Below are 144,179 nucleotides of genomic sequence, written 5' to 3'. Positions count from 1 at the left end.
GCAGACTTAGAGTTGAGTCAATAGAAGATGACTGCTCCTCTGCATCAAGGAGACTAGCACTTTGGAATCTCTAGAGAAACTGCAGATGTTATGCCTGGTCTCTGACTGTGGTCTGTGTCCTCAAGGTGTAGTCTGGCAACTGTACCCAGAACTGACAAATGCCTACCAGCCTTTGTCATTTGAGTGACTCATTCTGAAAGCAGAAAAGAGGATTTTGGCACCAATTTTTTTGCCCAATTTTCTTCTTAGATGTCTGATCCAGATATTGTATTGATTTTGGGAAGAATTAACCATAGGAGTCTTTTTACTGCCCCATTTCTTCACACTGCATGGGAATATAGGACTGGAAATGACTCTGTGTGCATCAGTTATCATCCCTTACTACTACAGGCATGGTATAATGAATGACTTTCATAACCCAATTTTGTAACAGCTAGGTTGTGGGGTTTTTTCACCAGACCCTGGGGGCACCAAGAGGCCTGGTAGTTCCTTCCTAGCCCACGGTGAACTCTCCTCATCTTGCCCTGGATGCCATTTCAGCCCCTACTTGGGGGTCCATCCCAGCCCCAGTGACACAGTAGGATGGTGGTGTCCAGCTCCCTTGCCCAGTCATGGGGCCTCCTGATCCAGACCCACCCAGGGGCTTATGGCATAGTCTGGCCTTGCCTTGCACTGTTCTAATCCCCAGGGAAGTGTTTGATTCCCAGGGCTGAGGCTGGCCTAGTGCCCCAAGTTGCTCTTGGGAGCCATGGTGGCTCCCCTGGGGGTCTCTCACCTGCCCTAAGTGTACCCTAACATCTTTTTTGCATCCTCTATTGCAGCTGGAAGACTGTTTCACAAACCCAATTTAATTCTTATTCAGAGCTGTTTTCCTGTTTTTCTACCCTGAAGCTATTTATTATGAGAGTATAATTAGTAGTGACAAATTATTCTCTCACTCTGAGAGAATTTTCCTTTCATAACAATGCAACAATGTATTTGTAATCAATGATCATATCACTTTTCAGTGCTGCTTTGGTTAATTAAATAAGCCAAGCCATCCCTGTGTGACAGGGTCTCTGAATTCAGGGTCATTCTGGCCATATTTCAGTCTCAGTGATATGCATGATATTTATTACCCCAGAGAAGATAGCAGATATGCTTCACACAGGAACATTGATATTTTTCTATCTCTGCTTGAAATACTGTAATTAATACATCCAAGGTTTGTCTTTGCTTTTTCAGTGTTACCCTGCATCGTCAGTCTGAAGTATCTTGTTATTTAGCACATCTGGATCCTCTTGCCTCCAGACCATGAGATTCTGGGTTATAACATCAGTCTGTGTTGTAAGAGTGCAAGGACACAATTATTGTATATCTGTGGTTTCCTCTATTCCCTTATACTGACAAGAAATGGGAGAATGAGGAAAGGGAAGAATATAGACAGCAAAGTCTCAAAGAGTGATGAGTTCAGGAAAATGACACAACACCCTAGGGAAGACAGTTATAATTTTGAACTGTGCATTGTAAAAAATATCAACCCACTTTAAGCAGAATATTTTCTGATCTAAGGGAAGTCTGTAGCTGTCTGGAGACCACCTGTGGGCCTCCACTGCTGCAGGCTGTGGAGACACATTGGGTTCTGTACAAGTGACATCTCACATTAGTCAGTGCATGAATAGGCACTGACTAATAAGTGCATCTTCCTGAGCTTTGCAAGTCTCCTTTTTGTCTTTTTTTTTCTTTTTTTTTTTTTGCATAAATGTTGTTTCATAACTGACATCTTAGTAATTTCAGAAAGCATCCTAATGGTTCCCAGCCAAACTCTGTGTATAGGATTGCAGGATTGCTGCTGCTCATTCACAGCAGTACAGAAGCAGTAACTTGTAATCATGACACAATTTTGACTTAAGTACAGAATGCTTTTTACATTTATGCACCCATAAGAAATACTTTACATAAACTCATATTGTTATTCATTTTCTTTTGTATGTACCAGGGGACCTTTGAAATTTGGATTTGCAATTGTTTGCCAGAAGTTCTATGACAACACCCTTGTGCCTGTTAGTAACATCAGTAGGGAGTTCAGTATTTGAAGACAATCAATGAAGCAAGGCATACTTTAGGCAAGCTTTTTAATCCAAAGTGCTCTTTTTGTCTGCTTTTACCTGAGGCGTTCCAGCTGAGATAGCACAAGTACAGAGCCCTTTTTGCATACTGAGGTGGAAATTATGACATTAAAAGTTTCCTCTAATGGCAAGATTGAGGTTCTAGTGTCTTTAAGAAAAAGACATACTTTCTACACCGAAGTCTCAGCAGAACAACTTATTACATTAATGATGGAACTAATAACACTTGAGTTCTAAAGCTTTGTGTACTCCTTATACACTCCTCTCACTATATTTTATTGGAATTTTCCTGCTCTGTCCCCTGTGACACTCATCACACCTGTAATGCCTCCACTAACCCTCACTTGATAGCTGACCATAATTTTCACACCAAGTCTCCTGTACATTACCTAAGTACAGCTGTGTCCAGTACAGAGCTTGTTATGATCCCATTATTGAGAGATGCCTCTGCCCAGGTGCAAACAAGACTACATGCCAAAGTCAATAGTATGGATTTCATTTAACAATGAATTTGAGGTAGAGAGATAGAAAGAAACAGAAAAGAGAGAAGAAAGAGAGAGATATCAAGTAGAAGATAGTCACCACATGCAGATCCAGTGTCTTCCAAATGGCCCTTCTTCAACCTGAGCTTTTTAGTGGTGGGGTCCCAAGGTCATTCACAACTTTTCATTATACATTTTAGGAAACAAAATAGTTAATGCTCATTGACTACACAGTCCTCTTATTCTATTGGCTAAATGATTCCCTTTCTTCTAATTCTAATTAGTCTGCATGGTCAGTGTTTCTCTTCTTTTGAGTCAGTGGGTTTCTTGGGTCAGTGGGTTGTGAGTTGGTGGTCACCATCTACCCCTGCCAGAATTACCTTTTACCCACTCCAAGATGATGGAGCTGACTTCAGCACAGTTGCTGAGTTGGCTTTCCTTGTGACCTATAAGTTCTGCAATCTTTGTGTCCATTATCAGTGCTACATTCTTCTCCCCCAGCTTTGTTAACCTCCCCCTAGGTCTGTGATAACACCCAGACAGTAGTACCAAGTTCTAACTGTGGTAGCTTAGCTTACAGTCCAAGTTCCAGGTGTCCCTGGAGGTATATTTGGGACTGGAGGGGCTTCGGTGGTTGGTGGTGGTCACAGATGCCATCTCTTCCATAATTTGGGGTTGTCTTTGTTTGACCAGTGATATGTGTACAAGCAGTTGCTTTTTTGCACAGTTTGCCACAGTGGGAATTTTTGTCTGGATGCATTACTCAGGAGGTGCTGACCAGATCATGCCTCCATCAGGCCTGGAGTTAGCACCATCCTGTTGCTCCATTCTGTGCTTATCTCATGGCAAAGTCTTCTGTGGCCTTAACAAGTGTTTGAGACAGGCAGCTGTGCTCTTTAAGTCCTTACAGAGCTGTGTTGTTGTCTGCTTTTGGCAGGCAAACAGAAGACTGTTGAGTTTATAATGAGGCCTTTCCTTGAGGAACACTAATTTCAGTTGCATTTCAAGTTGTGCACAGACACTTCAGGTGTGGCAGTTACCAGTGCTGTGGTTTGCCAGCAGAGAAAGAGCCTTGAGAGAAGAGGATAGAGTATTGAAAAGAAGGGAAGAAGAAAGGCAGATTTCCTATGGGTTCTCAGTGTCCAAGTGAGTGCTCTGTGTATCTGTGATCTGTGTGTCTGGGCATGTTTATAGGCATATATTTCACATATGTGTCCTCTGCGTACATGGGTCTACCGGGAACACATCTAAGCCTCACTACTGGTTGGATCTGGAGGCATGGCTGGTGCAGCCACACCTCTGGGGCTGTTAGATCCAGCATGATATACTGTCCTCTAACAGTGATATTTAGCCTACAGATGCTAATGCTTTCAAATGATAGAGCTGGTCTGTATTCACTGAAATATATTGAAGGCAGGATATATTGCAGCACCACCTTAACACTCTGAAAGACTACTAAGCATAAACAACCTCTCTTTAATAGATGTTTAATTTCCTAAGTGAAGGGAAACAGTAGGGTGTTTATGGTTTCCCAAAGAATGATGAGCCATTATTAAAGGAGCATTTATAAAAGCTATATTCTTACTGTGATGGCATATTTTTTAGGAAAAATTATGGAAAAGGACCAAAACAAAACACCTCTGTATTCTGTGTAACAGCATTTTTTGATCTTTGATGTAGACAGACACCATCTGATAAGCCTCCCACTTACCAGAAAGCCTGACTTCCCTGGGGGAGTGGGCAGAAGTGATGCTGGCAGGCAAGCAAGCATCAGGGAGAAGCAGCTCTTCCTTCTGGCTTGGGTTTCAGCTTACTTCCATAGCCTTTTTACTAGAGGTAAAGGAGGTTTTTTAGTTTTTAAGAACTATTTTCTTTACAGAACTGTGAGGTTAATTGCAAGTGTCAGTTCATGTAGAAATGAGCCCAGGATCATCTGAAACTGTGCCATAGTCTAAAAATAAAAGAAGAAAGAACTTTCTTTTTTTTTCTTTTTTTTTTTTTTCCTACAGAAAACAGTCATACAATATTAACTTCAGCCCAGCAGAACTGTCTGCATGTGAGTGAGGAGACCGAGAAATGCAGAAGACGCAAGAACATGAAACATGGCAGGAGCCAACACAAAACTGAGTGAGCCACTTGGGAACCAGCAGTTCTGTCATGAGGCCAGTGCAAATTTGAGGGAATGGGTTTGCCCTCAACGTACTGGGTTAGGGCTTTTCTCCAGGAACCATGGTTTCTGTAGGCACTCCTGAGTGGGTGTGTAACTGTCTTGCCTGTGTACTCCTGGCTGCAAAGCACAGTAGGCTGAAAACACAAGGATTTCTTCCTTGTGTTGAAGTCAGGTCAGTCATGTTCCCTGCAGTCATACTGCAGCACTGCAGGGGCTGACGTGTTCCACTCGCAGGAACCAAACCAGAAAACGTAGCCTTTTTGGCTTGCATTGAAGGTGTGTTCTTTGGCCTCTCTGAAGGAAGTAGAAGAAAGTTCATGATGACAACCACTCGTTCTTGTTTAGGGTAGAGGGAAGTACTAGTGTTTATTGAATTCTGTTACTATGACATTTTGTTCTGGCAAATCAGAAGCTCTCCAGCAAATTAGATAGAGTGTACCAAAACAAATCCTGTTGGTTAAGCTGATTCATTCCTGCAAAGGAAGAAGTCCCCATGATGACTTCTCTTGTATCTTTCTGGAAACAGGGTGCATGGCTGGAGTGGAGGTGTTTACTAGATCCCTTCCCTTGGCTGCAGAAATGAGTGAAGAAGACTGCCAGTACTTCAAACCTAGCAAAGTTAATGTGCTGCATCCTTATATGGGTCAACATCAAACCCAGTTGCATCACTGAGCCAAAAGGAAAATATCCTTTTCAGGCAATATTTAATGTTACACAAAAAGGTACACTACGGCATAAGGATTATTTTGAGAATAAAAAATAAACACCATGAAACTAAAGATATAGTCAGAGATGCTGCCAAAATACTGTTCTACTAGTGCTCCCTGTAGACCAAGGAGCATTAAGAAAGTCATGAAAGACAGAGTCCTTCTGAAAAATTAGTAAGAACATAATGGGATTGCCACAGTTTCAGGAAAAACTATCCAAAGGCTAAATGAAGAAATCCACTGTTACAGATGAAGAATGCCTGTTTTATGTCTCAATACACTTTATTTGAACACAGAGCTGTCTGGCAGAGTATGCCTGTTAAGCAGATGATAAATAACTTGCAATTTTTCTTACAAGTGGTGCAGTGATCCCTGAGAACAATAGCTTCTGGTGATATCTGATTTATGAAAAACCTGATCCTTGAAAATATAGCTAAAAACTGCAGATGGCAGCCCTCAACCTCTGAAACCACTCTAGGAGATTTAACTGAACACTCTAATGATTTTCACTATCTATCTGTGTCATCGCTGTGAGGAGAAACCCTAGCAGAGATCAGCTGCTTTAGATACCACACACATTGATAGTGAGAGGTGAAGAATTTGCAGCTCAGACAGACAAAGGTGAAAAACAGAGTCCTGTTCTTCCTGTTTTACAGAGAGGGATAAAAGCAGAGGGAAAATAAGGAGTTGTGGCACTCTACTCCTGTGCTAGCAGAAGCGAACTTGAGTGTTCCCATGTGTTCGACTATCCAGAAACTAAGGCAGCTGCACTGCATGGAGCTGGATCTCAGGGCAGCTTGAGAATTTGAAAGCTGCTATCAGGCCTCCCCTTGAAGCCATCTCTTCTTCAGGCTCCCTCAGCCTCTCTTAGGGCAGGTGCTCTAGACGCAGATGTCCTTGATCATCCCTTGGGATGCCTCATCTATCTTTCTGGCAGTAGGTGACCCAAAATTGGACACAATAAAATCTCTTTCACATTCTTTGGATTCAGAAATGCACCACTCAGTTAAAAACATTCCATCTTCTGAAGCACTCTTCAAAACATGGGTGAGAACTGTAGTATGAAAACATGAGTTTCAATGCTTTGCAGGGTAGAACAATCTAGTTAATCAAATCTTGGAGTTACTTGTTTTTAAGAATCAGTAAATACCTCAAGAGAGTTTTATGGTTCATAAAACTAAAGTTTCTAAATATAAAAATTCTCTGTATTGGAGTAAATTGTAACCTCTGATTCTTGAGGATTCAATGAAAATATTTCCTGGAGATCAGTAATTCTCTAATCATCAAGAGCATCACTTTTTTCTACCTTAGGAAAACTTTGTTAGTGAAAAGTTACTGGGCTAGTTGGATGCTCCATTAATTTAATATGGCATTTTTTATGGCATTTTTTTTCTCTCTCTAACATGATCTTCCACCTGCCAACTGTGTAGGAATATTTTCTATTTTTAATTAATCAGTGTTTTTCATGATGCAACCTTAATACACTATTTCCGATACCCCCAGCTACATCTGAATTGTTATGAGAGAAAGCACAGGAATTTCCTTTGCACCAAGCTGAAGGATGATAAATCTTTAACCCTGCATGTGACTGAAATGCTGATATGACTGAAGACAGTCCTTCATCACTCTCAGAGAAAAATGCAAGGCATGCTGAGTGTGAAGAGGATGCTGCCCTGTGGTTCCCTACAAAGAGCACATGAAACTGGAGCAATAGGAGGCCCTTCCTGCCTTCCTGTCAGCAATGTGCACAGGCAGAGATATCTGTCCACGTGTATCTTGTATATCTACTGACATAATGCAAGGACAGAATTACAGGTGTGTGACATCTCTTGCGGGTGTTGGGGACTTCCTCAAGGAATTGAGATTTCTCCATAGCCTCCTTCCCTGACTGACCCTATGTGTTCAGGCACCAGTCTGCATCTGAAACAATAGTACTAAAAACAGGCTGAATAAAAGGGCAAGCATATTTACAACAACAAGAACAAAAGGTTTGTATATTCCTACATGTTGCAAATGACAGGCCTTTGGCAGCAAGGCACTGAGACAGCCCTGCCACAGGAGCCGGCTCTGGTGCCTCGGGAGGTGCGGTGCCAACGACATCTAGTGTCAGGAGTTCGGATAGGAGGGTGCTCCACTCGGGTTTTCTGCGTGAAGCCAATTGTATTTAGTCTTGTTTTCTTAGCAGTATCGCTCTTCACTTCCCCTTCCCCCACCGCAATCTTTCTATAACTCATTCTTCTAGCGGATGTCAGATTTGAGGCTGCAGCCTCCACAGTACATGGCAAGGGTCCTAACTTGCCCTTTGGTTATATTGCACTTATCACCTGCTCTGATGTGCCTAGTAGATAAATGGGACATGCAATGCATCCCCAGCTGAAGTTACAATGAAAATAGTGAGCCATGTCCAGTATCCATTTTGTTGATGACACATTTTCTCTTTCACTTGGATATAGAAATTATGACCAGCTGACAATCTTCCTGGTCTCTGCCAGGCATTTTTTTGTTGTTTTTTATCCATTTAACCTGTCACAAGCTAGGGAGACAAAATTAAAATATTTCATCTGTCGGGATTGTTCCTCATGTTCCCAAACATATACAGTATCAGGGTTGACTTCATCCAGGATGTCTTTAGAAGTGGGGAAAGGGATTTTCCAGTGGCAGAAGTACCACACAAGACAAGGGTATGCTGGGAAGCTATAACCTCTGTAACCTGATACATCTACCTTGAAATGTGTAAGCAATAAAGTCTTTTTACTATTTACTTATCAGAAACCTAGAGTTTTCTATAAGACTTTATAATTAACTCACATGCTGGGGAAGAATTGTCTCTGGCACAAGTCTTTCTGCTTGCAGTATCATACCTTTCCTTCCTCCTGTCCTGGAGATGGGCAGAGAGTCCAGAGAGATTGACTTGATCCAGTAGCATAAAAGTATGTGAATTTCCTGGGAGTTTTACTTTTTAGGGATTATGCCTGAAAAGAGTAAAAGTGAAAACCTTAATTTAAGAAGTGTAAATAACAGTAAGACAGCTGAGGTTATTATACTTCTGCTTATACCAGTAAGTATAAGCTTGGATATCAGTTCAAGCATTATCTGTGATTCTTTGCCAGAGACCCTAATTTTCACTGCTCATCCCTAACAGTGACCTTGAAGGGTTTTTGCAATGATCAGGATTTCAGGACTCACCATCATCTGCACTTTGGACCAGGTTAAATAAGTGAAAACATGGAAGGAGTTCATCAGCCAGACAGTGAAGATAGTCCAGCTACAAGAATCTCTCTCTAAAACAAGTCAAAGTGGCTTATCCTCTTATGAGAATACATTTTAGTCTCATTAGTAGAGTGCCACTGTGATACACAGATAATGAGATCAGGTAAAAAATGTGAACTGTAAATAATTTAGAAACATAAACAGCAATGACAAAGACATGCAGTTCTTCAGTGTGCATGACTTTTCCTTTATATATGATCAGAGCAACCACTGCTGCTCAAAATTATAATTTTTTCCCAAATGTTGTGTCAACGTGCTATGAGAAAACATGAAAAATATCGGCCAGTTATAGTCTTGATTCTTCTCTTGTAAGCAAATATGACACAATGAAACAGTGAGCTCAGTGAACTAGGAAGGACACATAAATTCAGTTTAAAATGTTCTTGAAGTCTGAAGGACTCTGTGGCTCAGATTTCAGAGGATGGTATCATTAATCAGTGTCTGTCTACAGGGAGAGTCCTTGTTCAGAATGACAAGTTCAGAAATTAGTCTTCCCCTCTGCAATCACTGTTAAATGTAGAACTAATTACATATAAAATATTTATAGTCTTTATCTGCATCCCTTTTTACTGAGACATGGAGATATTCTAGGAGCTTTGATATTTTTGAACTGGTGCTCATTCACTTGCCAATCTCATCCCTGCTTCTGTTGTCTCCTGGGATCTTAGGCTGAGTTTTAGGTATTTCTGCCTTTCTTATCAAGCAAAACTGATGAGTTCATATGTCTGTGACACTGTCCCCGGGGGTGTTCCTGATATCCCCAGGAGTGTACACCTGGCTTCCCAGAGGCAAGAAGTAGCGGAGATTTGCTGTTTGAATCAATTTCTCAGTAACTCCTGTTAACTCTTCTTCCTTACAGACCATACCAACAATACAGATGATTTTTGCTGTGTTTTTAAGTACTTGGCCTTCTCTACTAAGTTGACTGTATCTTTTAATTTCTATTCTTAGAATAGTTTTATACTCTGTTATAGGTTAGTAGGCTTTCTGCACCCTTTGTGGAAATGGCAGCTTCAGGTTTGCTTGAGGGGCTTTTTGTTGCAGCTGCTAATCTAAATGCTAAGTGTGAGGCTGCCTGCTGTCTGTTGGGAAAGGGACACTGCCTCATAGCTTGTGTTCCACTCTTTTTAGTAGGACAGAAAAGATAGGGGTGTTCATCTGCCGCTTGTCTGGCATTACTCTCACTTTCAAGCCATCCTCTCTTTCTGGTACAGGAATTAAAATCTGCTATACTTTTATGCAAATTTCTTACATAAACTTTTTCATTCCTACTGCAATCAGAAGGTGATGAGAACTCTTGTGTTGGCTCCTGTTGCAAAATTTCTCCCCTAAACAGTGTTACAGCTGTTGCTGCAAGCCATAAACCTCTGTGTGGTTGATATTTGGAGAGTTGAAAGGGAGAAGTGTCTGTTTAGCCTTGGTTCATAGTGAAGAGATTAATGACAGCTATGTCAAATGTATTTCCCTGTGTAACATTACTCATTAATTCTAAATTAATTCAGGTTTCCAAGTTATACTGAAAAGAATGGGCCAGTGGTATCTTTTAAGTTTTATTGTAGGGACAAATGTCAGGATTACATTCTCTAATGCCTAGTTATATGCTGTGTGTCTTAAAGCACTCCAGAAGGCAGAATAAGACATGAAAATATTACTAATCGTATTTCAATGAATGAGGAACAAGTTTGCCTAATTCTAAGTATTTAATTCTATAGTTTATTAATTTTTTATCAATTATATTTATCTTTAAAGCTAGACAGCAATAGTTATTAGCTAATAAACCCCACCTTACTGGAATATCCTAAAATGCACTATCCTACTACATACATTCAAATTTTTAAAATAGGTTAGTGAATTTTCTTGTAACTCACACTTTTTTAGTATTTCATATAAAAGATATTGTATGGGTAACTTGTTCTCCTACAGATCTGTTGAGTGCCTGATCTGTTTTCAATTATAAGGCAAGATAAAATACTCATATTAGGAAACAAAATCTATCTTGGTTATGTCAGACAGCCTAAGTAAAAATAAACCAGGAAAAGCTGGAGTTGGGTCACAGCAGAATTATTAGCATTATTCTTGGTGTATTTTTGTGAAGAAAAGATTTTGCATTCTTTAGACTGAAATTCTATGAATACAAAAACTCATGTCAGAAAAATGAAGTCTTAAAGTGAAAATATTTATGTTAGTTTTGCAAAACAAATAAATGTACGAGAAGAAACTGGTAGATCAAATATGCTCTAAGAAGTGTCAAACCTCTAAAGACTCAAAAAGCTGAGGTACAGGAGTCTAATGTAAAGCGAGCACCATCTTCCTGGTCAGTAGTGAAGACCTTGCAGATGTGTGCATGCTTTAAACAGAAACTGCAGAAACTGTTGGACACTCTAGAAAAGGATGCTTACAAGAGATGATGGAAACTGAAGGTACCTGAGAAGGATCCAGGCAGTCCACAAAGCTAGTACACGGCATGGGCCAAAGACAGCAAATGTTCTGGAGGAAAGAGAGAAATTTGTGGTATGGAACTTAACTCACTGCTTCGTGTGTTAACCCTGAAAAACTTCTTGAACTATTTACCTTATTAGTTTTTCACTGGTGAATCATGAATCCACTCCTGGCCCTTTGCTGTGTGTCCAGTGCTGTGCTGCAGAGCGTCTCTGGCAGCTCAGGCTTAACACACTAGTGACACCAAGCTTCTTATTTCTTGGCCTTAATCCTCTCACTGCCGTCTTTATCTGTTGCTGTTGACAACAGCCTGGCACTCAGGCTCCTAACTGAGCAAGCTTGTCCATCCCTTACATCCTGAATTGGCTGTGAAAGTCTTTCTGTTCCTTCCCTCTACTCAGTTAAATACAGGTTAACCATACTCACTGTCCTTCAGGTATCCTTCCTGCCTTGCTATAGCTTCTTTCCTTGCAGTTTCATTGGGAACTGTATTTCTTCACTCCTCGCCACTCAAAACTCAACGCCCTCCAGCCCCTGCTATTGTTTCTCCTTTTTGCTTGTTTCCAATAGCAACTTTAAATGTCTCATCTTTGTCTTGAAGGTCCTTGTAGCTCCATCTTGTTCAGCAGTCTGATCTTCTCTCTTACCTTACTCCCCTTGGTCCAGTAATGGTTCCAGTCTTTTCTCTGGATTGTTTTCTTCCTTTTTTCCTCTCTGCAGGAGTTCTTCCACATTGTGTTTTTAGAGCTAGACCTGCAATCAGAGGTTCAAAGCTTTCATAAAGAGTATTATACTTTCATAAAGTATTTCTGGGAAACTGTCAGACACTTCACACACTGCCAGTTCTTTAACAATGTGGTGGCATAAATGCTTGAATTTCTGTGTCAGTTTGAAGAGACTGGAATGTTTGTTAAAGAGGATGAGTTATGAGACAGACCAAACTTCTCTGTCTCAGCAATTGTAAATTCAAAAATTAAGGGGCTTTAATCGAGGAAGTGCGGAAGAAAAGAAGAAATAACAACCCTTTATTAAAAGATGTATATATATTGGCAAGAACAGTAACAGAACATAAAAACAGCTAAACAATAGTCCTGCACCCAGAAATTCCCTTCAAAAAAAGAAAAAGTCTGAATACTTCTCTGTCTTTGGCGCAGTTCTAATCACGGTCGGCAGGGGGCGCTGTTGGGTCACTGGAGGTGCAGGGCCTGCAGTTCTCTGTGCTGGCCTGCAGGGGGCGCTGTTGGGCTCTGGAGGTCCCCACACGGGAGGGGGGTCTGGGGGGTGGTCTCGGATCGTGGAAGAAGCCGAAAAAAAATCCGAGGGGCCCTTCCCCCAGTGGAAGAAGGGCAGAAGGAAAAGCAGTTCACCCCCACGGGACTCACTGTTGTTCTCAGATGATGGCGCCTCAAAGCTCCTTCCTTCTCTCCCCACGGGCACAGACCTCTCCGATGAAACCCAGTAGGTCCCGGCTGGAGTCACGAGGCAGTGTGCAAGCCGGCCAGGCCGGTGGTCAGGCCTCACCACGATGAAAAAAACGGAAAGCTCAGCTTCCAGGCTTTTTTCCTCCAAAGATGCCTGCACACAGACCCTGTTTCTGTTCCAGAGAGAGAACTCAGCAGTCTCACCTGTCCTGTCCCAGGGTGGCCATCAACTCCCCATAACTCCTTCCCTCTCCCCAGTTTCTGATGGGCCATTTGGTAGGAATGTGGCCTGGCCAGCTAGGTCCTTTGTAATGCTAATCACCCCCCTTTCCATTCAAACTCCTTTTGTCTTTCCTACAGTGGGGGGCAGGGGGAAGAAAAAATTCCCTCCTCTCAGATTTCTAACCTATAACAATTTCTGATTGGCATCTCCCTGTCTTAACCTATGTCCATCTGTAGGACTGCAAGCTTTTCAGGCAAGGGCTGGCTTTGACTCTTGTCTCTTTTATGAGCCTCGCTGTCAGGCCTTGCAATTAACTTTGTGAGAAATCTTGTAACATGTTGCTATAGATTTTAAGATACAAACTATTTTTTTTATTATATTGTATACACAAGCAACCTTTTTTATAATATGGGGTGACAAGTCTTACCGAGTTGAAATGGCCATTGGGAATGCAAGTGCAGACATCAGGAACAAATGTCTTCTGACAATATGTTTTAATCACATGATTATGTTTTTTCTATAAGTGTTCCAGAAAAGTTACTGAGAGATCTGTCTTGTCCCTGTATTTAAAATACCTTTAAATTTGCATGAAGTCCTCTGGTGTTTCTTTCCCATTGATTCCATTATACCTGCATTTCTTAGCTGATGATAGGGACTCATTAAGGTAGATAATGCTCCTCATTTGCAGCATGAATCTTGTAATTTTAATTTATTAAACTATTATCTTTCCTTGCTTTCCTATCAGCTGAATGTGAGACTATATACGGATGGTAGAGTATTTCAGTGACAACTGAAATACAATATCCAGTTATGTTCTGCAGTCTAGGAAAGCATTGTTTTCCCCATCTATTCTCACTTCCATTGTAGTGGTTTGCCTGCTACATAATATGAAAATCCTGACAATCTCCAGCAAAATACGGACTGAATGTTTCTTCCTGTTCTTATCATGTTCAAACAGACTTGCATGTGATTCTTATTTTATCATCACAAATTGAAATAATACATGCTGATTTATCTGCAACATTCCCATGTTACCATGCTTGTACCTGTAATGTGCCTTGTAAATCACCCCTGAGGGTGTGGAACTTTACCCCAAACAAGTGTGGAAGGATGGGGAAATCTGATGTGCAGCTCAAGAAGAACTAACATTGGGTGAAAATAACCCACAATTTGAATTACATGGTGCCATCACTGTATGATGTCATTGCTGCATGAGGCAGTAAAATATTTTCAGGATAAAAAGACTGATTTGGTCTAAAATGAGCAGCGAGCAAACAGTATATGAAAGACTGGAGTCTACCTAAAGGACCTGGGTTTTGAACCCTTTTCTTTAAGCTAAAATGACTCCACATTTGATGCATCAGAGCAGTATTGTGTCTAAGGTGTCTTGCCTGTGCCTGGTCCCGCAGTAAGAGCTTACACCATCAGCAGGAACTGGCTGGCACTGGTGTGGAGCAAGGCAGTGCTGCTGGAGCTCATCACTCACTGTATGCACACTCCTCTAAGAACAAGGAGACAAAGGAAAGGACACGATTACAAGCCTAGTGCTCATATTTTCTAAAACCAGATCAGCCTGATCACCCCATCTGCCCAAAAGGAAGGCCATGCCACCACCTGTCCATGAAGGAAATCCATCTGGATCAAGCAGCGATGTTTGTTTGTATAATAAATGAGTTTGCATTGATTATATGACTCCATTCCTCTGTCCCACTTTTACTCACAAGCCTGCACTATAATCCCAAATGGAACACTGTCTTTTTGATCAAACCAACATAATGACACAACATAATGATAAGCACAATACATATATATTCTCTCATACAGAGTTTAACTCTGTGTTTAAAGATAGCTTGATTTTTCACAGCAGTAACAGCATACACCGAGTACTTTATGTTTTTTGCATTTTTATAATGAGAAAAAAAAGTCTAAAAAAAACAATTCCAGAATGGAGAAAAGTGAAGATATTAAATACCCAGATTCACAAAATTGTTTTGAATTGAAACTGCACACTCTCTTGAACGGAGACAGAGTCTGTGTGCGGGCATTTTCGGAGAAAAGGCGTGGAAGCCAGGCTTTTCTGGCTTCTCGTCCTGGTGAAGCCGGATCACTGGTCTCGGCTGGCTTCGCACACTGCCTCGTGACTCCAGAACCTACTGTGTTTTCATCGGAGAGGGAGAGAGAAGAGGAGCTTTGAGACACCGTCATCTGGGAACAACAGTGAGTCCCGTTGGGGGTGAACTGCTTTCCTTTCCCCTTCCTTCCATTGGGGGAAGGGTCTCCCATTTTCTTTCTTGGCTTCTCCCGTGACCCGACACCACCCCCCAGACCCCTCTGCCGTGTGGTGACCGTCAGTGATCCAACAGCGCCCCCTGCCCACTGTGATTAGAACTGCGCCAAAGACAGAGAAGTATTCAGACTTTTTCTTTTGTTTGAAGGGAACTTCTGGGTACAGGACCATTATTCAGCTATTTTTATGTTCTGTTACTGTTCTTGCCAATATACATATATCTTTTAGTAAAGGGTTGTTATATCTTTTTTTTTTTTCCACACTTCCTCGATTAAAGCCCCGGTATAGAAGATGGTGCAGAGTCCCAGAGAAGTTGGCTTTAGTCTCACGGTGGATTTGGTGGTTTCTTCCCTTTACAGGTGGGTTGTCACAGATGGGAATTGGTATGACAATGGATAGGGAACTGGTGAAAAAGGAGAGAACAGTGGGCTGTGTTGCAAAGGAATGCATCAGGACATGGAGCAATGACTATTCTTGAACATCATTCCTAGAACTGCTCTTGTTTGAAGCCTTTTCTGATTACTGTGACTCAGTAAATGCTTAAAAGTGAAAATTTCTGATTGCATTGGACTTGGATGCATTGTCAAAACCAAAGAGGGCCAGAACTTCTAAAGAAAGAACTAAACAACTTTTGCCACTGTACAGTTAAAGCTAGAATGAAATTCAGAGCACAGAATGAAAAGACAAGGTCTTGTACTCAGAGTCTGACGGATATAAGTCCTTCTAGAGGCTTGGTGCTCCTTTAGAAAGCAAACACGAAGAAGGGTAGGTATTCCTCACTCATTTTAATTTGCCATGGAAAAGGTGAATGTAATTCCAGCACAAGCATTTCCAGCAGTGCTGGTATCAATGTCAGTGAGAGAGGGTCTGGTGAGATTCCTCGAAGGACTGTCCTTGCAGGACCACTTATGTTTCAAAAGGATTGGAAAAGGGAGAGGCTACTGAGAGAGCTGCGGAAGGGAGGGTTTAAAGGAGATCTGTTTTCTGACTGCCAATGCTTGTAGAAACTTCATAGGTGAAGAGAGGAGCTATTTAAGATAAGAAGAAAGTTGACACAAAAGCGTATGCGTATGTCCTTGTCCTGAAGACACTTAAGGAAGAGTCTTTTTAGCTTCTGTGCTGGGTCCCTGTATGCCTTGCATGCAAGAGGATTCCAAGGAAGCAGGTTCTTGGCTGTTTGGCAGGATGCTTTGCCCAGTGGAGTCTATCCAGAGAAAACAGTGGTTTTTGAAGCAATATTTGTATCACCCTAGTCCCTTTAGCTGGCATTAATTGGTTGGGGTGGATAAGAAGATTTAACCACTAGGCTTTTGAAGTGTCTTAAAATAATCCTGATTTTTGAAAATGCTGTCAGCAATAAAAAGAAAGCTGGACAGAAAAGAAAAACACCTCTTTGTATTAAATACAGATTTCTGATCACAATAGTATAATTGCTTTTAGAGATATGACTACTATTTTTGATCATTGGACATATAGTTGTAATTAATTCTCACCTTAAAGTAATATAATAGCTTTAAAAGAACTTGGCTAGTTGTAAAAGAAATAATTGAATGAAATGCCTGAATTGTGTGTTAACACAACTTCACATATACCCTCATTCTTGCAGCATATTATCGTCTTTCTGTCACTTAAATTACAAATTCTCTGAACCATGTAAACAGTCAATGACTATTTGGGAAAAAAAAAAAAAAAGTGTTTTGAGAAAAGGACAGACAAATGCTCTCCTGGCGCCAAACCTTCCCAGAACTATGCAAGGAAGAAAGACATGATCTTCCCTTCCTTACCCTTTCTGACCATTTTTATTTACTAATGTTGCAGATTTGTCAGATTATATAAACTGGTAAATTTTGTGAAATGAAAAATAGTCTATCTTTGTGGCTTTGAAACTATCATTTGTATCTTGCTTATGGGAGACAAATAGTGGAGAGGTGGAACAAGGTGACCACAAAATTGTCAGGTAATAGAGCTTTCCTCAAACATGATTGCAATTGCTCTAGTTCATTAGTCATGGTATTTGCAGAAGGGCTTACACTGATGTGTTAGCACTCTGCAATCACTTGATAGAAATAGTTCTTGCAGAGATGTCTTTGCTCTGTAGGCAGATCAAATCTGCCTTTTGTTATACAGTAATAAGTTTTTGAAGCCCTGTATTATTTGGGAAAAAAATCCAGTCACTGGGACATCTTATACTCTAGTCTGCTGACATCAAGAATTAATTATAAGTGCATTCTCTTCTTGTCTGCATTGACAAAAATCTAAAATTTTAAAATAAAGTAAGGAACAGTAGGCTCAGTAAGTGTCACACACTTCATTAGGTTTTTCCTTTATTATATTTTTTTTCTTAAAAGATTACATAGGAAATAGACTATTTTACAAGAAATACACCTAGAAAATTCAAGAACTGTCATTATTATGATTATATCTCACTTCCCTATCTCTCCTTTCCTGTTATAGATCTGTTCTACCAGATTATAGTGTTCCTAGTGATGCTTCTTCCCTACAGATGTGCACTGACAGACTGTGCCCTTGCCAACAGGACACTGTCCCCTGGAGGCTGAATGCAGTGGGCAGAACCAGGAATGGGTAACAGGGTTCAGCCACAGTCCCAGAAACAGCAATCAGTGCACCAAAGCCAGGGTCCAGCTCAGGTGTCTTGAGAAGCCAAGGAGATAGGACCAGAGACAGGCACATCTAGTAAGGTAGCTTGGGCAAGGATGGGGTGCCCAGGTCTAAGCTGAATTGGAGGTCCTAGGTGCCTGGTTTGAGGTCAATTAAGCCTGCTTGTACCCTCAGGGGTCTCTGAGTTTTCTAGTTTGGTGGTGGTTGTTGTTTAATTTGTTTGTTTGTTTTTTCTCTTTTGTTTTGTTTTGTTGTTTTGTGTGTGTGTGTTTGTTTGTTTGATTTGGGTTTTTTCGTTTTGATTTGGTTTTATTTGGTTTGGGGTTTTTTTGGTTTCTTTTTTTTATTCCCCCTTTCTCTTTTCCTTTATTCTCAACCCTCTCCTTGATGACTGAAAGTTCACTTTGATCTCGTCCACCAGTGTCAGGAAGCTTATTTTCAGGTCTCACAAAATACCAGTCTGTTTGCTACACTTCTGCTAGGGATGTTGGAAGGAAGTTAACCATCCAGAGACTGTTGCTATAGCAGACCAGTGACAGACAACCTGAAATCCTACAAGCCAATGAATTTCAGTGAAATTTCAAAGTATCTCATAAAGTCTGTCAGAACCCCTGAGGGTCCTTTTACCTTCTGCAAAGCAGCAGCACTCCACTGACAAGCAGAAACCTCATATTTCAATCCCTCCCTACTTCCTGGGGCATGAAATCTTGATGCTCAGGCCACTCTGCTAGAGGAGGAAGGGGGTGGATGGGAATAATTCCCCTCTGATCCTGAAAATAATAAACTAGGTGAACCTAATGATTAGCAAATGAGCAGTTGGCCAGTCACAAACACTGTTATTCATTTGTGCCTTTCCTTAGTGCATGCCTAGAAACCCACTGCTAGGGCTGACATCATGATTTATTTGTTATGAAATCCGTGATCAACACTGGGGGAAATTGCTTTTGTTTTATATGGGGAAAAATGGTTATGTGAAATGAATACTGCATAAGGACCCACTGGGAAAGGGGTTTTGCATTGCCATACAAAATAGGACTGACAGCTTAATTAGTGCTTTGGATGTTAATTATATTAGGTTTGATAACTCTAAGGTAAAATCTCCACAAGAATTCTGTGTATATTTTCCCTGGAGAGTATTCAGTAACTGAAGTATGGAAGCCACTGCGACTTCTTTCTTTCATAACACCATGTCATGGGTTTACTCTTAGCAATTTTTTGAGAGTTTGGAAAAATTGGGCCAAAGGTGAGAGAGGTTTCACAACAGGCAAGAGAGACTCGACATGAGGAATAATATTAAAACTTATTGCTAACAGAGTAGAAAGTAAAAAGTAATAAAATACACAGTATTAAACACACTTTTGCCACCCCTAACTTCCTTTCCCTTCTATTTATATTACTGCTTACATAATATAAATTGACTGTGTCTTTTTCACTTTGGAGTTTTTCATCTTTGGGGGTGACAGGTATCTCCCAAGCAAAAATAGAAGGGAACTCATCCAGTCAGCATGGTCACTTGGATTGCCCACAATACTTTTCCTTCCTGATGTAAGCTAACAAAAGCTTAGCTGGTCGTGGCACACAGATTAGTGGCGCAAGATACAAAGTGAACTATTGAAGACCAGTTTAGTCACTTCCTGTTCCAGCACTCTTGGTTGGAACAAGATATTTTGCAAACACTGTAGCGTGGCTGTAGCTTACAGTCTTTGGGTGTGCAAAAACCTTAAATCTGAGAGACAGAATAAGATACTGGCTTGTAAATTATGAGCAGTACTTAGCCTCTGATAATATACAATGATTGAGACAACTGGTGTCATAGCAGATGAGCAGAAAGAGATATTGCTACAACAGCACTTTCAGGGAGCATATCTTCCTAAGTAGCCCTAACTGCATACACAGAAAAAGCCAGAGATTTGTAAGCAAACAGTAGAGAGTAATACAAGTTCTTTCTTCATTACTTTACTCATAGGCCATCTGGGTCCTACTGAGTTGTCAGGAATCCTAAATTATATTGTTATTCAGGAGCAGTGTGGAGCAGGATGCAATTTAACTAGTAGCATCTGGTCCAAAGATGACTGAATTTAAAGCATACATATTTGGAGTCCCCAAACATCCCTCACATTAACCATTATAGCATGTAAAAAATGCATCTTTCCTGTCATAGTATACCATTAACTGGGAGAGGAATATGCTCATAGCTGTCACAGTTATTAATCCCATAGTTAGAGTTGCCAACTGCTTACTGGAGTCAGTGGTTGTGTTCAGGACAATTACAGATGAAGTACATGAATAATCTATTGCCTGTTTTGGAGATGTGGTACCCTGTAGTGTAGTCCATGACAACTTTAACATCAAACTAGTGTAATGTCTCCAAGGGTGTACAGAACACTGCAATCCCTCCTTCGAGGTTTCATTCAGTCTTTCAAAGTTAAGTCTCCTGGTGATATCTCCTTGTAATATCTCTACCATTTTCAACTTTCAAGCCTGTAAATATTTTCTTCCAGCACTGTAGAGTTGTTTGAATTGGATTTAAACCTGAAAATGTATTTATTTTTCTTTGTTGTCTTTTGCAGACACCTATTAGATAACCCAGGAACACAACTGCTGTATTTACAGAGCAAGACAGCACATCACTGGCCTGATTTATTGGGTAGCCTCTGTTTCATTAGTTCAGTAAAACAAGAATGGTAATTTGGAGACCAGAAGTGCCAAACAACATTGTTCATCGTTAAAAATCTAACCTGAGTAGCAAGTTGAATTACTAAGGTTCCACAGTAGCAGCATTATGTCATGTCCTTTTTCTTTATGGTTAGATTAGAGCAACCATAGGACTCCAAGATCAGCATTTGCTCATACATGCATGTCTTTAAGCCTGGCTCAAGCAGGTTTGATGGTCCAACTGTAAGTTTGCCATTATTGTGACAGCTTCTGGAGTTATGTCATGCTCCATTTTATGCATTACCTGTTAAAACTATGAATAAGTAGCAAAATGTGGTAATCTTCATAAGCAAATCCACTTTCTATAGGTGTATGAGATTATAGATGTGATTTTGTATGAATTCTGTTTTTGATAAAGAGGCTTGATTTGATTATTTTTCAGACTATTACTTTACTTTTTCTGGAATGTGCAAATCAGAAGCTTTTATTTTATTGATTAGCATTATAGCTGTCAGTCTTGCACTGAACTTGGTGCAAGTATTTAGGATAGTATAATTTCTCAGAGATATAACCCCCCCACACCCCGAGTTATTATTTTAAACTTTCAAATCATGTTATAAATTTTCATCATAAAGCTATTTGGCCTAAGAAACATTTTCTCACTCACCTTAGTTTGCCCTATCTCATATTCTTAGTTTTGTGTCAGTTTTCTAAGAGCACTAATTTCTTTAAAATGTTGTGTATATATTTTAAACAGTAGCCAATTTGGCAAGGTGACTTATTTAAATATATGTATATGCATCCATACATATATCTCTCCATATAGTGATATAACTGCACCTCTCTCTACATAATATCTATTGAGGGTTTTGATCTCTTTATGCAATTGATTCAGTATTTTCTCCCATATGCTTATTTACTCATGTTTCTAAGACTATAGAGAGTTTAAGTAAGCTTGTCTAAAATTGAGTAGGAACAGTAGGTGACCACAAGACTGGTTTCACTGTCAGCCAAAACAACAGTAGCTATAATTAGTTTCTAAGCATATATTTACTGTTTGTTTCCGTGAGTCATATCCTTGATCACGAAAAAGGTGTTATTGAATTTCATGGGTAAATTGGTAAGATTTTCATTCATGTCTGTTCTTCCTTATGTATTGTGGTACGATCAGTAATTACAAAACTCCATGCATGTTTAATTTTTGAAAGATACCCTAAAGAAATTTGGAGGAGTTCAGTCTTTTTATCCCTGTTTGACATTTGGTGGTACAATATGTTTCTGTTATGCAGAGAAAGACATAGTACAAAAGAAGTTTTCCTACAGAGTATTTTCTGTATTTTAATGGGGATTCAACGCCTGTGAAAGTCATCTTGCCAATTACTCTTCCTGATCTTGGGTCACCTACCCAAGGTGGGCCAGCTGCCTGTCTCTGGCATGACAAAGTAATGAAGGAGAAAGATGTAGGAGGAAGTTTCAGCTGCTTGTGGTTCTTTTCTCCTGCCTCTCTATTTTTGCCCTGTGGGACAAGATAATGACATTTAGCAAGAAACCAGCTTTCTGTGCCTTGTAGCAGCATGTGTGAGTTCTCCACAGAGATTATGCATGTGGCTTTTGAAACATGTTCTGCCTGTGTCATATTGAGGCCACAGCATATGATCATTCCCTTTCTGCTAAAGTGAAGGCAAGTAAACAACCACACAAATACAAGAACTGCAATGCTGGGAAATCAACTCATGGCACACAATATAAGCAGAGATATTGTCCCAAGAGTCATTATTATTTGGACCATTCACAAGAAATCTTCTACCAGTGCAGTGTATAAATTATTTTGATTTATAGGAATGGCAGGTTGAGGTTTTAGAAAGTAGCTCTGAACTAGGAAAAAGCAGCTGGTGGATCTCAAATTCGGTAATTATGATTCTTTCTGATACTAATACATGCAATTCAGATTTCATTTCTGTGCTGCAAACAGAGAGTAAAGGGACATCCAGGTGGAATTGGTTCATTGCCTTGAAACCTGTAAGGAAATTGTTCAAAAAGCAGCCTAACAAGAGGTCTAGCTTTCACATCACTTACATTATCTGAACAAAATTCCCTTTAACTTATGAAGTATTTGAATAAAACACACTGTTGGTAAGGCTCATAGTAGTTTATAAATCCTGGCTGTCAAACATGGATCCACAAGATGTGGACTACTAAGCAGAAAATTTTGGTGTGTTTTCAGAATGAAATTGCACTATAACAATATCTACCACTGAGAAGTTTTCTAGCCAAACCCACCCACAGTCCTATGAAAAGACAGGGATTAGATTTCAAAGGCTATAGAGAAGCTCTGCCTAGTCTGGACTTGAAAACAGGATGTAAGTCATGTAAAAGGAAAGACTCGAATTGTAGTAATAACTTCTACTATTCTGAAATGATTTAGGACAGAGATTATCTTTCCCTCTTAAGAAACAAGTAAATCTCAGCATTTCATGTATTAATAATGTTAGATTCATAGATACATCTATGAACTAAAATAAATTGAAATCCTGGACAGTGTACAGCATTTTAGCTGAGTGTTACAGTGTAACAAACACTCTCAGTGTTGTTGATTCCAGAAGAACTGGGACATTATAGAAAAAAAATTACACTAACAACCATACCCAAGAAAATAATGACAAATCTATCCTGGACAACTCTGAAAAATCAGTTCATGCAAATGTTTAACCTTTGAAAGTGAAATGACACTTATTACTGTCATGTAATTAGTGCTGTTTTAAAAAATGGCTAATCAATGGCTGCATTAACTTTCCAGAAGACAGAGCCGGAATGGGTTCCAGATGGGCAGCAGGTGGGAGATCTGGGAAAATAAAAAGCATCTTGAATTCCAGTTTGGAGGAACTAGTCTTGTTTGTAACTGCATTAAGAGCTGAAAATATTTATTTATTGGTAAAGAATTATGTAGAAAGATTTAGTTTGATGGCACTTCTCCCAGCAAGCTTTTAAAGAAAGAAAAAACACATATTTTAATTTTTGTCAAAGCTCAGAACAAAATGAACCCATTTAACTTTCTGTTCTCCACTAAGGTTAAAATGGCAGCTCTGCTAAGTTATCTGCTTCTTTCTACACAAAATCTCAAATTCACCAATGTTCAAATCTGCCAAGAAGAGAAGGATTTCAGTATTCATCAAACGAAAAATTAAAATGTACTGTGGACACATTAATGAGGGACTTAATCTGTAAAATGTGAAGGCTTCTACGTTGACCTTGACCTCTTTTGGTAGCAGAAATTTATAATGGGTATACACACACGCCAAAATCACCCATTCAAGTTTTTTTCCTTTCTATGTTTATAGCTGGTAATTATTTGGCAAGAGAGGTTGATGTCTCCAGCTGGTATTTTAATAATGCATTATAAGAGTCACCGGACAGCTATTGCATCTGAAAATCTTTGCTGTTATTTTAGCAGACTCTGCTGCAGCTGGTAATGCATCACATCCTGCTGCTGCCAGGGAAAGCCCATCTCCTGCCAGAAGTCACAAAGAAGTAGCTCAGGCATGATAGAAACCTTATAAATGTTTGAGTACTTTAATTTTAGGCTCTAAAATTTACATTTTATAATCGTTATAAATATAATATGGTGTCTCTTAAAAGTTGTATTGCTTTGTTAGGAACTCATATCAATAAGAAGCCTGTATCTGCAACTCTCTGGGCAAAGGAACAACATCCCTTCATCATTACATCGTCCACTGATCAACTGACTGCTGCTACAGCTGCCACTTGAGTTAGCTGTTGTGATGCAAATCTGCATCTTCTTGACCATCTTCCCCAAACAGTGCTTTCTCTGCTTCTGCTTCATTTTGCATTACTTTTAGATTTGTTTTTCACTGTTTCAGGCATTTATCATCAACTGCAAATTTTGCATCATGCTAGAGTCATGTTTGGTGGTTATTTGGGGAATAAACAAATGACTTCAGTTATACTGACTTCTCATTCCATTCTCCTCTTCGGGGAGGTAACAGGAATGCGATGTTTTACTTCCCACACCTCGATCAGTAATTTAAATTGTGGCAACTTTCCACAGCTGTGTCCTGGCTGCAGATGTACATTTAGTTGACATTTTGTCCCTAGGTTTTCAATATTCAATTTCTATTTAATAGTAATCCTAATTCGTTTTTCAAATGGACTGCAGCCTCAGTTTAAACATTTGGACAGAATTATGGCTAAGGTTTGGTTCTATTCCAAACAAAAATAGATTCCTCCAGTTCTGTTCCTACACTGGTCTGACTCATTGAATGAAATGGTTGTTATTTACAGCTGGCTGACAGCTGTAATACGTTTGAAGGCTTCACTATTTGCAGTGTATCATGGGCAGGAAGCTTTTAGCAAATATCCTAGCTGGAACCATAACAAAATAGTTTAGAGGTTCTGTTAATACTCAGCACACTGCATCTCATCCCACAAGTTTGTTAGGTCCTGCACTGGGAACCCCTTTGCTTGCTGGACTGAACAGCATCCATCAGATTCATCAGAGCAGCAGCACAGCAGAAAACCAGAAAAAAAAAAGCAAAGACAGAGAGCAAAAAGCATGGATTCAGACTCCCACTGTCCTCCAAACAGCCTGGAGTGGCAGTAGCAGTGGCAGAGGTGCAGGCATGAAGCATCCTCCTGGCCCATTACCACTCTGCACCATTTCTCCTCCATTTTTCAATGGAGTGTGAGCTCAGACACATTTGTAAAATTGTGTTTATATTATTCAAAATATAAGGTGAAACCCAGGAGGATTTGGCTGTGTATTGACTGGATATGACCTTTATTCTTTCCAATATTTTCCCCCTATTGTTAGCATGCTGTTTATAATGTAATACTGTATTCTTCTTATTAACTACTAGACCTTTGATTCTTTTGTTTTTCTTCAATATGAACTGTATGAAGGAGTTTGTTCTATTTAACTGTCTCTTTTCAAGGAGTTCTTTCTCTCATCTGGTGAAAAAAAGATTAAACATGATGAAAGTATCTGAACAGTGATATTTCTTCGACTTTGTTTCTGTTCTGACTTAGTTCATTCATAATTAGAAATATGAGACAACTGTCATTTCAGTTTAACACACTGTCTTTTTTCTTTTCTTTTATCTACTCTCCTTTTATTATATACCCTTGGTTGAGACACATGATCTGTTCTTCTCTTTATATGCTTAATTCAGATTGTAGTTCCACTTAAAGTAAGATTCAATAGGAAGTTTTAGCTTCATTTATATTTTTATATGATTTTAGTCTAACTCAACCTATAAGAGTTGTTCCTTACTTTAAATGTAACAAGTTTTTTGCCTTCATTCTAATTACCTATTCTGCTTTGTACTGTGTTTTAACATTGTGAGCTTAGAGACTAGTATAATTTCATTATACTGAATTCCATTTCCAATGTTGTTACTAAGTAGCTGTATTATTTTATGCTTATACACAACTTCTTTTAAACAGATGACATGATAAGCATTAAAATCATGACTGATTACTTCAATTAATTCAGTAATGAGTATATACCTTTCTTGGCTCCTATGATCCTACATCTCAGACTGACCTGAGCAGCTTTTGTGAAAAAACACCATATTACCAGCTGAATATCTAAAACCAATCTGTTGGGAAACAATGTCCTCATTGAAAATGTCAGTTTCCTACTTTTAAGGGCTAAAGTTGTGTAATATTATCCAAAGGCTGACATCCTGTTTCACTTGATTTAGGTTAAGATAAGTGGAGTGAAAAGTACATTACAATTTCTCAAACAGCCAGGACAGCTACACAGTTACAAGTGTTAGTAAAAGGCACCAGTAAAAAAAGAAATAAAACTATAATTTTATCTTTTTTTATAAAAAATTTAAATTTGAAGTCTGCTTGCAATCAGACAACCTATTGTAGGCTCTTTCCTGGCCCACACAATGAGAAACTTCTCTCTTCATCCAGACTTTTTATCATTTATCAGAAAAAAATCTCCTTTATTGGGTCCCTTTTTTGAAGCTCTCCTTATTCGTCTCTAACATCCTTAGGGATTGCTTTGACGCTCCTTCCCTAAATTAAGAACTTTCTCACTTCTTTCAACAGAGCTCGTAGTAGATATATCTTGCCCTTGATTGTTGTATTCTGTTTGTTTACTAAAGAAATAAACATTCCTTGACTTGTACCTGGTGAGCTATAAAATTTGTGTATTTGACAGGCATTTGGCATGCAGATGAGATTTACCCATGCAGTGCATCAGTGGTGCTTAGCTGAGAACATGGGAGTCACTTACTTCAGGGTGATATTTGCATTGTGAGGACTTAAGTCCAGATCCTATCTTTGGAAGCTGCATCCATAATAGTATCACTTCATACAGGAGGAAATAAGGTTCACTTTATTCCATCTCAAAGATTTTTCCTGATACATATGAAGCCTTTTAGGCAGACAAATATAATCCAGTCTAGTCAGCAATGGAATGTAATATTTGTGGCATAATCTATATATGAAAGATTACAACAACAGTTTCGCAGGTCAGCAGTCAGTCATTGGTGACTATTTTACATTAAATAGATGGAATCCAGTTATCTACTCTGGAAATTATTCTTTTGGTGTGAGTCCAAGTGCCATTTTTTTTAAACACTATGGAAAAACTAGTGGGATTCATTGAGTCATTGGTTCTTCTTTGTCTCTCTCTTAGGCATTTTCACAGTTCACTTTGCTATCTCATAATTTTAATTTCACTGTTGAACTGTTAAACATTTCCAGTGCCTCCACACCACCACAACTGTTGCACCTATTTTACATTGCTTTGATAATAAATCACTGTGGTAATAAATCACACTGTCCTGTGGGAAAGTTGGAGTAGGAAACAGAGAGACAGAAACTACTCTTCAACATATTTACTTAACCTGAGGGTTTGATAAAAGAAAACTCTTTGGGTGTAACTGCTGGATCACGAGAACAAAAGGAAGCGGGTGACAAATAAGAAAGTACTCCTTCTTTACTAAAGTTGGGGGAGTGGTAGCTATGGTGGAGTAGTGACATTACTCAGATATTACTCCTCTGTAAGTGGAAGAGAGGATGCTGGAGCAATTTATTTATTTCTGCTCTTCCTTTGTTACCTAGTAGGAACTGCGTTGGTTATTTACATTTCTCAGTTATTTACATTTCCCGGTTATATTCTTTGTGTTTTCACTGTAGATGGGATGGTTTACTTACAATAGATACATCTCTGTTCTCTTTGCTATGCCCTAAACTCGCCTCTGCCTGGCTCCCAAGGCTGCATTCCTGCACTGATGAGTCGTTGACCTTCTGTGGTTCCCCACACTGGGGAGCCCCTGCTCTCAGCCTCTGCCGGCCCTCTTGGGGGCTTTGCGATGCTACTGCAAAATCCAACAGGCTTCTGGCACACAGTGACAGACCTTCAAAGGGCAGTAGCATCCCAAAGCTCAATATTAGCATAATAAGCCCCATTTCCCTAGTTCCCTGCACAGTCAGTGTAGAGAGATAAGCTCTCCAGAGAGAAATTCAAAGTGGTGAAATTGGAGTTTCACTCCTGAATCTTTCTGAAGGACCCCAGCTCTGACTGTTGATGCTAGAAGAAGCCAAGATGTTAAGTTTTTGAATATACTGCCTACATCCATCATCCCTCACCTACTGCCTCCACAGCCTTGCAAAGGAAGAGTAATTGTCCTGTGGATCAATCATTTTGGGATTGCTGAGCAGCACTGACAGGCTCTATGAGCAATAAATCCTCCCATGAACTAGTTCAGCCAAAGAAATGAGTTCAATTATTGAAGATACAGAAGAATAGTAACACTTGAAGGATAGACTTTAATCCCAGTAAAATCGAAGGAGTTAATTTTTCCAGCTAGTCATGTTATAGTATCACTACAGTCTTTGTAATTCTTCTTGGATAACCTTTAAAGTACAGAGAGGTTTTGTTAACTATTTTCAGACATCAGTCATTCTGCTGATACATCCCAAAGATTTTTTTTTGACAGTCTGTAGCAGGATGCTCTGCCCTAGAATGTGGTCAAACAACCCGAACAATGCCCTGGTTGCAAGGCTGTCAGTGGTGGACTGAGAGAGGGTATGTCTTGCTGGTTTTAGTGTTGAATTATGCTAAAACCACTCTGACACATCAACCTCAAATTAACAACCTGATAGTGAGGCACAGATTTGGCAGAGAAGCCGTGACTGGCAGTCAGTCACTTTATACTCCAAAAGTTTGGTCCACTTTCATACAGCAGGTTCTTCTAACATAACCCTTCTCAAGGTGGATGTGTGGAGATTCCTCCCTTGAGCAGAGGACACTCCTCAAGGTTCCTCCTCCAGTGAAAGAGATGTGTCCGTGGCCATTGGTATGGGTGAGTCACATCAATCTCTACTTAGTAATAATTTATTTCTTTTTTGCTAGTTTTAACAGAATTGCTTTAATGTAATTGTTTTAATATAATTGCTTTGATATAGTGCCCTATCTTATCCAATCCTATACTATACTAGTAGTTTTAGCTTCTATAGTATGTAGTAAATAATTCTGATTAAGATCTTTTCTCTAATAATTTGTCATAATAAATAATTCATTTTTTTAATAAATATACCTGGTTTGCTATCTTTAATTGTGCGGAACAAAGTTGTACTTAAAATTATTGACAAAATCTGGAGCTAAGATTGGATCCAGCTGCACCCAGGCTCCTCTCTGAGAAGGAGTTTAGAAAGCAAGGGGGTCCTTTCTGTCCCTTGTGACTCAATGAGAGGGCTTCTCTAACAAACTTTGTCTGAAGCTCCTACTCCCACCTGCACCACAGACCTTCTCACACACTTTTTCTCACTTTATTCATAGCTTACTTTCCTAAAGAGTACTTACACCACTGCTGTTCATTCCTGTGCTTAGTTAATGAACTTCTTGTCTCTGACTCTGAGCTTCTACCTTATTTAATATTCAATGTCCACAACCAAAATGTCTCAAACTTTATATCAGTTCTCGTGGGCTATAAAATTGTTTTATGGAGGAATAATATAAACCCAGATATGCCAAGTATTCATATTATATAATATTTATAAGGTAATTATGCTATTTTCTGAAATCTGTGCCAAGTACCAATGGATAGCTTAAATTTCCATGTACTAAAGAATCCCAAATGCCTTTAGACTTCTAAGTTACAGTCTTGTCACATCACTTTTTAACATTCCTTCTGCTTGTCTGGTAACAAACCTGCTTTTATGTAAGAAATACCTATTGTTGTTTTTGTTGGTAAAATCACTGTCAATAACTTACTATGTAATTCTAGTTTACAGATCCTTAGCCACAGCTCTCCATTGCTCCCATCCTTTTTGACAGGGTGTAAGATCATCTGTGTTGTGCATCACCCTGATACACAATACAAAAGAAATTTAGGACAAAAACACAACAGCCTGCAGCAGCCTGAGTATAAAAATGACTCACTAAGCCAATGGTCCTTCCAACCCAGTAATCTGCAGCAGCCAACAGCAGATGCCTAGTATAGAATACAAAACCCCAAAATCATGTAGTGATATTTTCAGAGTGTGATGTCCCTTTACTTAGTCCCCCCTGGATATTTCTTCATCTATTTGCCCAACCACTTATTGAATCCACATACACTTTTGCAATGAACAACAATATCCCTGGAATTCTTATAGCTTATTTACTCATTGTGTGGAAAATCATCTCCTGTTGTTTGTTCTGCATCTGCTGCCTGCTTGCTTTATTTGAGAATAACACTGCTGTCCCTTGAATTGTAAAATACAATTGTTCTCCATTTATTCTCTGTGTTGCTAATGGCTGCAGAGGCCTCCATCGTATTCCCTTCTCAGCCATTTCTTTTTTATGCTAGCACTTGTTCCTCACAGAGTTGGTCCAGACCCTGGTCATCTCTGCCCTTCTCTGAACACATTGTAGTCCCTGGGATAGAAGAGTCATAACATCCCAGAATACCCAAAGTGCAGGCACATGGGGTTCATATAGGGGAAAAAATGTTTCCTGTTGTCTTCTCTACTCCTTTCTCTGTCATTTTTAGCATTTGATTTGATTGTTTGACTTGAGCACTTGACCACTTAGTTGACATTGTAATAAAATTCTCAATTCCAGTAGCAGGCAGCAAGACTATTATTTTATATGTATGTCCTAGTTAGGACAGCTGAGATCAGTTCATCATGGTGGGTGTAACCCAAAACTGTATTCTATAGCCTTCCATGTCATTTCCCAGAAACTAGACTATTGTTGTCAATAGACTATTCGCACCCTCTGCCCATAGAGCATGGTGGGTGTAACCCAAAACTGTATTCTATAGCCTTCCATGTCATTTCCCAGAAACTAGACTATTGTTGTCAATAGACTATTCGCACCTTCTGCCCATAGAGCCTGACTCCTCAGGCTATAAACTAGGTGTTAAGAGGCCTGTGAGATAGGAGGATGTTTCTCTGTCCTCACACCCTTTGTGAACTCCCCGCCCTGAGGAGAGTACCAAGCATTCCTGCCTGAACTGGAGGATATATAATCTTGGAGTTTTGAAACATTTTTCAACCCACTCGTGGGATCCAGAGGACGGCTGCATCTCATCGCTCTCAACCAGACTTAGACCACCACTGGACTGCGATCACCAGTTCTGGCCAGACTGCAGCAGCTCTCCCACCAGCAGGTTCTTCCCCTCTCCCTTTACTTTGGACTCAAACAGGGCCCAAGGAACACCACTTTGTTCAGGCCCCAGGGTACTGGGTTATACATTTGGGTTTTTGTGGGTTGAGACCAATTGTTTGTTTGTATTATTGTACTTACTGTATTATTTTAATAAATTGTTATTCTGACTTATAATCTCTCCTTTGAGTTGGGTTCATTCCCCCTGCTGGTTAACTTTTAAACCAGCACATTTTGGCGCCCAAACGTCGGGCAGAGAGAGAGAAGTCAGAATCACAATTTCATTTGAAGCATTTGTCTATTTGAATATAGAAACTCCCTGATCACCATGTTGTTTGATGCACTCACATGGATGTTGTATTTGAGCCTGTTCATATTTCCACAGATGGCGTATTATTTGCCTGTTTTGATGCTCTCTTTAAGACCAGGGAGAGGGATCCAAATTGTTTTATTAATATATTATGTTTATGTCATTCTAACATCAGAAGCAATGAGTTTCATTGTAAATGTGTATTCAGTCCTGTTTGCCTGTCCTGGTTTGGGTTGCTACCTCTGGGGCCTCATTAAAAATCGTACCCAGCTTTTTGGGGGAACAGGGGTGGATGGTTTCCAGCCTCCCACCTCCTTCTTCCCCTTCAGACCTGCTAAAACAGTTTTTGAAAATATTGAGTTCCCTTTTGATGTTAAGGACAGCATAATGTTATTGTTAGTGTTGCTCTGTCTGCTCTGTACTGTGTACACCATGTTTAGGGTCAGAAAAGTGCCTTTTAGGGAGGTTGGTTGGACACCTGCCCTGGGAGCAGATAATGCTGAATGGCACGGGAAGTGGGAGGCCATCAGCCAGTATTTGGAAAAGTTTTCTCCTCCAATGACCTGGAAATTCACCCCTGAACAACTGCAGGATCCTGTTAGCATGATAAGACTGGTGAAGGAAAAATGCTCTGGCAGCTCCAGAGATGGCCAGCTCACAGCAACCTGCTGGGCCCTGGCCACTGCCTACCGGGCACTGCTTGACATGATACAGCACTGTCAGGGCGAGGAGAGAAGGACCAAATCCGCAGACACCACGTCCACCCAAACCACAGCTGAGTCAGAGGGAGAAAGAAATGAACCAACCAGCACCGTGTCCACACAAACCATCGAGGAGCCAGAAGAACAAGCAAAACCAATAGCAGTCGCCCCTGTCCAGAAAAGGAAATCAAAGACTAAATCAGTTCGCATAGCAAATGATGACGAAGAGGCGGGACCTTCACATCCACCGGAGGAGACAGAGCCAGAAATAATCACTCGGTCCCTATCCCTGGGTGAGCTACGTGAGCTCCGGAGAGAGTTCACACGACAGGCGAACGAGTCCATTCTGACCTGGCTGCTCCGAATCTGGGATGCCGCAGCTAACGATACGATCCTAGATGGGAGTGAAGCCAGACAGCTGGGATCCCTGTCTCGAGATGTAGTCATTGATCAGGGGATTGGAAGGAGGCAGGAAACTCTCAGCCTCTGGCGGCGACTGTTGTCCAGTGTGAGGGAGAGATACCTTTGCAAGGAGGACCTCCACGTACAGCAAGGACAGTGGAACACGATGGAACAAGGTATCCGGTGCTTAAGGGAGTTAGCTGTACTGGAGATAATCTTTTCAGAGGATGAAAGATTCCCTAAGAGTCCAGATGGCGTACAGTGCACCTCCCAAATGTGGTTAAAGTTTGCACGACTCGGGCCAGAAATGTATTCCCGCTACTTAGCAACGCTGCAATGGAGGGAGGGAGAGGACAAGGTGGGAGCATTGGTTAGCAAACTCAGGATTTATGAAGACACTGTCACCGCCCCATTACGAGCCCACGTCTCATCTGTGGAAACCAAACTGGCTGAACACGTCCGAAACCTGGAAGAGAAAATTGAAGAGGGACACCAGAAGCTAAGAGAAGAGATTAAGGAAGGGATTTTCCATATCTCGCCAGGACGAACAAGAGTCTCTGCTATCAGGAGCCAGCGTCCCCCAGCTAAGGAGAGAAGGTACACTCCACGTGGCGATCTATGGTTTTACCTCCGTGAGCATGGAGAAGATATGAGGAAGTGGGATGGGAAACCCACCTCTTCCTTAGCAGCCCGGGTACGTGAACTGAAAAGAGGAACAAATACCATAAAGAACTCTTCAAGGGTAAACGTTGCTCCAGTCTCTCGTGGGCAAGACTCCAGATGGTACAGGAATGATGATACGTCTGATCCTCTTGAAGGGACCTCCAGGTCATACCCACAAGAAGAGCACAATGAGTACCATGACCAGGACTAGGGGTGCCCTGCCTCTAGCCAGGTAGAGGAGAGGGACAATCGAGTCTATTGGACTGTGTGGATTCGGTGGCCTGGCACATCAGAGCCACAAAGATATAAGGCTTTAGTGGACACTGGCGCACAATGTACATTAATGCCATCAAGATACGTAGGGGCAGAATCCATCTCCATTTCTGGGGTGACAGGGGGATCCCAACAGCTGACTGTACTGGAAGCTGAAGTGAGCCTGACTGGGAAGGAATGGCACAGACACCCCATCGTGACTGGTCCAGAGGCCCCGTGTATCCTTGGCATAGATTACCTGAGGAGTGGGTATTTCAAAGACCCAAAAGGACTTCGTTGGGCTTTTGGCATAGCTGCTGTGGAGACGGAGGAAATTAGACAGTTGAACACCTTGCCTGGTCTCTCAGAGGACCCCTCTGCTGTGGGACTGCTGAAGGTTGAAGAACAATTGGTACCGATAGCCACAGCAACAGTGCACCGTCGGCAATACCGCACCGACCGAGACTCTGTGACCCCTATACATAAGATGATCCGCGAACTGGAGACCCAGGGGGTGGTCAGCAAGACTCGCTCACCCTTTAATAGCCCTATATGGCCAGTGCGTAAGTCCAGCGGAGAGTGGAGGCTGACGGTGGATTACCGTGGACTCAATGAAGTCACACCACCCCTGAGTGCTGCTGTGCCGGACATGCTGGAGCTCCAGTATGAGCTGGAGTCCAAGGAAGCCAAGTGGTATGCCACCATTGACATAGCCAATGCCTTTTTCTCCATTCCTTTGGCAGTGGAGTGCAGACCACAATTTGCTTTCACTTGGAGAGGTGTGCAGTACACCTGGAATCGACTGCCTCAGGGGTGGAAACACAGTCCCAGCATTTGCCACGGACTGATCCAGACTGCACTGGAAAAGGGTGAGGCTCCAGAGCACCTACAGTACATTGATGACATCATTGTATGGGGGAACACAGCGGGCGAAGTCTTCGAGAAAGGAGAGAAGATAATCCAGATTCTCCTAAGAGCCGGTTTTGCCATTAAACGGAGTAAGGTCAAGGGACCTGCTCAGGAAATTCAGTTCCTAGGAGTGAAGTGGCAAGATGGACGCCGCCTAATTCCAATGGAGGTGATTAACAAAATAGCAGCCATGTCCCCACCAACCAGCAAGAAGGAAACACAGGCTTTCCTAGGCGCTGTGGGCTTTTGGAGGATGCATATCCCCGAGTATAGTCAGATTGTAAGCCCTCTCTACCTTGTGACACGGAAGAAAAATGATTTCCAGTGGGGCCCCGAACAACAACAAGCCTTTGAACAAATTAAACAGGAGATTGCCCATGCGGTAGCCCTTGGGCCAGTAAGGACAGGACAGGACGTGAAGAACGTGCTCTACACCGCAGCCGGGGAGAATGGCCCTTCTTGGAGCCTCTGGCAGAAAGTGCCTGGGGAGACCCGAGGACGACCGCTGGGATTCTGGAGTCGGGGATACAAAGGATCTGAAGCCAGCTATACACCAACTGAGAAAGAGATCCTGGCTGCCTATGAAGGAGTTCGAGCTGCCTCAGAAGTAATCGGCACCGAAGCGCAGCTCCTCCTGGCACCCCGACTACCAGTGCTGGGCTGGATGTTCAAGGGAAGAGTTCCTTCCACACATCATGCCACCGATGCCACGTGGAGTAAGTGGATCGCTCTGATCACGCAGCGAACCCGGATAGGGAATCCTAATCGCCCTGGGATTCTGGAAATTATCACCAATTGGCCCGAAGGTGAGAGTTTCGGACTATCCTCTGAAGAAGAGGAGGAGAAGGTGACACGGGCTGAGGAGGCCCCACCATATGACAAGCTACCAGCAGATGAAAGGCGATATGTGCTCTTCACGGATGGCTCCTGCCGCATTGTAGGGACAAACCGAAAATGGAAGGCAGCTGTATGGAGTCCCACACGGCGAGTTGCAGAAGCGACCGAAGGACAAGGTGGGTCAAGTCAGTTTGCAGAGCTTAAAGCCGTTCAGTTGGCTTTGGATATAGCTGAACGAGAGAAGTGGCCAAGACTCTATCTCTACACTGACTCATGGATGGTGGCCAATGCTCTGTGGGGATGGCTGGAGCGATGGAAAAAGGCCAACTGGCAGCGCCAAGGGAAACCCATCTGGGCGGCGGAGATGTGGCGGGACATCGCTGGCCGGGTAGAGAAGCTGAGTGTGAAGGTCCGTCACGTAGACGCTCATGTAGGCAAGAAACGGGCTAATGAGGAGCATCATAACAACGAGCAGGCGGACCGAGCTGCCAGGATTAAAGTCTCTCAGGTAGATCTGGATTGGCAGCACAAAGGAGAATTATTTCTGGCTCGATGGGCCCATGACGCCTCCGGTCACCAGGGGAGAGATGCAACATACAGATGGGCTCGTGACCGAGGGGTGGACTTAACCAAGGACATTGTCTCACAGGTCATCCATGACTGTGAGACATGTGCTGCCATCAAGCAGGCCAAGCGGGTGAAGCCTCTATGGTATGGTGGACGGTGGTCAAAGTACAGGTATGGGGAAGCCTGGCAAGTTGACTACATCACACTCCCCAAAACCCGCCAAGGCAAGCACTACGTACTGACCATGGTAGAAGGAAGCACTGGATGGTTGGAGACATACCCCGTGCCTCATGCCACTGCCCGGAATACCATCCTGGGCCTTGAAAAACAAGTCCTGTGGCGACACGGCACCCCGGAGAGAATTGAGTCTGATAATGGGACCCATTTCAAGAATGGCCTTGTAGACACCTGGGCCAAAGAGCACGGCATTGAGTGGGTGTATCATATCCCCTACCATGCACCAGCTGCTGGAAAAGTTGAGCGGTGCAACGGACTGCTGAAAACCACTCTGAAGGCACTGTGTGGGGAGACTCTCAAACACTGGGAGCTGCATTTAGCAAAGGCCACCTGGTTGGTCAACACCAGAGGTTCCATCAATCGAGCTGGCCCTGCCCAATCAGAACTTTTGCATACTGTAGATGGAGATAAAGTCCCCGTGGTACATATGAGAGGAATGTTAGGGAAGACTGTTTGGATTAGTCCCACCTCAAGCAAAGGCAAACCCATCCGAGGGATTGTTTTTGCTCAGGGACCTGGTTTCACGTGGTGGGTAATGCAAAAAGATGGGGAGACACGTTGTGTACCACAAGGGGACCTAATTTTGAGTGAGAATGGTCTGTAATGTTTCATTGTATATATATAGATAGATAGATATATATAGTTTTAAAGGGGGTTAATTTGGGCATGACATGGATGGCATAGAATAAGGGGTGGATAATGTCCTAGTTAGGACAGCTGAGATCAGTTCATCATGGTGGGTGTAACCCAAAACTGTATTCTATAGCCTTCCATGTCATTTCCCAGAAACTAGACTATTGTTGTCAATAGACTATTCGCACCTTCTGCCCATAGAGCCTGACTCCTCAGGCTATAAACTAGGTGTTAAGAGGCCTGTGAGATAGGAGGATGTTTCTCTGTCCTCACACCCTTTGTGAACTCCCCGCCCTGAGGAGAGTACCAAGCATTCCTGCCTGAACTGGAGGATATATAATCTTGGAGTTTTGAAACATTTTTCAACCCACTCGTGGGATCCAGAGGACGGCTGCATCTCATCGCTCTCAACCAGACTTAGACCACCACTGGACTGCGATCACCAGTTCTGGCCAGACTGCAGCAGCTCTCCCACCAGCAGGTTCTTCCCCTCTCCCTTTACTTTGGACTCAAACAGGGCCCAAGGAACACCACTTTGTTCAGGCCCCAGGGTACTGGGTTATACATTTGGGTTTTTGTGGGTTGAGACCAATTGTTTGTTTGTATTATTGTACTTACTGTATTATTTTAATAAATTGTTATTCTGACTTATAATCTCTCCTTTGAGTTGGGTTCATTCCCCCTGCTGGTTAACTTTTAAACCAGCACAATGTAAGATTTTCATATGTGAATCATCTGCTCTTTAGTACTTTTCTCACTCTTGGTTTTGTTCCCAATACTCATGGCCTTTGTTTCCAATAATTCAGTGATGATTTTGAAAACCTTGTTTTGCTTCAGATCATTTTCAACTGCTTCCTGCTTTGTATGTTGAAAGTACATATCCAATTATTTGATGTAAATCAAAGCTTCCAGGCTACTACTCAATTTAAATTCTCCTTCAAAGCCATGCTTAATTTGAATAGAAAAGGTTAATATCCCCTTTTTTTATGCAGACACATATTTTAATTCAACCAGGTTTTCATCACACAAGACAGTTCTAAGATTTCTACCTTAGACTATATGCAGTTCTTTCTTAAAAATAAAATGTCCTTATACTTTTTCTCATAAAGAAATTTCTATCAGTATTTTTTTTAAAGTTAGATTTATCATCTTTTATTCTTTTCCCACTTTGCTTTTCTCCTTGAAAGTCCTTCATAACTATCTAGTTTTCCTCCAGTAGCATGTATATTCCATGTGGAATCTACTAGGTATGAAATTTCCTGATTTTCTGTATTCTTTCTTTTTACAAAACTTATGTTGCCATCTGGCAAACTGCACTTGGTCATGTTGCAACATTTTTTGAGTTTCAGGCATCTATGAAGCAATTCAGAGTTCGCAGACATGTATAACATTCTATATTAACCCTAATTCTCCTGTCAATATCTATCTTGTGCATTTAATGCCTTAAGTATACAGATGCACAAAAGACTCTCTTGTGCCAGTGCCACAGAGCTGGAAATTGCAACAAATGCTTTTTCCCCGTTTGTCTTGTCTTCTTTCATGACGAACACCTGTGGTGCTTGGATAGGGAGAAGAGAAGAAAAAACTACATATTTCTTGTCCTGAGGCTGAAACAATGTTATACCTGATTCAGATTGCATGTGCAATTACATGTCAAAGAAGTAGGGAAAAGGCTTTTAATTGATTTAATTTTTTTTATGACCATATCTCATTTCTCAACTTGCAGTACTCCAGTGGAGGTGTACAGTACTATCAATAGAGTATATTTTTCCATTTAACAGTTTTCAAGCTTTCAGGCCACTTAGAATAATGGTTCAAACAATCCAAAGAGAATTAATTTTGTTTTCTATTGAGTTTATTTTTTCTCTTCGTGTTCTTGCAGTAGCATGGAAGAAAATGTAATGTGTGGGTGTTCTGTAGAGGCTTATTCATCTGCTTCAGCGGGTCTGCTCATTTTATATCCAAGCATTCAGTTGCTAAAATCAGCAGTATGTGTAGACCCCTTCTGGTATAACAACTGATACAAGACCAAATAGAAATTCAAACTGTTTCCAAAAATTCTTAAAAATTTCATTAGAATAAATTATCCTGAAATCTAGACACAAACATATTTGATAACCAACACTGAAATGATTAGTTTCTCCTTTTGTGCTGACAGAGCTGATATTTGCAACAGAAGAATTTTTGTGTGTGTGTGCTCCGAGTAGGGACCAGAGGCCTCAATAATTTTTGGTTTTTCTCTTATGAAAGACAGTGTAAATTGAAGATCATGCTGGTATTATGAATATACCACCAACCATACTCTCTAGTTGCAAATGTTATGATAACATTCCTGGAGATGGACATCAACCAGAACCACATGAGGCTTCTGTACTGCTCTTAGTACAGAAGCAAATTCCTCAGGAGGAATAAGTTTTGGGTTACGTTTCTGGACAGAAAGAGTCACAATATTCTGAGTTGGAAGGGACCCACAGGGATCATCAAGTCCAACTCTTAAGTGAATGGCCCATACAGGGATCAAACCCACAACTGTTGACTGGCGTTATTAGCACCATTCTCTAATGAACTGAGCTAATCTCAGGATCAGGCTGATAAAAAAGGTCACTGATTTGGAGACAACAAAGCTGTGATGGTTTCTCACAGGAAGGGCTTTCTCCTGCAGTCTCATCTAGGTTTATGAAAATGTGAAAATTATGTTTTCTTTTAGAAATGGTGTGCAAAGGCAATAGCTTGGCTTCTCATCCTTTGTTATGCTGGGTTTCAGAACTGGTGTGCCTGCTATGCAATGCCTACTTCATACTCAGCTTTGCTTTCCTCATGTGCTGTTTGTTCACTGTACTTATCCTGCAGTCTGGGGGGTCTTCCTCTGTGTGTGGAGGCTCAGACTTACCCTCTCAACAGGTTCATTAAAATTGTTGTGGCTGCCGCATAGTGAACAGTGCTGGTGTCTTTTAAAAGTCACTCAGTTTTACATAACCTATGTAATAATCCAACTGACTATCCACTTTTAAGAAAAATGTGTGTATGTTGGGGTAGAAAGAAAAACCTGAGACAGTTTATTTGCTGTTGACTTTGAACTTAGAAGCATGTGTATGAGAGGAAGGTGCAACACAAAGACATTGGATTGTTGGGCACAGAGAAGCAGCTGGAGGTTAGGATTTCCCTGGATGGCCTGAGAGGGCCACACAGCCATAAGGTAAAACTCCCTTCAAGATTACAGGTCTCCACTCTGCACTCTATAATATTGTGTACAGTCATCTACTTTACCAACATCAAAAATAATTGAAAACAAAGATAGGGAATAGAAATAGCCTTATATTAATTCTGAAATGTTCAGTTTGTAGCAGGTTGTATCAAGAGAAATTAAGATCAGAGAACTAAGGTAATTAAATGACACTTGGACAGTAGGTTGTTTCAGGTCTGTCTCTTTAAAATCCACCTTTTGCTAGTGCGCTGTTCCATCATTAGCCTATACAGTATAATGAGATTAAATGAGAATTTTTACCTGTTTCATCACTTCTGTAAACAAGCAGATTCAAAGAGTTTCAGCTTGTTTATTGATATAATTATCCAGGTCATCTGGGACTTGACTAAAGCCCATTGAAAATCAATGGAAAGACTCCCATTAGCTTAAGTGGATTTTGAATCCTGCATTTGAAACTTGGAATAAGGATGGCAATGAGCAAGGAATCCACTTCTGTGCATAGAAAGAACAGATCATACTTCCATATTTTGTTTTAGTAAGTTAATGACTGACTTTTAAATACAGACTGACTTTTAAATACAGAATTGAACACAGACCTCATGATGTTTCTAATTGTGTTACGAAGTGTCTTGATAAACATTAGTTATAAAGAAATTAGGAATATAAATAAATAAATTTAATATTGGTAAAATTGGAGGACAATGGGAAAGGTGGAGCCATTTGCACTTCTTAATTTTAGTTCTGCAGAAATATAGTTAAAGACACTAGCAAATCCATGTAGTACTTTGTGCTGTTAAATAGGTCAGTGATGTGTGCTGAGCAAGGGCTTTAAAGTTCTGTTGGTAGCTGAAGAGGTAGATGGAGTCTTGGGGCCATTCAGTTTTTTTTTTAAGGCAGGACTCTCAGAAACTCTCAGCAATAACATGAAAAAAGACTATAGATTTGCTTTTAGAATAAAACCACTATTTAAAGTTACAAGTCTAAACTCAAGGACTTATGCAGAGTAGCTCACTTTAAGGACTTAATAAATTTAATCAATTTTAACTCCAGGCCATGTTTTAGCTATAACAGTGGAGAATAAAATGCTCTACAATAAAGTAACAGTATAAGCAGTGGGTCCATTGGAATTTTATTCTGTTGATTCTCTTTATGTTGAACAGTTTCCAGGAATGGAGATGGAGGACTATATTTTTCTTGAAAAAAATACCAATTTGCAGCTGCTAGGAAATGTATTCTAGTCTTGAAATTCTAACTTGACTAAATACTTGACTCTGTTGCAAACCTCATTATTTTAAGAAATTATTTACTGCAGATAAAAATATCACTAAGGATGTCTGTTGAGACATTAAATTGACTTCAAAAAGCCAAGTATTCTCATGAGGTGTGTTCAAAAGATTACCTGAATCCATTATCTGTTCAAACTAATTTAACTGAGTTTTATTTAAAACTAGAAATCCTTTCTACAACTGTGCACATTTTTTTTCAGTGATGATTGCAAGACTAAACATACATTAAAAGAATAATACACTTCAGAATACATATATATCTAGGTCTTTCCACACCATGAATTGTTTATATCTATTTCCTTCCAACGTAGCTTGTAAAAGCTGCAAAAGAAATGAAGTGTATCAGTCCTAAAACAGGAGTCCTCAGGTATCTAATGCTCTGTCAGCACAGTTATCCTCCCAATCTGAATTGTTCTCTCAGCTGCCCAGAGTGATGCCATCAAACTAGACCTAGGCAGCTAAAAGTAAAAGCCTAAGAGACTTCCCCAATTACTTATCCAAGCTCTTGCACAGCAAGAGATTTTCTGTAGAACTAAAGTTGTGTAAAACTCCAAAGGGAAGAGAGTAACTTTACATATGTGGGGTTAGAAGTGGTTAGACTAAAAATCTTACTTTTTTGCCTCATCTCAAGTAATTTATTGTTTATCACTCTCCTGGGCACATTTAAAATAAAAATATCTGCAGTTGTAATGTATAGGGAGCAAGTGTCACAGTATTTATCAGTTCTAATTTCTGGTAAACAGTAGAGATGATAACCTGGAATTTATAGTATTCAGTGTGTTGTATCTGATGTTTATAAAGTTGTTGTTCAGATATTTGAGCACCCAAGACCTTTGAAGCTCTATTTTGCAGTTGCTTGGTAATGTGATGCACTGTTTCCTCTCACTATGATTATGTCAGAAGATCAAGGAATTTGGTAAGATTTCTTTTGTGATTGTACAAATATGAAACATTATCTCTTTGTTCCTTACTATTAGATTGAAGAGAGTGAATTACTACTACTAGAAGAGCAATGAGACTCTTTGATTCAAAATGAAATGGTAGTTCACCACAGAGTTCAATAGATACTTGTGACTCATCAAAGGGGTATTTAAAGTGCATTTATTACTAAAGTTGCCATAGCAGCAGGAAACTTAAAAACCATACAGAAAATTTGTGACTCTGCAGCATTTTCTAAAATTCAGGTTCTTTTGCATCAAATGAGAAGCTGGCAATAACTTCTATAGCAGTAGGCTTGCTGGAAGACTGTCCTAAAAACTACCCTCTTTTCTTTTAAATAGTTTGGGTGCAGTGTTGGCACCCTTAACTATCAGATGTCAGAGACACTTTACAGCATCTACAGGTTCAGGAAAAAATTAAACAAGAAGCTGTATAAACTTTTAATCTTCTAATCCTTTCTAAAATGAGAAATTAAAAGGTGCCCCTTAAATGTGATTTTGATGCAAGCAGTTTTGATACTGCATCATTTCTCAAGGTTGTATTGAAAGGCTCATATTTCATAAAGCACAGCCCTGTCTCGTGCCATTCTCAGTGCTCTGTGCTGACAGAGCAGCTCCAGTGCTTTGGGATGTTGTGCAGGAGAAAGAAAATGCTGTTCTCAGGCTTGACTGAAACACATATTTAGTAATTCTAGAACCTTGAAAATTATTAAAAACATTTCCTTCTACTGATTTTTCACCTTTACTTCTTCAGGAATTAAAATCCACAGATACAAAAGTGAAAACACAAATGATAACAATGACTTGAACTTCTAAGCTATTGGAGGAAAACAAAACAAAAATGGCCCCAAACTCCTCTTTGGCCTTTCCTCATTATTCTAAAGAAAAAGGCACACACTGAGCAGTCTGGATTTACATTATTCTTGAGTATTTTCTTCAATATTGAACTGGATCCTTTTAGAAAAAGTCACACAGTAAAATTATTTTAAATAAGGGAATGCCATTTAAGACCTCTATAGCTTTATCAGGGTTTAATTATGTACAGATTTAACAGGGATTTGAAATTTTGATTAAGTTAGGGGAATGAGGCTACTGCAGTAGGGCAAATATGCTTTCACAAAAACATGAAACTATTTCTAAAGAAAAAGATACATAATTTTGGTATCACAGATACGAGAACACCCACACTGATTTTGTCATCATGTTTGTTCATCACTGTGTCCTAAAGCTCTCCTATTTCTCCTAGATAGGTTTTTTTTCCTCATATGAACACTCCTTTAGAGAATCTGAAATAGAGGAATTAAGCCTGGGGAGCCAGTGTTGATGGTAGTGGTTCCTAGGAAAGCACTGGGTGTTTGTGAGGAGTCAAAACAAAAAATTACTGCAAGGTTTGTTTTTGACAAATTATACCACCATACAGTAGTAATGGATTGTGTTACTGCATATATATATATTTAAAAGTGAAACAGATATCAAGCAGAGTATTCATAGCACTCAAAATACACTATCTAATTTGTGTTCTAGAGCACCTGCAGACTGTGTATGAAAGGCCTGAAGAGTAAGATGTGTTAATGGTATTTAGCTAAGCAGTTTTCTAATTACTGTGTAAAATACAAGACTATTTCAGATTTCTCCTACTGTATTGGTTTACAGGACACACCTTCACCATGAACACTTTTTAGTGCTTGACTAAGACTGTTATTCTATCCTTAGGTGGTTTCAAATGTTTTTTAAGGAATAGCTAAAAGCCACAAAAATAAGGGGTGGGAGAGAACTGGTGACTTACAACTGCGTGCGTTTTTAATCTAATTGATCTACTACTGATTTTTGCTTTCAATTACTTCGTATTTCCTCCCCATTCTCTTCTGGAAAGCTGTAGTGTGCACTGGAATCCTTGCCACCGCCCGTTGTCTTCCTTCCTGGGTGCTGCCAGTGGAGATGTGCTGGCTGACAGCCGCAGTTCCCGGCCCTTCCCCCGGAGGCTTTTCTCAGCTCATCCACCAGCAGGGAACACAGAGCTAGAAGTGTCTCTAGCTCTCCTTTGGTCTCTTTCTTGCAGGTAATCATTGTGTGCTACCCTTCAAAAATGCGCCCAAGTCACTCCCGAAATTAATGACTGCTCACCCCAAATAATGATTGAGAAGCTGTTGCAGAAGTTCCAGCCTCTGGTAGCTCAGAACCTCGTTCCAGTTTCTGCCCTGACCACACTCTCAACTGGCTTCTCTCTTCTTCGCCTTGACTTTCAGCTGTTAACCTGGTTTCCCAAAGGATCAAGGCTTATGTGATCACACAGCCCGCAGCCTTCACCCTTATGCTTAAATCTATTTTCCAAATAAAAAAAATTGACAAATGAGCTGAGTTCTAAGTGAGAGTGTTGCCTGTAAGAATCTAAAACCAGTTTACTTGCTGGAAGAGCAACTAAATTAATCCAACCCGCAGCCGTACTGCGTTGCTTTCTAGCATCTAGCAAAATGTGTTTTGTTTGGCGAGAGGCAGCATATGGCACTGCCACGTAGCTCAGAACAGAGGGGCGAGGCTTTGTCTGTGTGCCCTTTGGGGTGGAGAAGAGACACTATCTGTGAGGCGGTGAGGTCACCGACAAACGGGGAAGTAGGTGGGAATATCAGAAATGTCGGGGCAAGAGAGGAAAGAAAAAAAACCGCGAGAGACTTGTATTTTTTTTTCCTCCTCAGGACTCGAAGTGTCAATTTGCTTAAAGCGAAGACGAGACAGCCTCTCCCGCGGGCGCGTTCGCGGTGTGGCAGCGCTGCGCCCGGGCGGCCGCCAGAGCGCAGCAGAGCTCCGCGAGTGGGGCGCTCGGGGCCGCAGCAGCGCTTTCCAAAACACGGAGGCAGAAACGAACATCATAATGTAAAATTACCCTCTTGACTCTTCTTAAGGGTCCTACTGCCCTGACAATCAAAGAAATTAGCAGGAGGGAGAGATATGGCGATTAGCAGCAAAGTGTATCTAAGGAAACCTCCCTAATGCTCATATAATGCGTGCACTTTGCTTGGCCACTTGAAGAGGCAGAGCATCATAGAGCGTTAATATCAGCTGCAGAAACACAAAGCAACAACTAAGCCAGTTCTTTCAGTTTCAGTGTCCAACACTGCAATATGTGGGGCTGGGGAACTCAGAATTAAAACTTCTGCTGCTGCTGCACTAGATCCTGACTATTGTCATTGTGTGCAGTTTGTGCTTGCACATTTTGGAAAACGAAGACTGCATTTCTCTTTTCTTAGTGCTCTGAAGGCTTAAAAAGTAGTATATTTTCCCCCCGCCAAAATGTTCCACTCTAACACAGTTCAGATCTACAAAGTGCATTCCCTGAGTTCAACAGATTGTGCTATTGCATTATTGCAGCCTATAGAGTGAAAAAACATATCCACATGACTAAGGTTTTATGATAGTGTCCTGAAAAGGGATAGGAGAAGCTGTTATGTGAAGGTACTGCAGCTATTGCAATAGCCAAGAGAAAAATTCTGTTTGTCTCCAAAAAATGCCTTTCTTCATTTTCAGCTTGGGTTATCACTGCTGAGGGTTTTTTTTTTTTTTTTTTTTTGGTTTGGTTTATTTTTCTTTCTTTCTTTTTTTTTTTTTTTTTTAGGTTTTCCAGGGCATTGCCTTTTTACTTTTTTTTTTTGGGGGGGGGAGGGAAGACTTGTGATTATAGTAACATGCAAAGCAAAACTGTTCAAAGAGAAGCACCTAGAGCGTGTGATTTATCTTGTAGTTCACTTACTCACCCTCTTCATTCTCTTTTGTCATGAACCTTCTCCAAACATAGCTATTTCATAGTTTTGCAGTTGAGATTCAAAGCAGAAGGAGCTGGGCTTGTTCAGCCCCAAAAGGAGGTGACTGAGAGGAGAGCTCATCAATGTCTGAAGTGAGGGTGTCAAGAGGACAGAGCCAGGCTCTCCTCAGTGGTGCCAAGCAATAGGACAAGAGGCAATGGGCAGAAACTGAGGCATAGCAAGTTCCACCTGAATATGAGGAAGAACTTCTTTTCTGTACAGGTGATTGTGCACTGGAACAGCTTGCCCGGAGAGGTTGTGGAGTCTCCCTTGTTTGACATATTCAAGAACCATCTGGATACAGTTCTGTGCAATGTGCTCTAGGATGACCCTACTTGAGCAGGGAGATTGGACCAGATGACCCACTGTTGTCCCTCCCAGTTTTGCCCATTTTGTGATTCTGTGATTCTTTCTACCTGTGGTTCTCATGGATCCACAAGCAACAATCAACTTTTCATGTCAGATAATCTTGTTAGAGGGTAGAAAGAAATGCAGGCTGGCAGCAGGACAAGTGGTGGCAGCAGAGGAGTCACGGTGCAGTCCTGGTATGAGGGTGTTCTACAGCATGTGACAGGATCAGCTTCATGGCACAGCAATGCTGCAAAGGATGCAGGAAGTAAAAGAGGCTACTTGCTTGGACGTCCTTCTGTTTGCCAATTAGTAGCATTACTATCAGCGTTTCCTACTTGGGTAACAACCCTTAGCACTACTAAATGATAATCCTCCCTTTAGGGCCCTCGGCAGGGATGCTCACAAATGCCTAACAAGCACTTTCGGGGTGGGTGAGTCAGAGGACAAACTGAGAAGGAACAAAGGACCGGGCAAGAGCTGGGAATTTAGAGGTCACCAAAGACGACTTACAAATGGCAAACCAAAGGAGACTGATAAGGTGGAAACTGCAGAGGAAATTATTCCTTGTCTGGTGTTCTAAATAGGTTCAGGGCTGGAGCCCAAGTGAGAAAGAGGCACTATGATCTGATCGGGTCTGACTCGTCCTTGGGAAGAGAGCCTTCATGTGACAGGGAAAAGAAATGGAGTAGGTTTGAATGCAAGCTTACAAAATGCAGAGGAGGGACTCAACTTATGTAGCTGAAAAACACTGAGAAAGATGTAAATTGTCTCTCAAGCTTTTCAGAATAAAGCCTCTTCTGTATGACACTGTTTAGTCTGGCCTTATTTAAACACTGAATAATACATTTGCATTTGTTACAGGAAATTGCAGTTCTAACCTCAGAGCAAGCTAGCTATGTATATCTAAGAAAGAGAGGTAAAAGTGCTTAATCAGTGTTGAGTATCAGATAACCGATTCCATTTTACTGATATGAAGTATATTTATTGCACACTGAATCTTTTCAGATACAGATAGATGAGATAAAAAAATAGCGAACTATTTCTTGAATTATTATTTGTGTTAAAGATTATAACGCTGTATTTTAGGAATGTTTCTAATTTTTCTGGTTTTGAAAAAAACAGATCTACTGAAAAAAATCGGAACTGCTAAGTGTGTTAAGAAAATTGCATCAGTTGGTGCTGACCAAGAGAGGCCAGGAAACAGAGTATAGAATTACAAGTGCAAATATTTATTCATGTGCCTGAGGTATCCCAGCCAAACTGGGTCCCCCTGAGTGGTTTTACACAGGGTTCTTATAATCTTCAACCACTCGGCTACAACATGATTTGACTAATTACTAAGACCCACAAGACTGATTTCTAATCATAGCAAAACTGTGCCAAGCAACCATATTTCTGCAGGATTCTTGCTGCTTGTCTATTGATCCAGATGTTCCTGGGGTCAGTTTTGCCAGATAACAGTGGAAGGGTTTCAAAGACATAGTAGAGGGGCTAGGATGCTGGCTTTATCTGAGTTGTCTATGAGTGTCCTTCATCCTTTGTGAACAGTTCTATGCTTCCAAGAAGCAAAGCCCTTATTTCCAGGGCTGGGCTGTCCTTTAGCTTGTTTTACTTGAGTAAGAACAATACCAAAGACTCCACTAAAACTCCACTATCTCATTCTGTTGCACTGTATACTGTGAACTAATTCATAGTGACAAAGTGAATACACTTTCATATTATGAAGACTGATTGATACAATAGTTAGGGAAGTAAATTTTCATAACACTACATAATCACCTTTGCAGAATAGCTGTCACTAGTCAGTAAGTACAAATTTTCCCTGATATCTTTCATGACATCCACATACACAATTCCCAGATGTAACTGCTCACATTACAATGTACACTCATGGTTTTTAGCCCTTTGTTATATCAATAGTCATGTTTTTTTTCCAGACAGAAGCTTACTTAATTGTTCCTTATGTGAAAGTTAAGAGCAAAGTACCTTTGATCATCCTTTTTACCTTTCATTGAACCTTTTCCACTACTATTCTGTCTTTCCTGAACTGAGGGAACTTAGAAACCCAAAGAGCTTTCAAGATGTGTAAATCATGAATTTACACAGCAGCATAAGGCTGCTTTGTTCTCTGTTCTTTTTCAAATCTCAGCATACAGCTTGATTTTATGAACTCTATTAAACACCGAGGTGAGATTTTAACAGAAACTTTTTGTGATTTTACTCCTGCACAGTACTAGTCAGCTTAGAGTTCATAATTTTATATTTGAAGTTATGATGTTTTTCTTCACTGTGCATCACTTTTAGCTATCCGAAAATCTAACCACCATTTTACTTCCTAGTTATTCAGTTGCATGTCCTTCTGCAAATCTTTAGTGGGCTTCTGTCCTTAAGTCCCTGAGTAGCTCGGTACCATCAGAAAGCTGTCACTCGAGTGCCCAGCTCCTTTTCCAAGTCACTTGTACATTGAGCACGTCCAAGCAGAGACTGATATAGCAGCACACCCATTGTATCTACGCTACGAGGATCACACATTCACTTCTGCTCCCTGTGTTCCACCTTTATCCAGCTATTCTTGCGAAGATATTTGGTCTCATGCCATTACTGCTTAGTTGCTTTGACAGTCTTTGTCAAAAGCCTTCTAGAAATCCCAACAGGCTCTATCAGCCCGAAGACCTTCTTCACGTGTTTAAAAATCTTCAGTAAACTAGTGTTCCAAACTCCTCCATTAAGAATGTTTTCTTACAGTATGGCCAGTCTTCGCGAACGAAGATTTGGGAAAGGTCTTTACCCTTCGAGCCTGCGCAGTGGATTTTTTAGGTGAGACACAGTGTGCGCTGAACTGAGCCCACCCTTTAATCCTGAGGTTTTCTTACACTGCTAATCAAAAGATGGAACATACTCTGAGGGCGACATCACATTTTGGAACTAAAAAATTCATAGTTGAGAGGATTCTTTTTCCCCAGACTTCCCTCACTGATAAGGTTAGCTTTCCCTTTTCTGTTTTTGTCCCCTGAAGTGACCGGGTGCGGGTGCCCAGGGCGGTCCCTGGTTCTCGGCGGAGCTCCGCGCTGGGTTCCCGACAGAACCCCGCGGCTCTCAGTAGAGCTCTACCCGCGGTGCCCGGCGGCGGGCGGGGCGCCCGTGAGGTCAGTTCCGCCGCGGCGGTGGGCGGGGGCCGCGCGGGGCCGGGGCTGTGGCGGGGGGCTCGCCAGCGCGCCCGCCCTCCCGGGGTAAGTGCCGCAGGGCGGGGCGGCACCCGCGCAGGACGCGGGGCGGCGCTGCGCTGCTCGCGTGTGGCCGGAGACGAGCGGAGCGGCGGCGGCGGCTGGCGGGGTCTGCCCTGAGGGTGACAGCGCTTTCTTTTTACTCCTCGCCCTCTCCCGAGCCAGGTAAGGCGCCCCTGCCCCGGGCCAGCGGCTCCCGCCGCCGCCGCCGCCGCCCTGCCCGCTCGCAGCGCGGTGCCGGCGGTGCTGCCCCCTGCGGGCCGGCGGCGGCGCTGCGGGGGCGCTGAGGGCGGAGGTTTGCGCGGCCCGCGGAGGGGCCGCACCGCCCGCACCGCCCGCACCGCAGCGCCCGGCTCGGCCCCGGGACACGGGCAGCGAGCGAGCGAGGGAAGGAGAAAGCGAGGCCTCTGGAGAGGCGGCAGCACTGATGCGTGGGTGGGCTGGATGCCCAAGACAAGGAGATTTTTTTTTCTTGATGGTTTTTTTTGTCTCGTGGACGCCATCAGGCCGCTTTGGACTCGTCTGGACTAAGGCTGTTGTCCAGGTTTGTCGTCTTGGTCATCTTCCCGAAGAAAAGGAGCTCTCGGGTTAGTAATTGTATTCCTGAGCAAAATAGAACATCCTCTGTGTTGTGTGCAAATGAGGTTCTTTTGAATATTTGGGCGTAAGAGTCGCTTAATTAAATCCCACATTGAGTTTTGTTGCAAGAGAATCTATCATTCAGAAGTATTACATTGGACACTTAAACATTTTGTACGTCTGAATTACCTTTTCTTTTAAATAGATGATACAGTGTTATCATAGATGTAGCCAAGGTGTCCTACAATGTATATTTAATTAAAAAAGTCTATTTTATGATTAGAAAAACCAATGGTGTTTTACAGGATTTTTCTAGCAGTCTGTTGTGCATTGTTACTGCAGTAGGTGGTTGCAGTCAAGGCCCTTTTCTTGCACATGCTAGGATGTGGCTAATCTTAGCAGGAATGAAATCTGTAGAAATTAGTTTTAACATCTGCATGAGTGCTTTGAGAACTGGGCACGGAGGGATATGTGCTTTTAATGACACTCTTCCCCCTCCACTCCCATTTTCTTCAGTGCCATACTTCCTTGCTGTATTGCTTACAGGCCTTAGAGCTTAGAGAAAAGCAGTGCTACATACTAGTCAGTATGCTCTGGATATACAGAAAGAGTCTCAAAATGGTCGTGAATTGTGTGAAATGATGAAATGAGCAGCATAGATTTAAAAAGTTGGTCATAGATGTAATGATAAACAACTGTATAAACATTTCTGAGCACACCCTAGACTATTGCTTTTGATACGGTGGTTGTTTGGGAATGCCTTGTTAAGCTTATTGCAGGAAGACCACCAAGCTGTTGAATGATATAATAGAAGTGGGTAGCTTTCAGATATGAATAAAGCTAGGCCTAGGTCCTAGAGCCACAGGGAAGCAGACCTCCATTTCAGTAGAATACTGCATAGTGCATATATGTACTTGCCTTCGTACAATGCCAATGAACGTCAGTAGATTGGACATTTTTTTCACTTATGCTTTTGAAAAATAGTGTTTTAATCAATGTTTTGCATGACTTTATAGGTAGTAAAAATTTTAAATGTAATCGATTTTTTTCTGTAGAGTGAAAGAACTGTATATTTTATAATAAAAATGAGCTCTAAAAACTTGATGCATGGTCTTTGCTGTTCTTAATTCTCTGCATTGTCATTCTTCATTAATTTTGATTGAAAATCTTCACGTGAATTTCAGATACAAACCAAAAACTGTTATGACTGTGATTAGCTGTTACTGTGAAACAAAATGTCTTTTTAAGAAGGAATAATTGTAGACAAAATTTATGTGGTGTATTTGAATAGTTTGTTTTAACACAAAATGAATTATATTAATTAATACAATATGCAATACTTGAGTGAAACACTTTGTATCTCTCCCAGTCATTAGGCCTAAAATTAGTGACTGATAATTGGCAGCTTTGTAGTTGGGTCAGTAGAACAGTTAATTGCTTAACAGAGATAGTCAGTTGATGTTAAACGGTGTGTATGCATTTATAATTGCAAAATATAGAGAAGGTAGTTTTAAGCAAGCACAGAGATTTAAATTTTTCACGGGGACTCAAATTTTACACACTGCATCCTCTTGATACAGTCATGCACACGAGATGCATGCATACATGTCTTCCAGTTTTGCTTAAACTTCTTTCTCCTAGGCATAGCTTATATGGGCTTTTCACTACCAAAGCACACCTTGGTTGTTGGCTGCAGCCTGTGAACTTAGTATGTGAGAGGTGTGTGCTTTGCTGAAGTAAGGGCTCATTTGCTTGATCACATAGGATAAATGCTGTTCATCACACCCTTTTCATTGATAGCAGCACACAGTTTGAGCTAAAGGGAACTAAACCCCTGCAATATAAATGTTTTTCTTTGAAATGATGAACAAAGTGTTAATGTATTTGAAGTAAATAGAAATTTCCTGTCTGACAGGTCCACATCAGTAGTTCGTAATCTTCTGCAGGGGAAAAACCCTTCTACTGGATGAATTTGGCATAGTCAGGCTGCACAGGATGTTTCATCCTATTTTCCTTTGTTTTAATGGATCTTTTGAACCATTACATACATGTTATATCCACAGTTTGGAATACCTTTTGACTCCTGTGGATCTGTTAATCTCTGTGTGTTGAGCAGCACAGTTCAAGATATGCTAGCATTGTGTGAAAGGTGGGAATACTTCTTTTCATTGAATGCCTGAGTTTTTAATGTCACTGAATTTCAGGTGTTTGGTAGAAGGAGTGAATGAGGAAGTTCAGTTTATCTTTCTTCTGCTGTCCTTTTTCCATGTGCCTCTAAATTTTTACTTCTTTTTTTTCCCTTTTTAAAAAAAAACAAAACAAACTAGGGCCTCTAGATTTTTTTTTTAATTTCTCCTAATTCGAGTACTTTATTGTATTTCTGAGTATTTTTACATTTTTTTCTGAATCCATTACTGTAAAGATAATGACTGGAACTGATTTTAACCCTCTTAGTGTCTCTTACTCCATTCTTCATCCATCCTGTTCCTCTGTTCGCCATTCACTCCTTGTAGACTTTCAGGTCTTCCTTTTATGATGTCTTTGGATCGGTCCGTGTGAGCTGCACATGAAGAATCAAGTATCTGTCTTTAAATTTTCTGAAATGTGTTTCTGCCAACCCTTTAAACACCAAAACAAGTCTTAAGGGGAATTCCTCCCTCTCCTGCCCTCCCCCAGTGATATGGAGTGTATGTAATGTTCTCTTTGCTTTGTACATTGATGATCTCAGTTTTTTGAAGTAACCAGAAAAAGCAAATTTTTTTTTTAAATATAAACATGAAATTACAATCTAATTTTGGCCTTGTTTTATTTAAAATAATGATAAATTGGACCTATTTGTATCAAAACTTTTCTTATTAATTGTTCAGTGTTCAGGGTACGTGGTGAATTACTAGCTAGGAAGACAGCAGAGATATTACTTTGTCATCAACTCATTATTCACTTCTTTTTCACCTTGTACTAGATCTGGCTGGGATGGAGTTAAAAAGCAGCCTGTACAGTGATGTGTTTTGGATCTGTGGCTAAAACAATGTTGATAACACACCAGTGTCTTGGTTGTTGCTGAACAGTGTTTGCACAGTATCGAGGTTTTCTTTTCCCCCTCTCTCTGCCTTTGCTGCAGTGAATAGGCATGGGGTGGGCAATAGACTGAGAGGGCACACAGCTGGGACAGCTGATTAGAACTGGTCAGGAGGATAGTCCATGTCACATAACATCATGCTTAGCCAGGAAAACTGGAAGTAAAAGAAGGGGAGAGTGGAGTTGCCTTCCAGTGTGGCTGCTGCTTGGAGACTGGCTGGGCATTTGTCTGCTTGTGGAAGGTGGTGAGTGATTTCCCTTATGTCACTTCCCTGACTCTTTCCTTCTATTCAGCTGCCTTTGTCCTGACCCATAAACTTTCTTGTACTTTTTCGCTACTTCACTCTTCTTCCTGCTCAGGAGGTTGTGTGGCTGCTTGGCTGCTGGCTAGGATCAACCCACTGCACATGGAAGTCAGTCACACACCAACACTTGAAGCCTGGATTCTAGCAACATGGTATTTTTCACAGGTCTGAATAAAAGCTTGGTTTTGGGGTTAAACCCTGACAAACCTAGTTGTTTTCACTTCCTTACGTAAAGCACAGAAATATAGAATCACTGGATGGTTTGGGTTGGAAGGGACATTAAAGATCATCTAGTTCCAACCCCCCTGCTGTGGGTAGGGGCACCTTCCACTAGACCAGGTTACTCAGGGCTGCATCCAGTGTGGCCACAAACACCTCGAGGGATGGGGCATCCACAACTTCTGTGGGCAACCTGTCACAGTAAAGATTTTCTTCTTAATATCTGATCTAAATCTACCCTCCTTCAGCTTGAGGCCATTCCCCCTTGTCCTGTCACTACATACCCTTGTGAAAAGTCCCTCTCCAGCCTTCTTGAGAGCCTGCTTCAGGTACTGGAAGGGACTATAAGGACTCCCCAAAGCCTTCTCTTCTCCAGCTCTCAGCCTGCCTTCATAGGAGAGGTGTTCCTGCCCTGTGATCAACTTGGAACGATTCCAGAGGAGAACCACTAAAAGGCCCACATCTTTGTTGTGTTGAGGGTCCCACATCTAGACAGTACTCCGGGTGGGGTCTCACAAGAGCAGAGTAGAGGGGCATAATCACCTCCCTCAACCTGCTGGCCACGCTGCTTCTGATGCAGCCCAGGATACAGTTGCTCTCTGGGCTGAGAGCACATAAAATGTGGGTAAAGCTGTTTGAATGAGATGCTGGCTTCTATCAAGCCATTGGGGAGATCACAGGATCATTTAGGCTGGAACAGACCTCCAAGAGTTCAACCATTAACTCAGCACTGCCAAACCAACCTTTTCTCCTGAACCTCCTTTTCTCCAGGCTAAACACCCCCAGTTCCCTCAGCCACTCCTCATAAGACTTGTGCTCCAGACCCTCCACTAGCTTTGTTGCCCTTCTCTGGACATGCTCCAGTACCTCAATGTCTTTTCAGTACCATAGGGTAATTTCTTCATTAACGTAGAATTATTGTCATGGGAAGCTACTTAAGTGATCTCAACACTGTGCTTTTGGAGTCTAAATCAGGTCTTGATCTCTGTAGATAGACTTGGTGAGGAAGCAGAAGCAAAAGCCTTCTGTTGGATGTATTGAAAAGGCATCTAGAATTAACCTCATGAAATAGATTATTTGTGAATGCAGGTCTGCGCAATGCCATGTCTGTAATTAACTGTTAGAATAAGAAAGATGTTGAGTAGATTTTATTTGTTGGTGTTAGCTTTGGATTTTATTTTATATATGTCTCAAAAGCCTGATTTAGTTGTTTATTTTCCAAATAACAGTGGTCTCATAGTCTTGCCAAAAACTTAAAGGCTGAGATCTTGTTTCTGTTAAATGTAGTAAAGAGACAGTCAGAGTGCTGGAACTTGTGGGGCCAAATATACTGCACATGTTCATGTGGTGGTTTACGGCGATATTGCTGTTCTCCTTCTGCCTTATGTTGCATTGTCTATTTTGCTTCATTGACATTCTGTATTATCAGGATGCAATGAATTATTTATATGCTTGTCCACATATATAGAAGTGATTACACTGTGATATTAGTAGAAGAGAAAGTAATTAATTTTGCAGCCACAGATTGTTTTGACTTCATTACTTTGAGAACATGTGAATCATGAATCATATCTTCTTATGAATTGGCATTGAAGACTGTTTCGATCTGAAACATTGGCACTGATTAGAAAAGAACTTCCTTCTATATGTCAGGAATTTCTGTGCTAGCTTAAAAATCCTTATATTTAAAAACAAACAAATAGTTCTGTGTTTCTAGTAACCGTTGTAACCATGTTGTGTTTCCCTGATGGGATTCACAAATGAGTGGCACTTGCACTGTTTCATAATATCTTGTCCTGAATCAAGGGCTGTACATGAACTGAAGTCAAACTCTGCTGCTCAGTTCTGCTGCCAAGTATCTCTCTTATTAGGTTTCTAAAAATGTTTCTTAAATGTACAATTTTTCTTGACATGGGGGAAGTAGCACGAACTCTTTAGGTTTTGATACATAGCAGATAACTTATGTATTTATGAAATTTTTGAATAAGAGCAAATGTTAAAGGATTATTTGATTTAGTATTTTTTGCTTAGAGTTAATGGTGTATGTGCAGAATACAATCAGTGGTATATTAACAGTAGACTTGCACTGGGTAATTCAGCTGTGGTCTGCTAATAGTTCACTTATTAGTTCATTGTATTTAAGTGATCACTGAATCCTAACTGACTTAATCTTCTGCTTTTTATTCTTTAGTGCTGCAAGTTGATTGACTAAAATTAAGAACATGGAATATAATACAGATGCAGTTGCTTGAACATGTTTCTTCCAAAGCATATATTCTGCAGATTGGCAGCCTGAATGATTGATTGATTGATAAGCAGCATATACAAGACTAATACCAAGAAAAAATTTTATCTGTTGCTGCTGTGTTTGATGAAACTGGTGCAGAGTCACGTCTTCTGAAATGCAGTTGAAAAAAATGAGGGAAATATTACCAAGATTGTACCCTGGCCAAGTTAATGATAGGAATAATTCCCTAACTACACCCCGAAAGCAATCTTCTGAGGATAAAACAAATCCATCAAATGGGGAGGATGACCAAAACTGTTGTTACCAAGGAACTGAGGCTGAGAACAATAAATTGTCACTGATAAGCTGTCTAAAATGCAGAAGTGTTCAGAAAATTTCAGTGCAAGATATAGAGAAGCATAAGAAGATTGGGTGGACTGAAGACAAAAATTTCATCTGCAAGAAGTGTAGTCATATTACACCACCAGCTTTCCATTTTGTTCCCACAGGTGCCAATGCTGCAGACTTTAAAGAACATGAAAGGAAAACCCCAAGTAAACCCCAGAAAACATTTAAAGTAAAAAATTTTCTACCAGGTAAATACTACTGTGATAAATGTAGATTTTCAACAAAGGATCCTTTACAGTATAAGAAACATGTAGGGCAACATGAAGAAATTAAGTTTCTTTGTTCCCACTGTAGTTATGTATCCTACACCAAAGGAGAATTCCAGAGACATTTGGTGAAACACACTGGAACTTTCCCATATCAGTGTGAATACTGTGAATATGGTGCTGTTAGACATGACTATATAGTGAAACATACGAGAAGAGTACATGAAACACCCACAAAACGGCTGTCAAATACTCTCATAAAACACAAGCAAAAGAAGCCGAGTCAAAGCACTTTATGTAAAAAGCAGAAATACAATAAAATTCCTTTTCAGAATGAATTTTCGAATTTGTCTTCAAATATGGTTTGTGAGATTCCAGGTAAAGCAACTAAAACAGTCTGTTCATCTCATAATGTAGAATGTAGTGTGAATGCAGCGTCAGTCCGGGACAAAACAGTGTTGGAGCCATCTGAAATGAGTGTATGTGAGAATCAAAGTGTGGAGGTTGAGGTTTATTCTCCAAAAACAGAGCCTTTACAGCCTGGGATGCCTTTAACAGTAATTGCGCCGTCTGAACTTGTAGTTCCTTCTAACTGTTTAGCTCAGATAGTAGAGATTAAAATAGTGAATGGAGCACAACAGCTGGTTCTTAAACTAATTCCTATGAAAGAAGCAACTTACAAACCTGTGAACTGTGCTGAAGTGGAACTTGAGAGTCAAGGTATAGAACGATCTACAGAAGGAAAAAAACCATCATCCGTGTCTCAAAATGACTTACTAACCATGGAAGTGAATGTAGACAAATCATCCAGTGTTAGTAACCAGCTTAATTTGGATAGTACGTATGACAAGAATTCTGAATCTCTTTGTTCTTCTGATTCTCAACTCTCAACCTGTAGCTCTGTATCTATACAGAGAGAAGATGCATCAAAATTATGCTTTCATTTGGTGAAAGGTGTTGATGTCCATTCAGGTGTTATAAAACTTTGTTCTCCTCTGGTAATGAACAGTACTGAAAAAAAAAGTGATCTTAAGTCCTCAAGGTGGGAAGTAGATGGAAAAAGTAATTTCCATTGTGATTTGTATCATTATGAAGAAGCTGAGGATGTACACCTGCGAAAATATGCTTCTATTTCTGAAGATAAAGGTTCCAAGAACATTTCATTAGAGGCTGCTCAGGAGAGCAGAAATTATCCTGCAGTCCTAAAAGAAAAGTATTCATTGCCTGTGAAAAGGGATGACAAAGAATGTAAGAGTCTGCCAGTCAGCTCTACAGAAGCACATTTAGCTGGTATGGGTTTTGATAAAAAATGTGTTACATCTTCTGAGGCAGGAAAAAAATTTCACATCACTAAAACTCCACCTTTTGAGGATATAACTTTTGGCTTTAGCAAAGTAAAGAGAGCTGAAACCGTAAGTCAAAAGAACAGTCGTCTTCTGGAATCACTAGGACTACAGAAGATGAAAAATAAAGGCAGTACTTCTGAAGGACCTGTTATTTCATCTGTATTTTCCCTTAGCTCTGGGGCTGAAAACGTTCCAGAGGATGTCAGATGGGTTGACAAAACACGCAGTAAGAAGTCAGCAACATTGCTGTGTAGAAAGATTGCTCAGCTCATGTCTGAATCTAACATGAAATCCCTGCCTTTGAGATGTCAAGCTTCTCGTAAGAAGGTGCTTTTGCCTCAAGAAAGTTCAGCAAGTTGTGAGAGAGCTGTGTGTGCTACTGAAGTGGAACAACCTGTAACTCAAGAGCATGGTGGAAACAGTGTGATTAGTAGCAAAGAACACAGTGAAGATCGGCTATTTACATTTGCAAGAACATCTAAAAACAGGGTGACTAAAAATTCCCATGTTGCTACTCCTGTATTTATCCCCAAAGGGACAATGCTGAGAGTGCTGAATGCTACTAGCAGTCAAAACTCAGATGGAATAGAAAACAGCGGTGAAACATCAGCTCCTTCTGTGTATTGCAGTGAAATGTTTCTGCCTCGCCCGGTCCCTGTTAGTGTTTCTGAGACACTTAGTGATAATTTGCCATGTTTGCCTAATCAGAGTGAACCAAATGCCGAGTCCCGAAGTGTATCGCTCAGGCAAAGACCGAAGCGAGAGGCAAGTGTTAAAAATAGTAGCAAACAAACTGGTGTACCATTTCAGAAAAGCAGTGATATGAGCAAGCCAAGCAAGCCCTATTCAAAAAGTCAAATAAGTCCCAAAAATAAGACAAAACAAGCAAGCTTCAGAGAACTTCCTAAGAGGAAAACAAGAACTCAGTTGGAAACCACTCCAAGTTCTGACATGTACCTGTTGACAGCAAGACGTCTTCGGCTTGTCCCTCTGAAAATGAATCAGTTGATAAAATGCCCTCGTCGTAACCAGCCAGTTGTGGTACTAAACCATCCTGATGTTGATTCACCAGAGATAATTAATGTCATGAAGACTATCAACAAGTATAAAGGTCAAGTCCTGAAAGTAGTTCTGTCAGAAAGGACAAGTAGTTGTCTTGGTGTCAAACGTTACCGAAAGCGTCTTACTCTTCAGAATGTTGAGATAGGAAACCAAACAAAAAAGCAGAGTATGCTAAAAATGAAGCTGAAAAAGACCCATAAAAACAACTACCAGGTGGTGGAAACCTCACCACCTGAAACACTTAGGTGTCTGTTTAAGTGTTGGTTTTGTGGAAGAGTATATATGGACCAAGAAGAATGGATAAGTCACGGACAGAGGCACTTAATAGAGGCAACCAAGGGTTGGGATGTTCTTTCTCTTCAAGCAAAAAACCATTAAGTGAGAGACTAGCAGAGATTTCCCCTCTTGTTTTTAATGAGTGCCACTAACATGCTTGGGATGGAGGATTGAAATAACTGCTTTATTTTGCCGAAAGATCTCTGCTGTTAGCAAAGTGGAAGAAGAGAGCAGAATTAGAGAGAGAGAGAGAGAGAGAGAGAGAAGCCGATAGCAACGATTAAGCACTGCTTTGCACTCTCATGCTTGAAATTTGTATTGGAGTTCAATTTCATCTGTTCCACGGGCGAAATTTGAAAAAGATTTGCTATGCAAACATCTTTCTACTTACCCTAGGATACTGTGCTGTAACTGGTTTGTGCTAGGTCTCTGTGGATTAAAGTCTTAGATGGTGAGATCTTTGTAAATTTCCCAAATCTTCGTTCGCGAAGCCTGGCCATGATAATAGGATTTAGTTTGCTTTATTACAGCATGGTGTGTCAGAGATCGAGCACGTGTATACTGAAAAGCACCTTTGGTCCTCCGTGGACAGCAAGTGTATATCATAGGTTTTAGTGGCAAACTAAGCACTATCCATAAAAAGTAAAAGTTAAATGCAAGTGCTCTGTTTCAGTGGAGTAAAAACACTTCTGCTGACTTCAGAGGAGATACAAGGGTGTAAGTGAAAAACTTGTGGAATCAGTTACTCCCCCCTAGGTCAGATAGCACTAATAAGTTTAATTTTGTTTAGTACTTAGACTTTACTTAGCCTGTATTGTGTAGATGTGAAAGAACAGAGCAGTCAGGTGTCTGTATCATCAAGCCAGATATACTATCAGGCTTGAGTTGATAGGAACAAGAAGCACTTCTCTATGGCCTGTAGGCTGTTCTGAAATAGTAATAGCCAAACATAAACCCTCTACCACCATGTGTGTGATAGAATATTTACAGAACTCAGCATTTGGTTAGAACTCTAGTTAGCGAGCTTATTTACAGAGGAACTTGCTGAAGATGAAGACTTTTCAAAATGAAAAGCCACGTTGCACAGTTTTATTTTGACAGTGTTGAATCAGATTTTCAGTGCAATCTTTCGTCATTCTTAAGAATTTAGATGTTAGAATATATTTTTTGTAAGCCTCAAATTCATACAAGCATGTGCCTAGTTATAGATTATGTCTAACATGTACCTACTGACTTCAGTGCAGTGTGAACATTGCTCAGTTTCTTAAACAAATTTCTAAATCAGGGCCAAATTTCAAGTTTTAGTAAAGAAGAGGGAAGAATGACACTGAAGTCTACTGTTTCTGGACGAATACTATAGATGTTTCTCTTCATCTTGTCAATTTTAAATAATTTTAGAATCATATAGAATGAAATATATTGAAGCACATACAATTAAAATAACTTCTTACAGTTTTAGGGATAAGAAAATCAATACTGACTCTAATGCTGGATGTGTGTTCTATGTTTGAACTGGGACTTCTCTTGAAAAACTGGTAGTCCCTGACTCTTTCCACTGTTGGTGCATTTTTGTAAACAGTTTAAGCTGGGAATATTTTTTTATATACTCCAGCAGATTATACGTTGTTTTGATAAAGTATTTGTCATGTCTGCATTGAATTGTAAATATTTTAAAACTACATTTGACTGAGGTTTATTTTCAAAACCACTTATTGCTTTCCCATAATTTTGCAATACAGTGTTAAAATCCTTCAGACAGTTGGTGCTTTAAATCAGATCTTTTTTGTCATGTACACATTGAAAATTTTTGTATCATTTGTATCAGACTAACCTATTCCACAGAACAAACTTCGTTTTGCCTGTTTTGTCAATAATAAGGAAATGACAGTTCTCATTTTGTATTCAAATGGAATTATATTTTTTTAGATGGGTACACTAGAGGGTTTTTTTTTTTTCACTTCATATACTTTGATGCCAAACCTAACAGTGCTCTTTGCATTTTCAATAGTGAGAATAGTTTCCATTTTAAAATTCTGGCATATCATATACAATAAATACTGAAATGGTTAACATAAAAAACCCCACAAACTCCTTCAGTCCAGGTTACTGTTTGAATTAATTTTGTTTCTGTAGAAGCTACTAAATAAATAGTTTTGAATTTGCTTTGTAAGAGTTGTCACTTGCGAAATTAAAACATTGCTTGTGAAAGTTGTACTGGGGAGGGGTGGGGGAGGTGTTGCTGCTCAACTTTAAAAGCTCTGGGTGGATTAAGTATACTAGTAATGCTTGTCTTCGTCTGTAAGCAAGTTTACTGTTTACTTGAGTAAAAATCTGCAAAATTTGATATGTCACTGCCATAACCTGCTATCTGAATTGTTGAGATGTGGGGGTTTTATGGTTCTTAATTTAGAATTTTGTTTTGTTTTGTTTTTTAACATGGAAGTCTTTTGTAAGTTAAATTGTATTGTGGCTATGAAATTCTTAAAGCAGGTTACATCATGCTTCTTTTTCTTTTTATGAGCTCTGCTAAACTCTACTTTTAGCAGCTTCTGTTTTGTTAATTTTATTCTTATTAGAAAATGTTATGTCAGAGTAATTTCCTTTGAGTTTAACAGGTTCATCAGTTTGAGAGAAATAATTACAGTGAATGTTCTCTTGCATTTTGATGCAGAATCGAGAAATAAAAATGTTTCAAAAAAATAAGAACCTAAATTTTTTTAGAGCTGGTTTGTGCCACCTACTACGTCATAAATTGGGTTGGAATGTTGTGGTTTTGGGCCTGAGTGTTTTTATTCTTGTGCCTATTCTTAAGGATAAAGTAACTGAGGTTACTTTTTTGTATATTCCAATTACCTAGCCAAACTTTCTGAGTGTGCTTAGAAAGGAAGACTATGGATGCTATGCAGAAAAAAATCTGAAGTTTGCCTTTCATATACATATGGAATTTAGTTAGGGCTTCCAAAACTCAGATTGTATGAATAAGTATTACGCTATTTTTTTGCTGGAAAAAAATCACATTCTCATGTTCTTTGATAAACACTGGAGCATGTTTTCTTGCTGAGTTTGAAGCACATCTCCTGTTCCTATTGATTTTTATCTCTGTATTTGCACATAGTATGAATCCAAAGTGACTGTTTGCGTAATTGTTCTACTTATATAAGTGTTTGAAGGCTCAGGGATGGAATACAAGTATCTGCTACGCAAGTTAAAGAGTAAGTGTTAGCTATAATTATGTAAATTCTATTACTTAACCATCTTTATAATCTGCTCCAATACCTATGAGCAGCAGCTAACACTCAGTGCCTTCAGTGCTGGCTGAGCACAGCTTGTTGTTGAGCAAACATACGCACACCACATGAAATTGTTAGACAGTGAGAGCTCTGGCACGTAGCATTTCATGTGTATTTTTAAAAACAAGAATATTTTTTTTTATATGACTGCGATATGCTTTATTAGCTTTTGCTACTTAGTGGAGTTTCCATGACATTTAGGTGAGCAAGGGTGAGTTTGGTTTCCATCTTATGGTAGAAGGTAAAGTGCAAGATAAGCAAATTGGTCCGTCGTTGTCAGGATACCAGGAGTCGGTTCCAGCACTTCTCTGTGAATTAATACGTTGACATACACTTTACCTGTATCCTCAAAGCTAGATTGCAACAATCAAAAAATGGAGTAGATCTGTAGAATGCTACATATTATGGGGAGCTCCTCGCTCAAAAGGCTAATCTGATTTTTGAGACATTTAAATAACTGTTCTGTTTACATCTGTACAAACGAATCTGCAATGTTAAGGCAGAAAACATCTGGGTGACTTGAATGGATGTGTGAAGTAGCATTGTTCTCTGTGAGTTCCTGACTGATCCTTTCCGTCAATGAGTTTTATGGGAACATGTTTGTAGAATTCAATGATCTCTTCCACAGAATTAAATTTCTGGGGGGGGAAAAAATAGTAATCAGTGACTGAAAATACAACTGCTGTATGGTGTAATCTATAATATTAAAAGACTGTTAATTGACAGTATTAAAAATAGGTAGTATTTTGCATAGAATTATGATTAGATGGAAGTGATTATAAAAGGAAAAGTACCATATTTTGATCCTCTTATTTCCTTTGTGTGTCTCTGTCTTGTGTAGGAGAAAGTAGCTGGCTGCTTAGGGCAAAAAGGGAACATATCTAAGCTCTGATAATGCAGTATCACCTGTAAAAGTTTGTGATGCCAGGTGTGATGACAGATGTTGAAATGACAAAATAACTATAAATCATCACTAATTTTTGCTGGCAAAAGTTGCACTTAATTAGCAGTATATGATACTTTACTCTGCAAGTTTCATTATTAAATGTAACCTTTTCCCCCCCATTCAGTTTCTGGAGAAAGTTGCTGTAAAAGTGTGGAACAAGGAGCATCCCAGCAGAGTAGTAGTCTTGTTCTCTTGTGCTCAAAACAAAGACAACCTCCAAGCACATTCCTAAAGTGATAAGGTGTGGTTCAAGATTGCTGACTTGATTAAACAGAATAAAAAGCTATCCAAGGTGTCTATCCTCATCTGTCCTAGTGAAGGCATCTTAATCCTCCCAATCCACTGGTTAGCAGTCCTTCAGTTTAAGTAGTTCTCTTCCCTGTGTGTAACTTCTAAGCTCTCATCACACCACGAAGCTCTCACCGTATTACTGTTTTTCCTCTTGGTCTATTCTTTGGACTCATTGGTATTAAATCACTAGAACTGCACACAGTAATGCAAGCTTACTTTGACATTAATACTTATCATGTATTTATGTAACATTTACTGTGAGTGTGAACCTTCATTGTACACCTGGTGGTATCTTGTCATAGCTTCTCTCATCCCCACCTGTTTCACACCTAGATTATAACAACAGAATCTGATTGAATATGTGATTTGGTGAAACTGTTTCTGTATTAAGATGAAAGCCATTGTGCTAATTTTTTTAGGTTTTTTTGATAATTTTTACTTGTATGCATTTGTTCTACTTTGCTGTCTTGTCTTTGTTTATGTTCAAAGTCCCTGTTGCTACTGAAAATCCAGGCAAAAACTGTGGTTTGTATTTCATACCATAACAACGTAACCCTTCCTTTTTTTATTCGAAACATTTTGTGAGCACCAATTCCTTTCTTGCTTTCTAATGCTTTTTCGTTGGTTGGGAGGTTAAAAAGTCTTACTGTAATTGTTCACCTGCTTTGGAAATTTAACTAGGCGAATGTCACATTATTCATTGCTGTACCTTTAAGCTGTAGTTCTTTGGTAATGAGGAAAAATGTTTCAGATGTTACTTAGGTATTTTTTTCTACTTTATTTCATGCTCTACTCTTATTTGAATTAATGAATTTTAATGTATTAAGCTCTGAGTCTCTTTATGTCTGCTAGAACATGAAGTTGACTTAGACACTATAGTGATGAGGTCTAGAATTTTATGTCCTCAGATCTTTTAATGGAACTCCCCCCCCACTTTGTTAGGTGTAAAGACACCTAAAGACATAGAGATGAAGAAAACTCAGTACTTGATTTGTTTCCCTTCACTGTGTGAAGAAACTCAAGCAATCTCTACTGTCATAGGAATGTCTATCTGCTGGTCTCCAGACTGTTCTGGAGAGATGGGAATAGGGTCTCAAGGATTGCTCATGAAAGATATAGTTTTGAATTGTGTTGGGGTGGTGGCAGGACTCTGGGCTCTGTCACACATCCTGAATGAGACTATTCAGCCTTGAGCTGTCATTTAAGCTGTGGACAAGATGTTTACCTTGTAAGTATCTTTCTCATTTGGAAGTATTGGCTGTTTGCTGTGCTTGTTCTCCTGGCAGTAACTTTTGACATAACACTGTCAGTGGAAGGCATCATGGAAGCGCTCCCTAATCTACTCAGATGAGGCAGGCCAGTTTGGTGGCTGGTGAAGGTAGGTGGAACTAATCCATTTGACTCACATGGAAATAAACTGAGTGAAATGAAGTAGCTGGTATGACTGATAGTTTGGAGATGAAAGTTAGCTGCAAATGGAGTGGTGAGAATGGAGAAAATATCTCTGGCCAGAACAGGGAGATCCAGAGATCTACACCAGGCCATGCTTCTTTGTAAAGAAGCACTAAGCTTCTTTGTAAAATAGGCACGGAGTTGAAGAGAAGCCTACTTCTGCCTTTGATTTTTAGTTACTGAACTGGGAGTTGAGCCTGGTGCTGCAGACACGCTAAAACCCTGTATTTTGTGTGTGGCAGATCTAGTTTTGCAAAGGAGATAAGAAAAATATTTAAATTTTGTGTCATTATCCTCTTTATGTGTGAGCAAGGTTTGTATTTTTTCATCTTCAAAAGAGTTGTGCACATGAAAAGAGGCAGTATTACAGGATCTCTGAATTTTTACTGGTGAAACTGTCTGGCATAGAGAAAGGCAATATCCAAGTAAATGGTGCTCAGGACAGCTGTTTTGAATGTAAATGCCTAAATTCTACGTATGCCTCATTTGGGGATCTGATCTTTATAGCTTTATATGATTTGGCCTTTAGTAAGCTCAGTATAATATATTAAATATGTATTTAGGTGTGAACATCTGTGGCTAAATTGCTAGCAAAAGATGTACCTTCACCAAGAGAGTTAGTGGTGGATTGTTCCCCCCCCATCCCTACTTGCATTCATTATATTAGAATTTGATACTAATTTAGCTGCATGGAACTTCAGTTACTTCAAACATAAAAATCTGATCATCAACCCCTCTTTCCCCCCCTTTTCAAGGCCTTATAGGGCTACATCAGAGCTAATGATAGAAGTACTCATGAGAGTTGAATTAAATAAGTTTTAAAAGTAATTGTTAATTGAAAATCTTATTCGATGATACAATGCGTTAACAACTTGTAAACTGTATGTGAAAAATCAAAAGTTGCAGTAGTATAGGGAAAACTTTGAACAATTATATTTACATATAAAAAAAGTATCTTTTTAATGGATGAAAATAGACTAATTTGAAAGTGAAAACACACTGCAGAAAATCTATTAAGGCTGAACCTCTGAACAAAATCACCAACTGGGGAGAAATGTAGTAGGTCTGCACCTGTTTGTTGGTGTTCAGGTTTCATTCTCTTTGGCAGGTGAAGAGGGAATATTCAGCTAATCTAGATAGAGCAGCTGGTCTGGCTGCACTGTGCTGTGCAAAATGTGGTGTAACAAAGGGTATCCCTGCTGAGGGACAATGCAGAGTACTCTGGAAAGCATTTTAACAGGCACTGGAAAATTACAGGCAGCAATTTGCTGTAATTCACAGCCCTACAAAGTGTTTTCACCCTCCTGAGAAAAGAACCTCAGACGAGCTGCAGAAGTTGACATGAGAGTTTTCAAGAAAGAGCATTTTTAGGGAATCCCTTGAGACTGCCTGAAATGGAAGAAGCTCTTCTGAGCAATGTTGGTGCCACTGATTGTTCATTACTGCCCATGTGCCTTGTACCCTGTTCTGTTTTCACGTCTTGCTGCTGAGCATAATACACAGGAGTAGGAGATTGCCATGTCTGTGATTCTTTGGTACAACACTTAATTAACTGACTAGCAACGCGATTCTGGAATTTTTCTGTTGTACTTGAAGTACAGGAGGATTTCTGAGTTAAAGAGAAACAATACTTAAAAAAGAAGGTTTAAGGTAAGGTGCTGTGATTATGGATTTGACCTGGTAGAGCCAAGTCTTGATTGTTAGCTAGGTGCTTGTAATCCTCTTTCTGGAATTTTTACTTTCCAGTTTGACTGTTTTCGTTCCAGACCCACTCTTAAGATATGTTCTGTCTGTGCAGAAGTTGGAACAAACAACAAAGACATATATTTTGGTATTTCCTGAGATGGGAGGGATTGTGTTCTCCTTCCTTTTAGTTCAGTAAAAATTGTTCATGTACTGTTCAAGTAATTTTCTAGTTGCCTTAATTGTTAAAGCTGTTAAGATGATGAAAATTTAGCTTTATGTCTTTATTCTATAGTCTACCATACACATACTACCTTATGCTGTAGTGTGCCATATTTCAGTTGTTGTTTCTGATCTGAGCCAGGAAGATTAAACAATGTAAGAACCATGAAAAACTAAACTTGCTTTCTCCTAAATCATACTTAAACTCCAGGAAATCTGTGAGTTACAGTTCAGAAATGCAGTCAGTCCTTTACAGAAGACTGATGGTCACTACAGCAGCACCAGGACGATGGTACCTGCAGTGTAATTCTCGATTTGTGCTACAGTTCAGCTTCCCAAAGTGTTTATATGTGCTTGAATAATGAAGGATTTTCTCTTGCCCCTCATCATTAAACCAATGTTCCTGAAGAACAACCTGCCAGTAAACCTTGTCCCTCTTGTGAAAGCTCATAAATCCTATCCCATGTTTTCTAATAAGAATTCTAATATAAATTCTGAACCTGTCAAATGGTTGAAGTTGGCTTCGGTCACTTGTGACTTCAGGTTTTTTTAAGTCTCTCTATGCAAAAGGTAAGTTTTGAGAAGTATTGACGTGCATGGAAAGGGCATAATTGAAGATTTAGCTACAGAGGCTTTGCTGCTTAACCTGAGTTAGGTTTGTTAGTCATTTACATAGCTGATAACACATAGGAGGTTGTTGCTTTGCTTTTTTGCTCTGCAACTGAGCATTCTTGAAGTTTTAGGATTTATTTTTTTTTTTTGCACATATCACATTTTTATAGAGATGACTTTCAGGTTTAATGTTTTATTTTTTCTTTTGTTAAAGACTTGCAGATACATTGTTACTTAACAATATAGGTAGAATAGGAATCAGACTCCTATCATGACTATAATTGAATTGAATTATGTGAAAAAGCATTGCTAATCTAAAGGGATTTTCTAATTGAAATTTAGCATATCTGAAAGATTGATTGCTGGGGACCCACATGATTTAATTGCTTCTGAATATCTATGACAACTGTTGTCCCATTGCCTCATTAAAAAATAAATTCTCCTTTTGCTGTATGAGGCACAGACAACAAGAGACGTTAAACAGCAAAAGCAGCACCAGGCCCTGCTGTCAGATATGTGAAGTTGTATGTATTTGAAAATGTTTGCTTATATTATCACAAGTTTAAAAATGTACTAAAATAATATGTATACTTGAAAAGGTAGAACTTTTCTTTCCCTTTTACTTTGCAGGTGTTACTTACAGTAGATAGAAGTATTGTAAGTACTTAGGAAAGTTTTACATTGATGTAAATCTGAATTTGAGTATGATATGTAAAATTTGGTTTTAAATTATTATGTAAGCTGCTTGAAAATTTGAGACATTTGAAATGAGAGTATTGTAAAAGAAGCTAATGAAACAGCAAGTTCATTATGTGAGAGAGTTTGTAACTAATATTTAGTATTAAGAACTTGTGAAGTGCAACATAAAAGCTATAGACTGTAACAGCAGATGGGATTTTACTTACACCATCTCCTCTGAGCCCTGTTCCCAGTGCATATTGTTGGCTTTCTTCCAGAAAACGTACTTTAATGTTGTATACTCTTCTTCCATAATAAACAACCAAAACATATGGTTCAGCCTTTGATTTCTTTGAACAATCTCTAACCAAGAATGTCTCATCCTGTATGATACAGATTTAAATTACAGATTGTATGGTTATTTCACAACAAGACTTGTAAGCCATTATGGACAATTTACAGAAATTTTCCCCCAAGAGTTTATACCCCAGGTTCTGAGATAAATGTACTTACAATGCCTTCCTGTAGCAGTGCCTTCTCTGCTTCATGGCGATCGTATTCTCCAATGTACCATTCACATTTGTTTAAATCCTTAATTTTAAGATATCGTAATCAGTGTATAGAAATTAACAACAGCTGGCAGAAAAAAGCCAGTGAAAACAGACTGTATCTAATCTGCATTTAAAGCACATTCAGCATAGTATATAAAAGTATATGCATATATCCATATATATCTATATATGGATATAGATGTAGATATATAGTCCTGTTAGGAAATGTTAGTCAAATTAGACATTCAAATTCTTATCTATGGTTTCAAGAGCTCATATTGGATTGTTTTGAAGAGTGCTGAATAACCACAGCTTTCAGAGGGGGTGGTGGGGTGGTGCCCTATAGTGTTAATCCTGTTTCCTAAAAACTTGTGTTTTTATGAAGCAAAGCTGGTCTTTACCTCTTCAGTGGGTTGGGTAAGAAATTGCATTTCCTGTTCTACAAGTGAATATTTTGATTTATTTTTGCATACTGTGTATGGTGTAGGAGATGGTGACCTCTTCACTGTCAAGTTCTCTACATTTAGCGTGGAACCTGTAAAAGTAAATTCAGAAGGAAAAGAGTTGTATTCTTTAAATTAAACTCATAGTTTCATTTTACACAATGTTTTACTGAGTAAGTCTGAGAATAGCACTTCTAGTTTAGAAATATTGTGACATTAACCTTTAAAATTCAGAGCTGTCAGTTAGGAGCGGTCTTGTGCTAATGCAGCATCAGTGATTTCAGACTTTTCTGTGATGTCCCCAGAGATTTAACACAGTTTCCTGATGGTTTTTAATTCACTTCAATCTGCCAGCGCACAATACCAAAATAATAAACTTAATAAAATAGCAAATGCTAAATAAAATACTGAATGTGGGACAAGGGTAATGGTTCGTTCTGTTCTGTTTTCACCTTTTGAGCCCCCTTTATTTGCTTTGGGTCCCAGTTGCTGTTATGTTGGATCATATTATATCCCCTCATTATCCATTGCCAGCCAGCATTGTTTCTACCGAGCTGTTGGAACCTTGACAGATTCACCATGTTGATGAATCTCAATCTGCTCTGTGACTTGTTTCAATTAACAAATTCAAGACCGAGGGGTGAGGTTGCTCTTGCATTAAGATGAAGGTGATGGTCCTTGGCTGTGTGCACCTGCTCCATACTGGGCCACCGATGAAGAGAGCTTGCTCCTTCCAGAGCAAATGTGATTTGCTGTCTGTAGATTTAGGGCTGCTGTTTAACAGACAGACCCAGTTCCCCAAGTCTCTGGGGAGCTGTGCAAGCACAGGGGATGGGGCAGGAACACAAAGCATGGGGTAATATGAGTGGCTTGGGTTAACTCTGATCAGGATGCAGCAGAAACAGCCTGAGAAAAGCAAGGACTTCCTTTCAATTTGAAGATCAAATATAGTTTACAGGTACGTAATACTGGAAAAAATTGTAAATTGAAGATGAAAAGAATCATATCCTGCTATACAACAGAAAACATTTTTGTTTGTTTCATGCAGTGCTGGTGGGAGAAATGACCTAGTGTCTATTGTAAGAGTAAATGAGAAGAATGTGGTTACCAATGGCTTCCATCTTTTCCTTCTGGTTACTGCCACCTGCGAAAGTATTGTTTGCCAGAGCAGTATTTCATTGTGCTTTTTCTGTTCAAGCTTTATCAGTTTATTATTCTTCTGCTCACATGCAGCATATGATAGAATATTAAATTTTACTTGGAAGACTTTCTTTTACAGAGGAGTAATAGTTTTCACTGTGTTTCACTTTTCCATTTGTACATGTACCAAGTTGTGATTTATAATAGCATTATATTTGTTTTTAAAACAACATCCACTGATAGCAGTAGTCAAACAGCCATGATCTTCAGCAGGCAATCAGTCTATTCAGCAATTAAATCACTGTTCAAAATAAACAGTGGGACCAGACATCTACCTTTTGTTTTTGCAATCAGTTTGAGTTGTCAAAATGTGAAATATTGTTACTGTTCAACTGATTGCATCATGATTTTTGCATTTTTGTTTGCATTGTATTTTTAGTGGCTATCCCCAGCTTTGTGGCCTGTGCTGTGTATGTTTTAAAGATTTTTTTTTTTTCTGCTGCATCTTAGACTGTGGGACAAGACATGTAGAATTCTATTGTAATGCTCATGTGCTGAGTTTGGCTGGGATGGAGCTAACAACAGCTTGTCAAGAAATTGTAGAAGAATGTTTTAGATTTTTGCACAGAAAATAATTTGTTTTTAATAATAAAAGCTAAAACTTCCAGAGAGAGAAATATAAAATCATTTAGCTTGGAAAAGACCTTTAAGATCATCAAGTCCAACCCTGAGCCTAACACTCATGTTCTTATATAGGAGTAAAAAAAAGGATATTAGTATAAATTTAATAAAATTAAGTCTTGAAATATTTTTTAATACAAATATGGACATAAAAGACAATTGTAGGGTACCAGAGGGAAAGGCTACTTGTACTCTCCCTGTTGCTTCAGGAGAGCAAGGCAGTGACAGAGGGAAAAAGATACTGTGCTGTTCCAGAGAGCTCCCAGAGAGCCCTGGTAGTGATGGTAGGAAGTGTCTGAAGCGGCAGCAGCAAACAGAGATCTAAATGAGCTTTGTGAATTATGTAAAGAATGACTTTTAGTAAGTATCCAGAGGAGAATGTGTGCGATTGCACCCCTGGCACAAGAAGGAAGCAGCTCAGTGGAGGGAGCCCACCAGAATCTGGGAGCTGGGACCTGTGAAACAGAGCTGGGGGAGATGGGCTTGTTTAGCCTGGCAGTGACCAAAGTTAAGTTGAATTCTACTTGATCTGAACAAATAATACCGTCCATATGTTCTTCCTGATGGTATTTGCTTTTACCATAAGTTCACATTATGCAGTTCAGAGGTTCCTGGCACAGCTTAGAGGTTTGGTTTTTTGATAGAAAATGGTATTTGCAGAGGCAGTTACAGGAGAGTTAAAGTATGCTATGTAATCAAGGACAGCAGGAAGTCACTAGCATGGATGATTCTTATAGATCCTCAGTCCCCAAAGCCCCTGGGTCTTCCAAGTCATGAACTCTGTTTTTGAGGAATGGAGATACAGCATGAGCTAACTCGGCTGAATGACATTCAAAAAATCAGAAAGACCAAGGTCATGTTATTTCTAAGTATTCCATGTAAGGTACAGATACACCTCTTTACTAACCAATCTGTTTGTGAAAGATAAATATATGGAATTTCCTTTGTATTATTTTTTATGCTGTTCTGCAAAAAGAAATAATATTTACAAAACAGTGTTTTCTTGTGCTTTCACAAATCCATAATCAAATTTGCCTTGCTCTTCGAAAGTATGTAAGTACATGCTGAGTTGTTTTTTTTTGTCTCCTTTGGGTTTATGAAAGTACTTTTTAAAGCAGGTGTAGGTATATTAAAAGGTAGGGATGAGCCACATAGCAATTTTGGGTTAAATACTAATGAGACCATATTTTTCTAAATTTAGGTAGAGGGGTTAGTGAATAACAGATACAATATGATATGACAGCAAAAAACTAACACAAGTGTTTGTAGAAGTATTGTCTTCAAGGTTAGAGAGATTTTGCTTATGAATCTAGTGAAACTACTCCTGTGTGCTGGATTCACTTCTGACAGTCTTAAGAAGTCCAGGGAAAATGAGCAGAGAGACATGGCCTTGGTTCCTGGGGAAGTCATACCACAGGCAGTTTCTTGTCGGAGCACCCCAGCAATCAATGTTAATGTTGGCTTCCAGTATGTTCCCTTAGGTAAAGCCACAGAGTCCAGGGGAAGTCCTATTTCCAACCATAATTTGATAGACCTGCCTGATAATGGCACTTACATGTCCTTGCCTTTAGGAATCTGGGATAAATCTAAAGCAATTTCTTCAGAGAGTGGTTTATTTGTTTACACAAAAGCATTTACCCCATAGTAGCTGATCTACGATGTCCCAAACATCTCTAACTTCCATTTAGCCCAGCTGATTGCATCTCTGCCTGGAAAAGCAGAGAAGGTTGTGCTCACAGCATGCCCTTTCTTTGTACTCCCAAGCAATTTGCGTTCTCTTCCTCTCTCCATTGTCCTCCAAATCCCTCTCCTGTTCTGGGTGTGGGGGTCTGCAATAGTTTAACACTTGCAGTGTAGGTTGGGTATTTCTTTGCTTGAACCAGGCATAGGGTAACAGCAAGTAACTGCTTGTTTCTGTGCTGCTGTTGACTGTGCCATTGTTTTATTTGTTGTCTGCTTCCTTTATTTAATAATCCTTTTGCACTAACTCAGTGCTTTGAAAATCCTCAGTGCAGATATACATGCATAGCAACCAAAATCTGTTTCTTAATCTTATTTCTCCACATTTAGTTTGGTTTTCAAAGCCATCTCTGGTTCTTACCTGAGCTGCAATTGGTTTTAGGGCTCCATGTACATTGAGGGCTAGGAAAAAGCATTGAATGAAGGCATCATCAGAAAAATATTTTTTTTAGTGGCACTGTAAGAGTCAAATTAGAGTGCAATGCATAGCTGTGCTTCCCCAGAATATCCCTTCCTCTACTCATGTCAGCTTTGGACCTTCACAGGTTTTGGGTGGTAATTTTGTATTTAGTGTCTTTTGATAGATTTCTCTTCCCTTAATTTCACCAGCCACTTTTTGAAGTTATATACATTTTTTTTTACTCTCCAGAAGAGTATTTGGTAAGAGGTCCACATTTTAACTGCATGTGTAGTGAAGCACAATTTGCTTTTGTTCCCTGCTAATTTCACCTGATGTTTCCAGTCCCTCTACAGGAAGACCCAGGGAACTGTTGTTCCCTGCCTGTTCTGATTTTCTAGGCCTCTGCTGAGTGCCCAGCTGGTATTTTGTTGTGCTATTAATTGGAACAGTTACACTGGGAAGAGCATCAACCAAGTAACTTCATATAACGGAGCCACTGGTACCACACCAGCAGAAACAGAATACTAAGGGTGACAAATACTGTCGCATTTACTCCAGACAATAATTTTATCTTGGAGAATACCATCATTGTAAACAAGGCTAGATATGAGATTCTGTATTTGTCTAGGAAAGATGTCGAATCATTCATATACTTCCTATGCTGTCAGCTACACTTTTGGTTTGTTGTTGAGTATTTTAGGAGAACATAGATTTAAAACACATTTAGAAAAGAGATTTGTGTGGGTTAGAAAAGAAAAATAGGACTAACTGTGGCAAATTTCTATGAAAGAATAATTGGCCTTTGAAAGGCCGGGTATGTATCCTTTGTAAATAAAAATAGAAAATGAGTAGGAGAGAAAATTCTGAGGCTTGAGATAGCAGAGCTTCTTTATACAGTATATTTAACACCATATCACAGAAATAGCAACAGAAATGTAATACAGCAGCATGCTATTAAAGATAAAAATTGGCTATGCAATTACAATAGCTTGAAAGCAATTCCCAAAGATGGTTCTTGTCATGCATCAAGGCAAAATATAATATACCACTGCATGGCATCAGAAAGTGATATCATCTTGCTGTTATTACATAGTGAGGCATAATTTTCTAGGGCAGAATTGTTAGTCCTTGAACCATCTAGTACAAACTCATGAAATTCTTATATTCCTACCTGACTTCAGGATGATGCTGTTTTGCTTGAAAAGATACTTCAGGTTTCTTCCCCAAACTTGTAACTATTAGTAAAAACGATAAGAACTTATTATTTCATCTTAAGTGTAACTGACAGTATCTAGCAACTACTGTGAAATAAATTAACTACATTCATAAATGAGGGTGAAGCAGTTCAATAGAAAAACTTAAAAGGCTGCAATCAATCTGGCTTGAATGAGTCAGCTAATGATTTTGGTGGGAAACATTTATCCTAGTAGTGAGTGTTACATGGGGAACATTACAGGGTTTGCTGATGCCAAATATGGCTGAACATAATAGTAAATAATGTAGAATGCTGAACTAGAGGTATGTGGAGGGTTCATAAATCCTTTTTATAGAACAGAATAGGCATTGAATTTATTAATGCAGTCAATACTATTTCTTGCTGAAAATCAGGAAACAGTGCCTTAATCCACAAAAGGAAATGTCAGAGGAAATGATGAACTCATTAAGATGAACTGTAAACAGCATAAAAGTCACGTAACCTGTATCTACCTTCCAAGTATTTTGGAGTAATGTTTTTCATGGACCTTCATGCACGCATACATAAACACACATGCACACATTGACCTTCACAGACACACAGATAAACAGCTTAAGCTGTTTAAAAAAACCCCTTTCTTTCAAAATTCTCACCTGCAAATTATGGGAGAGCAGCAAGATGGAGAAATGTCCTCTGTGCAGATCTCTTTTGGATATTCTTGTCTTGGTTTTTTAGACTCCAACACACTTATTTTTCCCAAAACCTTAAGTTATTTTCTTAGAAAAAATGTGATACCCTGGTTCCCCACATAGCTGTAGCTAAGTCCAAGTTAAGTTCCTTTTTTCTACTGCATTTTCCACAACTATTGAGGTCTCTCTAAATCTCTCTGTTCCCAGCAAATCTTGCTTCAGTTGGAATTTTAATGATAGACTATTTCAGTTTTGAAATATGAAAGAAAGACATCAAATTATTATTATATATTAAATACTGACCTTGCTCTCTTCCAGGTGCCTATATGAAATGATAACATAGTAAATATTTTTCTTTGGATTAGTGACTTTAATTTACCCCAGTAAACCCAACTATATTTCAATTTGTCAAGAACCCAGGCTGAATGCTTATGTCAGTCCACTGGTGACAATGAGAACTGAATTTTTTAGAGGTGTAAGTGCAATGATCACCAATTCATGATGACTATTGTACATCAGTTTAACTTACAATGTGGTTTTCCTTCCTTGGTCTTAATTGACTGGAGAGACACTATCCAAAGAGTAAAATCAGTAATTTCTTTTCAGACTCTGACTGTACAGTACAGACAGTACAATTATTTTTACTGTCATGGCAGATACTTCATTCAAAATCACTGTGTGGAGAGTCTTAATCCATCATATTATGTAACATATAAGTGAATGATACACAGGTTTCTAAAGACCAGAGTTTGACTCATAAACTTTTACTCTATTTCTATATTATTTTGATTCACATGGGAATAGTAATTATTTTGTTTGTTAATTTGATACATGTAAGACTATAAAACATAAATATTTAAGAGAAGAATTGTTGACTCTGTAGATGTTGCACTTTGAACCTTCCATGTAAGTTGCTTTCCCAATAATGTTTAGCCATTACTTAGGAATTCAAAGTCTCATTCAGCTCTAGCCCAAGCTTCTACTTAAAGCATGGTGAACTGTGACATGAGACCTGTGGTCTCAGCCCTTTCACCAGCTGGGTATTGCAAACCTCCCAGAACATATGGTGATTTCACAGCCTCTCTGGGAAACCTGTGCCAATACCCTCATATTTAATTTTTCTTCCTTATTTCTGGTTGAAACCATGATTTCAAGATCATTGCCTCTCGTACTTCCATTGTGCCTTCCGCTAAGTGCCATGCTCTGCCTTCTTTATAATCATCTCTTCAGCAACTGGCTTGCTGCTATTGGGTTCCCCAAGAGCTGCCCCCTCTCTAGGTGAAGGGAGGCCAGCCCCATCAACCTCATTTCACAGGGCAGGTGCTGCACTGGTGACCCTCTGCTGGCCCTCTCCTCTCTGTCAGCTTCAGCCTTGTGCAGTACTCCAGCTGTTGTCTAGGGAGTGACTGAGTAAAAGGGAGTAGTCCCTTCCCTTGATCTCTTGTCTATACTTCTGTTGATACAGCTTGACACGTTGTTGGCCTTTGTGGCCACCAAGGACATGCCAGTGGCTCATGCTCAGCCTTTGGTCCCCGGGTCTTTCTGAGCAGACCTGTTTCCCAGGGGTTTAGTTCATTCTGGGGCAGGATTTTGCATTTGTCCTTTCCAATTTCAAGAGGCTCCTCTGCACCTGTTTTTCCTGTAGACTGGAGTTCTGGTGAAGGGCACTCCTTCTCTCAAACCTGTTGACCTGCTGTTCAGTGTCTGAAATCGTGATAAGGACCCGCTCTTCTCCTCCTGCATGTTGCATCAAAACTATTTAAATGTTCAGATCTATATGAATGGGAAATGATGAATATTTTATCTTTTCCATGCCAGGAGACACACAGTATTTTTCCTTTAAGAAGCAGCCAACCTAAGAGCCTGTTAAGAGCTGCAGTATTTGTGCACTGTACAGTGCCTAGACAGAAATGTTAATTAGAGGTGTAAGATATTTATTGTACTTGGCAGTGTTTTCATATCTGTAGTGAGTCAGTATCTAGGACAAGACAAAGCTTTTCGTTTCAAAATATTATCTTTCTTGACAACAGACTAAAGTGTTAATTACAATATTGTTATCAAACCATGTTTTTGTAACCATCTTTCAAACGAAAGGAATTTCTGACCACAAGAGGAGTGAGGTTTGGGGCAGCCTCCAAGTCAGAACTGTGGAGAAGGAAAACTCAGTGGATATGAAAGTTAGAGCTAGACCAGTCTATAGATCTGTGCTACAGCCTACTGTTGGACTTAACTAGTATAGAGATTCCTTTCTTTTGTTTCTTTACAATGAGAAAAAAAATCAAAAACAATTCAGTAGGAACATGTTAGTGCAGTAAATAAAACACTCAGTAAGAAGCACAAGATGCCATAAGTTATAACCTATCTCTGAATTTTACAAACAATCTTCAACACTGCATAATTGTAGGGACTGTATCTCTTAATAAGTTTTAGGGAAAACCACTTGTCATAACTAAACTCCCTTATTGCTAAACCCATTTTCTCTGCTTCACTTCCTTAGTCTGAGTAGAAAGTGAAGGAACTTGTTAAAATCTTTTTTACAGAGACAGGGATCTGAAAAAAGTAATAAAAAAAAAATCACTTGCCTTTACTAGTCTCTGTGTAAAAGTTACTACTTTCTGCTTTATAGATGCCTATAACTGCATTCCCAGCATTGCCTCTTGGCTTCTGCCCCCTAGACAGAGCCAACTGGTGTGGGAGTCACTGGAGGTGGGACTGCAAGTGCTGGGAGATAAGGGGTCAGCTGGGAGGAGAAGGGGTCAGCTTGGAGGTGTAGAGAGGGAGGGAAGAGCCCTTCTAGCTTGTCAGAGAGGGGAACTCAGAGCTGCTGCTTCAGGAGTGCACTGGGAGCAGAAATGCCTCCATGGTGCCTGGAGCCTGGCAGTGGAGCTTGGCCCTGGGGAAGGAGTGGGGGAGGAGAGGGGAAATGGAGCTGAGGGATAACAGGCATTGTTAAATCTGGATATAAAATTTGTCTCTTTTTGTTTCTCTTATTGAAAAGGGTCATCCTATTTTTGAGGTATTTATTTTACATTAGTGCTATTACACTCCTCTAATGACCTTATAATTTCAGTCTTCTGCTTTTAAAAATCTGTGTGGAATCTGTGTTGGTCTGAAGGACAATGTCTCTCCTACTGCTCACTGTTCATAAACATCCACAGCCTCTGGCAGTTATGAGACATGCCTTTATGTGGATAGTTGGGAAGGTGAGTTTGCACTATATCTGTGTTTTTATTTCAGGAAACAACTTCGGGAACTTACCTGCCATTCCGAAGGGAGCAGTATTGAAAGTGCAACACACGTTAAAGATAGACATTTTATGATTCAAAGCTAATATAATTCTACTAGTTCTTTTACATAACATACTATTACAAGAGACACTGTGTAGCCATGGAATGTATATGGTTTTTATGGTCCTGATATATACAAAGATGAATACTTACTTCATTTAGTTCTTTAACAGATAAATGTCTGGAAAAAAAGAATAATATGCAAAAATTTTAATTATCATAAAATAAAATAAATAATCATAAAATAAAAATCACTTTGAGTACTTAAATACTTTGATTACATTATCACTGAAAACTAACAACCCTTGTCAAGGGAAGGATTTTGTTACTGCTATAGAAGTTCAGAGGCTGGTTATTTTTTTACATAAATTATTTGCAGGAGAAGGTTTTGGAAGAAGGGAATAAGAGAGAGAAGTATCAGCTTTCTTAACACTATTCATCTCATGGCAAAAGGTCTTATTACACACTTTAGAGTCAGCTATAAATGGAGGTAAGTTCCTTGAAGACTGAAGAGTTTCAAAAATGAAACACAGAGGCAGAATGAAAAGTGTAGAAGGAAGGAGGTGAAAACCACGGGAAGAGGAATGCAGAATGTTCTTCATGGTCCTGAATCAAGTAATTGTTTAGGTATTTTTCTGCCTTCTTCTGATGTGGCTGATCAACAGGAGTATCATTCTTTCCTGGGAAGGAAATATTCTCCCTCCAAAAATGGACAAGTATTGATTCTGACATCTTTTGTTAGATGTTTTGGTTATGGTGAACACTCATGCTTTTTAACATCACGTATCTCATAATAAAAGAGACAGAGGACCAGATTTTACAAGTTATTTAGCAACATAAGATGTGGATAAGCATCTAGTAGTTTTTGAAAAGCCCTGGGATTTAGGCCCTGTTTAGCCTATCTCCTGGACTGAGAAAATATGACAGTGAGTTATTCTGCTAAATCAATCAGAGGGAACACAGAAGGAAGATCTGGTACAGAAAACCCTGAGAGCTATTTTTCAGCTGTGAGAAGGGGTCTCTTCATCATGTCTGTGCAGAAAATATCAATCAGCATCGAGGGATAGAGAGGCAAGAAGTTTGGGAATGATCTGTTCAGGCAAAGTTTCAGGAAGGCTAGGGGAAAGGAGAGTAACTGTTTTGCATTTGGATAGTTACTTTTATGTTAGCTTCTGCAATTTGTTAGCTTGGTCTCCAGGCCATTACTTCATGTGTGAGAGCATATATTCAGGGCACTGGGTGCGTGGTAAAGTTTAGTGATATTAAAGGTGTGCTTCCAGGGCTGGCCTCTGCCTTGAACAGACATGCCACTTGCACGGCCTGCTTACCACAGGCATGTAAAAGTTTAAATCACACCAAAGCTTCTAGATACATTCCAGGATTCTGCACATACCTATTTTTTAATGAAGCTATTTATAGCGTGTATAAATAATGATGTGTTAAATTTTAGAAGTCCTCCAAATCTTGTTGAAAAACAGAACTTGCACTCCTAAATCACATCTGTGGTTTGACAGCTTTGCTTACAGTCTGGTAGATACCGGCTGTAGCATTGAACTCCTTCACACTGCAGCTCATGTGTATGTTTTCTCCTTACAAAGCTGTAACTGGACTGAAGTTGGTGGACAAATATTTTGAGTGAAGTGATCCTGCGGGAAATTTGTCAGCTGCCTTCCCCAGATCATGTGTGCTCTTATGCTGTGCCACTCCTTTCTTACTCATATGATTAAAACCCCTACTGCAATAGACGTGACATGTATTTATATTACAGAATTTGGCTTTATAATAGGACCTTTCAAATCCAAGTGCTCTGCATACTGATGTCTGCTGACAACATAGATTATAACATTTCTCACAAAGCTTTCGATCTGTGTGCTGCTTTACTGAGGGAGGGGATCAGTCATGGGATTTGGAACTTTGCAGCTCCATGCTAGTTCTTGCATTGAATATGAAGCTACTTCACGTTAATAAAATGTCTCAGCAACCAACAGCTTTTGGAACCTAATCAATGAAAAAATTTAGGCACCATTCAGGAAAAAACCCACCCCAAGAACGATACTTAGAGCTCACTCATTAAGTACATGCTTAACTTTAAGCAAAAGATTATTTCCTTGGTTTGTAACCTTATTTTCCCTCCAAGGGATTTGTAGTCACCTCTTTAAAATGAAGCAAAATTCCATCCTGATGAAATAAAATTGAAATCATTTAAGGAAGGATGGACAGGACTGACACAGCTTCTGGCTGCAATAGGTCTTTGTCAGGATCTGTTTGAGCGTTATACGCTGTGGGCCCTGGAATTGTGTCATTCCCCTTCCCAGCATGTGTCTGAGCACCATCCCCTGTTAAGAACGTGCATTTTGGTCACGGTGCAAGACCACATGCACACCTGCATGGTTACATGACAGTGAGCAGTGTGTGTACACGCTCATCCCACCAGGTACGAGTTGTGTGAAAAGAGCAACCAGACTCAAAACCTGACATGCATATGCTTGGTCATACAGCTGGACACAAGCAGCTTGTTCTTCAGGACTTGGCAGAACTCATCCTCACTGCCACTTCAGGATCCTGAATGACCATGGGCATTGTATGACAGGAGTGCAAGACGGAGAGGGCAAGAAACGAATCATAGTCTGAATTTGCTGGCTTCATGGGCTGAAGCAAGATTTTGCCTACAGAGAAGTAATTTGTTTTGCTGAATGTCACATCCTTGGGATGTGGAATGTATTCCTATATCTCTGATGCAGTCAGTGTATTTCCCCACCACTTGATTCACCAGCTGTGCTAAATAAGTAGAATTTTTCTGCTTAAAAGTGGTTGCAAGACCTGTAAATGTTATTAAGAAAAAAATAGGACAAACCTTAAACAAAGTATTCTTGAAAGTTCTGCCTACTTTTCTACTCCTTCTTTACTGTTATTTTGTCAGTTTTTTTCTTAAAAAAATGCCAGTGTCACATTACACTAAATACCACTTCTCTTAATTATTCACAGCTGTCTAAAGAATAATTTCTTAAGTAAAAGCAGAGGTGCAATGGAAGTAGAGTCTTGCGGTTTGACCAGGGAGAGTGTTTTGATTCTTAGGGAACGAGGATGAGGAATGCACCATACCTTGAGACTTTTGCTGATATTGGAAAGGTGGGAGCTTGGCTGAGCGTGTTCCTCTTGTGAAAGAACTGGCTGCTTATCCTTGGCTCTGGAGGAAGTGGCTGATACTGCTTTGGCAGCGTGTTTGGAGGCCTAGAGAAGTCAAAGGAGAATTTGAAGAACTATTACGGAATAGAGGAGGTGGAGGGACTGTGTTGTAAGTTCAAGCTCTAGAAGTAAGAGACTAGAATTTTCTGAGAGCATTTCAATGTATTTTGCTGAGCCAAGCTCAGATCCAGGAGCTCCTTAGGGCCCTTCAATAGCAATAGTAATATTGGATAATATTCTACATTTGCAAGACATTACTGTACTGTGTTATGTGCCATTTAATACCGCTTTTGTGTGCCTCATCAGTACGTGCCAATCACATACAGCTTTCCAGTGTGGATATTTCTGGGTGGGTAGGCCTGTGTATAAGGTCCAGCCAGGGAACACACTGCAGTTTCAGAGAGAGGACAAAATGCTCTTCATCCCAGAAAACTCACAGGTAACATGGGTCTAGTGTTTTCTGCCAGATGTGGGCACACTCTGCCCATGCTCTGAGACCAGGCAGTCACAGCCCAACTCTGGTTGGAAGCTGTAGCACAAAGAGGCTGGCTGGATAAAACTGGAGGTGCATCCATGGTGCCTGTCAGAACTGCCCTTCAGTTGTGGGCTCCTGGGGAGGGACTGGCCACCATAATACAAAAAGAAATAAACAGTGAAATATTGTAGAATAATGGATTGAGAATGTTCTTATTTTTGCACTTTTATAATTTTGAGTTTGTGAAGTTACACTGCCCTTTTATGCTATTTCACATTTTTAAAGTAAAATCTGAACATGTAGTGCTAATCATATTTTAAAATTCTTTATACGTTTTGAGGTGGTCAGTGTAGGCATGGAGGAATAAACTTGTAAGTTCTAGATGACCTTTTGGAAGGATGTTTTAATTGTAGCAGTTATTTTTTGAAGTTGAAAAGATCAAGAAGCAATTAATTTTTTCTTTGTGGGCATATCATAGTAAAATATATTTGTGGAATAGAGCTTGTTCCACCTTCTGTGGGAGTAAGTGGAAATATTCCAGTTGATTTCTATGGATGTGATTTAGATTTGTAGCAAAAAACATTGGCAGAATGATTTAAGAGGGAATGAAGTCAATATTATCACAGTGAACAGAGCCTAGGGCACCAATCAAATTGATGGAAGATTTTTTTCCCTAGCAATTTATATGTAGGTTGAACCAGATTCAAGATTTCTAGGTTTTTGACTTGTCTGTAGGCAGAGCCAAATTGATTATGAAAATGCAAGCCTGAGATCCTCCTTACAAACACTTACAGCTCATGTTTTGTTCTCCCTAATTTCACATCAGAACCTGTAAGAGTCCAAAAAGTGCCAGGCAGTAAAAGAATGCTGGCTCACTTCCAGTCACCTAATTATCATGGGCAGTACAGATGGATGTGAGCATTCCTTGGCACTGAGTTCCCCAGGGACCGAAGGTAGGAAATCTCTTATGTGATCTTACCGTGGGGGAGGCACAGGTTCCTGGAAAAGAAGAAACAAAAATCCCTGTAAACTTTTTTCCTTGGTTGACTAGAGAGAAATGTGAAGAAGTTAGATTAAGTAGACAAGCCCATGTTAAGAGTCAAGGGGTTTGTGTGCTCTACAGCACAAAATATCATGCTTTAGCATGCCATTTTAAAATCACTGAGGAATAAAAGACACCTACATAAACCACGAATGCAAGTGAGTGAGATAATGTAGGACTGCAGATATGAGTTCTCTTATCCTTTAGTTAGTGCCAGCAAAATGGCAGCCTGCTTTTAAAAATCTATTAAATGGCAAAATGACCTATAAAAATTTTAATTGATGAGAGATTCTGCTTACCTGGTATCCCTGTATTTTCATTCTTCCTCCTAAAAATAATTATTAATAATTGTTAGTAAGGTGCTACTCACATAATTCACAAATTAAGTTATAGCTTTATTCTGTTATTGTTATTATTACTGGCAGTCCAGTCCCATTCCTTGCACTCCCCCAGCTCTACCTCCAGAACTCTTTGTTCTGGCTTTCAGAATGAAATATTTGAGGATGATATTTATTCAGGTATTGTAAATTTAATTATTGTTTAATTATTGTTCAGAGACTTTATATGCTTATCAGATTTGGGATGCATTTTTTGTCTGTCTTGATTTTTCTATAGAAATTAATAAAAATATTGAAAACCAATGAAAGTAAATATACTTTTTTGTTTTCAAATTTACCAAAATATGTCTGATTATTTAAATTAACATCTTGCTAATAAAAAATATTTGTACTATATTTTCATTCGATTTTGATATTGAAAATATTCTCCTAAGTTTTACTTGCTGAAATCCTAACTAATGTAAAGGAGATGCAATATATCTTAAGCTCTCCTTTAAGTAAACAATTTGGTCTAACTAAAATAATGGTACCTTAAGTGTTTAACAATTCTAGAAAATACTCTGACAAAAATTCTTCTGTGCTGTTTATGCCATCTTGTGGCAAGGCCTCTTAATAGCACTGGGCATGAGAATCAACATTAAGATATGTTTATTAACAGTGTAGTCATTATCTAAAAATAATAGCGTCCTCAATAAGCACTATTGCTCAGGATGTATTAAAAATACTTATAAGTTGCTTTCTCAGACTACAGAGTTTAATTTGTGTGCCTGCACTGGCTTTGATTCATCTTAACATCAGCACACATCACATGGAGGCAGACAAGCATGTAAATCCAACTTACTAAATCCTGGTGGAATTCAAAGTTTTAGATAAACTGGCAGACTGTCCTTGTTTACTGATTTCTGCAGATTTTGAAGCTGGCTTACTGGAATTTATCTTATTTCAGATGTTTTTTAATCTACATCAAGATTTGCACACACGAGTCAATCTAATCTTTAATTTTCAAACTTTGTAGTGTTTACTTTCTCATAATCTGTAGGAATTATTTGGATCTATGTTTTGCATTATAGTATGAAATAGAAGGGGGAAAAAAGCAAATTCTGTTTTATATGGAAATCTTTGAGTTATTTTTCTGGCTGATCAATTGCAATACTTACTTTCTAAAAATCAGCTGTTGAAGCAAACACAGAAAGGATCATATTTTCTTGGCTTGGCAGTTGCAGTCCTTTTGACAATATTTAGCTTACGGCTCAAAGGTTTGAAAATGGTAAAAGAAAAAAATATTCCTTTTCAAAGCTAATCAGATATTTAATCCTTCAGTGGTTGACTTCATGATGTACTGCTACATCAAAGTATATGAAATATAAAAAAGTGTATAGAAACTACTTTAAAAATAATGTTATGATTGAGTAAAACCATCAATCAGAGTATTTAATATTTGGACACTTTAGTAGATTCTTGAAGAATAAGATAGCAATCTGTCTGTGATTTCACCACAAGAAACAAAACAGGACAAACAAAAATTAAGGGTACATTTGATTTTGAAGCAAATTTGCAGTTAAAGGTAAAGCAGCAGAGAAAAAATATATTCTAGGTGATGTAGCACACAATTAACATATGCTTAGTAGGTGAACATTGTCAGACAGCCTTTGTAAATAACTACCCTAGGATGTAAACCTAGTAGGAATTGCTAAAGTTGATATTGCTACTTAAAAATTGTTGTTAGGTTATCCTTTACAATCTATTCATATGAAATGTCTGAGAAGCATAGGGAATGAAAAAACATGAGATCATGAGGAGGTGAAGTAAAGCTTAGCAGGGATCTTGCAGCCTTTGGTGGAGGAATTTGGGAGACATAGGCTTCCCCCTGTCCCCTTATGTCCTTATAATATAGGAAAAGGAAAATCTGATTTTTAAATTGATTGGTTGCTTTTTCCTACCCTTTGAGGAACAGGGAGCTCCTGAGATAAAACATATCTCCTTCTAGTAAATAATTACTTTGATGTTAGATAGTTGAAACAGTATTGCAAAATTTGCAGTATAATTATTTGGAAAAGCAGCTACTGTTCTGAAAACCCTGTCTATTCTATCATCTGCAGTCTCTTCCTGTGTACAAAAGATAAATATGGAAGTAACAATTTCTATTTCTATTTGCAGAAATGGGTAGATTTTTTTATTTTACCTCTAACACATGGCACTCTCTGCCCCTCCGGAACAGATGTGTGAATCTGTTAATAAAACAAAGTAAAGATGTGATGTTAGTCATCACCCTTGAAACTCTGTCTAGTAGAAGGGTTGCTGGTCCTGACTGGGATGCCTCTAATACTTTAGAGGATCCCTGCAGCCAACAAGTGAAGTCAGTGGTGAAGGCATCAGTGCAAAGTGAAACAGGAACGGCTCACAGGAATGTGTGTGCCCTTGTGCGAGTGAATTTTATATGGCTAAGACTTTAAATAGACTGCAGTTAACTTTAAAGAATATTAAAGAAAAGGGGAAATCTGTTTGTGAATAAGGTTTAGTATCTATACTTACAGTTGAGTATTGAGGGGGCTGAGATGGGTGCTCGCTCATTGGGGAAGTGGAACCTGAAGGCCTTAAACAACGTTTATCTGTAAAAGAGGAAGAAAAATCAAGCCTGAGTAATTCAGTACTATGAGGTTTTAAGAAGAAGAGGTTTTAATGTTCAAAATATGCTTTTCAGATCAGGTCTTGCCATTTTTATAGCATTTTAAATTTTCCTTTTCAAAATGTAAATGTCATTTTAGCAGCTGCATTAGGACATAAGCATGACCCTCATAAGAGCTGCATACTTAACCTCCTCACTGTGGTTAAAAAAAAAGCCTTCATAAGGCAGTACACAGTTAAGGCAGACATTTAACCTTAACTGTGGTTACAGGAAAAAAGCAGCTTTTTATTTAATGTGTTTTATCTGAATTCACAAAACAAAAATTACATCTTTTGGGTATTTCAGGACAGTCTTACATAAGCAACATAAGATGCTGACTGCTGACTGAAAGTTTTTACTACTAACTAAGACAAAAACAGTATTTGGAATTCAGATTTCCAAATAAAATGTGCAAATTAGTCTTTGGAACATAATGTAGGATATCTGGATGTTCAGACTGATTGTGATCTGCTCACACACTGGTAAATTTACTCACTTTAAAAGCCATGTATTTGTTTAGACATCAAACAAACTCTCACAAAGAATCAGTAGATAAATCTTTGCTGACTTTGATGTGAACTGGAGCAAGCTTTCATAATATATTGATCCTGTATTTTCAGATTTCTTTGGTTTCTGGTTTCTATTCTTCCTCATCTAGGATTTCCCTCCAGTTTTTTAATGATTTAAAACCTCCAGAAATTGTTTGTAATGGCTTTGAGCAGTGGATAGCTATGATGATATTTCACATCCATAAACAGGATATTAATTAGCTCTGTATGTTAGGGCATTTAAATTTGTTTGGGCATTTTAGTAAACCAAAAGGGGATTAATGAAGCTGTCTTGCAAGGTAAAGAATGCCTGAGAAATACGCACAAAGCAATTGCTTATTACAGCTACTGAAAGCAGCAGAGAACACCTTTAAAAGGGTACATTTCTTCATCTGCAAATTATCATCTGGAGGGAAGTTTCATGTGTTCTTTAATATGTTTTCCATCTTAAAAATTTCTAGGCTTAAATAGCAGTGAGCTTTTCTGAAACAGTTGTGAGTTTTATCAGTCAGGTTTGTTGCACATTCAAGGTGGAATGGGATAATAGAGTTTCTCCCATGAGGGTAATATTAAAATTAAAAAAAACCAGTGTGTAATTATTAATTTAACATAATCTAATGGGAATAAGGGTAACTTTTGAATTTGAAGATGCAGACAAAATTCTTCTCTATTTCTGCCTACCAGTGTTATATTTCAGTTGAACCATTTAATTCTAAAAGATATCCACACTGAAAACCCTAAGTCTGTACTGCTCCTACATATGTCTAGGTTTTTCTCACTTTCCACAGATAGAAGTTACCTGCATATTCAGATTCTTGTAGAGGTTTGGCAGGAAGAATTCTTAAAGCATGGATGGCCTGCAGAGTGGAAGAACTTATGGTCTCGTAATCATCCTCTTCCTCGGATAACTTGGGGGAAGACTGTAAGTCAGCCCTTCCCTTCATTGTCAAATATTTGCTCTGGACAGAAGAAGAGATATACAGATAATATCATTAAGGTCAAGATTAATTTCAGATTTGGAACTATCTGATTACCATAACTAGATATTTTGGTACACAGGAAATTTTCTGATGGAAATTGAAGGGTTGCAAAGTAGTTGAGCAAGTGCTTTGAGTACCTAAATTTTTTAAATTTAGATTGATTAAATAGCCATTTGGGAGGCAGTTTAGCTGTCTCTCTGAATTTTACCTGTCTGATCTTGAAAATATAATGATAGTGTTTAATTTTATGATAATTTGAAATTGTGTCTTTCATTATAGTATTATCCATGTGGTATTTATATTGTACTGACTGTTTACATATGTTACTTGCAAGAATATATTAGCTAGCTCATCACAAATGTGACACTTTAAAAGAAAACCATGCAGTGTTTTGGGGAATTTGTGCTAGAAAACGTGCAATCGAAGTGAATGCGATAGCAAGTATGTATTGAACAGTGAAATCCATAGAATATGATGCTGAGAGTGATTCAGGATGTCTCTGCATGTGTCTATACACTTGTACTAGGTTTGTCCAAGATTATTTTCTGGAGTCCTGCTCCACCCTTCATACTCACTGTTTACATGCTGGAACACAGTTGCTGGCTTCCTTCAGCGCACAGCTGGGATTGCTGCTGAGGGAACTCAGCTGAGGGTGCCCCGAGTCTTTGTAAGTCATATTTTGCTACCAGCAATATAGGTACATCATGCACTTGGATCTTCCCTGATGGTTTTTTTATTCTCTTCTTGAACTCACTAACAATGGGGAATCAATAGCTTCCTGAGATGTCTTCTTCTGCTAGTTAGCTGTCCTTTCAGTTCATACTTTTTCTCTTGAGTGCTAAAATTTAAACCAATTTGTTTTACCCTCCAAGGACACTAAAAAAAATTGATTACTATCCACTTTATTTCAACCTTTTTCATGCTAATGCTTATAATTATATTTCCTTTTAGTCTTCTCACTAAGCAAATATGCTTCTTGAAAGCTTTCCTGAGTTGTCAACCAATTTAAGAGATCTTGAACCTCATCAGGAAAGTGTTACTTTCCTGATTGTACACATCTCTCTCCAGGTTGTACACATTTTTGTTACAACATCAATCAGACCTCCAAGAAGTGTTCTTGACAGTACATTGCGGGATTTTTGTAGCAGCACATAAAAAATGCCACCACACCCTTGAGAGACCCCTGCAGGGTATATGGCTTTTCAGGCACTTCTCTGCACATCTCTCTAGTTCAGTAGCAGACTACTGTCAGCTAGGCTGAGGGTGACTTTTTTTCAATCAGTTGTGCAAACACTTCATGCATTTTCATCTAGACCAGGTTTCCAGGTATCTGCTTGTGAGACTGTCTTCTGGGAAATGTCAGAGGCCTAACAAAAACCAAGATATATCACATCTACTGTTTTCTTTCTTGCTACTGTGGTCATATTTCTGCTGAAAAGGAAATTACTTTTGGTTTGAGGAGTTGATGAGATGTTCTTCGTGTTCACATTAGCAATTATTTTACATGATCAGACCTATTATTTCCAAAAGATCCTTTCAGATTGACTTTGTTTAGTAGTCTCTGCAGGCTTTCTCATAAGAAATTGATGTTACCACTGTTCTTTTTCAGTACTTTAGGAACTCAGGTCTCCTTGGAGAGTTCCCAAAGATAATCAATTAATGTCTCAGAAATTTCTTCATATAATTCCTTAACTGCCTTAGCATAAGTAAATATTCTCCTGACTGTTCTTTCCCTGTTCTGCTCTGTGCTATTACTCCCTTATGTTTGATATTAATCCCATATAGCATCTTATTATTATTAATCTTTCAGTGAGCTATAAAGCAGTCAAAGTATTGATTCCATCAACCTTCTTTAGTCAACATTTACTTGTCCATCTTGCTTATTAAGCATAGACCTGTGCTTTATTTTTGTCTTTCTGTGATTTAAAAGGTATTTACACTCTTATACGTCTGAACTGAAGCTCAAAACCAGCGTTCAGATAAAAATGGGAAGACATTGAAATGTGTACTGTTGGCTTTTAGGCTTTCATCTGCATCAGTTACATATTAAACCTTGAGGTTTAAACCTTGAGGTTTATGACTTATATACTTGATCAACTTCACTCCTGTTATTTTCACATGATCTTATGTAAAGGTGTATTTTAAATTCAACCCATAAATGGAGAAGTGACTAGTGAGTGAGTCACTTCTCCAGTCTAGCTCATACATATTTCAAAATACTCATGCTTTATTTTGCATTAGCAAACAGTGACAATTGCATTTGCTGTTACTAGCATTATAGCCAAGACGAGATTAACACATGCCAGGAAGTGTTTTACAATTACAATTACAAAAGTAAAATTTTAGGAAGAACAGTATGGTACTTACAGAATGATAGGTGTTATCAGGAATAGTTCTTCTGGTTTCTGTATGAAATGGAGAATAACTGTCAGCAGGTCTCATTCTGTAGAAAATGATACACTAACTAATAATTTATCTAACAGAATAAAAATCTGCCAACTGCACAGTATTTTAGAGATACTGAAACAAAGGAGATTAAGCAAATCCACCTGTGAGTTTGTTGACCTATACAGTGCATGAGGAAGTAGCTGTGTGGAAATGGAATTCACAACCATAAGCACGTCTAAGCCTGCCTACCAAGAACACCCAAAAAAGGATGTGCTTGAACTCCTCTCTTTCTCCTGAGTTTTGCTGCTTGGTGCAGAACTGTGAGAGCTCACCATGATGAAATTGGAGATCCTGATCTGGAAATCCCTTTATGAATAGAAATGTGTCTTGTTCCCTTAGCAGCAGAAGAAAACCCCAAAACTGAGAACACTCCAGCTATCAGACTATAAACTTTTCTCAGTGGTGTCTGTCTGCCCACAAAGTTGTCTAATGGTACAGCCAGGAGAGCACAAGGGCCAAAGAGCTGGTGAACAGGAGAGTGAGTTCACTTCAGAAGAGACTCCCAAGTTCTGCACTTAACCTCATTTACACATTTAATCCAGTGACTATTTAATGCAAAACAGCCATGGTATGACCTTGCCCAGTACTTGCTCTTGTTTTGGACTGTTACAGTCCTTACACTGCCTGTAACTTCACAAACCTTGCATCTGTGGTTACGTAATAGCTTGATTTCCAAAGTAGAACATGAAAGTCCTTCTATTAAGACTAATCAATAACATATAATTAAAACATGCTCTAATACTTTGGAAAAAGGGAGAATTGCACACTGAAAGGCTTTTGTGTCAAGGAGAGAGTTAAAACCAAATCTACTTCTTGTCCAGGGGTTGTACCTTGGTGCTGAAGTGTACTAAGGACAGGCAGTATCCCACAACTCTCCCTTACAACTGTGTTTTGAAAGAAGACTGCTTCTGCCTGAACACCCTTTTTACATTTGTTACTCTTGTTCTGTAAGCCTGGTATTGCATATTTTTGTATACCCCAGCAGATGGCATTGAATGTTCATTTATTTAATACATGCAGTACTTTAATCTCTGCTCAGTGTTTTAAACTGTAGCCTTTCTACTTCTGTTAATAAAAAAAAATGGTTGTTTTATTCTCAACAATAAAAAATTAATAACAGTGGTAAACATCAATGCCATTATCCACTCATTTCATGGCTTAATGCTGAAGGGGGACTGTTTGACCCAAGGCTTTGGGGTGATATATTGCTATTCAATACCAGTTTACAATTTGACGCCCAAGTTATTTTATAATCTATTCTGTTGTGAATGAATCGGTGGAGTTTGGAGGAACTCCAGCCCTCCTTCTCCTTTTCTTCTTACTCCTCCTTTGCACAGGGCCAGTGAAGGGAGCAGCACTGGTGCTGCTTTCCTGTGGGTGTGCCTTTTACGTAAGGTGTATGCCCAAATATTTACTCCATGCTATCTGAGGGGTGCAAACCAGCTAGAAACCACTCCTCCTGATATTTAAGAATGTCATTTTGGAAGTGAAGATGAATATCTCACTCTCTCCGCCTTGCTGTACATAACAGGCCTTCAGAATGAAAAGTGCTGCACACTGTCCAGGGAGTAGAAGAGGTACTGTTGCAGAGGCTCACCATCTAGGGGGAGACTATTTCTGCTGTCTACTATATATAGATCACCCTGGAACATCCAATTTATTATAGAATCATAGAATAGTTGGAGTTGGAAGGTACCTTTAAAGGTTATCTAGTCCAACCCATGTGCAATGAGCAGGGACATCTTCAAATTTTCTCACTTTTGGTGCACTGGCTGTTGTAAAGGGATGAAAGAGGACAGAATCTTTGTTGCAAGTTGTTGCAATCAGCTGGACCTTCTGGCAAAATTTTTTTTTCACTGCAATCTAAAGACTTAGAGCTGGCATGGGTTAGAGTCTCCTCAAGCTATAGGAACTGATCATATTTTATTCAGTCTGAAAATTTTTTGTTGCTTTGCTACATTTTATGTGAAACTAATAAATAGAGAATATAAATTATAACACTAGGAAGGTGTTACATTGCTATGGCATATGTGTGGGTGTGTTTCTTCCAGTTGACAGAGAATGCCTGATGTCAAGGCACAAAATGGAAAACAATTAACTTTAATTTGCAAGGGAATAAAACAATGTGTGCATTTTGTGGCAACCTTGCCTGCTTTTCATAGAGACCTAAAAAAATTCTGTTTAAAAGGGTGACAGGTTAGCAATTTATACAGGAAACCCCAACATGAGAAACAAAGCCCTTCTTTAAATGAGAAAGCAGAAGGTAAATCTGTTCCCATTGGTTTCTGTGAGTCTATGAATGCACAGTGGTTTTTTAGTCACTGTGGTGTCCCAGCCAGTGTTGGGAAGCGATAAAGTATTGTGGCTTGTGTTTTAATAAACACTGTTATCCTGACAGAGTGTCTCCCAATCACTTCAGTAGAAAAAAACCTGAAGCTGGAAATGCTGCAAAGAAGAACTGCATAGGCATTTTCAGAGTCACTTTTTTACTGTCTGGTCCAAAAGTATGGTGCAAAACCTTGTCCTGCTGGAGTATATAGGCATCTTACAATTCATCCTAATGTTTATAATATTACAATGTTCATGTCGGCCACACCTTGCACGTAACAAACTATTACTGGCTCTGAGTAATAAGTATGCTAGATGGACATGCTATAGGTACATCCCTTTTCACCGCTGAAAGAATTTTACCTTTCAGATGTATATCTGGATTCATTGCTTCACATATGTTTGGGCTAGATCTAAATACATAAACAAAGAAAAAAACCATCAACTTCATTAAATATTAGGAATTGCCATTGTTCTATAAAAGTGCTCAAATATTTCAGCTTAAATGAATGAGTGGAAGCTGCAAGGATAAGAACTACAGTTGAGAAATGACTGGGCAAATTTGGAAATTCAACAATCTTGGGTCAAACCTTATATTTTTGTTCACTTTCAGCCCCAAGTTTGGTGCAGTTACAGAGAGTGCTACTCATTTTACAAACATTCATTTCGTAACAGCCTTATTGATACTTTAGTATATTCAGTGTGATGTTGAAGGGATGAGTTTCCATAAGGAGATAGGAGCTAAATCTCTCTTTTTGCATGCAGCTGTGCCACTGCACATGGCTCCCTTCCAATTCTACCAGCCAGCAAAATAAGTGTAACATTTTCCCTAGTCCTGATGAGGTATTCTTCCATCCTGCTATTACTCTGCCACAGAGAATATGGGAGATATATTGGGTGTGAAAGAACCATATAAACAGATCTTGACCCTAGGCCTTATTCTGGTGTTGGTTGTCTCACAGTGACCCTCTTTACCCACTTAGCTCTGTATCAGCCTGTCCAGTAGCATTTGTGGATCATTGCAGTAGAAGTACTTAATATTCAGAAACTTGGAACACCAAGAGTTATTTTGCAATGAAGATGTGGCCAGGGATCACATTAAGATTGCATTAATGCAAACTTGTTTTATCTATAACTAAGCATCCACCCTTGGAATTGCCCAAAGTTTTGGAAATACCAGCACAACCATCTGAGTTTCAACTAGCCCACTCTACAATTACGAAATAATTTAGGTTAGCAGCAACTTTTAAACACAGAGTGAAGCTGAGTGGTTTCCTGTTCAGTGAGCAGGCTGTAGACCGCGCAAGTGTACTAGAGTGTGTGATTATAGCATGGACGCATCAATCATAAAACTTTTACGTATGTTACTTGCCAGTGCTTAAAAAAGGTAATTTATTTACTTACTTAATTTTTGGCAAAGCTCTCTTCCCGCTGTTTGTATCTGCTGGGCTATGTACTACTGTTTTCCTGTTGGCTCTGCCAGAATTGGACAAAGTTTACTGTTAGTGAGTGGCAGTAAGTGGGGAAGAAATGCAAGTGCAAGCAGAGCTGATAAAGTAATTTTCAAAACTGGGAAATGCATATATGTAAATGTTTCTCTTCCTCTCTTCCTCAAACATTTTCAATCTATGAATATTTTCCTGGCTTTTTTGTTTTCAGCTACTTGAAAAAAAGAACAACTGTTTCCTGCTGAGAGAATGAAAAGCTGGAAACTGAATTCCTGCATCCAGTGTTTTGGTTACTTTAGAATAGGGTACTTATTCATTTCAACTGAATAGGAATTAAAACCCAGGGAAACCTACCCAAGATCTTTATTGCTACTAAAGTAGTTGCTAAACACCAGTGATGTAGCTAACAAAGCAACAGAGCTCAGTTCTCTTGGCCTCTCTGCTTCTGACTACTCTTGAGCCCCTGTTAGAAACAGAACTCCATATTTCACTCATGTGAAATAATACTGATCTGTAAATCCTCAAAATAAAAACTGAGATGATTTACACTTTTACCATTTGACTAGCAGAGACTTCAGTGTTTGCACCAGAAGAGTTAGTATTACCTCACTGAATAATTCCTACAGATTGAAAAGATGGTCATGTCCTTTTGGACACAGTCTTGCCCAAATTCATTTAAATTCATAGATCCTATAATCAGTGTTGCCAAATCAGGTTTCAGTTTTTCTTTATAAACATGCCCCCCAAACCTATTTAAAACAGAACAAATTAACAAAGAAACAAACAAACACCAACATCTCCCCCCTGCCCTTTAATAAATATTTAAATGTGCACATTGCTAATTAATTTTTCTGTCTGTATGGAAATACTAGGGGGCACAAATGCAAAGATGCGAATTTTAGAAGAATGTCAAGGTATGATTTTATTTTCAGCTGTGGATTTAACAGGAGAGGTGTGCTTGAGTAGTTGCTACAGCTATAGAGAATTTTGGTTAAATGGTTAAATCTATACTGCTGAGTCATGTCTCTGGAGCATAGGGAATATGAACAAGTAACTGATTTCTGTCATCACTATGCTCTTTATTAGTCATGTAAATTTTTTCTGTCGTTTAAAAAATTAATTTCATTCCTTGCAAAACCTTTCACCAACTCCTCCAAGGCAGTCTGTATTCCAAATGCAAAAGGCTATTGCATATGAGTATTATACACATAGTGAACGTAATTTTTATGTTTGAATTTACTGCATTCCTCCCTGACCCCTTCTGTAGCAAATTTCCCGACATGCACCTGCAGCATGACCTTCTGCAGGTTCTCCTTTGCCTGCGGCAGGGAACTATTTTAGCCTGTTTAGCTAGTTTTTGTCTGTGTGTCAGGTGCAGCACAGAGGTTTTACTGGTATCTCCATGAGTCCATCAGAACTGCATACATGTTACTGGTAACTAGTAGCATAAATGGCTCAGAAGCACAGGGTTTGTCAGAAACATATCATGGCTCAGACTGGGAGGACATTGAACCCCTTTTGGATGTTCTGTGTTAATGAAATCCCCCCACCTTGCTTAAAAAGATTACAGAAAGTGTTTTTCACCATTTTTGCTTTAAAATACATCTATACCATTTTTAAAATCCCCATGTTTAATTATAGGGCCAAATCATTTTTCCTTCACAGAATTTTCTTCATTCTCTTGTCAATGCAGCAGCAACATTGCTCTCTCCTGCAGAAAGGTGAGATTTTTTTTCCTATGCAATTGAATACATTTTCACTTTTTTTACTTAAGGGAAATGTTGAATTTCGTTTAACTGGGTGTATTCTATAGCTTTTTCCATTTATGATGCTCATATCAGACTGATCAGATAAAAACCCCTAAATTGTGTGTCTGTGATAGTGCAGTTTAGTGGCACAGACAGAGCAGCAATAATCATTCTGCTCAAGATTTAAGTTATATTATATATGGCCAGATTCAAGTTATATTATATATGGCCAGAAGATATACTGGGGACAAAAACTGAGGGTAGACTTAATTTTAAGTGGTGATTGACTGATATTTAAATGAACAATAATTGTAAAGGATCACCTACAGAAATAAGAATGACATTTACATTAATGTCAACTGAATTCATCTTGATGGGTTCTGTTGCAATAAATTATGATTAATTTATGATGAATTGGTTATATAAAAGTGTCTATTTCAAAGATCTTAAAATTTCCAAGAGTCACGAAAATATTAGATAAATTGTAAGACACTCCATTTGAAAGTTTATTTATTTCACAGCCTTTAAGGGGATTGTTACTGGGGTAAATTTTACTTGCTGGGAATAAAAGGTGGCTAAGTATAGGTGGTTAAAAGAGAAAAAAGTCCTTTTCTTCTTATCTGTTTCAACTGTTAAACAACAAGAACAAAAGTAGCAATCATATTAACTAGCTGTCCTCTGACTGCAACATTTTGCATGTAACACTTAAATATTTCCTAATGTTTTGTTCCATCATTTACCACATTCCAGAGGCCCTGTCATACTCGTGTGTCAAATCCTACTTCATGACAGACTGTTGATTGCATAATCTGGCCCAAAATATCCAGAAGCAATTCCTTATTGCTTAAACAGTATCATGGTTATCTGGTTTTGTTTTTACTTATTTTTACAGTTATTTGCATAATTATTTGGTTTTGCAGAAATGTTTGAGAGCTCCCATCACAGAACAGATCCTCCTGTGACAGATGACTCATAATCGTAAAGTCAATCGCATAAACCAAGAGAAAATAGGCACATTCAACTGAAAAATGGGGCTAAAACAACAAGCTGAAGGTAAAAAGAATTTTGCTAGAGGTAAAGGAATAAAATGTGAAGCATGCAACTCTGTGCTGACTGTTGGCATCTGAAGGGGGTAAGTCCCCAGTTTGAAAAACATGCACTTGTCAGGCCTGTGGAGAGAGTAAACCACATTTGTATCATTATCACTACTGAAAGAAGCCAGTCTTTTATGGGCTACTTAATACAACAAAAGGATCATACTATTTAGCATTCTGATTATATCAATCCATGGTTTAAAGCTATTTTCTGAATAAATTTTTGCCAGGAAGATTATTTAGAAGCCGTCCTGTTTCCTGAAATGGTTGTGAAAGGTGCTATGTGCACTGCATGTGTCAGTGTGATTGGACTTTAGGGGACTTTGCAATCACAAGGTCCTTTGATTACACGGTGGTTTGAAAGTGCATTGTACCGTTCATTTGTTTTCTGGTAGCATCTGTGTCTGTAGATGTGTTATTTAATAGCATGATTTGGGTTGGGAGGAGACTTAGCCACTTCAGCTGTGGCCCTGATTAAGCAAAAGTGAAGTCAGAAGGGCAGAAGTAATTTTGAAGTAGTTTAAATCAAGCAACAGATAACATTGTCAAAAGTCTCTAAGGGAGTGTGTAGAAGAAAGTTCACTTTTTGAAAGTGAGGCCTGCAAGTAAGAGAGATTATGAACCTGGATTGACTGGGCTAAGTCACTATTGAAGATAAGCTTGGATTTCAAAGTTGCCTGAACACAGGTGTGCCTTGCCATTTTGGATGCCTGGGTATGTCTTACCTGGCCTTGAGATGCTTCTTAGGAGGGATCTAGGTCTTTTTCAAATCTTGGATTGAATTTCTTTGGCTGGTGCCTGTAGAGTTAGACACCTCAAAGCAGGGTCCAAAATCTCAAGCTTGCTGAACAGGGAGCTGTTTTGAGCTAGTAAAGAGCAGCTGCCTGAAATCAGTCTTGGCGGCTGCTCAGGCTGCAGATGAGGCACAGCCTGGTGCTTGCAGTACACAGCTGGGAGCGTCAGGCAGATGCTTTCTTCTGAGCAAAAATGAGGGGTAGCTATCCACCATCTTTTGTATGAAATAATCTAGTGCTCTGAGAAGGTATGTAGCTTTGTACCTTGACTGTTACTGTGTCTTGCTTATATTTGCTCTCCACTGAAAAGAAAACACAGATACAGAAACCTGGTGTGTGCTCCTGCACCCCAGCTGAGCACATGCACCCCTTGGCTCTTCCCTCACAGTTTGCTCATGCCCCTGATGAAGGAGGGGAGGTTTTCTGAGGCACACGATGGGCAGAATACTCTGCAGTCCTCTTCCTACCCAGAAAGAGGGCTTGGATCTCCCAAGGACATGAGCCTGAACCTTCCTGAATACTGTAAAGATGTGCAAAAGGACAGTGTGAGTGTTTCACTGCTCCCTCCTTTCAGCAGCGAGAGGTGACTTTGACACTAATCCTGCTGGTGGTTGGGAAGTCCAGATGGGGAGTTCTGATCTGAGCAAGGCTATTAAGGGCCTTTAACAGACTGAGACACAGCCTCCATACCCTGACTTGCCTGTGGTAAGCTTGCTTATCTTTTAAGCCCTTTTGAGGTAGTTTCGAAGAGGAACAGAGTAGCCTCCCTACATATGTGAGATAATTTCACTGTACTGGCTCTAGCTGGGATGCAGTTAATTGTGCTGAGAGCAGTCTGTAGGGTGCTGTGCTTTGGATCTGTGACCAGAACAGTGTTGACAACACATCGTGTTCTGGCTGCTGTTAGCAGTGCTTGCACAGCACCAAGGCTTTCTCTTTTTCCTGTTCTGCCCTCCCAGCGAGCAGACTGAGGGTGGGCAGAAGCTGGGAGTGGACAAAGCTGGGACAGCTGACCCAGTTAACCCCAGGGATAACCCACACTACAAAGCATGTGCTCAGCAAAAAAACCAAGTGAGTTGGTTTGGAAACAGCCACTGCTCAGTGACAGCATTCACACCATTTGTTTTGTTTCAGTGTTTTTTTTCTTTTTCTTTCCTTTGCTTACTAAACTGAATCTATGTCAACCCACAAGTTTTCTCACTTTTGCTCTTCCATCTCTCCCTGGGATGGGGTAACCCACCATAGGCACCCCAGTGAGCAGACCAATGGGAAGGGAGGGAAGAGCCATTTGACCTTTAGCTGATGATGGGGGTTTCAGAATCACTGTTTTGGCATGGGCATATAAATATCATCTGGGTCCAAGGCAAAGGCCTAACCGCTTTTCTAAAATATATCCCAGCTACTGCCCTAAAAGGGAGATTTTGGGGTTTTTTTGCTTTTTTTCTTTAAATTTTTGAAGGTCAGTTTTATGAGTCAGTCATCCACAGATCATCCACAGCAGCACTGTGTTCAGTGTTGCGACTTAAGAAAAAAACTCCATAAAACAGATGCTCGTATAATTAACACTTTTAAACTGCTATAGTCCTCCAAGTATGTTAAGAAGACTTGTTCTGTTTTGTTTGGTTTTTTTTTAATACCTAAAGGAAATGTTAGAAATATAATAATAAATATTAAAGGCTATATTATCTTAGCAAAATTATATAACTGATCACTTACAAAACTACTTAGAAATTATGATTGGTGCAATTAATTTGAATTCTTTTCTTCCAAAAAGAGTGCTCTATGTTTCCCTGGCAACCTTTAAAATGATATGTAAAAAACCAGCAACTAATCAGCACACTATCAGTTCAGATAACCCCACAGAAACACAAATACAATGAACAGTAATTAATTATTGTACTGGTTAAATGCAGATTTAAAAATTATCAAAAAGAAATATTTCTGTAGTACCAAACTTCATTAACAAGCTGCAAAGTGCCAGCTCTTTGCAAGAACCATGGAATTGTAGAATAGCCCGGGTTGGAAGGGACCTTAAAGTTCATCTAGTTTCAACTCCCTGCATATGCAGAGACACCTTTCACTAAACCGTGTTTCTCAGAGCTCCATCCAACCTTGCCTTGAATGCTTCAGGAATGGGGTAGCCACAGCTTCTCTTGACAACTTGTTCCAGCACCTCATCACCCTCACAGTAAAAAATTTCTTCCTAATATCTAATCTAAACCTGCTCTCTTTCAGTTTGAAGCCATTCCCCCTTGTTCTATCACTACATGCACTTGTAGTCTCTCTCCATCTTTCCTGAAGGCTGCCTTCGGGTACAGGAAGGCCACAATTAGATTACCCTGAAGTCTTCACTTCTCCAGGCTGAACAATCCCAATTCACTTAGGCTTTCCTCATAGGAGAGGTGCTCCATGCCTCTGACCATCTTGGTGGCTCTTCTCTGGGCTCATTCCAATAGGTTGATGTCATTCCTGTGCTGGGGACTCCATAGATGGATACAGTGCTCTAGGTCCACATACAAAGATATCAAAACTAGCTTCGTCAGGGAATCAGTTTTTTTGGTGAATGTGTTATGAATCCCACTTCTCTAGTACTGATTAATACAGGTATTCAGGCTAAAAATTAGGATATGCAGAATGCACTTTGATTTGTATTACAGACTCGTGGAATTGCTGTAATGATTCATGGCCAGGTGACTTTGCACTCGATGAGAGAGAGAAATAGAGAACCAGTGGTAAGCCACTGTGGCTGAAGTAAAAGTTGACACTATACTGAGGCATGTTTCAAGCCAAAAGTTTGCAATCTTTTAGAAGAAGGAAATATTTTAATCAGTTTTAATGGCAAGTACTGGCAGAGACTGCCCCTTTTAAGCCATTGATGTTCTGAAACTGAGATTTGGGTTTTGTTGTTGTGCATGACACCACGCCTTGCAAAGAAATGCCTGGAAAAATTCAGTATTTGGCATGGTTTTTTTCCCACAACTTTTGTATTGACTCAGAAAAAACATTCACACAGCAACAGAGTGGTATGGGGTATTTCAAGCCAAATGCTGCAATATAATCTGAACCACGTTTCAATGAATCCTTGAGGAGTTGTGTCATGAAAATTTTACCTCTGAATAAAATGGTATGAACCATGAGCCTATTTCCTCCTTGCATTACCCTTCCTGTATATTTTCTTAATGGCACATATTGCACAAGGCAGTACCACAAGCTTCATTAATATGTTCTGTTTGAGCATAGCATCTGTCACCTCAAGTCCATAGATGTGAGACCAATATGCTTTTATAGAACCATAGAATATGCTGAATTGGAAGAGACCCACAAGAATGATCGAGTCCAGATCCTGGCCCTGCACAGGACAACCCCAGGCTCCTGGAGTTTGGACTACTAATAAATTTTCAGACAGTGACTTGTTGGGAGAGATAGGGGCTATGGGTACCTGAAAGGTAATCACAGGCATTTGACACTTGGAAGAGTGTTAGTGGGAGGCTTTGGTACCTGTAGTTACTGTTCATATTACTGCGCTTGCTTATGCCAAGCACTTTCTTATCTACAATAGCAGCTCTGCCATGGCACAGCATAGAGCAGACAGATTAGGCAAGCAGAGGATTGAAAGAGAAGTGCTTATTAAGAAGTAAGTTTTGCTAAACTGACCTAAAATCATGTATTCTATGAGAAGATGAGGAAGACTACAGAGGAACCAAATCTATTCTGTGGACAGGGTTTTCACATTTTTCAGTTCAAGCAGATAAATACTAAACTGAGTGGACATGACTGAGAGATGTCTTTATGCATGTAAAATGGTTTATAGTAACATAACAGTTAAAAAAATGCTTTTGAAGCACTGGTTGTTTGTGATCTTAGAAATGGAAGACATTGAATTACAATGCCTCATCTGAATTTGATCCTGGGATGACATTAGCACTTTGTAGAGGCTTAGGGTTACACCACTGTGACTACTTTCATTTTTACATTTTCTAGCTTCTGTGCAAACCCTTGGGATTTTTCACATTTAAATAGTAGCAGATTTTTTCTGGAATGAAGAGCAAAGTTGTGAGTGGGAAACAAATGCATTTTACTTTTTCATGAAGATCCTGGTAACAGAGACACTCTCAGAGGACAAAGAATTTGAAAACATGCCATCTGAAGATAATTCTGCCTACAGTATGTGTCTTTCTGAATGTTCATATATGTATTTTAAATTGTTTTCTCTTTTGTCTCTCTCATAATTTTCAGACTTTTTCTGTGGTTTTACTTACAAAGTTATTTTTACTGCCTTTTTAAGTCCATACATCAGAATATATTGCTTATCTCTGTCTCTGCATCTTGTAATGAAGAATGCAAATCCCTATTCACCTGGGGAAGTCAGAGGGAAAAATATTTAACTTCTTAATTCTCTCACTAGTCCTTGAAATCTTGGAGTTACCATCTGCCAGACCTTTTGGGGACTGCTTGATGTGAAAAAGGAAGTTAAAGCCTAGTTTTCCACTATTTCCACTCAACTAGAGAATACCTAGGTATCCCAGCCTCAGTGGTCAGAGGAGCTGAGGGCTTATTATCTCCCTCCTCTTCCACAGATGAGCAACATCCTGGGAGCAGACATCAGGCAGATGATAGTGGATCTCAGAGGATGCGATGTTGGCTACAGCTACTTGCCAGAGAATCTCTGGAAGTGCTGTGAGACTCAGCACTGCCTGGGGTGTTGTCATTACGTGTGCAGCTCTTTCTAGCATGTACCAGAGTCTGGCAATCTTCCCCATAGCCCTAGGCAAACCTGCTGTTTCAGCAGACATTTGACTCAGAGTTAAGTGCCTGAATCAAAATGCTCTCCTTACTCCCGTTATACCGATGGTTGCTACTTCTCTACAGCAGCACATGATCTTAGGGAGGTGGTAGTCTGGTGAACTTGCCACCGGCTGCCGCATGAGAGGAGCCCTGAAGAGGAGATACAAGGACTCCCTGAAACAACATCTCAGCCTTGGCCATATTGATCATCATAACTGGTCTACTCTGGCCTCCAGTCGGGAGGTCTGGAGACACACCATCTATAACGCTGCTGATGCTTTTGAGAACGCACACAGGATCACCCTTGAGGAGAAAAGACAACACAGAAAGAATCGTGTCTTGCAGAATATACCACCTAAGGAGTCTTTCTGCTGTGCCTTTTGCAACCAGACATGTCTATCTCATATTGGCCTTTTTAGCCACCAGCGCACCTGTAACAAAAGTGGGTAGAGCCCTTCCCAAATCTTCGTTTGCGAAGCCCAGCCATGACATGACATGACATGACAACAGCAAATCATAAAACAACCTGAGCCTACCTATTGCCTATGACAGGCAAGTAACAAGGTAGAATTTGAAGGAAATGCCATTTCTGTTCTTCCTTGCTACCTGCTGTCAGGAAGAAGCTAACAGGTAAGCAGCTTTTAATTTAATTTCAGTCTATCTGAGATGGTGGGCTAATCTGCATATAAATGTAATAATGTAAGTCCTTTATTCCTCCCTCACAGACATGGAATCTAACCTAAAATATGGCTCTTAGTATTCAAGGAGAATAAAAATACCCTGACCAAGGTTGGAGAGAAATGTGTATCTAGTGAAAAGAACAGCATATGCTGAAGCAATTCAGTTCACAGCTACTGCCCTATAAACCCTTACCCATGTCCTTAGTATCTGTGAATTCAACAGCATCACACTGTGTTTACAGGTTGCCAATGAAATCCAGTTTATAGGGGGTTGAAAATGATTGCTCCAAGTATTCTCTCATTTATGGGTTCTTTCATTTATATGCATATTGATGGAGTTTTTGAATAATCAGCAAAATACAAACAAAATTAATTAATTTTATTATTTTAATTTGTTTGTTTTATTGCCTCGTTGTGGTTTTTTAGAAAAATAGCCGTTGACATTTCCTAAACACAAAGTTCTTCAGGGAAAAGAGCAAATAGTAAATCAGTGGTTTCTGCAGGGGTCTGACTGAAAACAATATTTATTATTACATGTAAATTTAACAGAATACTTTAGTGTCTTGATTTAGCAATCTGTAGAACTCACACTGAAAAATCAAATGTGAGAAATGTTAAATTTGGGAGAAGGTGAAGGGGCTTTGCTGAATAGGTTATACTTGCTTATTTAAACATTTATATCACTCAGATTGGGGTCTTAAAATATAAATTACATGTTTGAATTAACCTACTGTTGACTCAGTGTCAGCATCCATGTTTGAAAAAGGTAACTTTTCTCTAGCTGTAGCTATGTGCCTCTGAAAACAAAAAACCCACCCAAACCCCTCCACTTAGGAAGAGTTCTTCCTTCCTCTCTGTCTTTCAATTATCCAACTTGGTGTAAAAACGCATGTTCTAGACCAGTCCTACATTGTAATCTGTGTCTGTTCCTGACAAATCTCAGATTAACTCTCTTCTCGCTCTTGACCACTCATCTACAGTTGCAACCCATTCTGGGGGGTACAAATTCTGTAGAGGTCATGGCTGCATACCTGCTCAGCTACCCAATCTCATGGCTTCCTGGGATTTCAGTTCACGCTGCCTGACAGCTCCAGACATGTGCTTAGGTGAAATGCTGGATGTCTACATGAACAGCTTACTAAAAGAGTGGTACTGGAGTGGAATAGATCTTGCTGTTTCTGAAGCCTTTGCAAATAAGTGCCTGACTCTGGTAGCTGAAAGGATGAAAACCGGACACATTTCACAAGAAGCACAATGTTGCTTTTAGAAAACATTTCTTAAATCATCACTTTCAACTGCAGCCTGATGTTTAATCCTTGTCTCAGTTCTCTCCTTGAAGGCTATTCGATAGAAGCAGAAGCAGAGTCTAGGAACCACAAACTATTCTGACTAAATAGTGCTTCCATATGTTCAGTTAACTCACTGGCACAGTATTAGTGCAGGCTTTGCTGCTTGCCCCTGCTGATGTTCAAAATGCTACCAGATGAATTACTTTCAAGGCTAAGATCGGTAGTGCTGTACCCAGACAGCTTTACTATCATGGTGTGCCCAAAGGAGTGACTTCAGAAAAGTCCTGTGAAAAACTGGACAATTTTCCATCTTAGTCAACAAATCACTGGAACTGCTAAAGCCCAGATGCTTTGGTTTCAGCTTCAAACATCATATTAGTAAGATCTAACACTCAACAATGTCAGTTACAACCAAAACCTCTTTGAAAAGGGGATCAGCATTCAGTATTTGTCCATGCAAAATTGACCATTGACACATGCATTAAAAAAATCTATTTTTCTGAAGGAAGAAGATTAGCTCACCCCTTCATCCTTGCTTTAAGTCAATCTGCAACTTATTCCTGTTCATGCTCTGAAAAAAAAAAACAAACCACACCAGAAAGCTATCTTTATTTTTTTTTTTGGCCATTGCTGTGGTTAAACCCACCAGGCAGCTAAAACCCACACAGCTGCTTGCTTGTTCCACTCAAGTTGGATGGCGGAGAGAATCAGAAAAAAGGTAAAATTTGTGGGCTGAGGTAAATAAAGGCAGTTTAATAGGACAGAAAAGAATGGGAAAATAATAATGATAATAATGATGATGATGATGGTAATAATAATAATAATAGAATATACAAAACAGACAATGCACAATGCAATTGCTCACTACCCATTGGCTGATGCCCAGACAGCCTCTGAGCAGTGGTTACCACCTCCTGGGCAACTTCCCCTATTTTTTTTGCTGAGCATGACATCATACAGTCCATAATATCCCTGCGATTAGCTGAGGTCAGATGTCCTGATTGTGTCCCCTCACAGCTCCTTGTGCATCCCCAGCCTCCTCACTGGCAGAACAGCACGAGACAAGATGCTGAAAAGTCCTTGACTTAGTGTAAGCACTATTCTGTAACAACTAAAACATCAGTGTGTTATCAGCATTATTCTCATCCTAAGTCCAAAACACAGCACCATATCAGCTACCGGGAAGAAAATTAACTCTATCCCAGCTGAAGCCAGGACAGCCATTTTAACTTCTTAATAAGCTCAACCAATACCTGGGTTTTCATTTCCAGTCATCAAAAAATATGAATTAGCCCTACAGAGAGACACTACAAGTTAATCTATTCTCATCCTAAAACCAAGCACAACTCATTCACTAAGCCAACCACAGCTCTTATCCTAGCCTATACTGATCCAGCAATAAACTGTGCCTTTTACTATACCACTTACTTATTCTCTGAGTGGAACTTAGCCTTAACTGTACTTGACTGAAACCTTATATAGACCTAACCATGCTGCTGTTGTGAGCCCACATCCTCATTCTGTGGGGTTTATCTGACACAGTTTATCTCCTAAATCTATGCCTTGAGCCTCAATCCCTATTCTGAACCTTTAAGGTAGGTCAGAGACTCTTGTCACTACTCATCATGTACTGTCAGGGTCCTGAGGGCACTAATAGTCTTTAATGGCTCTGACCAGCCTCTCCTGAGGCCTCTGGCTCAGCTCCACCCCTGACCCAGGAGCCCCATTTCAGCTCAGTGGGGGCTGTCATACCCTACCCAATGAATGACATCACAGAAGTTCCAGACTCCAGCTCAGCCACAGCTGAGTATGGACTGTGCATGGACCCTGTTGATTGATACCCCAATCCACAAAGGACTTCTCAGCATGACTTTGATCCTGACCAGCAACCAGAGGGCTGTATCTTTGGGCCCTGATTACCCTCATTGGCCTGAAGTTGTGTCAGGGGAGGTTTAGGTTGGATATTAGAAAGAGGTTCTTCACCCAGAGGGTGGTTGAGCACTGGAACAGGCTCCTCAAGGAAGAGGTCAAACCACCAAGCCTGAAAGAGTTCAAGGAAGTGTTTGGACAATATTCTCGGGAACATGGTATGACTCTTGGGGTGGTCCTCTGCAGGGCTAGGAGTTGGACTTGATGATCCTTGTGGGTCTCTTCCAACTCAGCATATTCTGTGATACTGTGATTCTGTGATCAGACAAGGTTGGAACCCTGACCAGCAAACTGACTTCCCAGCTTAACCTTGTCCCTGCCTCACTGCCATGAACTTGTCTGATCTGGATCCTTGGGCTGAATCTGACTATCAGCCCCACATATCCCACTGGTATGTTGGGCACTGCCTTGCAAGGCCCTTTCTCCAATGGTCCTATCAACTCCCTTGGCTCCTGGCTCTGCATCCCTTGGGATAGTTATCACCCTAACTCTTCCAAGCTGATCGAATCCATGCTCATTTAATTCCCTTACCTTGCCCCAGATGCTACGGTGTCTTAACAAACCATATCCATTTGTAAAAGTCACCTTCAATAATGTGCATTTGCTGTCTCTGTGGGTCTCATAAAATTCAGCAACACCAAAGGATAACCAAAGGATGGTTATCCTTTCAGTGCTTGCTCTTACACTAACTCCAGTTCTATTACTAATTATAATATAGCCTCAAACAAACAGAAGATCTTTCTCCATACCAGCAGCAGCATCTGCTGCATTCATGTAACCCCAAATGCCTTTCAGAGTCCTGTGATAAACAACTTCTAGTTACTTTAGTCTTAAACTCCTGTCCTAGATCTGATTGTGTCCCAAATTTAAACAATGCTCCATTATCCCATGTCCACACCCCACCCATCAGCAATTGGATTCACATGTCTGTTGACTGTTTTCAACTCAGCCTCCTGTTCTTCTCACACAGCTACAGTGGCCTGGCAGAAACTTGTGAATACTTGGCTGTACTTGGCCAGACTACTGATAAAAAGAAGTGGTGCAGTTCACCTCACCCAGCTTATTGAATTCCTTTGAGTGATTCCTGTTGTGACTCATTTTATGTTTTTAATAATTTGTCCTGAAATACCTTTGATTTCTAAAAAAATAGATCTAGAGTGATGTTGCATATAATAAGGGAAACAGGAAAAAACCCCAAGAAATACCAGTTCTCTGCCAAAAACTTAAGTATTGATGCCTGCTAAAGCTTTGCTTTCCCAGCCATGGTTCCTGTCTTGCTTTCCCAGAAGCCAGAGATTGCATAAGCTTAAAAACTTATAAACTTTTAAGTGCTTGCATGTGAATTAAAAGGTGAATTTCTAAGCACACAGGTTTTGAAATATAAAATCTTAGCATTTAAGGAAAAGCAGATGTGATGGAAATCATGAGCGTGTTCAGATCAAAACCAAAGGAGCATCAGATGCTCTACCAGTTGCTGGAACGTTGACCTTAATAAAGCTATGACAACTCACACAAGCTGAGCTCTGCACCAAAAGCTGGGAGAGTCATAATGGCTTTGTCCATGTGTTTTTCAGTCCTCCCTAATGCAGGCTAGAGTTATTTTGGATGTACATAAATTTCTCAGAACTAAGAATTAGAATGAAAAAGAATATTGCATTGGGGGAGGAAAAAATGGGTAACAGCATTACAGCCATCTTTGCTCTGATACAGTATAATAAAATGAATATTTAGTACCAATGTATTATAATTCTTGCCTGCTCCCAGTCACGGACCAATCAGAAAAGTATTTTCTAACATCTCACAGTGATGCCTTACTTTAAAACTTTCAGCATAAGCTGGAAAATTCAACATATTTTGATAATAACAGATGGCTATGAAGTGAATATGGAGCTGTATTTCACTCCTGGGGCTTCGTGGCGATTCAGAAGCCACTTGAATTATACACTCGTGGTTAATAACATCAGCAGAGCCACTCCAGTTAATTACAGCATTATAGCTACTCCATAGTTCTCTATTATACTTTAAGTTGCAGTAAGAAAAGGGCAAGCATATAATCCCTCCAAAGACATTGTACTGCCCTTGTTAACTGAAAAAACTTCATAACTGTAGACAAAACGTAAACCCTGGTATGGAATAAGAGATACTCTTTAATGTCTCTTGCAGAGAGCAGCTTAATTGACTGTAATTCCAGCCTGGCCAGATAGCAAACATTGTACTGCTTCTTATCGTGGGCTACTAAAATGGAGTGTTGTCTCTGGCTAGAGAAGAGAGGGAGGAAATGGGAGGTGTGATGAATATATAGGAAGGACTCTCAGGAAGCTTCAAGCTGTCTCCAATTTAATTTAGCTTTTCCTCCTGATTTCTTCCCATTCTCTACAATTTTGAGCCTTTTCATTTTATTTTGAAGGAGCAGAAACATATAAACAAAGCCAAATATGCGAGAATGATTTGTTCATCAAATAGTTCAGACAAAGTAAAATAAAGCTATTTCACCAAGAAAAACTTAAAGAGTTTTTTAAGAGATGTTTTTGTCACCATGACTGTAAATTATTGACTTAGATTTTTCATTAAAAATAAAAGGGCAAACCCTTAAAAGTAGGCTTCATTTCAGAGGAAATAAAACCCATGACTAAAAATGGAATTGACTGCCCCTCAAAAGCATTTTCTGAAGATATTTTTCCACTCCTGTGGCTCAATACCCTCTGTAGACAATGGACCAGCAGGAGTTTTCTTACTGTGTCTCTTGTCCACCTCTAAATCCTCTGTTTAGGCTCCAAACTCAGGAGATGGAGACGGGCAGAACTACATATTTGTGGAACAGGGATAAGACAGGGGGTGTGTGGATTAATGTAGGAAATACTATTTAAACACATATTGGTGGGATTTTTTTTAAAGCAATTTTATGAAATTTGTGCTCTTCCCCAGCGTGAACCAAGTTCCCTGTGGATGCAGTGTCTCTGTGATGAGGAGCTTGTTCTCACCTGCCTTACCACACTTACAGAGTGGCAAAAGCCACAGTGTTGCTCTTAGCTCTCCCTTCACATGCCAAGCTCTGTTTGAAGTGTTTTGGTTATTTCAGAACAAAGTCTGGGAAATAATGCTGTCTCTACATATAGTAGCACTGGCCTTTTTTCCAGCTTGAACGTTGTACTTGGCTAGTATATGGAGTCATTTCTCAGTATACTGTATAAATATTTCAGAGGCCTTGATTGATCATAGGAACAGTTCTACCTGACATGCTAACTAAGGCAAATCTTACTTTCAGCACCTTACCAAACTACAGGAGGTATATTTCTGATCCTTTGGAAGGAAAGGCCTCTGAAAAATGTAAATAATTCACAAATTTTAAAACGTCTCCTTCATCTAAGTAATATTTTAGAGTGTAGCTATATTTAAAATTGCAAATTAGTGTTAGAGATGACTTCCAATTTATTAAAATGTGTACATTAATAAAAGTGATGATGAAAAACTTTGGATCATAAAATCTAGCATGTGTTGAAGCTGGCATCTTAATTCTAGCTCTAGTACCAGCTGTGGAATCTGTGCCTTTGAAGTGCTCACAGCTGAGTTTGAAGCTTCCTCTCTGCAGACAAAGAAACCCACTGTCTTAAAACATTGGCTTTAAATTTTCTGTAGCTTAGCTGGAACTTGACTTAAGGAGTTGTTTCTCAATGTGGAGAGACAACTCTGCATCTACTTTAGAGGCAGGTGATACCACATCTTCAATCTCAGGTGTAGTTAAAACCCACTCCCATAGCGAAGGTAAGCCACCAGCTTTAAAACACAGGTTAAAATTCAGTTTATAGCTGTCTTACACTTAGGCACAAATACCTTGGCTTAAATTTGAGCTTCTTTCCCATACAAAATGTCATTTAATCAATTGCAATATTTCTGATCTACCTATAGCCCTCCAATTTGAATACCTATGCCTGCAGCTCAGCAGGATTTTTTCCAGAACAAGCAGAAAATAAGCTTTCTGGGTTCAAGCTCCTTGGTTTAGCACAGCAGGGCTTTCTCTACTGAGCTGCCCCTACCTGCGAGCACTTCAAAGGAGCAGTCACAGCAGGAGCTGCAGCTGAAACCAAAAGCGGTGGTTTGATCTAGCATGGGAGATTTCACCAGTCTTCAGCCTCCAGGGCAACTTGTTCATTTAAAAAATGTATTTTAAAGTGATATATTGCATGGCTGTTATTAGACCTTGAAGAGAGTAATCGTAGCCGCATACTCTTTCCCTCTGGTCAGCTTTGTGAGAAAATGAAATAAGAAAAACAGAAAGGAGGATGAGCGCACTGTTCCAAAAACTCTGTGTTAACCCCATTTCTGTACTGCACCTCGAGAGTGAGAGGATGTGGAAGGGTGAACCACAAAGGTTGTTTGTGCTCTTTGATGTTATTTTATGATGTACAAAGACAGCTATTTGAAACATTATTTTTATTCATGGTCTTAGTTAAAAATATCAGGAATACTGGGTTATGCCTTTACTTTTTTTGCTAGAAGACTGACTGTGGCAAGGTTTTGAGAGATTTTGGAAATGTCTTTTGCTTAAGGGTGAAAGAGAATGTTGACTTTAACATAGTTTAATCCCATGTATTTAAAGCTGTTATTTCCAATTGATTTCCATGTTAGACGGGAAAAAATGGCTTTGTTTATCTTCTGATAGGAGAGAAAAGCATGTGCATCTCTAATGTGTTTTGTATTGTTTCACTGACTATAACTCTGATGTGATGAATGCTAAGTGACTTTATACACACGGGATTTTTCCACAAAGGGTTATACTGGTCAGGCCCACACATGTGTTTTGCTGCCAGCAGATCTAGGGACTACAGTAGTCCATTCAGTGATCAATGAATTTCTGTATTTACAGAATGTTATCTGTCATGGTCTAAATTAATACATTATCATAATTTTGGATTTTATTAAACACCTTCAAAATTATAGACCCACATTGGGTAAGTCCTGCCACTGGTCAGTCATAGAATCATGGAACATCATGAGTTGGAAGGGACCCACAAGGATCACAGTCTCAAAAAGAAGGGTAATCTCTGATGGAGAACTGGCTAGCTACATATTTGACATCTGTAAAAGCTATAGCAAAATATGTAGAAAACTGTCTATAACTAAGGACCTTTTAATTTTCTTAATTTTCAAATTTGGGTTTGTGCCTTCTTGTTTGTAGGCCCAGTGCCCCATGAAAGTCCAACTTCCTAAAACATAAAGTGTGTTTTTTGTGATAGCTGAGTAAATGGGTATCTATGAAGTCTTCTCATTCAGCTAAATCTGAGCACTGATAGCTGAAGAAGTCTCCCTGCACCCATCTGAACAAGAAAAAAATTTGCAAGTGCAGCATAGGTATCATTTTTTTCACACAGAATGACCTAATATTGGCTATTACACACATAACTTTTCTTTTGCTGTAAAGAGCTGACCAGCGTTACCTGCCAGAACACAAATTTGTAATAGGTTATTATGGCAGTGCTCCTACACTACCACAAATTCAACCCCCCATCCCGTTCATAAAACCTACCTCCGTATCTTTAATTTAATTACAGTTAGAGGGACTTCAGTCAAGGTGGACCTGCTAAAGCTGTTTTTTAACTGAGAGCCTTGCCTGGTCATGGAGGTAAGTTTCATTGAGCTGTTAGTATGTTACTATCAGTAGTGAGCTAACTACTTTAAGATGAGTTAGCTGCTTCTTTACAAGATCTGGTATCTACAGGGTGTTTCTGCAGTAACATTTTCATTATGTCTGGGGTGCCTAAAAATAACCACAAAAGAAATGAAATAGAGGCTGAGGTTTTCTATGGAAAAAAACTTTTTCACAGATCCTTATAATTCCTGTTGTGATGATAGGCAGAAGCTGCAAGCCCCCTGGTCTTTGTGGAAGTGTTGTGAGGACTGATGGACTGACGACTGATGGACCCGAGTCTGAACAAAGGAGTGCCATAGCTTAGAACCACCCCCCCCCCCCCCCGAAACTACAATCTCTTGCTGCTGTTGCAAATAACATCTGAAATACAGCTTCTCTTGTAGCCACTGTGACATACAAAACCTAAGGGTTTTGCAAGCCTGTAAAAAAGAAATTGCATAGTCTCCTTCATGTTTCCTGCAAATTTGAGTCCTTCCCTGAAGCTTGGCTAGATGACCTTGAGAGATAATTTCCAACTTCCACCATTCTGTGATTTGTTTGCTTAAATATTACAGCAAATTAAAGTTTTTCAACTGTCAAAAAGACATTCTCATGTTAGTGAGGATCTGTTAAAGAAATGAAATTGTCTTTATAGGAAGGCCTACATGGTGGCTCCCATCATTTGGGAGGACTGAAGGAAACATGGAAAAAAACTATGAAGAAGAAGAACCATGAAAAGTGAGTCAAAGGGTAGAGCAGGAGAAATATAAAGGAGAAGGAAGGTAAAGTTTTAAAGTCTGAGACACAAAGATCTAAAACAAAAGAGTAATTTGGGGAGTTGTTACCCTTTGTCAATTTAGTAATTGCTCTCAATTACCTAAGATATGTTTTGAAATAAAACACATATTCCTGGCAGCGTATGAATTGTTCTGTTCCTTATAACTGAATTGGTCTGCAGCAAAGGGAATACATTTCAGTGCTGAATATTTCCTTTCTGTGTGTGCTGCTGAATCCTGATGCAACACATACACTTCCAGGCAATTGATATGAGTCAGTGTGCTGTTAGATGTTCACTACAGAGGAGAAGAGGGTGGGGGTGGCTAAGAGCAGCAAATGGACAGTGGTTTTGTGTTGCTATCCAGAAGCAAAATGAAGACAAAGGGATTGCATTGATGGTACAATGTTGCAACACCAGTGTAAGTGGTGTAAGTGAGGTACCTTGAGCAGAAGTTCAGATACTTATCACGATTAAGAGGCAAGATGTCTCACAGTAGAAGAAAGATGTGTCACCTTATTAGTGAATTAGATTTCCTTTGGGGAAAATATCTCAACAGCAAACACAGAAGTCCCTTTTGGTCTTTGCCTCTCTTTTCTGTCTTAATATTTTTTGCAAGAGGCAGACATAAATTTGGAGAAGTATGCAAGAGAAAAAAAAACTCATAAGGAAGTGAAAAGTTATCGAATCCAACTCCCAGATGAGTTGTTCACTTTGTATGCTTACACAAGAGAAGTATTTTTAGGGATAACCTGTGACACAGTAATAATTTTAAAGTCCATCTATTACTCATGGAAAAAATCCATTGGCTCCAGGTTATTTAAAACCTATTCTGTCTACTAATATATGACTCTGGAACTGCTTTGAAAAACTTTATGTTCAAAGACCCCAGTTGAAAAGAAACACAGGAGAGAGTATTTTGTAGTTAAGGACATCCAAGTGGGATTTGGAAAGCTTGCATTCCTTGCTAGAACGTGCTGCTGAATGCCTGTATGACCTTGGGTAAATGTCTCTGGCCATGCATTCAACATATTTTAATTGGCTTCAAAATCGAACCTCAATTTTGTTGTCAGCAATTACTACTAGAAGTTCCTACAGGCTAACTCTAGAGTGCTGCAGCTGTTTTTCCCAGGTATTGGAAGATCCTTAGTTGTATGTGTGTAATTTGTTCATGACTTCACTGCCTCCCTGCATCCCCTCAGCACTGGCAATGACATTTTTTGACTAGCATGAGGCTGATGGCTCTCAAGGTTTTTTTAAAAATCCCTGATATGCTCTGCTAGAAAGACAAATGAGGTCTATATACTGAATATTAAAGGTAAGTGTAGTGAAATTAAGGTCACTCTTCAGAAATCATCCTGGAGTGAAGCATAAAATTAACATCAATAATCAAATGCAATAACAGCTAAGTATTGAGTGTCAAAAAGAGGCTGGCAAACGTTCAGGGACAGTACTTACTCTTTGTTCATGATTCCTGACTCAGGGAAATGCAAACCTTCAAAAGAGCCTGTGTGATGAAAAAGTAAATATATTGGTTGTTTAGAATCTTAAAAATGTACATGTATGAATTTGTAGTACTTTTTAAAATTTTTTTTTCTGAAAACTTGTTGCTAAATTAGAAAAGAACTTAATTTGAATTATCTGCTATTCTAAGGAGAAAATGTTTCAATTTTGGCAGCTGTTAATCAGTCTGAAGCTGTGATGATGACTATGACCAGCATCAGAAAGTGTATAGCGTGGTCATGTTTTTAAAGATGGCCTTAATGATATCTCCATTTGTACACGAAAACGTTTTCATTTATTTACACATTGTTCTACCATTACCGTCTTTGCAGTCAGTAATGGAATTTGTACATACAGGTCTGTATTTATATGAGAATCTGTGAAGTGGATTTTAAGTTTTACAAACCGAGCATAAATTATGAAAAGTCTCTCTGAACCCCAAATCTAAACATTTTGTGTCTGTGAAACTCCTTGGTCACAAAAGAGGTGATTAAAATATGTGTGCGTATATACACATGCACATACAGTTTTTAAAAGTTTGGTTTTGCCATTTTGTTGGAGAAATCTAAAATTTTAAAAGCTCTTTCAGAATTTTCAGCTATTGTGTTGCCAAGACGTTTAAGCTGATAACTCGATCAGTCTTCCAATTGTCTGCTTGTCTCTGCCTGGTATTTCCTAATAGAAACCTCAGTTGTCACGTAATTTAGACATAAAAATGGAATTTATAACTTTTCAGTTTACTCTGTCTCTGCCATTGTCCACTGTCGTTACTTTCTCTCAGCTTAATAACTGCAGTGCGAGTGAAAAATAGTCTTATTGTCTGCTCTCCTAAGGTGCAACTACTTGTCAAATGGCAGGGACTTGCAACCCTATGTATATCAACTGTTTTGGAGCTTTCTACTGTCCTCACCCTATTTTACATTTTCTTTTAAAATTGTCTGTAAATTCATGGACAAAAATTCTTAAGCTTTCTGTTTAACCCATGTAGGTGCACATTCAGTTTAGTTTCAAATACCTTAACCCAATTGTAGCTATTGCCGAATGGTATTGGTAGTGAAACAAAATGTTTTATTTTTCTACAGGTAATTTTCTCCTGCTGTTTTTCTGTATTGGTTATATTTATTCAGTGTTTGTGGGGTACGTGGTAGATTTCTAGGGCAGGTTGCTCTTTCTCTGAAATCACAATAATAGGGTGTATATATACAGTGTTTGTGATAGTAGAAATGGCCAATGAGGGCTTGTGATTTACAGTAAGGAGCATTGGTAGAAGCAGATGGATATCTTTCACAAAGAGTTCCTCAATTACTTTTTAAAAGTAATTACTTTTTAAAAGTATACTTTTAAAAAATATTTTAAAAGTATTACTTTTTAAAAGTAAGAAAGGATTAAAATTTTGACAGATGTGCAAGAAAACTGCACTTTTCTCTAAACAGCTCCTTTTCAAAAAGGTCACTAAAGAGTGTTGACTTCACTTATCACATACTAAGGGATGAAAAGCTCTTTTTTCTGCCTTAAATAGCGGACATTATGCTTCAGACATCTGAAAAGACCTTAATATTCTGAAGAAAGCTACCTGAAAATCAAATGTGAGATATAGGATCAAAAGATCATTTATGAAACAGTTCTGTCTACATTTTCTTTGGGTTTTTGCACTTGTTAAAGTGCAAAGTGTTCAAAGATGGCATGAACCAAATTGTAATAACTCACAGTATTGCAAATGAGTTATTATGAATTTAATACATAGTTATGTAATAATATCTTTTTAATAGTTATAGACATTTTGGTATAGATTGGAGCTTAAAAGTACAAAGTCTAAATTAGAGGGATGACAAAAGAAAAAACTCACATGAAAAAAATTAGACCTTACCATTTTTCTAAGGCTTGCTTTGAGAGCATGAAAAGCCTGAAGTTGTCACTAGTGGGGTTGTAAGATGAAGTAGGGAGAAAACTTCAAATACATTTGCAGATTCAACTGAGAAAGATGCGAGGAGTAGAACTTAGCTGAAGGATCATCTAAACCCTATTCAGATGAATCACAGAAATACCTCCTCATTTCTTGTAACTTAACACAGCTGGAAATTGCTCAGAGTACAGAAATAACACTATACAAAGTTCCCTTACACAAGTGTTTTGATAAGCCACTTTTCTGCCAGTTTACATCTACAGAATTTGGGTGGCTGCCTTTACTCTGGGCATGGGGGGCCTTTGGAAATAAAATCTTGAATAAATGCAGCTAGTAAAATTACCAGCCATGTCTGTTATTGATTAAGAAAAAGTTTTGCAACCATTTAGTCTGGTAAACTTGGCCCAAGTTTTGTAGTGAAAACAAACCATAGCTGTGTGTCTGCTTTTCAGCAACACCACAAAATCCTTTGCAGACAACAAGAATTGGGGGCCTCATGGTGTGCTTTACTCTGCCTTTCTCCCTCTGCCCATCAAACACAGGAACATGGAGACATGCAGTGCATTTTGCAGGAGTCAAGGAGACAGTCTGTTTCTTTTGGCTAAAACCCTGTGGTGCAGAGGGCCCTTGCCAAGCAAACTGACACAGGGCACATGCCAATCATGTCCCTGTCCTAAAAGGACTATCTTATTTCAACAACAACAAAAAAATCTAGTCTCCTATAAGCTAGGTTCAGATGGGGTGCTTCTATTCAACTTAAAAAGAAGCACAAGAAATAAAAGACCACAAGCCATCAAGAGTTTGTAAAAAGCATAACTAAGTGTAATGAGAAAATGAAAATTAGCTTTTATATGCTGTCTAAAAAAATGACTAGTTGACACATGAAGCATGGTTAAAAAACCAGCCAAGTACTGTTTGCCAACAACAGTGAAAAATGTTCAAAAAGTTTCAATTATTACTACTTAAATGAAATTTCAAAATGAAAGTCAGGGGAAAAATGTGAAAACCTGTAGTCTTGCTTTTGTTTTAGCTCTGCTGCACAAAAGGCAGCAGATTTCCCGAGGCTTTTACTTTCAGGAGAAGGATGTGCAATGCAAACAGATTTCAGGCCCCTGCAGGAAATTTCGTTAGCTGTTTGTCCAAACATCAAACTGGAGCAAATCATAGGAACCTGCATTATCCTTAGGGTGAGCGAATATATTAAAATGCTGAGCATTTAAAAATGTTTCATTTTGTAATTGAGAAGGTCCTTGTGTGTTCATGTGAATAGTTAGTGCTAGTTTGTTCTGTTAATAACTTGCTAGACAGTACATCTTAGTTAGTTACTTAGTTTTTTGCCATTATTATTTGAATTAGAAGAAAATGTACAAGTTCTTCAGGACATTTAAATTTTTCTTAAATAACCACCCTCCCTAAACCCTCAAACTCAACAGAAAATAACAAAAACAAAACCTACATGAAGTGGGTGCAGAAAAAAAAGGACTTTTTCCCCCAATGGAGGGGAGTTAACAAACACATAATTTGCTTCTGAAAATGGGATATAAGCTTCTGAAATCATTTAGACACCCTTGAAAAGCAGATTTGAAAATCCAGCTGACCACATAGCCAGATTCCTTGTCAAGTACCACTGAAGGAGGAATTGAAGAATTTGGTTTTCAGTTCTGTAAATAATTAACTGAACCTGTCTCATATAAATTTCTATAAACAGCTAAAAATGGTTGCCAGGAGCCAGATCTTCATAGTCTGCAGACACTGTGACACTACAGAGGCATTATGTAAACTTGTCACTGGTTATCCTTGCTCATTTGACCATCTGTATTCTCACAATAGAGCATAATGGAAATGTGTAGAAGTTGCTGTAGATGCTACTATGTGCTTGGTTCAGAAAATCAGTTGTGCAGTTAGAGTAAGGTGAAGGAATTGTTGGGAAGCTTAATTTTTATGCTGCCAGTGTCCTACTCTATCTCCTTTTGAAGTGCTTTATCCTCCCAGGCAAATTGCATTTGGTAGAAGAGGGAACAGTGGTAGAAACTGAAAGAGTCATTTCATCAGTGAGTGAAAAGCAGTCATCAAATGGCATTGCCAAGACTTTTTTCAAAGACTGTCTTCACAACAACAGCAAACAATTACATGTAGGAGGAAGCAGTTATTTATCTGATTTAAATTAATACCGTCTGGCTTCACTGATTTGTTTCTGGCAATAATTAGCATGTTGCTCAATTTATTTTAATTTATTTATTTTAATAGCACATTAATTTGATTCCTGTTCTTGCCAGAAATGCAACCAGAAGCTTAACAATAAGAAAATATATCTAACAGGAGCTGCTGAAGTTCTCTGTAAAGACAGAGAAACTGTTAGGAAACTTTATAATGCAGTTCTAATGCATAACTTTTACCCAGAAACATAAATTAGCAATGCAGAAAAAACATGCAGTGGTATTAGGCAAAAAAGTTCCAGTTGCTTAGTAGAGGTTCTATTGATTTTCTTAAGGGATAAGAGAAGAAAGTTAAAAAAGTAGGCACAAGCTTTTGCTCTATACCATGAGGCTGCCCAAGGTGTCAGGCTATTTCTAGGACCCTCATCCCATGAAATTCACATATTTCAAGTCATAGCAGGTATCTGCTGGAGCAAAAGCAGACTGCAGAACCCAAAATAATCCCTTGGATAAAACTTTCTTTAGCAGAAACCTTTTAAAAGCAGAAGAGAATAGGAAGAATCAAGGGCAACTCACGAATGCTTTCCTTCACGGTGTATGGGTTCAGAGCTAACAAAATGCCAAGCTGATTTCCCCCGTAAAGCAAATTTTTACAGCCTTGCTAAATGCTTCACAAAGCTGTCTCAAGGTCAGTGGTACTGATAGGTAGAAACAGTGCAAGTGGGCAGATATTCTGTGGGGTTTTGGTGAGTTTCCTGTGCATGGCCACCACAGTCTGGGCACCAATCAGCACTGTCAGACCCGAGTGGTGGATACTCAGCGTTTCTGCTCTGTGAATCTGCCTCAAAGCGAGATAAGACAGACAACATGCTCTCTCACTCTCATCTCCCTTAACCCATATTCAACAGCTCTGTCTCTGTGACAGTAGCCATTTCAAATCTTAGCACAGAGAAAATAATTTCTTTTGATAGGCTGCTGATTAATTTTAACAGGCAAAAATACACCTCCTGATTTAAAATTTTCTCCTCTTCTAAAGCTTTTAAAACAGATTATAAATTATTTCAAGATATGTTTAACTATTTTGATTATCTGTTTCTCAGAACAAAGTTAATAATTTAGGAATGTTGTGCTTATTCTTACACTATGGTTTCAAGGTATTTCAGTAGATTTTTGTACCTATGTATAGGACTACTATGTAGAATGTGAAGAATGTTTTTCTTTGTATTTTAAAACATCAGACCTATATGTAAATAGAAAAGATGAATGAGATTTTTAAGAAGATATAATTTAGTAATTTTTTTTCTATGAAAAACAGCATTTTGTAAAAAAAGTTAATATTTCTGTGGGAGAAAACTGTACATCCTGAAAACATCTGTTCATAGTACACAGGAATGGTATCCAGTATAAGAGCATGGCAGCATTTGAGAGAGTCCAGAAACTAAGATGCATGGGGCACTCACAATATAACCCAAATAAATCTTTTTAATAGAATTTCCAAAAGAAATACTTCTGTGATAAGCTGACTCCTCGTACAACAGCTTTGCTGCAGGCTTGTTGTGTTTCTCAGGAAAAAAAGAGTATTTTATCTGCTTTTCATGCAAGAAATCAGTCAGTAATAGAATAGATATTTCCAATTCTCAATCAAATGAGCAAATGACCTACAAATCAACTGATATTTTGTCTGTATTCAGAAAACATGCTATGTTTTTATTTGGGATTTTCAATGCAAATGTTTGAAGCCATAGCCTTTCCAGTACTGTGTGCATAAATAAAATATTATAATTAAAATATTGCATGGAACCACAATTATGGCAGATGAACAAATTTATAATTATTATCTATAAAACTGCAGAGTCTCAATTTAGCATAAACAGGATTCAACACGAGTCCCTCTGTTCTCTTGAATTGTTTTAGAAAATGAGTAAAAACCCTCCTACTTCCTTAGTAAAATACCCGTGCAAGTTCGGTTTTCCTCTTTCTTTTATTGCTGTTCTGTGGGCAGTCTGTGCCATCCTGCTGAGGGGGGGTTACTACAGGAATTCTTGGGAAGAGTTTTGATGGAGAAACAACAGTGCATGATGATGCTAATACTGTCCATTGCAGGGTAGACATTCATGGTTGTATATTGCAGAAGTGCTTTCACAGCTTCTCACCCTCTCTTGCTTTCTGTTCAAGTCAGGGTATCATCTGACTGAAGTAATGATAACATGACTTTTGGTTTTGTTCCAGAAGTCTGTCCTTGCTCATGTTTTACAGAACAGAAAGTTCTGGAGCTGTGAGGCAGTTTCTGAGAGATGGTGTTTTTGTGCTGTACTTATGACTCTATGATTATGGTATTTTTTTGCCTGGACTTATTTGCTTTAATTGCTGATAAAAATAATTTCAGTTTACCCACATCTACTTGCAGACACTGTTACCAGTGGGTTCCAGTAATAATTCAGCTGAAGAAAAAGTGGAAAAAAAAATCTTTGATACATTTTATTTTGATATTTCTGAAATTAAACATTTTTCAGACTATGTTCAGAAAACTCACAGAAGTACGATTTATAAAAGCACTATTTGAATCCAAGGGAACAAACCTTCCTGAATGACTTTGTGGATCATACGAAAGTGTTTGTGACAAATATGTATCTTCTTTAAGGCTGATCAATAAGGTACATGCTACTGCTATGGAGTGACCCATCTCACAATTTCTTTGTGTAAACTTCATCCCAGCAACAGGCATTGACCAAAGCTTAAATCTGTAAGCCCTGAGCTCCTATTTCAATGAGGGGAAGCTAAAAAAATCTTACTTCTCTGGAAAATTTCCAGTGTCTCTAAATGATTAGCTTCTAAATTCCCTCAAAATCTCTTTTCTTCAGAAAATATTCTTTTAACATTATAGTAACACTAGTATTACTTTGCCTTTAGTAAGTGATACGTTACTACTTTAATATCCTAGCTGTTCACTGTGAGAAAATGTCTCATTTACAGTGGTGGGACTCAATGGCCATGTATTCGTGCCTTTGAAAGAGCAACATCCCAGGACAGATGTAAACACAACATGGTTCACCTCCTGCAAGCTTTCCATCTGCATGGATGCCTTGGTACAGCCTGCAGACTGCTCGTGGGAGAGGCTTAATGCACACAAACACGCTGGGCAGCCCTGGACATGCAAGTTCTCGTGTACTGGGGAGAAGACTTCCTAACCAAGGTAAAACCACTCTTGCAGGCCTACCATGTTAAAGAATCAAGCCTTAATAGGGCCAGTAGAAGTGCCCTTTAATGAATTATATGGGCATAGAGCACTTTTCTCCATGAGATAGAGAGAAGAATGTTCATTGACTTTTGTGTTTTGGAGGACATTGGCTTTTCTGTGTTGCAGGACATTCCCTTTTCTCTTTCTTCCCTTTGGTTCTTGGATGAAGAACTAAGACCCTACATTCAGGTCTCCATTTTACTTCACATTCATTTCTTCACCTTTATTTTTCTTTTTAGTAAATTATCTTGTTAGTCATGACAGCCCTCATATTTTTAGATACTACAGGTAGCCATCAATGCAGGATGAAATGCCAGAATCACCAAACTCGTTTTCTAACAACATAATATTTGATGTGTGTCAGTGCTGATGAATTGTGATGGGAAAGTAAACACAGAAAGACAGCTTTTGCAACACAGTTTTGAATGATGAATAAACTCAGATTTGAGATGTATGGAATAAAAACCTTTTGCTTTTCCTATTTCAGTGAAAGGACTATAAAAATATTTAAGAGTATGGATGCTTAGCAGGAACCTTCTGTCTTACCTGGCTTTATCTAAACGCTATACCCAGGAAAGGAATGAGTAAATGGCAGGGCAAAATCTATTATTTATACATCATTTATGTTTGTGCCCTACAGGTGACATCCTGTAAGACAGACATTTTCTTTGTGTTTAGATCAATAAAAAAACCCCATAACACATGCTTGTCCATTTTTCCCCCCAGTTTATGCTTTGATGATGGATAGTTTTATGGGTAGATCATCTTTATAATGGAATTTCTAGTATACATGGAACATGTCTATTTTGCATCTCTTCCCCAAAGCAATAATAAGTTACTTGTCGCATTACAGAATTGGATTTAAACCTTTCTAGGAAGGTTATTCTTCAATCACTTACAGACTGTTCTCACTATTGTTGCTTGTAATACTGCTTTGAAAAGCAAAGTATTTCCCCCTATTTGCAAGGCATTTTGCTGACTTCTCAGTTTTCTTTCTTATACATTCATCAGTGTCACTTACAAGGCCAAGTCCTCCTCTATGTTATGCTAGTAAAAACAAGGCTGGTGTGTCTGGTTGGGAAGCTCTGTGTACAATATGCCTTTGCAATGTTTTGGAGACCATCTCCATATTAAAATGTTTATTTGTTATCAAGGTCACAGACTCTGCAGTAATAGATCAACTCTGCCAATATAAATGAGGTCAGAACATATATTTTTTAATTCAAATGTATTCTTCTTCAAAGCTAAATTCAAAGACCATAATGCCAGGGAAGCCTTATGGGAGCCTTTGCTTAGTTACTGGTCAGGGGAGGTTGCAGTACATTATTATTTTTCTCGGCAGAATAAGTTTTGCAATTTTTAGACCAGGACATCATACTTTGATCAAATTTATCAATATTTTTGGTCTCCTTTGCATTGCAGTAACTTCCTTTTCTCCAAATTGACTAGAAACATGATAATTGCACGTAGCAAAAATGTAGGTCTGTGTGGTACAGAAATGTACTGTAAAAAATGATAGAGGTTTTGACTGGTAACAAATCAAATTTTTGTTGATGTTATGCTGATTAGCTCATTTGTGTGGGTTTTATTTTATTTTGTTTTGTTTTGTTTTGTTTTGTTTTGTTTTGTTTTGTTTTGTTTTGTTTTTCCCAGAGACATGGGCTTTGAAATCAGCACACTGTGCTGCCAGGAAACCTGACTTGAATCAGATTAAAGTTTTAGCACTGTTTAAGAAATAAAAACATATCAAACCTGCTGAACAATGAAAATAGTATCTATTAATATTTAATTCCAATTCAGCTTCCTATAGAATATACTAATTAAAAATGTAGCATAAATCGTTAGCAGCTTAGTTCCTTTCAACTTAGGTAGCTGTTTGTACTCAGCTAGCAGTTACCAAATATGGGCTTGGGTAAAAGTTGCTGAAGTCAATTCATTTGCAGAAAGAAGGGCATTCAAGTTAGTTCACATAAATTACAATGAGTCTGATCAAGTTTGAGGCTGGGGAAAAGGAGTTCAATGGTAAGTTTCAAGTAAACCCAGTGATACTTTTGTGAAATATTTTGAAATTCCCCATCAATGTGAGCATGCTTTCGGAGCACTCTCACACGGCTGCCTGGTATTAATGTGGGATTGCCAAAAAGTCAGCAAAGGGCTACTGACTTCTCTGCCTTCAGAAACATGCAAAAGCCTACTTTATTCCTGTCTCTTCCCAGTCAGTGGATGTGGTGAGATAACTTATTCAGTGTCTCATGTCTACTTGAGACATGAAGGAGCAACTGAACAACTGGAGCAGTTGCTTTTCTGTATCTTTTCAGTTATCTATGTTTCAGTGTCACAGTTACGGTCACTAGGCACTAAAGTAATGTCATATTATGTCTTTTCATTTTTTTCTAAAGCAGTCAACCAGTCAACCTGGACTCCAAATTCCAGAGACAAGAAGCATGGTGTTTTTTGTGAGTTTTTTTTTTGTTGTTGTTATTGTTTATTTGTTTTGTTTTGTTTTGTTTTGGTTTTTTGTTTGGTTTTTTGTTTGTTTTTTTTTTTGTTTTTTTTTTTTTTTTAAGTTTTTGCTTCTTATGCAAGCTCTGAAATGGTTGCATACAGAGCATTTTCAAGCAGTCACAATTAGCCCACCTGGACGCTGTGTGCCTCAGTATCAAGTACTGAAGGCATAAATACAGTGTTTCACCAATATAACACTGATTTAACACTGTCCAGCACAGATGCCCAGCTCTCATCAGGCATTAACCTCTGCAGTGCAAAGGATCACTGGTAGCTGGCTAAGGACTTTTTGCCACCCTGAGGAGCATGGGCTTCTGTCCTGACATGTAGTGGAAAAAAAGGTTGGGTAGGACTTGCTGCCTGTCCAAAAGCCTGTGTCCACCCCCAGCATAACAGACCTTCCGCTGATGCTGAGCACAAAGCTCAGCAGGAAGCACAAGTCAGGAACCACAAGAGAAGATACTGTTGACAAGGTTATCACTTATCTTTACCATTGTGAAATGTAATGCTTGGTGAGCTGAGCTGACCTGACCTTTCTAGATGAGAATTCAGACTCTCTCATTTGGTTTTGCCCACATCCCCCAGTTCAGCTGTTTTCTACCAGAAGTAGCATTTAGCTGATGTTATGTTCAGAAGCATAAGTTTCTGTTCAGAAAATAAGTCAATGGCTGAGACTGAATTTGTGTTGTATGACTACACTGTAATTTTGTGTTGTATGACTACACTGTAATTTTAGAGTTTTTTCATTAACAGTTCCCATGCTTGTGTCTGATCCAAGACTGAATACTTAAAATTTTACATTGAATTTGATGAATTTAAATGGGAGTAGACCAATTTAAAAATAGGCAAGTCAGTAAAAACTTACACTGAGTTAAAATGCTTGAAAAACTCTGCATATGCTCATGTTTTTGTGGGTACTTTTTTTGAATTTAAACTTTTTGTGGTTGGCCATGTTCCCTGGAAAAGGTTACTAGAACTAACCCTTCAGTTAATAAACTACCTGCTGCACGGACGTTCACTGTAGAGCTCAACAAATAGATTCTCTTTTAAATAAAAAGCAGAGAGCAAAACATATCTCTGGATGTGTGATAAAGACATTAAACAGATGTGGTAAACCACATCTAACCATGTGTTTTAATCTCTGAGAATTATACAAAAATTCAGCTTTAGAAGAGCTTTCTGGAAGTTGCACAGTTCACACTCAGAATTAAGAAATGCTCTAATTTCTGTGTGGGCAAACTTATTCAGATTCTCTTTCCTCCAACTTAATTTCTTATTTAGATAAAAAAAAGGAAAAAGAAAAGAAAAAAGCGTTAAGATGGCTTGCTAAGTACATTCAGTGTATTTGCTCAGAAACAGTTTATTCTTTCCTCACTGTTCAGTTTGTGCCTCACCTTTTTACTTCATATTGTTGGAAACCTGCTTTGATGAGGGAGTATTTGCTTGACACTTTCCTGTGGCACGATTGCTGTGGTATCTGAGTGCTTCATAAACATTAGCTAATAAATCTTCATGGCACCCTTGGAAGGGGATGGCATGGTATTATCCAAATTGATATTATCCAATTGACTAATGAGAAACTGAGGAATTCAGGTAAAAACTTCCACTAATTTTTGGAGTCACATTTCCCTGTTTATAGATTCTTTACTGTGATGTTGGGCCTTGGGACATTGGAAGACTCCAGAATAGTCTGCAAGGAGGGAACTTCTTAGTCACAGCTGTCAAGATTTCTCTGGAAGTCATTTGGAAAACTTGCATCTCAGTTTATCTAAGCACCTATAGATTGGTGAGACTACTTAGTTTGCATAAAATTTTGAAATATAGGTATTTTTTCCTAGTAGAAGAAAAATCTCTAACATAAATATGATTTCTCTGTCACAGGCTTTCTTTAAAGTCTGAGTGCTGAAATACTATATTTCTACATAAAAAGGTGAAAATAATTTTCATATGGTTAAAATATATTTAGAGATTTTTTACATGGGCAAAATATTATAATAATCCTTAGTATCCATCTTAGAAATAATTGAGTCATTTGGGCTGAGGCAGAAAATGATAAAAATGTTTTCCTTGGTTCGGATTTTGAGTTTCTAAGTGCAGGAGGAATATAAAAATTAAAATAAATGGATTAATAACAGCTCATACAGAAATTGTATTTTAGTAGCACAAGGAAAAGGAAGATTCCATTTGTCAAATTGCTCTGTTTAGGCATATTAATCATATTTGTATACATATGTATGTAGGTATTATGTATCACCTTTTGCTTGCACTGACTGGCTAAATATTAAATGCGAGTTTTTAAGATTTTTACATTAATTTTAATTAATTTAATTTAAATTAATTTATTAGATCTTGTTTATATTGCAGGTCATCAGGCAAGACTAAGGAATTCAGTATTTGGAAAATAAATGCTTATCACATATAACAATGAATTGAGTTTTCTGCAGTGAAAAGGACACCGAGAGAGTACAATTACTCTTCTTAAGTCATAAATTGTGGAAAATAAAGGTCTCTGCCATCCTCAGTGGAGACAAAATTTATTTCCCTACATCAACTTAAATTATTAAATTATTAATTAATTAATTAATAAAGTAAGCTAGTTGGGAGGCTCAGAGGGTGATAGTTCTCCATGTCTTACCCTTCCCCATAACTACACTCTGTTGCCCTGAGGGAGGTAAGAACCCTTGCCCCACTGCACCAAAAAAGCATCATGGTAAAACTGTTATTTTCAATTCTTTACAGACATTTTGACAAATCCAAAAGCATGAAGTTTATAATCCTTATCTTAATGCAGAACTACAGAGCATGTGCGGGATGTGCATGCAAGTCCTGGTCTCACTGGGGCTCAGAAATAAAAGACATGACTGATACTAATCCAATCCAAGGAGTTCAAACCCAGAAAGATTCTCCAGCCTTACTCTTCCTTTCATAACATGATCACAAGCCAAGGAATTTCTTCCAAAAGATAGATTAATTCTATTCTGGAGAAATGTACCTAATCTCATTTTACAGGCTCAAGGTGTTAGTAAAGCCAAGTTGTTGAAGTATTTAATCAGTGTCATTTCTCTGAAATTTCATCTTTTGTGAAATTTCAGTTACTTTGAAGTCAAATTGCCTAATTTCCATTTCTAGTCATTGGATCTTGTTATGTCATTGTCAGCAAGGTTCAAAGGCCTCCCACTATCAAGAAGCTATTTCATGTATTCATGATCAAGCACTTATAAAATAAGTTGAGCTCTTTAAGGCTCTTATAATGGGGTTTATTTTTCGTATGCCTTAGTTCGTCATTTTGGCCCTCTTTTGAACTGCCTTTGCATTTTTACATCTTTCATCTTTGGACAATAGAGAAGATACAGCATTGCTAGCACAGGTGTCTTATAGATGTTGGTCCAAAACTGTTCATTGACAGAGCCTCTAATTAGCCTGTCACTGTTGCCAGAGTCTATTATATACTGTTAGTGTTACATACAATCGTGTCCAAGTTAACTTTTCTATAATATTCCTATAATATACAGAGGAAATACTCCTCTAGGGCTCTAGCTGTATACCATGTATTCATGATTTTACAAGCAAATCTACAGGTGAACTTTGTATATTTATTATTTTTTTGGATTTGCTTTATATATTTAATATGTTAAAATCATCTGTAAATTATTTTAATCTCCAGTATATAATTCCACCCTGAATACTACAGGAAAAGTAATTTTTCTAACATAGGAGTACAAAAGCTTAAAATACCTATCATCATATCAAATGAGATCAAAAGCATTTAGCAAACCCAATGAGAATAAGTTCCTTGGTGTAAACCAGAAAAATGAGTGTGTCTTCTTACACTGTGGTCACATATGTGGTTTCAGCTTTTCATTTTGTTGTTCATATTGCTTTTATAGGTTCAGTCCCTCAAGACACTTCTGTGCAGTCACTACAGCAGTTTTCATCTTGGCATGTTCTTCTCAGCATATACATGGTCCATCCTGCTGACTGGGTGTATTCCAACAGTGTCCTCCACCAAAAGCCAAACCTTCCCAACTAAAGAGCAATTTCTGAACCTCATGAGGTGACTGAGGAGACAAACTTATTGAAAGTGTATTCTAGGACTTTGATGTCTGATGCTTTGAATTGAATGATTGTATGAACTAATTGGGCAGTGTGTTTATGCGTACGTGTGTCAGGAGTACACACCAGTGAGCAGTACTGTGCTTTACCACTACATATATAAAATGCAGATGGTTACTTCAAACAGCAGATAGAACAATTTCTAAAAGTGCGTGGAATGAAAAATGAAATAGTGATAGAAAAGAGCAGGTGTTTTAAGAGAGATGGCTCCATGAAAATTTCTCTGAAGCAGCAGTCTGCAGAACGAGAACTGACTTACAGAAATGAACAGTGTTGCTGGAGGAAGGTTGATCACAAGCTATTTTCCAATGAATACTTTGTTCCACTACTGCTGTGTGTATGCAAGAGACTGATTTGAATAATACCAATTTTTTCAGTATATTTTTCCCAGACAGTGATTATTGCTCCTGGGCGCTCAAATAATCACTTTTATATGTGGCTGGAATTTTTAAAATAACAGATACATCTGTTTCACATAACATAATATATTTTGTTTGGATTTTCAGCTAGAGCCTAGCACAAAGCACACTGAAGTCACTGAAAAGTAAATTTCTTAACTGCATGCCACAATAAGGCATCATGGTGTTAAGTACTGTGAGAAAAACAACATCTTATAGACAAATAGAGTGTGATTCTCGATTTCTTAGAGGTTATTGCTTGTGATTATTAATTTATGGTGTGACTGTTTTCTATTATGAAAAGAAGTATGACAAAGATTCACATTTCTTATTCATTTTTACATGTTAATGCTTCTGCCTTTAAAAATCCATTTCTACAGCTTTCTAAATAGTCACTAGAGATACATGACATAAAGAAAATAAAATAAGAAATAATGTTTATCTTGTCTTCAAAAGAATTACTTTTATTGAGATTCAGAGAAGCTTTTATTCTTAAAAAAGTATTATTCATGTTTGTCTACAACTTTCTTCCTCATTCTGGTTTAGAGGGACTATGCCAACTTATATTTGACTTGTAGACTGCATATAAACAGACTTTTATACCATTGAGACTGACGGAAGTATTTGTTGCATTTTATTCTGATTTGATATATTTGATTCCAAACACTCTGTTATGATGATTGAAATGCCAGCATTGCACTCATTGCTGCCAATTCTCATGGGTGAGTCTTGTAATACATTATATTTTCTCTAACAGGCCATAGTCCCAGAGTCACATGGTTATGTGAGATTCAGCTTTCCTTTAAATGGTAATTATGTTTCTAACTCTCAGAGGAAAAGCTTGAATATATACATCCCATACTTTAAAAAACTTCAAACACTCCTGGAATAAATTATGAGGGTGCTTTTTTTCACCCCCATCCAAAATCCTTCCAAATTCTTCTGCTCTTGAATGTCCTCATTTAGCAACATTGCTTTGAATGTCCAAATTTGAGGATCAGCGAGGCTGCCTACAGGGGTACAGATCCAGACTGCATCATCCCATATGGGGTTTGTAGTCATCAAGAAAGTGTGGAAAGGTGTGGGGGCTTGAGTGTAGTGCCAGAACTTAGGAGCTGAGGTTAGAGTGGGTTTTATTTTGGTGTTTTTTAAATAGAAGGATAGGGATAAGCAGGAGTAAAGGTTTGGAGAAGGAAAAAGAGGATGAAGGATGGATCTAGGCAGACGTGGAACCTGAAAATTTGAAAAGATAAGTTTGAACCTATTCAGTTTTACCTGTACTAAAATTAGCCAGCCTTGACATTTTGTTGATTTTGTTTTGAATCAGGCTGCATTTACAGCCACCTCTACATTATTTAATGCAACCTATTTCACAGTGTTTTCAAAACAAGTGTTCCTAAGGAGTTGTCAGAAAATAATGAGGATCTTCTGAGCCAGCCACATAATCTTGTATTCCTGTGGCTGAGACTTCAGTACTAAATTCTCCCTGGAATAATTTCTTGTTGGGAAACTGAACTTAGAGAGACAACTAATTGAAAAAATTGAGAGAAAACAAACTCAAAGAGCTGTAGATTGAAACAGCTAGTATTTTAAATATCAGGATATGCTTTCACCCAAAAAGCTGCCATATTACTCAAGTTTATATGAAGTGAATAGTAGGGATAGAAATAAGCTATATCCTGCAGAAGCATCTAGGAAGGTTATATTTTGATGTCTCTCTAGGAGAGACAGAAGCATCTAGGAAGATTATATGGAAACAAACATTTTCAACTTTAACATTCTCATTAGTTGTACACGAGTGAGGCTCAGACTGCGCAAGGTTTACTTGCACCTTCAGTCTATGTGAACATCACAAGGAAAATTAACTTCTTCTGAACATTATTCTATAGCAGATTCAGAGTCCTGCAGTTTGTGGTCCTGGTCTTAGATCATTCTGACACAGACATGTCTTTATGTTTGCATGAAATTTCATTGGCTTTGAGTGCAATGCTGTACCATGACTGAAAAGTTTTAGGCATATTATTTTATCCTCCAAACTGTGGGCTATATGATAACAATTTACTTTTTCTGATAGCTGCTCATTCAGCAGAGAAGTTAAGCACCTGTTTAACTGCTACTGTGAAGCAGATAACTTGATACTTGTGAAACAGGAAGACAGATGTGAAACTGGGCATAAAAAGGTCTGGTAGGTGATGTCAATTTGTCTTCATAATTTGTAAGAAAAACAGAGGATAATTATCATTCTAGAGAACCCTCAGTTTCACTGTGAATTTTTTATCAGAATGTCCACAGGATTTAACTTTTCATTACTTTTCTTCATCATTGACAGTTCTTCACAAAAATTTGGCCCAAGGTGGATGTGAATGTGTTTGTGTTGCCATTTTTATCTGCTTGTTTTTTGAGTGATCTTAAGTCCGTTTTTCTTCAGAAATTCAAAACAAGAGAATTACAATACTCAGCTTCTTTCTTCTCATTAAATTGTTTCCCAGCATAAGTCCTTAAGTAAATCTTGTGTCTGGTTAGTGTGGAGCAAGAATGATTCCTAGTACCTTACCTGGAAATAAGAATTTGAAATGTGGAATATAAGGAGAATGGGACCAACACATGTACTTGATGAAAGTAAACAGGAACCGCTTGTACAATAAAGTTGGAGAGCAGATTCTCTGTACTAGGAGAGAAATTTACAGGGAGGGAAGAATTATTTAAAGTAAGCAAAAGTGTCACTGGAACGAGTGTGTATAAGTATATATATTTGACTAACTTTAGAAGGTAATATAAATCAATGAAAAGAATTTGTGTAACACTTTCAAAGAAGAGAGCTGCTGGAGGGAGAATCTGCTTCCTTTTAAATTGGGAAAAATCCTCTTTCACAAGAATCAGTTACCTTCTTCTGAGGGGAAAAAAAAAGAGAAGTGTTATGAAGTATTTAGGAGCCGGGGACACACAGAGGTTGGATATCCAAATCCATCCTGTAAAGCAGAAGAAACAAAGTCAGATATTGCACTTTGTAGGAGGGAGGCCACTAGTCTTTACCATTTCTTTACTCTTCAAGCTTCCCTGAGGACCTCTTCACAGCAGAGGAATGAAAGAATATCTCCTTGTCACAGAGAAAGATAAGGGGTTTGTTGGGACTGCAATAAATATGCCTTAATACCAACAAAGAGCTCTGATAAATACCTTTTTTGGTATCGTATATATTATTTGGTATTTATATATATTATATTTGATATTATATTAAGCAATTTTTAAATATGCAAGTTTTATCAAGACAGTAAATGTTGTAGAATCCCAGAATCCTAGAATGGTTTGGGTCAGAAGGGACCTTAGAGATCATCTGGTATGCTGAGGTAAAAATGTTGTTTAAAAATCCAACATCTTAATGGGAAGCTCAAAGTGAATAAAAGAATAGCCTATTTTAAAGAAGAGGAAATGAATTCAATACTTATTAATACAAAGTTAATAAAGTTTAAAAAAGCTTATCTGAGTGTAGACGTAACCCTGTCCTGAACTTCTGACTGCAGAACTCATGAGATAAAATTTTCCAAATAGAAAAAAAAGCACTTGTATAATCACTTAAAGGTTGAAGCTATTTAGGTGGAATGTTTTTTATTTTTATTTGGGAGGTATTCGGAGAGAGGCAAAAGCAAGCCAGAGCACAGAGGGAAAAACTGATGATGCCAAAACTTGTTATGACTACAAAAACATCAGCCTTGAGAGAATTTGTGGCTGAGTACTGACTAAAAGTGCCTTGCAGCTCTGAGACAAAAAAAAAAAATCGTTATTTCTTTATCCCTGAAAGGCTTAGTAAAAAAATGTTTGTACTCAAAGATCCCAAATTCTGTTATTTTTGTGAAATACCAGTTATCCAAGTAAAAAAGGGTAATACTGGATTAAGTGTTCCAAAATTTGTTTATTTATCCATATATATATATATATGTATGTGTATGTACGTGTGTAGGTATGTATATTTAAAGTTAGCATATGCCCAGCTTGGTTAGATATTGACGAATTTTTTAGGGTGCTTCTCCTTCAAGAAATCATTCTGTGATCTGATACCACCACAGCACTGAGTATCACTTTCTTCCCACTGTCTTCCCTCTGCTGACCTTGAGGAAGGAGTAACCTTCCCCCTTTTCCAGGTTTTCTTGACTCACAGTGTACATACTGGACCAAAGAAGATGAAGAAACTTTTCTACTTGTTGCCCAGATATAACTTTGTAAAGGATCAAAATCGTGTAAACTTGTAGCAATTGTGAATAAAGAAATTAAAAAATTGTACAATCTGAAACCAAAAGGGTGTGAGGTTGGAAAACCTCCTATCCTCCTGAGCCTTATAGCTGGGTAAATGAAGACATAAAATAGCTGAGACATTTGCTCAGGGTCTAGTCTGTGGATATGAAGTATCAGTGCTTTGGGAGAAGTCACTTTTGCAGGGAGATCCATGTGACATTTAAAAGCAATAATTCCTTTTAAAAATGTATGAAGAAGTTTCCAACAAACATGTTTTGTCCTTTGCTTCCCTTTGAAATTTGTTATCCGTCCTTTTTTCTCCTTTTGATGTCAAATCAGAATTTAGGCTGGCATTATAATACTGAAACATCTGGAAATTGTAAATCCAGAAGGAAAACCCTTCTCTTGATCTGAGTAATTAGAAGATCATGAAATTATTAAAGGTTGTCTTTTCACTTTGGCTTTCATATCTGGCAAGAAAAGGACTTTCATGCTTCTTCCATCCTAGTGACACAATGTTCTCATGAGGACATTCCTTCCTACCATCACTTTTCTTCAGAAAAGATACCTTATAGTAGTGGCAGTTGCTTTCAGTTTTTCAGAAGCTGTATTTGCTACTTAATCACTGATTTTAGTGTTAGAAGACTGGGTTCTTAGAGTACATATCCCTTACTCCACCTGTTCAGGACTCTTTGATCCTGCTGCATTGCTTTTGATGATATTTGTCAAAGGTGATGGACTGGACTTGTAGAGGAAACAAAGCAGACAGATGTAAACTCCCCTTCACTTATGAAGAAATATTGTAGTGCTTGGCTATTTGGCTATTTAAAACAGAAAATTATTAAGAAAGCTGACAATTGGCAGTGTTTTCATGTGCTGAAAAACAGAATGGTAAAAAGCTTAAAGCTTAAATTATTTCCGTTAAAAAGTTGGTGTTGGTGGAAAACAAACAAACACTGTTACAGTAAACAGCTATTAAAAATACTGGAAATACCAGTTTTAATGACTGATAAAAATAAACTAGTCTGGATCCAGGTGTAGGTATAGGCTAACCCTATGTTAGAGGGATAAGGGGCACATAGAACAACCTAAGATCAGATTATCATATGGCATTTAATATTGTTTTATTGGGAGTGGAGGTTTAACTCTCTCCCTGAAAAATCCATTCCTCAAATTCACTGCTGATAAGCATTTCGGTCTACTAAAGGGTTTGTATATAAGTCACTAACTAGTATCCCCTTCTAAAATGCCTTGGAGATTCATCAGAAAGAAATTTTTCCAAGAATACCCTAATAAATTTCCTGACAGTATTTTTGGACAAGGTCGTTAACAATCCAATGATCAATGCCATGTTTGCCCATGTAGTTCCTACATTATTCTATTCTATTAATGCATTATAGGAGAGTGGTTCATATTTGAATTAAACAATAAAACAATGCATGCTCATGTTTCAAAACAAAATTACAGAACCTCTTCAAATAAGTGATAGCATGTTCCCAACACAACTTGTGGCAAAATTGAAAAATGTTTAAGTAGGAAATATATTTAGTAAGAGTTATGTATCAATAATAGACCTGAAATGACAGTGAATTAACATCAACCTGTTTGTCAAGGCAATCAGAGATGGGAGATGGGGGAAGAAGGACACACTTCTTCCTTCTTACTGTGTTTGTGGGAGTCTCTGAAATTATTGTATGAAACAAAACACATTCATAGCTGTTCTTATAATTTGCTAAATGCTGAAGCAATGTACCCTGGAGATACACAGTAAATCTTTGACTACATTATGTTCATATAGATGTGCTATATCTACATTACAATGAATGTCTAAAGGAAGTCTTAATAAAATTTTCTTCTGAAGAGGTTGCAGTAGAACAAACTGGAAAACTAAAACTTCATTTTTATAAGAAAACTGAATTAAAATATCTGATGCTATTATATGAACAGTTCAGCTCTAAGAATAGTTTTCTGGCAAGAAAAGGGCAGTAACAGTTTGAGCTCTGCCACCTGATATCTTTGATATTCTGTGTTTAGTTACTATGTATCATCACAAAATTTCTCATTTCATCTTCTTCCTTCCTCTGTTACTCACCCTATTGCATTGCTGATCTGTCGTGGAGCTACAAGTAATTGTAACTTGACATTCATTACTTTCAAAGAGGGGGCTCCATTATCTGCATTGCTTTGCACTAGTTAATGCTGCCCAAGAAGCTTCTGGAGCAGTTATGTGGATAGATCCTGGGACAAGTGTGTCCTTGGAGGGAATATCATCATTTTCTAAAATGTATATTAATTTCTTCCTATTTTTAATCATATGCTAATTTTAATTATTAGTAGGATTTCATTGTGATGAGTCATTCTTCAGCAAAGGGAATTTGAAATTCAGCTATTCATGCAGGATTAAAGGTATTTTTATTTATTCATAGATTTCAAAACAATCAGGATAGATGTGTATGTCTACAGGGAAAAAGTAATAGCATTTGTAATGCCTTTGGAAATTAGTTAAAACATTTTATGGGTAATTTAATTGAACCAAGTAATGGACTGTGAAGACCCACGTTTGTAATGCATGTCCAGAGCACTTGGATCTTTAAATGTTGCCCCAACTGAATAATAATTTGTTCATTCATATCTTCCATTTTTTAAATATTTAAAATTGCCTTTTAGCCACGCAGGAACACTTTACTCTTGATTTCCACTAGGAGTAGGGGATTTGAGCATTGAAAGACTTAATGCTGAATCAGTGGCAACTGCGGACCTGTCAGAATGGAACTACCTTCTTAATGGAATCATGATAAGCTCATTGTTTTTTGTTTTGTCTCTGCAATATATCAAAATAAGAAGCAGACTATTCATCTGATATAATTTAATCCATTTCTAATGAAATAAAGCTGAGTTAATACAACTATGGGAACCATGTAGAAGTTTCAGACTTAATTATATAATTATGAAAGTACAGGCACATCTAAATTTCATCTGATTTACTTCTATGTTATAATAGGTTTTCTTTAGGCTTATATGCATGGATGGAATGGGAAATGTAAATAAAAAAGTATTCTTGGAAGTGATACTTCCTTTTTAATCTCAAAGGGAAACAGATGCCATTTGGAATAGACATTTGCTGGCATCAAGTAGTTGTTGAACATTTGAGGTCACATAGTTTCAAATTTTTCATTCTGATAACTCTGCAAAAAAATTTAAAGAGGTGACAAAATTGTCACTTACTACAAAGCAAATGAATTCTAATTAGTCTTAATGGAAATCTGTGAAATTTGTGCCAATTGTTGACAAGCAGGACTGAAGGAACAGTTAAAACTCTTCTATTCTGAAGTCAGGGCTAAACAAATACACATTCACTAGGTTATGTAGTTATCATTGCCAAGTTTCCTTTCTGAAAAATACATTCTGTTTTAGGACCTATCCATAAAAGATTTAGAATTAACCTTTTTTCTTCTGTTGAAAAGTTACTAAACTAGAAGGTGAAGCCAGCTATTGCATGGGATTTGTAAAACAAAAATACAGTAAAACAATGTATGCAGATCAAAGTGCTAAGGGTTCTTCATCTAAAATCCATTATGAGGAAGAAAGGCGTTCTACTAGTTACGTAAAACTGGAGAATGAAGTAAGATATTTTTCTCATCTGCAACAATCTTTAAGAGGACTGAAAATTATCATTACTTTGACAAACCTTGTTGATTTCCCCCCCAGCGAAACTGGAGTTAATATTGTTGATTTTGTTGCAGAATCACAACTTTGGCTGAAATAATGCTTTAACTTGACAAAGTCTGTTTGCTCATGTAGTGCATCTGCTTCATCACTGATGTCAGCTGACACTAGGAAAGGGTGATTCCTAGATAAACACTACTGTAGAACCAGCCATGATACTATAAAACTTATGGGCAGCTGCTTTCTTTCTATGAGGAAAAAAAAAAGGGAAAGAAAACAACAGGCTTGAGACAGTAAGGCTGCTGGTGGAGCATTTGCCAGAATTATAGGGGAGATGTTAACTACCCAAAACATCAGTATTAACATATTTTAACTGCTGAAGTGGCCCACAGAAGTCAGAAATCTTCTCTGCCCTCTCACACACCTCATATATGTGTATCTGAGAGCTTCCTGTGAAAGCATCTGGGATCTGACCTAGTTTGTAGGGTCCAGTGAGAAAAATTAGGCTTGGTGTGAAAGGCCTTGCAGCTTTCTGTTTGTACACATGCTAGTTAAGTCCCCAAATGCATGAGCTAGCTAGTGGGAACATGATGACTCTTATGAGAGGTTCTAGCAGAACACTGCTAGAACAGGGTTGACAGGATGCCATCCACAGTGGATGGCAGGAGCCTTTCTCCAAAGACCACTTCTTTCTAATATCTTTGGCAAATTCTTAACAGTAAATAGAAAAATACAGTCATTTAAAGTAAATGAAATGCCTTTCAAATCTTAAATAGTAATGATCCATATTTATAGAAGTTCCACTGATAATCAACTTATTAATAGATTTGTGTTTGAATTTAATATAAAACTAAATATAAAGCATTAAATTTTGCTTTCAAGTATTAAATACTTTCTTCTTTTACAGGTCCTTTGCCCTTCCCATTCACACTGCCTCTCATGTACTTTTCCTTGCCCAATTCCCTGCCCATGTAGAGGTGTCACTGAGTGCTGATAAGCACAGAGAACATAAAGTCAAAACAAAGTAGGCTTCCCAGCTACTCAGGTATCTGTTGTGTTCTGCATTCAGGTATAAGCTTTAGGAGACTCTTCTAAGAAGCTTAACATGTGAATTAGGCTCTCTCAGACTTGCATCTAAATATTAACATTTATCAGGTGTATATTATTACCTCATTGCTCATGCCACAAGCTTTGCCTTAACTAGCGTTCAAAAGTGATGTTAACACTGTAGCTCCACTTTTACTGCCTTTTTGCTGACCAGTACCCTGGGACTGTTTGTCAGCACTCTGTGACCATAACGCTACTGAATCACAATTTGGATGAAAAGGGACCCTCAGAGGCCATCTTAACCCACCACCTGCTCAGCTAGACCCAGACTGACTGGGTTGCTCTGAGCCATGTCCAATTCAGTCCTGTGCTGACCACACACAGCAGCTGGCCACCCTGCCCTGCTAATGACCCCACTCACAGGGCTCTCAGGAGCAACCCCCAAATGCCACCCCACCTCAGGCCACCCTGAGGGGAGAGGATCCCACTGCAGCCCTCAGGGTGTGGGCCAGCCAGTGCTCATGTGGCAATGAAAGTAGTCCTGACTAAATCTAGTCCTGCCTAAAGTAGCATGAGCTGGGAAGATAGTGGAGCATCATTAGGCGAACCAGTTCATGCCCAGTCTTCCTCTGTGCCCTGCAGTTGCCACTGATTGAGCTTAGAAAAAGCACAAACTGTGGCATGTCAGATAAGAAATAACCACCTTTACTTTGTACTCAAAGAGGAGTTTAAACAACACATGACAAACTGTTCATAGAATTATAGTATTGTTAAGGTTGGAAAAGACCTCTAATATCATAAAGTACCTGGCTACAACTTTGTAATGGGTCTCTGTGGCTGGGTTTTGGTAACGGGGGGTTACAGGGGTGGATTCTGTTAGAAGCTGCTGGAAGCTTCCCTTGTCTGGTTGAGCCAATGCCAGCCAGCTCCAGGATGGACTTCCTGATGCTGGCCAAGGCTGAGACAATCAGGAGCGATAGTAACGACTCAGTGATAACATATTTAAGAATGGAAAGTTATTGTGCGGTGAGAATTCCAGCCAGGGAAGAGCAGAGTGAGAACGTGGGAACAACAAGGTAGACACCAAGGTCAGTGCAGAAGGAGGAGGAGGAGGTGCCCCTTGTGCCAGAGAGGAGGCCATGCAGCCCATGGTGAAGACCATGCTGGAGCAGATGGATATCTGAAGGAGGCTGTGAGGAGGCCCAGGATGGAGCAGGGTCCTGCTGGGGATCTCCAGCCTGTGGAGAAAGGAGCCCACACTGGAGCAGGTTTTTCCCCAGAAGGCTTTGTGGCCCTTGTGGGGGGAGCCCAGCCCCTTTGTCAGCTTAATTGACCTTCTCTGGATTAGAAGTTCTTTCAGTTTGCCTGGTTTTATACTATTTATTACCACTGTGTCATTACCTGGCTGACACTGTGTGTCCCCTAAGCAGAGGGATGCTATCCAGTTCCAGGGATTCCAGGGACTGCCAGCTTCTGGTTGACATCAGTTCAGTTGTTCAGAGTGCTCTGCTAAGGGCACAACCAAAGTCCAACTTATTCTTCACCTCTCCTTTGCATTTGCTCTGGAGAGGGAAAGAGAGATAATTAAGCAGAAAGGATGTGGAGTGATTCTTATCCATGTACCTTTGAATACAAAGTTACCCTCTACAAGTTAGAGGGGAGATTTTTACATCTTAGGTCAAAGAAAGAAGCACAGGCCCAGGCAGAATATATATCAAACTAAACACGAAAATTATTCCAGCAATGAAAAGCAAGCTGCTGAAGTCTTTCTGTTGAATTGAAATAACATTTTTTTACTAATTACTTAATGATAGCTCTAAAATATGATAGTGCCTATAGATTTGTCTTTTAAATAGCCATTAACAGTAAAAAGATAAAATAGAAAAGTGACAGAGAATTAGCGAACAGAGATTTTACATCTCACAGACCACTGTTCAGACTATTAAAATAAGCTGAAATACTGCATAATTTATGATGCAGGGTTAAAATAATTGATTTCAAAAATTAAACAGAGTTGAAGGGTTAGTAGAAATTTATTAGAGTTGAAAAGAATATGGCATCATTGAAGAAATTTATATTATGCTATGTAAGGAATGCTATTGAATTAAAATTAATGAACAGAGAAAATGTACTCATCTGTACTGTTCCCAGTGATTGCAGGTAACCTGAGACGAAAGCAAAATAAATGAGTTTCTAGAAGTTCTAGTAATTTTTGCCTAGATTCATCTTTATTTCAGCCATCAAAAAAGATACAGCTCTAATGTAAGGTAGTCATCAAGGCTCACTCTGTAGTCAGTGGAGAGACATAGCTATCTCCAGATAGCTATTCATTCCATCTTAAGATAGACGAGATGAATTACTTTTTTCAGTGTCCATCTCTCTTCATTGACTGCAGAAGAGTGAAGGTGGCTAATTTAGACTGAGAATGGGATTTATTTCCCCAGTCCTTTGTTCTCCAAAATATAGGTGTCTAGTGTAAGGATTAGGCTGCAACAATTCAAGGCTTTTAAGGCTTTTTAAATTTTTTTGACTCTAGAAGGCAACCCAAGGAGGATTTCATTGTGAGCATCTCTGCAGGCATCAATATGGCATCCATCAGCATGGTTTATCTGATAATTGTGTTATAACTTCCTTTGTGACTGCTATTCCAACCATTGCACTCTAAATACAGGCAAATCCCTATTGAGATTGACTGGGTTCTTGTCATTAGGAATCCGTATATTCTTCTGGCCTGTTGAATAGCCTGTACCTGCTGTGCCTTCTGATTTGGGCTATGGAACTGCTGACAGAAAGTACTTAGTTGAATGCAAAGAAGGTGAAGAGTCCGTGTGGCTACTCCATCTGCTACCTCCTGTTTCCTCCCTCCCCCACAGTAGAGGTGCAGATATTTTCATATGGGCTGTCTGTGCAAACCTCCCTCCATATTTTGGTGTGTACCATGAAAAAAAAATGCTAATCACCAGAATTTATTTACATTTACCAATTATTTCCTTTTTCTTCTTATAGCAGGTTTCACTTCTGGTGAGAAATCAACACTTCATTTCTTACTACTAATTAGCTTGTGTCATGTTCTCCCCAGCAATATCACTTAGAAGCACGTTCTTTAGGGAGTCAAGTGAAATTCCAGATGTCAAAAGTTCAGAGGGAGACCGGTAATCCAAAAATTGAGATTCAGTCACCCTTTGATACCTTAACGTTTCTGGTTAAGCATCTGAGGATACTTAAAAAACCCAAACCTTCATATTTAACTAAGCTGAAATTTCTAAATATCAGTGCTTTAATAGTATTTAAATAAAAATGACAGTGAAGCACAAATGCACTTGATGAAATCTGACATATTGTGCTGATAGGGCAAACAGGACAACACAAAAGCAAACTGAGACTGAAATAAATCAAAAGATTCTCTGTGTAAAATGATTTAATTCTCCCCCTTCTCTACCCTTTTCCTTCATGAATGTAAGATTCAAACTCAGTAGCACACATCAAGATACTAACAATTTTTTTAAAGGAAGGGATATATTGGTAGGCAGAAGGAATACCATCACTATAAGAGTATTATAATCCTTATTTTGAAAAGATGTCCAACATTATGCTTCAGGGCTTAAGCTGTTCTGTGAGTATTAGTAACTGGGGGACAGGCAGAGACAGCACATGCTGTGGATGGACATTTTTTTTCTTAACCAGCACGGAAGTTCTTACTGCTTGGATTGTTGATTGTACAAGCTGAAAATTGAAGTAGAGAGAATTGAGGTAGTTGGGAGGAAGAGGGGAGAGAAGGAAAAGAAATAACATACACATTGAGTATAGAGTATGACAGTTCTGTAACAAGAGAAAAAGGGAGCACGTCAAGAAGATGTTAGTTGATTCTTCACCTAGACACATGCATCTATGGGAGACAAACTATCCTATCCATTATCAATTCCCCTCTCTTGTCCGCTGAAACCCACTTATAATTTGGTTTCAACAAGTATGACAACTCTATAATTTTGATATGCTGTGGTGGTTTGGGCTAGGCCTTCCTTGGTGACCAGTTTGTAACCAAGGAAGGGTCCAGATTTACCCAGTATTCCCTACGATTTTTACGTAAGCTGGGCTATAAGAAGAAAGGAGGAGAGGCCTTCGCTCTCTTTCCTTCCGGCGGCTTGGAGGTGCAGGTTCCCTGCTGTTGAGTCTGCCGTGTTGGGGAGCGAGGCCTGGTTGGGCCTTGTCGACCTTGGGAGACCGAGGTTGCCGGCGATCGTTCCGGAGCGACCCTCGGTTGTCCCAGGAGAGTAATGAGCTATTTCTTTGTTAACTCTTTTAGTGGATAGATATTGGGCTGCTAATTGGGATATTTATATATATAATATTTTGGTTTTGTTCCTTTTCCCTTCCCCCTTCCCTTTCCCTTATTTTTAATTGTATATAAGTGTAAATATATTTATATATCTCACTTTGGTTGTCTCTCTCTCGTTTCGGGTTTCCTTTCGTTTTTTCTCCCTCTTCTCCCTGAGGTTTGAGGGCGGGGGGGGAACTCTGGTGGTAAGGTTTGGAGACTTGGCAGGGAGCCAGCTTCAAACCGTATCATATGCCCACAAGGAAAATTACCTCAGTAAATGATGTCAGGCCCAGTCCTCATACTTCCCTCATCTCATTTAAATTTGGTGGTTTCAAAATTATATAGCAGCTGACTAGGAAAGCTAGTTTGTGCTGTTGTCCTCTGGGACTTCAACAAAGATTTTCTTTGCATTGCATTGTTCCAGAAAATCATCTCTGTATGATCCCATTATTAGTTCATGTGCTGAACCACATAGTCCATATGACATTTGATGAGAGAACTAACATATTTGAAACCCTTAAGCAAAATTTTAGTTGCTAAAGCAAAATTGTTGGTTTTAAGATGGAGGTTATTCTTGTCTTAGTGAGTTTAACCACTAACTAGTACCGAGTTCATGCTGAATTGTGGTGGTTCACAAAATGTCTTTAAAAGACAACTGAATAGAAATCGTGTGCCAGGGAAACTCTCTTTATTCATCTAGACAGGGATAGAAAGTTCATCCATTTTTGGAGTTGCTATTAGTGTCTGAGTTAAATAACCCATGTACACAAGCTTTGAGGTTGCACCCTTTCTGTTGATCTAAAGAGCTCCTCATTCTCCACAGTAGTTTTTTTAAACACATTCCCGGGTGACCTTATTTGCAGTCTCTTGACCTTCTTTCTGAGGTGTGTCATCAAGCCTTTATTAATTTGATAGTCCTTAAAAAGTCTTTAATAAATATAGGTAAAATATTAGCAAAGCATAAGTGAAAATCACAGATAATACAGACCCGGTTTGGCCTTAGACCCAGTTAGGTTTTTGAATAGGAAATAAGATGACTAGAAATTGTTGTCAGGAAGGAGAATCAGAAATAATGAGGATCCAGGGCCTCACATGGGCAAAATTCGAAAGACATTTTGATTCAAAATAGACCAGCAGTTTTGTATTAAAGCATGAAATAATTTAAAATCATTAAAATTTAAAGCATGTGTATATATTTGTCTAATATGGTTGAGCATCATATATAGTAATATTCACTTAACTCATTCAGAGTAAAATAAAATAATTAGAAAAAGGATTATAAGGAGGTACTGTGCTTTAAAATGGTATTTACCCTACACTAAACTTACATTCAGGAGGAGGCTCCAATTTCAATTAAATCCAGTCCCCTGGGTCTCTGAAACTGTGCCTCTAAACTGAAGTCATCTCCCTTTTCAATGAAATAGTGAGTCATGAGTGATATTCAAGTTAATATTTGAAGTTTTGAGTATAAACATTTCTTTTTTATTTGATGCTCAGATTTCAGTCTGCTTTTGTATGTAAACTCTCTGTTTTAACTGCGATGCACTATATTTATCACTGTATTTGAGTTTATGATTTAAGTGAAGTTCTTTGTTATCCTGAGAATCAGGCCTCTGACAGCTGTTATTTCCCAGCTTGTATCAGGTATTAACAGTCCTGGTCACAAGAGCCAATTCTGCAATAGGATTTTCATCAACTTCATGACTTTACTGATAATTTGTATGACCTCGAGAGGTTTTATAACTCTTCTTTGGGAGTTCTTGATTTAGCACCTGAGAATTTTAAGAGCTAGTTTTAAAGCTGGTTTTATTCCTTCTATTTTTTTTCATTCTATAAATATATTTTATTTTATGTTCATTTATGTGATTTTATTCACTCTATTTACCCCTTTTATTTGCTGTTTATTTTTTCTCTCCCTTCACAGCTTCTAATATGCAATACACCTATTAAAAATAATAATAATAAAAAAGAATGTGATTTTTTTATATAGTACTGTGAAAAGAAATCTGCTTTCTGCTGTTTTAAGACTAATTCTACCTTTAATTTGGAGATAATAGTTGTCAAAGTGAATAATTCCTTTACACATCCTTGGAGAGCACAATGGACCCTTTTCATAAATCACGGAAACAGAGACAGAAAAAAATCTTCAATATGTGTATTATCTATTTGCTAGCATTTACATTTCATGAACTCCAGTAAAAATAAGGTGGAAAATGCACCCAGGAATCATAGGTATGTTGCAGTACTGCTTGGTTAGGGTCTTCCTTTCTTGGTTTGTATTCTTCTTTCTTGGTTTGTCTGTATATTGTCTAATCTATCCATCCAATCCATGCTTTATATGTAACGTATATGTAAGTACTCAAATTACAGATTCAAAACTGCGTTGGGAAAACTGCTGTTGGGAAAAAACCTCCCATACAAACAAAAACTATATGTAAAAGACTGTTTTCTCTTGTACAGAGGGAGAAAAAGGCATGATAGTGACATCTTGGTGTTGTGTAATAGAAAGAGCAGAAATAATAGAAACATCTGTGATCAGTATCTCCTTAAGAAGAAGCAGTGAATGTCAGTGACCATTTCAAAATGAGGAAAGAA

The 144,179-nt window shown here is 38.9% G+C and overlaps 2 protein-coding genes across 3 annotated transcripts; one reads left to right on the top strand and one right to left on the bottom strand.

Annotated features, from left to right (window-relative positions):
• Positions 1-49,205: 49,205 nt before the first annotated feature.
• On the top strand, positions 49,206-61,199 carry ZNF518B (zinc finger protein 518B). 2 transcript variants are annotated; one of them, XM_051798409.1, is made up of 3 exons: positions 49,206-49,488; positions 49,830-49,910; positions 55,696-61,199. In XM_051798409.1, the coding sequence occupies exon 3, from the start codon at positions 55,907-55,909 to the stop codon at positions 59,129-59,131; it is 3,225 nt and encodes a 1,074-aa protein (XP_051654369.1). In that variant the 5' UTR covers positions 49,206-49,488; positions 49,830-49,910; positions 55,696-55,906; the 3' UTR covers positions 59,132-61,199. The 2 variants fall into 2 exon arrangements, with proteins under 2 accessions (XP_051654369.1, XP_051654370.1); XM_051798410.1 differs by lacking the exon at positions 49,830-49,910.
• A 1,614-nt stretch (positions 61,200-62,813) lies between these two features.
• On the bottom strand, positions 62,814-90,670 carry CLNK (cytokine dependent hematopoietic cell linker). Its single transcript, XM_051798108.1, has 15 exons — positions 89,931-90,670; positions 87,383-87,542; positions 85,903-85,979; positions 85,553-85,598; positions 83,332-83,360; positions 82,970-82,989; positions 81,432-81,560; positions 78,483-78,510; positions 75,346-75,364; positions 74,330-74,393; positions 73,120-73,160; positions 69,156-69,289; positions 68,717-68,794; positions 68,431-68,586; positions 62,814-62,957 (listed from the first exon to the last, which is right to left on the bottom strand). The coding sequence occupies exons 1-15, from the start codon at positions 90,003-90,005 to the stop codon at positions 62,814-62,816; spliced, it is 1,200 nt and encodes a 399-aa protein (XP_051654068.1). The 5' UTR covers positions 90,006-90,670.
• Between the last annotated feature and the right edge of the window lie 53,509 nt (positions 90,671-144,179).

This window comes from Manacus candei, unplaced genomic scaffold (genome assembly GCF_025592945.1).
Source record: "Manacus candei isolate 608988 ecotype Guabito, Panama unplaced genomic scaffold, ASM2559294v1 h1tg000048l, whole genome shotgun sequence".
Classification (NCBI taxonomy): domain Eukaryota; kingdom Metazoa; phylum Chordata; class Aves; order Passeriformes; family Pipridae; genus Manacus; species Manacus candei.
Note: the sequence above shows the minus strand (reverse complement) of the source record. Positions and strands in the feature narration are given on the sequence as shown.

Excerpts from the sequence above, each read along its gene's own strand:
- ZNF518B (XM_051798410.1), top strand. The coding sequence starts at position 55,907 with ATGCAGTTGAAAAAAATGAGGGAAATATTACCAAGATTGTACCCTGGC.
- CLNK (XM_051798108.1), bottom strand. The coding sequence starts at position 90,005 with ATGAGACCTGCTGACAGTTATTCTCCATTTCATACAGAAACCAGAAGA. Across the intron at positions 83,361-85,552 it reads GAGAGTGCCATGTGTTAGAG|GAGGAAGAATGAAAATACAG; the intron begins GTAAAATAAAAA and ends AATTATTTTTAG. Across the intron at positions 81,561-82,969 it reads GAACCTGTGCCTCCCCCACG|GCCTCCAAACACGCTGCCAA; the intron begins GTAAGATCACAT and ends TGACTTCTCTAG.